The 144179-nt window shown below is 32.2% G+C and overlaps 2 protein-coding genes and 1 long non-coding RNA gene across 5 annotated transcripts; all 3 read right to left on the minus strand.

Moving 5' to 3' along the window:
* Window positions 1-21054: 21054 nt before the first annotated feature.
* On the minus strand, window positions 21055-67345 carry LOC127727025 (von Willebrand factor D and EGF domain-containing protein-like). Of its 3 annotated transcripts, none has more exons than XM_052234415.1 (17): window positions 67145-67345; window positions 61840-62001; window positions 57619-57684; window positions 50780-51060; window positions 50495-50581; window positions 46056-46439; window positions 45695-45844; window positions 43966-44178; window positions 42672-42883; window positions 41436-41826; window positions 38904-39053; window positions 37468-37654; window positions 35391-35575; window positions 34307-34558; window positions 33779-33818; window positions 24177-24285; window positions 21055-23755 (listed from the first exon to the last, which is right to left on the minus strand). In XM_052234415.1, exons 1-17 carry the CDS (start codon window positions 67206-67208, stop codon window positions 23557-23559), a joined length of 3132 nt encoding a protein of 1043 aa, XP_052090375.1. In that variant the 5' UTR covers window positions 67209-67345; the 3' UTR covers window positions 21055-23556. The 3 variants fall into 3 exon arrangements, with proteins under 3 accessions (XP_052090375.1, XP_052090374.1, XP_052090373.1); XM_052234414.1 differs by lacking the exon at window positions 24177-24285 and adding an exon at window positions 30232-30340; XM_052234413.1 differs by lacking the exons at window positions 21055-23755; window positions 24177-24285 and adding exons at window positions 27110-29810; window positions 30232-30340.
* A 642-nt stretch (window positions 67346-67987) lies between these two features.
* LOC127727031 (uncharacterized) lies at window positions 67988-74422 on the minus strand. Its single transcript, XR_007993743.1, has 3 exons — window positions 74217-74422; window positions 70782-70900; window positions 67988-68239 (listed from the first exon to the last, which is right to left on the minus strand). It is a non-coding gene; the product is annotated as an uncharacterized LOC127727031 (long non-coding RNA).
* A 32587-nt stretch (window positions 74423-107009) lies between these two features.
* LOC127727027 (von Willebrand factor D and EGF domain-containing protein-like) lies at window positions 107010-136819 on the minus strand. Its single transcript, XM_052234416.1, has 14 exons — window positions 136545-136819; window positions 136126-136212; window positions 135046-135424; window positions 134749-134898; window positions 132077-132289; window positions 130522-130733; window positions 123013-123403; window positions 122570-122719; window positions 121961-122147; window positions 119261-119445; window positions 110746-110997; window positions 109809-109848; window positions 108393-108501; window positions 107010-107516 (listed from the first exon to the last, which is right to left on the minus strand). Exons 3-14 carry the CDS (start codon window positions 135178-135180, stop codon window positions 107303-107305), a joined length of 2238 nt encoding a protein of 745 aa, XP_052090376.1. The 5' UTR covers window positions 135181-135424; window positions 136126-136212; window positions 136545-136819; the 3' UTR covers window positions 107010-107302.
* Window positions 136820-144179: the final 7360 nt, after the last annotated feature.

Raw genomic sequence — 144179 nt, forward strand, 5'->3', positions numbered from 1 at the left:
CACGCTTAAATTTCTTTCATGAGAGCGACATTGTTCATTTTCTAAAATAAAACAGGATATACTGTAGATATAAGACAAAATGTATACCGTACTGAACAATTCAAGCATTAGAAAATAAATCATGTAGACAAATGAAATATACTTGCAAATTATCGACATCTCACAGAATATGGCACTGTATTAGGCCTAAAGTAAATACTTATCAAAGGTACTAGGCTTATAATATTTTCTACGCCAGACGCGCGTTTCGTCTATACAAGACTCATCAGTTACGCTTGAATAAAGGATATATTCATTAGCATACCGGGCAAGTGCTAACTCTTCGTCTTTCGCAAAGGTTTAGGGTGATAAATGCACAATTGTACATTTAACTTAGGAAAATATCTCATGAATTAGTCAGAAATGTGATATGCTATGTGCTTTATGTGATAAATTAAATAATTTTGAACTTTGTGATTCAACCCCAAGCGGAGAGTGCATATATATATACCAAATAGTTAATAATCGAGTTGTTCAATGTATGTATATCTGAATACTACAACGCAAAAATAAGCATGCTATAGAGAGTGTCTTTCTATGGCATTATAGTAATTTAACTTCCTGGCATAGGAGATCGTAACTTATGGATTTTTTTTTAATTTGGAAAAACCAGAGACATATATACACATACACATGTATATATGTCTCTGGAAAGACGTACGCGTTATTCTACAATAAGCTATACCGCTGTTACAAAAAATAAAGGAACAATTTAAAGGAATGTTATGGCGTGTGTTTTTAGTACTTTTTTACGCCGGGTATGAGCACGGAAGCCTTGTCTGTCACAAGTTTACTTTTTACCTGCATGCAGTCTTGATATACAAATATTGTAGTTTCAGATATCAGCTGGGTATTGTACATTTTTCTGAAAAAAATGTGCTTCTTTTTCATTTTAATATCATGCATAGCCTGTCACGAGAGCACCCGAAAAAAAGTTTTACCCGGGTAAGTATGGCATCAAGTGTGGTCTGTTTTTCAGATACTATAAGAAATAACTATATTTGGTTTTTGGAATGATTGTAAGGTGCATATATATATCTGGCATGTTTCATCTGACCTTGACCATATTTTCATGTTTCATTGGTCAATATTGAATTTCTCTGATTTTTTTCTGTTTTTCAAATACTTTTCAAATAACTAACAACTCTTTAAAACTGCACTTTTTCATATTGAAAGACGTACGCGTTATTCTACAATAAGCTTTGCCGCTGTTACAAAAAATAAAGGAACAATTTAAAGGAATGTTATTGCGTGTGTTTTTAGTACTTTTTTACGCCGGGTATGAGCACGGAAGCCTCGTCTGTCACAAGTTAACTTTTTTACCTGCATGCAGTCTTGATACAAATGTTGTAGTTTCAGATATCAGCTGGGTATTGTACATTTTTCTGAAAAAAAATGTGCTTCTTTTTCATTTTAATATCATGCATAGCCTGTCACGAGAGCACCCGAAAAAAAGTTTTATCCGGGTAAGTATGGCATCAAGTGTGGTCTGTTTTTCAGATACTATAAGAAATAACTATATTTGGTTTTTGGAATGATTGTAAGGTGCATATATATATCTGGCATGTTTCATCTGACCTTGACCATATTTTCATATTTCATTGGTCAATGTTGAATTTCTCTGAATTTTTCTGTTTTTCAAATACTTTTCAAATAACTAACAACTCTTTTAAACTGCACTTTTTTCATATTGATGTAAAAATGTTTTGACGTTTTATACAGACAATTCAAACTTTATCTAATCAATTTCCCACCTACTGCACAATGAGTTTCGTGTCAAAAAAAAATTAAAGGAGTTATATTTGTCAGCATGTTATTCCTAAATTAACTTGATTGATTTGTGTATGATTAACCCGTTTTTAGAAAGAAGTAACATATTTCAAAACTGCGTCTTTTGTCTCTTTTACAAAAGTATCTTTGACAGCTACATGTATAGAATAAAGAATGGAAACGGGAAATGTGTCAAAGAGACAACAACCCAACCATAATATACAAGTCAACCCAAGGCCACCAATGTGTCTTCAACTCAGCGAGAAATCCCACACCTAGAGGCAGCCCCGAGCAGGCCCCGAAACACAATGTACATTAGATCAAGAAAATGGACGCCATTCTTTGCTCCGAAACATATAGATGAACCAAAATTAAAAAATATACAAGACCAACAAAGGCTAGAGGTTCCTGACTTAGGACAGACGCAAAAATGGGGCGGGGTTAAACAGGTTTTATGAGCGCTCAACCTTCCCCCTTCACCTCTAGCCAATGTAGACATATATAACTTTAACGTCCACAATTTTGAGTGTCACTGCCAAAGAATAAATTTTGGGGTCCCTAACAAATATTGCCTCTGCAGCTGCCCTAAAGAGCCCACTCTTAACGAAATCTGCAGTAGCGGTCTTTTACATATATGTACTATAGTTTAGTTGCTTTCTCCCTTTACGTTTAATATGACGGTGCTAGCTATGAAATTTAATAATAATTAAACTACAAGCCATCCGCTGTATTTCAAAAGGCTATCTGTTTCTTCAGAAAATAACCATACTTTGCGTAGTGATTATGTAAGCAATCCATTCATTTTTTTTTACACGAGACTCAGATGAAGTCCAAACAACAAAAAGAATCAACAATACTGTATACAATTCTATAAGCAATCATCATTCAAAAATGTTAAAGAGGTACACCAAAGATTTGAATAGTTTTCCCCATTTTCGCACAAATCTAATTTCGTAACTCGCAACTCGACTTTTGTAACTCGCAACTCGATGCTCGACAACAAGCACTACAAACCAGTAAAAGTCTGAAATGGCCTATATCTGTACTCGACTGTACTGATTTTTACTCGACCAGTCTGAATTGGTCTGAAATTTACTTGATATTACTCGACTGTAGTCTGAACCATACTAAACAGTCTAAACTTGTACTTGACCTTTACTCGACCAGTACTTAACCATTTTATACGAGTCTGAATCATACTCAACATAGTCTTAACCATTCTCGACCAAGTCTGAACCATGCTTGATCTAGTCTGAACCATACTCGATCAAGTCTTAACCAACCTAGACCTATTTTTTGTATCTATCTATTGTATTTCATCAATTTAGGAACTGTTATGTATATCACATTTAAAATTAAAATAAAACAAGGTAATCAAATTTCTGGTTGGATTAAAAAAATATCATGTAATAAATTAAGTTTTCGTTAAATTAATTTTTATATACATGATATCATGTTCAGATTGCTTTATGAACATTTAAAATACTAGAACTTTCAACCATTATTCAAATATCTTAAATGTTATTCAAATTTTTATTTATCAAAATATATATGAAATAGTAATAAATGTTAAAATTGACACCTTTGTTTTGTAAAACCAAGAAATTAATATAATAATAATAAAACTTTCATAGCAATCCTTGATAACCTTTTAAAAAAGGAAATGCATTCCAAAGTGGCAGTAGTAATTTATTTTAATTAAAGTTAAAAAGATTTTGTCAAAATTAAAGACATGGCATACAAGAAGCACTTTAATAAGGTTTAATTACCTTTAATTTAGTAGTAGTACAAGTGTGTTTTACAGGTAAAAAGAAAACCCTATTTTCCTTAAACTCGTGTATTACTTATCTAGTGAATTCAAAAGGCCTTGTTATTTAAGTTTTACAGGATGTTGTAATTTTCAATGGATGTTATTTAAAATTTATTATTCTCTGACCAGGTGTGATCTTTTTAATCAGTGTGCCCCAAGCAGGATGTATTACTTTATAGTTTACCCCTAATCATTTCTTTAATTTTTCATCCCTTTTTAAAATATATATATCCCAAATTATAAATAGGAATAGATATATTTCTGATATAAGGTTAAACAATGTCAGTGATTTTGTTGGCTGTTGTTACCTCATTATTGTATGTAAATATGAAATCTAAGTAGTTTTTATTTAGGAATTTAGGAAAATCAAGTTTTGTTTAAAAAAAAAAACAACACATGCCAAACAAAAAGAACCTTAATAAGGTTTTATTACCCTCAGTATAGGTGTGGTTTTCAGGTAAAAGAAAGTCTTTTTATTTAACAAGACAAGGACGTATAACTAACATCTAATATACGTCCTTGACAAGACTCAGACTTTAAAATTAGATAATTTAACTATCTCGATTTGATAAATCTGAGAGAATCATGTCAGGATGTAAAAATCTGTTTTCATATATATCTTTATTTTATTGTGGCTGTTGTCATGTCAGTTAAATAAGTTATTTTAACAATCAAAATTATAAAAAGTAGAGATTATTTGGTCAAGTATGGTTCAGACTGGTCGTATATTGTTCAGACCTTTGGTCGAGTACGGTTAAGACTGAAAAAATAGGTAGAGACCTGGTCAAGTATTGATCGAGTACAGGTCGAGAATGGGTTAAGACTGTTTCAGACTGGTCGAGTAATAGTTGAGACTATGTTCAATAGCAAAGATAAGGGTCAAGTACAAATCAGTACAGTCGAGTATGGTTAAGACTGGGTCGAGTAATATTAAGTAAAATTCAGACCAATTCAGACTGGTCGAGTAAAAATCAGTACAGTCGAGTACAGATATAGGCCATTTCAGACTTTTACTGGTTTGTAGTGAAGTGAATCTCAACGGGAATATGCAAAACGGCAACTTTGACATTTGTAAAATCTACTCACTTGTCAAAGTTTGAATAAAGATCGTTAAGGTTACCAGTAGGGTTTCATTTAAAGAAATATTCTTTTTTTCTTATTAATCATGGTTTGATGTCAATAAAAATACTATCCGTTCTTTTTCATTTAATATGCAATGTGAACAAATATATGGTTTAGCATCGAGTGTAAGTTAGTTACAAACTTCGGGATACGGCGTGTCTGGATAAGAAACCCCTCCGGCGGTCGGGATTTCTTATCCAGACACACATACCCCTCAGTGTATAACTTTTACAGGAAAGCCGAAAAACCTACGATAAAGGATCTCGGAAAGAAACTACAGATCCATTAGGGGAACAGCTAAAGAATGTAGGACAGAATGTCACAGGACAAAAAGTCACAGACGAAAAGTCACAGGACAAAAAGTCACAGACGAAAAGTCACAGGACAAAAAGTCACAGACGAAAAGTCACAATTCAGTTTTGAGATTATTTTTCTCTGAACAAGAAAAGACTAATTTTAAAAATAATTATTTGATTTTTTCTTGAACTATAATATATGAAGCAACTTTGTAATCAAAATTTATTCAATAAATATCAATGATGATCAAATAATTGTTATGATAACAAAATGTCAAAGTGGTTTGGCACTTAAATGGCTCCATGGTGCCAAGAAATATATCATTTGCATGATTAAAATTTATTAATTTTTCATTTATCAAGGCTTATGAACAATTTCCTAAACTTGAAAATGAATAAATGTAAAAAAGAAATTATTTGAAGATCTTTCTCTTATATATTCAAACAATTGTCAACAAATTATTTGTGACTTTTTGTCCTGTGACTTTTTGTCCTCTCCAATTTGTGACTTTATGTCCTGTGACTTTTTGTCCTGTGACTTTTTGTCCTGTGACTTTCTGTCCGTTTACCCAGCTAAAGCCCTCAGACATCAAATAGATTGGTCTAATAGTTTCCCACATGAAACTACTAATGGATCCCATCTGACCACATGTCTCAAACAAACCCGAAAATATCTGCTGAAACTTTCCTCAACAAAAAAAATATGGCAGTGGGCTATTTTGCCGGCTCCGTCAAAATAGCATCCTTGGCGCTATTTTGCCGGCTCCGACAAAATAGCGATTTATATAGAGTTTTGCTATTTTGCCGGTCTTATTTCAGATTTATTTTCAGACTATATAAAATAAAATGTTCATCGAAACTATTTATGCACAAATAATATATATAGCTAGATGTCAATAAACTTTTAGTTCTCGCTTTGCCTTTGTAAGCGTAAATTCATTCCACCATGTATTTATTCCGGGTTACTGTTTTTCACTAGAGAATATTGGATGTATACTTAAGCAAAAAGATGTGTAATTTCATGCATTACATGGCATTACTTTTTTCACATACTACATATCTACATCAAGATATTGTATAATTATGTCTGAAATATTTCACACATATATATTTGAAAAATAAAAATAAAGTGGCATAAATACTAGAATGACCAAATTACAATTCTAAATGAATAACACAGCAGTGTATATCAGATTGAGTTCCTTTTTTTTATTTCATTTTATTTCATACATTTTCCTGCATTAAAAGATTGATATTTGAAATGCATTACTGTAAAAGTGTTCCATTGTTGTCAAAAGATCAATGAATAACTTGTCATGATAAATTAACAGATAATTAAACATTGTCATAAAACACTAATTAGTTTGTTTTACAATTAATCTTTTCACTATTGTGACACGGTGTCATCCTGGTTTGCCCACTTTTAATTACATGCATATATAAACATAGGGGGAATTGTTGTTTTAACAATTAAAGTCTGTTTCTTAATTTAGGCATATTATTTACCTGAAATTTACCTGTAAAATCTTAAAAGAATACATATGTATTATTGAAAATTGATTCAATATTTAGATTTAAAAAGGAAAAATATTTTAACAAAACCTATAAATATACTTTTGTAATTAAGGTAGCACAATACAAAGATTTTATACCTCCTATTCCCCAGTTTTAAAATGCTGTAACTTTCTTTATAATGCTTGAAAATTTATAAAATTGGTATTTATGGATAGCTAACAGATTACTCTTCCAAATCAATGCAAAGTTAGTATTATAAAACAATTATGTAATTAATTATAATGTTAACTGTGTCTACAAAATTTTACAAGAAATTTCCACTTTCAATTGAAATTAGCTTCTTCATAGTTATCCCGAGAGGGTTGATTTCATTATATGTCGTTCCTAGAGCCATTATTTACAAAAGGGTGTCTCAGATTTTGGATAGACTGTATAGATCAAATTTTACACCTAATCAAATATTATCTACTTTTATGTGGTAAGGATGTTTACACTAATTAGAGATTTATGAGAGAATGGAATATGATAGCGATAATTTGAGACACCCTTTTGTAGCTCCTGCTGTGTTGATTAAGATTTCGTTTAAATTTCCTGTATAGTTATAGAGATGAAAGAGCTAAATTCATTCAAGTGAACTGACCAAGATTTTGCCATTAATTGCATAATAATTGATTACATAATGATTGCATAACAAAAATACTGCCTTCATTTAAAAGATTAATCTTTTATCTATATATATATATATACCTCTTTTATAAATTTATATGCAGTCTTAAGAAAGAAACAGCATTTTAAAGGTTGGAGATTGGAAGCAAAAAAATCTTTGTATTGTGCTACCTTAAAAAAGAGATAAATGTTATAAGAATATTAATATTGAGATTTAAAAAAGGACAAAATATTATAATAAAAACTATAAATATAATTGAAAAAGAGATAAATGTCATAAGCATTTTAAATGAGATTATAAAATAAAAAACATATTTATAAACTAATAAAAAAAATACTTGTAATCAGATTTCTATCTATTCATCATTATCTTGATTTATTATAACACATTTTTTATGTTATAGTTTTGCACTTAAATTTAAGACATTCTTGTACATGAACTTTGTAATTGTTTCCAATGTTATGTTTGCATATCATATTTGATGCTTTAAATGCATTATGAATGATAAATTTCAGTGCCAATGATATCTATGTAATCTTGACAATGTTAATTGTTTTAGTGCTATTAAAAATATATATCAAAAACAATTTATTATTTATTTTCGTTTTTCTGCTTCAAAGAATCAAATCATTGTTGTCAATATAATGGAATTTTATGTGACTGTCATACAAGTGAGAGGTTTATCTTATTCCAGCTATAAAACAAGGTTTAATCCACCATTTTTTACATAAGGAAATGCCTGTACCAAGTCAGGAATATGACAGTTGTTTTCCATTCATTTGATGTGTTTGAGCTTTTGGTTTTGCAATTTGATAAGGGACTTTTCGATTTTAGTTTTCCTTGGAGTTCGTTTTTTTTGTTATTTTATTTTTTTCAATGAAAATTTCACAATTTCCCAAATGTATGAAGAAAAAAATACGTTTTAATATGCATCAATTGCATACAAACTTATCCTATAGAATTTTTGCAGAGATATATATACATATAAAATAGCAACATATGTTAACTGGAAAAGACTATACCATTTTCCAATCAGTAAACCTTTTGTCTTTTTTGTTTATATAACCATTTCATAATTGCGGTAATCAAAAGTGGGCAAACCAGGATAACTTGGTCATAAATTAAGCTCTATGTTTATTTTATAATTAGGAAAGAAATTCTCAGTAAATATTTTGATTTAAATTAAAAAAACTAATGTATATTCATAAAAGTAAGTTAACATTAAGTTAAAATAAGTATTAAACTTCATCTCTGTAATTTCTTTTTAGAGAAAACACTTATAATGAATAAACTTTTTACATGTATACATTTTTGTACTTAAATTCAATACATGGAACAGTTACTGCATATGCTAGAATCTTTTGTGACTTTATGTTGTTTTTGAAAATGTTTGATTTTTCTTTTCACTTGATAATAAAATTTACAAATTTAATGCGTAATTCAATGCATTACTTTTCAAAAGTAATTGTAATTTAATGCATTACTTTGATAAATGCCTGTAATTGTAATTGTAATTTAATGCATGGTTTTGTCAAAGTAATTGTAATATAAGGCATTACATTGCAATGTAATTCGCCCCATGCCTGAGATTCTTGATATCGTTGTTTTGTTTATATTAGACCGGTTTACTGTTTACATAAGTTAATGGGTTAAAACTAGAATAATTTTCAAGGAACCAGTTTAATTAATCTGAATCAATCTAGCGTTTTATGATATCACCGTATAGAACGCCACATGCGGGGTGTCGGCTATGTTTGACACAGGGTGGCGGTTTTGAAGCGGAAAAAAAAGATCAAGGTAAGTTCAAGTATCAAAATGTCTTTTTTAAGAATCGTTAGAACCAAATAACGTATTGCACGGAAGGAACCAAACCATAATCTATTGCCAGCAAGTAGAAACAGACGTTCTCAGTGCTCTGTTTTCTCAAACACCTCTCCCTAGTTCTCCGTGTTGCAGTGTACAGAGCACTGAAAACGTCTGTTTCTGCTTGCTGGCAATAGATTATGGTTTGGTTCCTTCCGCGCAATACGTTATTTGGTTCTAACAATTCTTAAAAAAGAAATTTTGATACTTGAAATTACCTTGATCGTTTTTCTCCGCTTCAAAACTGCCACCCCGTGTCAAACATAGCCGACACCCCGCATGTGGCGTTCTACACGGTGGATATAGTATTCCTGGTTCAAAAACACTATAGTGTGAACATTCCTTGGAAGAAAAACACTAGTTTATTTCAATTTGTCCATGTTTTACATAAATCAACTATGCGAGTTTTGGTCAGTTTTAGTTAATTCAAATACCCCCCCAAAAAAAAAATGTCTGGAAAATTAAAAATCTTTTTGTTTGCTTTAACCCGAATAATCCAGTCGTTATATTCCGATCACTACGATCACTCCTCGAGAAACGGTAGTGGATAGAGGGCGCTGAATTATTCGAGTTATTAACAAACACATCGTGTTTCATTTGATACGGTCGGACCGTCCACTCAGTCACACAGTTTAAATCACATTGTTTGCAGATGTCTATTGTCCATCTATTGTCTATCTAAATCAATTGTACTCAATTCTACTCACAACAATTATTATATGAGGGGAGTTTCTCAAACCTCTTTTCCAACTTAGTTTATTTTGGCACCTTCTACAGGAATGAAAAACATGAAAAGCAAAATCAAGAAAAGTTTATAATTTTCTGAAACATAAAATGCATTTAAAATTTAATTATCTAGTTCCTGTCATGCCTTAAAAATTTTCCTGGTGCACAGGTTTGTCTGTACTCAGAGTACAATTTGTGGTGTAAATACGGCCAAATTAGCCAAAAGGTTATGATGAACCTTAAATGCATGTGCTAACAGTAGCTTTAACATAGGTCAATGTTGGCCGTATCGTGCAATCTTTAAAAAAAAACAACATCATGCTCCTTGTATGCAGTTGTCAATATCACGGGCAGTAACGTCGTCATATCGATGAGCGTTTCGTACAGTGATTTTGTCATAGTTTGGTTAAGTTGAACATGATTGTGTTAAGTGTTTCTCAATGACAAACAATGACACAACATAAACATTCGGATTTCTTGCTAACGGAACTTCGTTCTGAACATAAATCCAAGCTGGTAAAAAATTGAAAACAACACGTTTAATAATTTCATGCGTCCGAAGCGCTTTTCTGGATTTACCTTCATCAGGAACGCTCAAAGCCAAACATTTGAAATCCGAGGGATGTATAAGTACCGAAACAGTTGAAGATCTATATGACAAAAATACCTAAAACAAATAGCCAAATCCATCTAAGGTCAACTTTGTCTGAGGGAGTTGAAACCTTAGTTTCATTATAATTTCAAAATTTATAAACGGACAATTTTAGAAAAGTTTGTTATAAATCATGTCAGTACTGACTACTGAGCTGATTATACCCTCGGGGACTGATAGTCCACCAGCAGAGGTATCGACCCAGTGATGTAAAAAATTGAAAACAACACGTTTAATAATTTCATGCGTCCGAAGCGCTTTTGTATCTTTGTCTAAAGCTAATATGTTAGTCCATTAAAATTTGTATCATATAGTTGATAATTTGACACAGAAGTGATTTGTTTACTGCCTGTTACATCACATATTTCATTATTATATAAGGTTGCCGTCAATTATTCCGAAAAATAGCTATATTTGCACACAAATTAAGATTACTGAAAATATGGTGTCATGGTTTGGTTCAGTAGTGTCATGGTTTAGTTCATGTACGACATGGTTCAGTTATGTGATTCATATCGTGTATGATGGAAGAATAACGATCAAAATAAACAGAAATTATACAACTATTGTAATACTGTTTAAAAAAAACATTTTCGCCGAAACCTTTTTTTCTCTCGCGTTTAACCCATTCTATCCTATATCGAGGCAATATATTGTCGCCATTTTCTAATGGTGTTGTTTTGTTCCGGCATACGAGTAGATCTTCACATATATTACGTTAATCTTCTACTCGCGAAAATATATCGCTTTAGAAAATAAGTCACCTACAGTACATTTAAGATATTATCATTATAGAACACGCATGTAGGAAGAAATCACGAGGATAATATATTAATGCATTTCAATTGCAATTTTCTTTAAAAGTAGTTTTATTTGGAATACAAAAGGACCTAAGAAAGCACATACAGTAGTAATATACAGTCCGCCAAAAGTTAAGCACCACCTAAATATAACTGTCAATATTTTTTTAACTATTGCGAAAATAATATTTATGTTTGATGTTATGAATTGCCTACAGCATACACTAAGAAAATTCATTACGACCAAAAAAATTAAACTCCGATCTACCCGCCAAGCAACCTTTTATTAAAGGTCATCTGCACTTTTACAAATACACTGTTTCGATTCCTTTAAATCACCTTCCTACTGTCCCCCGTACAGTTGAAATTTGACCTTCACCTAGTCACTGTGAAATATGGCAAGCGGTAAGTTACCTGTGACTGAACGTTGACAAGCAATTGACATGTCAAATGCCGGTAGGAGCACTAGGAGCATTGGTAACCATTTCAATGTTAATCGCATCGTCATTGTCAGATTTTTATAACGTCATATTGACACAGGAACTGTAAATGATATACCAAGGTCCGGAAGACCCCGTTTAGCTACCTATCGTGATGACAGACTACTTATTGGTCGTGCTTAAGCCAACCCATTTACTCCTGCCCCATAACTTAGACATCACTGGCCTCCAGGTGGTCGTGTTAGTGTTCGAACATTGGTCCGTCGACCTCATAGAGGCTACCTAAGACCACTTCGTGTTGTCAAAAGACGTGCCCTATCAGCCAGGCACCGTGTAATCAGGTTTCAAAGGGCTAATAACCATCGACGATGGAACATGAGAACCTGGCAAAATATTCATTGGTCAGATGAGAGTTGGTTTCTGTTACGACCAATAGACGGCAGAATACGAGTTTGGTGGGGAAATAAACTGCCTATCACTAAAACAACAATTGCCCATCGACAGCAATCGTTGATGGTGATGTTACATTATGGGGTTTCTTCTCATACTGTTGGAAGCTGGGTATGCATATTTTGCAGGGTAACATGAAGAGACAGACATACAGGGATTTGGTGCTTAGAAACATTGTAGTCCCTCATTTTGAGAATCCCCAACTTGCGTCAAGACCCTCGTACATGGACGACAACGCTAGACCACACAGGGCAAGGATTGTAACCGATTACAAAGATCAAGAAGCCATTGACACTATCTTTTGGCCTTCCATGTCTCCAGACCTGAACCCTATCGAACATGTCTGGGATGCCATTGGCAGAAATCTCAATCGCAGAGATCCACCTTTGCAAAATCTTGGCGATTTTAGAGGGGCAATTGTTGATGAATGGAATAGATTTGCTCAACTAAAGTTCAGAAGGCTTGTACAGAGTATGAGACGCCGTGTTATGGAACTGTACCGGAAGAGAGCTTGTTACACATCCTATTGACTTAAATATTGACATTAAATTTGCCGAACATACCAAAGATTATTTGTAGAGACTTTTAATGATTTTGGGCGATTAATTGTTGTAAAAAAATAAAATCAAAGTAAAACTTAAATTCCGTTTTTGATTTGTGTAATTTTCACTATTTCTATGAACGCAAAATTCAAATGCATATAGAACCTGCATCAGTGACCAAACTTAAGTTTATGGTTTGTTTATGGCATATGTTAACAAAATTGCTACATGAATATTTTCTCTTTTTCGAGGATTAACTGTTTTTTTTAAATGAAAAAAATTTCGATGCAACAAAGATAGGTGGTGCTTAACTTTTGGCGGACTGTATATATAATAAGTAGATGCGGTTTGATTGCCAATGAGACAATTACCCATCCAAGACCAAATAACGAAGATGTTAGCAACTGTAGGTCGCCTTACGGCCTTCAACAATACACAAAACCCATACCTCTTCGAAAGCTATAATAGGCTCCGAGAAATTAAATGTAAAGCAATTCAAATGATAAAATCAACGCCTAATTCATGTTCAAAACAATAAGCGAAAAACAAATATAATATACAGTAACAAATAACAGCCACTGCATGACATACTCTGGACTTAGGACAGGTACATGCAGAATATTGCGGGGTTAAATATGTTTGCGTGCTCCCAACCATCTCCTTGCATTAACCTGGACAGTGGTGTAACAGCACAACAAAGATGAACAAACTTTAAAAATCAGTTGAAAAGGAATTGACTCATCAGATCGATACAAAGCAAAATAATCAAGTAACATAAACACCAAAGACACAAAGAACCGATCTGTGAGTACTCGCATTTTACTGGAAGTTAGTTCTAAGCCAATAACAACTAATAAAAAACTCATGAATCCAGGACAAAACCTTTTTTTCTTTTTTATTTCAGAATGGAATTCTGCTGCCAACATTCGTTTTTATCAATCTTATTCTCTGCTATTAAGAACGACGGTTTCTTGCCTTGTCGGGTCAAAAAAAAGGGTAGTACAGTTTAAATGTACGTGTACCAAACAAAATAACACGTGTATTTTGGAATTTTAATAATTTTTTTCAATCACATTTAATAATGTACAATTTCGCATACTAAATACTAGATCGACAGAGCTTTTTCTGATATTATCGAAACTTAATTGCATAAAAGAAGAAATCTTAAACGGGTTAAGTTATACTACACAATACATTTATACAATATGATAAAAACATAATCATATGTATTCATTCGTAATAATAATTGTTAACAATTGACATTATTTCGACCTAATTCTAATTCGAAATTGTGAGCTTTCATATATTTAAATTCGGAACTTTGTAAGGAGTTTTCATAGTAATTTCATTTATAGTTTATTAAAACAATAAGTTTTAACTGTTGTCCATGTTAACATTTTGTCCAGTGGAGGGTTGAAGACTGTGTGGTGCCCTCTCGATATCGTTTGGTTAGTTTTGTAGTTGGGTTACTGTATCATGGGCGTACAACACCCACATCTCCTTTTATTCATCATAGACATAATCTGGTTCAAAATAAAAACAACAGATGTATAGTTTGCTAGAAAAAAATATAAAACAAAAATTATTTTTTGACTAGCTGCTACGTTTTGCAAATTTAGGTAGACGTCTTTGACCATCTGACTAGTGTCGACGCTCAAGATATCCCCGGCAGAGTCCATCATGGACATGTGGAGAAAAGATTCTAGGTGAAACAGAAGCAATGCTTTCTGATTTTGTAATTCATTTGATCGAATGCCAGTTAAAAAGAGCAGTGGCTATATTAATTCTATCTTAGGAAACACACGAAAAGTAAAAATGTATAATGTACGGTTTGCCGATTACGCCCACTAAATTTTGTTAAAATGGCCTTGTTTTTCTTCTTAGTCAATTGGTAAATTGTGTAACTTCGTTTTTTCACAGGCGCCTTCAAACAAACTATCAATATTAAGGTGTAACAAATATGTATTAATTTGGATCTAAACCATGACCAATTTGATCAAAACCATGACGAATTTCTAGAAACTTAACTGAACCATGTCAATCGCTTAACCAAACCATGTCAATCGCTTAACCAAACCATATCAATTTCGATATTCTGGCTATCCTGCGTTAATTTCTTAAAAACTAAAATTTCAATGTATATATATCGTTTGACTAACAATATAGATTTAAACATCTTATTTGCTTTTTATTTGCTCATTTGAAAGAAAATGAGGCAATCGTTCTGCGATTCTAACTAAACCATGACCAACTTAACCAAACTATGACAAAATCACTGTACTAAACGCTCCTCGATATGACGACGTTACTACCCGTGAATATGGACGGGTAAGAGAAGGACGACATTTTGAGTCAGGCGTTGGATTTGACAGAAGAGACTGAAGATAACGCAATATTTATAACCCAAAGTACTAATGAAGGTAATCATAAATGTATTTTACATGTTTCATAAAAAAAGCCCCCCCCCCCCCCCCCCCCCTTTACCAACATTAAACAAACTTTCATATTCGAACATACTGAAAAATAGGTGTGTCTGGAGTAGAAACCCGACGGCCGGACAAGCTTGACATACGAAAATACAGATTACATATGTAGTAACGCCCCTTTTTGGGGCAGCTATTGGTTTTTTTTTTTATGGGAAACGCTTAACATAATGGACATTTTGTAGAAAATTCACAGCCGTTCCCGTTGTACTTTCATATTTGAAAAAATAATAGTAGTAAATCAAAAGATCTCCGTAATAAACATCAGTATTTTGCAGGATGACATTTATGTGAAGATTTGCGCTTAGAAGAATGTGCTACTAAAAGTATGTAACAGTAAATAGTGTGTTATGCCACAGCATGAATTCGACAGAACAATGAAAAGTTTCTTAAAAGCTAATGTTATGCACCTTTTATACAGGTATAATCCTTAAATGCATGAATTATAATTGATTTCAGGCAGACTTTTCAAAGAATCTTTAGTGAAAAAAAATGCATTTTCTATCGTCGATTTCTATATAGTAATGGTATCCATTTCTGTAAAAAAATAATTATATAGACGGTGAACAATAGAAATGCAGTGGTCACAAGTTTAAAATAAATCTACTAGTAGTAGACGGGCACAGGACGTTTGCGCTTTTTTACCTGCAACACGATAGGACATTTGCGCTCCAAACACTATGGACATTTGCGCTTTAAATTTTGATACACCTGTAGTAAATTGACCGGACATTTGCGCTTTTTACCTTTAGTCGTCTACCTGTAATTTTAATGAGTTACGTAAATAAATTCAACTTGTATTTGTCGTTAGCTAGTTCACATTGAACCTAGAGTATAAAGTTATAGAGACAAGTAAAGGAAAAAATTGTATATGTCATGATGGATTTTTATCATTGAACAACAGTCGGTTAATTACATTAAAATTCGTTATATTGATGAACAGGCATCTCAGTCAAGAATTGAGAAATAGAGACTAGAATATGTATTTGAAATGAGGGCGAAATACCAGTCAGGACAGATTACAAGAGCAAAATTGTTCATTCCTTGGGCTTCAGATATCTAGCTTAAACTGACCTGTGATGTCCTTGAGGTCTTTATAATGTTTACTTATAGGTATATATAACTATATCAATGTGCTATGAAATTACTTTTAAACACAAATGTTCTATGGAAGTACTATTTAACTTTTAACCATAAAGAAAATATTGTAAAAGCGCAAATGTCCTATACAAAAAGCGCAAATGTCCATATTTAAAATGCGCAAATGTCCATATTTAAAAAGCGCAAATGTCCATTAAAAAAGCGCAAATGTCTTATGAAAAAGCGCAAACGCCCCGCGCCGAGTCGTCTACCAGCAATTTCAATGAGTTGTAATCATAACGTAAATAAATTCAACTGTTATTTTTCGTAAGCTAGCTTACATGGACACGGTCTTAAACATAGAGTTTCAAGTTATAGACTAGTAAAAGAAAAAAATGTATTATGTCAAGATGGATTTTTATCATTGAACAACAGTCGGTAAATTATGTTAAAATTCTTTATATTGATGAAAAAGCACCTAAGTCAAGAATTGAGAAAGAGAAACAAGAATACTTATTTGAAATATGGGCGAAATACCTGTTAGGACATTACAAGAGCTAAATTTGTTCATTCCTTGGGCTTCAGATATCAAGAGAAAACTGACCAGTGATTACTATACGTGTTTCTTATGTCTTTAGAATGTTTACTTTTAGTTACATATAACTATATCAACGTGCTATGAAATGAATGTGATATGAAACGACTATTATACTTTTAACCATAGAGAAAATTATGACTTTAACTCTGCCAGGTCAAACCTGCCGGTCCTAAACCCGGATAAAAAAGGAGGAAAGTCATAAGTAGCAAATATTGTTAAAGCGCAAATGTCCTATAAATTGAAGCGCAAATGTCCATAAAAAAAGCGCAAATGTCCTATGAAAAAGCGCAAACGTCCAACGCCGTATTGCAAAAAAAAAAATGAAAATTGAAAAGGGGGGGGGGGGGGGGGGGGGTTACCACTTTAAAAAAATGTGAAAATTAGAGTGGGACTTTACCTTATATGACAAGCTCCATAAGGGACTGGCCCCTTGTCTCCACATAAATTAGCTTCTGCATTAAATTTAAATTTTACAAACATTACAAAGTACTAACATTGATAATTCACTTGGAGAACGAATTATCTATAAAAATTCAATGGCGGATTCAGGAGTTTGAAAGTTGGATGGGGCCCGAGGGGGGGATGGGGGGGCACTCAATAAAAAAGCCATCTTACATCCTGGAATAGATGAAACACATACATTTACAAACCTGAAATAATGAGGTTAAGAATAAAAAAAACGTGTTTTCCCTAAAACATACATAGTTCATGTGGTGAGCTCTCGATTTATTTTTGTGTATTGTATTTTGTGATTTGGTGATGTCTTCGTGCCATTGCCCCATATCCGTTCTTTTTCATATAGTGGGCTAAAACGTAAAAAAAAACTGTTCGCCTCGTTACACTTGTCTTGGATACGTGCCTAAAAATCAGATAAACTGCATTTTATTGAACAAAATAATTTTCCCAATTAACCTTGTTTTTCAGAAAAAGACGAGATGGATACCAGATTCAAGCCCGTACAGAAACAACCAACAGTAGCGGCCTTACTGTGGCGAAACAAGTCACCACCAGCAGCTGTCCAATCGTGTCCACACCAGCCACAACAATTACCGCAAACTCCGACTCGGTTCCATCGTTTGTCTTCAACAATTCAAACATTAATATTTATTTTAGCAAGTGATGATTAAGACTTAGTCCAAATGAATACTATATGTGTTTAAATGCATCATGCAAATACAAGTTCTTTACATGCATGTTCTTTGAGACATTGTCATATGGGATTAACATTTTAGCCTCAAGCAAAGCAGAATTTAAATGAATACTTTTTTTAATCAAAATTCATGCTAAATGTTTTTTTCACTATTGGAATTTCCTGAAATGTGTTTTTTTCATATGGCTTGAGACAATTTGTAGTGAATACTATTAGTAATCACTTCTCTTCATGCTATTGAAAAAAAAAACAATTTCTATTGTTATTCATAGAATAGAATATATAATATTTTATTTCCCAAATTACAGGGCCCATAAAGGGCATAAAATCAGATACAATTGATTTACATAATTGCTAACAACAACAATGATAGTTACTTGTAAAGATATATTTAGTATATTAGCATTGGTCAGAACCAGAGCCAAAAACCACATATATATTGTGAATACAAGAATAAAATTACATTATATGCATTCATTCTCAAATCATTTACTTGACTTAGTGTCAATATTCATACCTGATCTCCTTAATTCAAAACAGTCACAAATATAACAGCCCAGTTTTCCATAAGAGTTACATTTTCTTGGGTCAAGAGCCATAAAAATTTAGAAGATTTATTTAAATTTTTAAAATTATAACAATTGTTAGAAATGTATTGAAAAAAATCTTCCCTTTGAATATCATAAAGAGTCTATTCATAACAATAGACTGTGCTTTCGGGATGTAGAAGCAGGGGTTTCCAGAAACTCCACTCGTCACACCCTGTGGTCAAAATCCATTATTATTCGTAACAATAGATCTATTCAATTTACACTTGTTTAAGAATGTGAAACTATGAAGTATAACAATAGAACTGGGGTGTAACTATCAGGAATACAGCTGGGTATTTAGCGGTATCGGTTTGGAATCCAAGTATGTCCTTACCGGTTTCCCGTTCGTTGCCATGGCATTTTTGCGGCATCCGGGTGACCTTTTCTCTTATTTTGTATATATTTTGCACTTTTATTTTACGCTTTTTATATATTTTGATGATGAGTTGAATGGGTGTGTTCGTATGTTTTATTGCATTGTATTTATTCATGTTTTTGGGAAGGTTAACTTTGTGGAAGTAAGTCCCGTCACGGCCAATGTGGGGAACTGGGTAGGCAAATGCTCACATTAAATCTGTGCCGATACAGTGTGTTGAATGTCCTCCTTTACACCATAACTCATGGTGGTGCTCCTAATGAAAGGAGGCTTATACGTAGCATACATACACACAAGGAGTAGCTTTTCAAAAAGTTTGTATGAATTGATTAGTTGATTGATTGGTGTTTAACCAGCACTTTCAGCACTATTGTGCTATTTTGTGGCGGTCAGTTTTTATTGGTGGAGGAAGCCTGAGTGCTCGGAAAGAACCACCGACTTTCGGTAGGAAAAGTAACAATCGTAACAAATCAGCTGAAACAAAAACAGTTTTATGAATTTTATTTATCTAGGCCATGCTATGCCTTAAAATGTTTCCAGATGCATAGGTTTATCTGCACTCAGAGTAACTTTTGTGGTGTAAACGCAGGCGTTTTAGCCGAAGTGTCTACATGAACCAGGAATTGCTTTGGCTTTCCCAGAACAGTATCAATGGGATTTGTATCAGTGTGGAAGATAATCAGGCCTTTTGTTGTTGTTAAAAAAATGGATATTTTACAGGAAAAAACCCTCCCATCTGGTACGCGCATGACCAAAAGTTGGAAAGCAAAACAAAAAACAACCTCGTTTGAGAACATAAATGAAAAAGGGCCTAAACAGAATAGTCACAAAGCGTCTAAGGTCAACTTATTTTAATTTATGTCTTTAGGTTGTAAAGTTTGGTCTTTAGTTTCTTTTTAATTCGCGTTCCCAACTCAGTCAATTAAGGTGAAATAGACCTAGTAGAATAGTTCTACCCGCCATTATTTAGCACATTGGTCAACTTTCCTTTCGAGAGTTGCAATCTTAGTTTTTGTATAGTTACGTAATTTTATGAACTCGAAATTTACAAACAAAATTGCATTACTTAAATTATGTCAACAACAAAGCACCGATTACTGGGAGGACAGTTATCATGACAATATTGATCGCGTCACTCTATCCTACTGAAATCAGTGAAATAAAGGCATAGCTAGGTCTATTTCACCGTTAATTGACTGAGCTGGGAACGCGAATCAAAAGCGACTTAAGACCAAACTTTACAACCTTACGACATAAATTAAAATAATATCTCTTAGAAAGTTGAAAGACACAATGATGCCGTAGTTGACCATTGTGGAAAAGTAAGAACAGTAATACAAGCAATACGACAGCTATCACTAGGATCTGATGTGTCAAGTCCTTCCAACTAATTTTTACAGTTTGTTCTAATGTTGTGTTGTTACACCGATGCCCCTGGTTAGGGAAGGGTTTGGTGCCCCCAAAAGTGTTTAGCCCCGCAATATTCTGTATGTACTTGATCCAAGTAAGGAATTAAATTTTAGTGGTTGTAGTTGTTTTGCGGTCTTGTTATAGTTGTTTTTGTTTATTGTTTTAACACAAATTCGGGTGTCGGTTCTCATTTAATTGCTTTACTTTGTGTCATGTTTGTGCCTTTTATCGCTTACTATACGGTATAAGTTTTTGCTCATTGTTGAAGTCAGTATCAATTACGATGATATATAGTTGCTAAAGTTGACTCATTAGCCATTATACCCTATCGTCTTATTTTTATATATCCGATTTTTTGGAGGAAACAATATCTCACCAGGACTTTTCTGTAAGCTTGCTGGAAATATGCAGAACATTGTTGTTGGAAATCCGCAGCATATTTGGGCACATTTTGTCAGGAGGTTGTTTTTTTCTGTATAAGTCTGCGCCTGCGCAAGTCATTCACTTAATTGCACGAATTACACAATTGAAGCATTATTAATGAAGAGCATAATGATTGGTTTATGATGAAGGCATTTATTTCGATCATTACATATTGTCCTTTATGATATTCCGAATGCTATGATTATATTGTACAAATATAATCCATTCTTAGGTAAAAATGAATCACAGACATCGAGATAAAGATTATTGAATTTGATAAATGAAAAAATAAAAATATATAAGTGGTATAAAACAGATCAAAATGCAACAAATACGTCCTAAATGCTACAAATACAGTTTTCTGAATTATACAATGTCAATAAGTAAAATATCTAATACATTAAATTATGGACGGACACACAGAAAACAAGACAAAACACAGTAATAGTAAACACAGTATAAACAAATTCACATTCTTGAGAATGGATGATCAGGCTACTTTTTCGCCCCTTGAAATCGAAGACTAAGAAACTATTACAAATTTATCAAATAACATCCTTCATATGTTCATAAGACATTGGTTTGTAACATATCAAAATTTATATTCTTGAATTAAATCTTAAATTGGTTTTACACTTCTGGCATTTCAGACATAAAAACCTGAAAAAACTCCAAATAGAATAATTCGTAATATTTATGATATATATAATATAGATATGAGATTAACACAAACAGATATTTTACAACAAGATATCTGATTGATTATATGTGTAAAATTGACATGTTAGATCAAATATGCCAATTTCGACATGTGTATGCCATCAAATTGACATTTCATCACTATAATGTCCAGATCATATTATCCTAATCATTCGACCATCAAATTTACACAATTCTGAAAGGTTCAAACAATTTAACTATTTTTGCAATTTCGGGGGCAAAATAATGGCTCTTACCATATCTTCCGTTTTGGTTTATATGAACATTGTTATATGACCAGTTTTTGAAATATCTTTTACGGAAATAAAAGTTGTGAATATACTATATATCAAATTGTCTTTTTTTTAAATATGGACTATAAAAAAAAACAAGACTAGTAAAAATTTCGATAAACAACGAAGAATGTAGAATATATTTAAAACAAAACACTCACCACAACCAAACTAATCAATAATTACCTTAAAGGCATAAAATCATGGTAAATTTGGGGCAACACTAGTTTACCGATGTTCAAATTTCGTAAAACTCCGAGAAGAATGTTATCTTGTAGTGCATTTCTTTTAGACAATAGATGCAAATTAATTTTTTTTTTAAAATCACACCATTTCAAAATAATTTTACAGTATGATGTTCTTCTTTTTGGACAAATTATAACATAAAACGAAAACGTCATCAGCTCTAGCCCAACATATGATGAAATTTATATAAAGGGGGTCATGAATATAGTTAGACATCTTCAGACATTCTAATTTTTGACATTTTTCAACTGCAACATTCATGACCCAATTTTTGTTAAGAAGTGTAATTTTATCCTCCGTCTTGCTATTTGAGTCATATAACATGACGAAATAAATGGAAAAGGTTTATGAAAAAAATTTGCAAGTAATAAATTGTCTAGACTATGGACTATATTTGTCCAGGGCTAACTAATAAGATATAAACCAAGGTTAATGACTTAAAACTGCAGTTCCCCATTTATCATCTGGAAACCTGAAATTCAGAATTTTTCCAACAATCAAGTACCATTTATTTTGAACGGTAAACGTTAAAAAGAAGATAATCCAACCAAACCTGTCTTTAGTGTCCAAAATATTCTATTAAAATTTAATTCAAACAGCGGTTCTCTATGTATCAAATGGAAGCCAAAAGTGTGACGGGCGGACAGACGAATGGACTTACGGATTCCAAAATACCCCAACGCTGTCGAGCGGGTGTATAAAAACAAAAACCGAGAGAATCATATGAAAACCAACAGCAGTGAGACCAGGGTGCGTCGACATGCGAATACACGCTCTGTCAAAATTTAACAATTTAGAACTGGTCACAATTGGTATAAATTGACAGATCTGACGACTATTGTGGTATATAAATATCTAACACCGCGAAAAAAATGTCGCTATTGAGTTAGTACACAGAAACATCGTATTGGTCAATAAACTCGTGATTGTGCCCGTAAACCTAAGCTTATGTGGCGTCGATTTCAATCGTATTTCCTCAAAACTCGGTTGGAGCAAATTATGTGTCAGGAGCACACCCCTGTTCATGAAGTAAAATATGGAATTCAGTGAAGGATTTGTACAAAATGTATTTAGATTGCCGACAAAAGAGTCCTAACACTTTTAATTCAGTCTTGATTTTCTTAAAAAATACATATCCACATGATGTATACAAAATAGTAATAACAAAAAAAAAATAACAAAATATTTATATGTCCCCCTATTTGCCATAAAAGATTATGACTATACTGTGTTCTCAGAAAAAATAAATTGAACAATATTTTATTTATAAATAACTTAATGTTACATTTGAATTATTTCAGTCTGAAAACAGCGCATTATATTACATTTTAGTATAAGACACGTTTTGTTTGGCTTTAATCAAAGCCACCCTTTCTGTAATACTTACTTCATTATCAAATGCGTTTATTTTAATATATATAAAAAACTTAATAAATTGATTGCAGGTGATAAACTATTCTTCTCCAGCTTAAGCCTTCAATTACTGAGATAAATTTTCTTTCTTAACAGGCTCTATCTATAAGTTGTGGTTGTAGTGACTCCATGGCGGCAACTGTTTTTCAAACATCTCAAAAGGTGTGTTACCTCTACTGTCATCGATTTCAAGTTGCAGGCCGCTGATAGATTTATCTGTTGTCACCCAAATCTGGCTTCCGGTGCTCTGTTCAAGATAAAAGCTCGGCTTTCTTTCTTGTTGATCAGGAATGATTTTTGTTCTACAAAACAAAAACAATACTAATATACGTTTGTGCTTACGTTTGCATATTTAAGAATGTATCTTTAGCATGTCGTCCTCCATGTTTTCAAGCTATTTATATTTGAGATATTCAATATTTGCACCGAGGAAGGGCATCGTAAACTATAGATTCATTAATTTTCATGGGTTCCAATTTTAGGGGATACTTGATTTCATGGTTTTGCCAAAGTTTGCACACATGCCTATAGGAAATAAGTACTTCGTTGAACACATACATTCAAAGTATAATCTATCCCCGAGAAATGAACGAAAATTTATACCGCACAAATGATAATGAATCAACAAAATAGCAATTACCTTGGCTTTTACTATTTTTTTTATTAAAACTGAATTATACACAATCAAAATAGGTATTCAGTTTTATTTTTTAAGTTACTTACCTTGTATTGTTTGTTTTGACTTTGTAATATATAAATCCAATGACCACAATAATGACGAGAAACAACCCTCCTAAAGCAGCAGCTATCACCACAAATGATTTCTTGTCATCTGAAATACACCAGATAATAAAAACCAATGGTAAATTGTATGATCCGACATAAATTATATAAACTGGAAATGAACTGGTAATTTAAGTGAAAAAATACATTTTCTACGCTTAATGAGGTTTGCACATTGCTAAACAACTGTTACTTTAAAAGAGAGACGAAAGATACATAAGGTATATTCAAACTCATAAGACGAAGACAAACTGACAACGCCATGGTAATAAAAACGAAAATTACATTATATGCATTCATTCTCAAATCATTTACTTGACTTAGTGTCAATATTCATACCTGATCTCCTTAATTCAAAACAGTCACAAATATAACAGCCCAGTTTTCCATAAGAGTTACATTTTCTTGGGTCAAGAGCCATAAAAATTTAGAAGATTTATTTAAATTTTTAAAATTATAACAATTGTTAGAAATGTATTGAAAAAAATCTTCCCTTTGAATATCATAAAGAGTCTATTCATAACAATAGACTGTGCTTTCGGGATGTAGAAGCAGGGGTTTCCAGAAACTCCGCTCGTCACACCCTGTGGTCAAAATCCATTATTATTCGTAACAATAGATCTATTCAATTTACACTTGTTTAAGAATGTGAAACTATGAAGTATAACAATAGAACTGGGGTGTAACTATCAGGAATACAGCTGGGTATTTAGCGGTATCGGTTTGGAATCCAAGTATGTCCTTACCGGTTTCCCGTTCGTTGCCATGGCATTTTTGCGGCATCCGGGTGACCTTTTCTCTTATTTTGTATATATTTTGCACTTTTATTTTACGCTTTTTATATATTTTGATGATGAGTTGAATGGGTGTGTTCGTATGTTTTATTGCATTGTATTTATTCATGTTTTTGGGAAGGTTAACTTTGTGGAAGTAAGTCCCGTCACGGCCAATGTGGGGAACTGGGTAGGCAAATGCTCACATTAAATCTGTGCCGATACAGTGTGTTGAATGTCCTCCTTTACACCATAACTCATGGTGGTGCTCCTAATGAAAGGAGGCTTATACGTAGCATACATACACACAAGGAGTAGCTTTTCAAAAAGTTTGTATGAATTGATTAGTTGATTGATTGGTGTTTAACCAGCACTTTCAGCACTATTGTGCTATTTTGTGGCGGTCAGTTTTTATTGGTGGAGGAAGCCTGAGTGCTCGGAAAGAACCACCGACTTTCGGTAGGAAAAGTAACAATCGTAACAAATCAGCTGAAACAAAAACAGTTTTATGAATTTTATTTATCTAGGCCATGCTATGCCTTAAAATGTTTCCAGATGCATAGGTTTATCTGCACTCAGAGTAACTTTTGTGGTGTAAACGCAGGCGTTTTAGCCGAAGTGTCTACATGAACCAGGAATTGCTTTGGCTTTCCCAGAACAGTATCAATGGGATTTGTATCAGTGTGGAAGATAATCAGGCCTTTTGTTGTTGTTAAAAAAATGGATATTTTACAGGAAAAAACCCTCCCATCTGGTACGCGCATGACCAAAAGTTGGAAAGCAAAACAAAAAACAACCTCGTTTGAGAACATAAATGAAAAAGGGCCTAAACAGAATAGTCACAAAGCGTCTAAGGTCAACTTATTTTAATTTATGTCTTTAGGTTGTAAAGTTTGGTCTTTAGTTTCTTTTTAATTCGCGTTCCCAACTCAGTCAATTAAGGTGAAATAGACCTAGTAGAATAGTTCTACCCGCCATTATTTAGCACATTGGTCAACTTTCCTTTCGAGAGTTGCAATCTTAGTTTTTGTATAGTTACGTAATTTTATGAACTCGAAATTTACAAACAAAATTGCATTACTTAAATTATGTCAACAACAAAGCACCGATTACTGGGAGGACAGTTATCATGACAATATTGATCGCGTCACTCTATCCTACTGAAATCAGTGAAATAAAGGCATAGCTAGGTCTATTTCACCGTTAATTGACTGAGCTGGGAACGCGAATCAAAAGCGACTTAAGACCAAACTTTACAACCTTACGACATAAATTAAAATAATATCTCTTAGAAAGTTGAAAGACACAATGATGCCGTAGTTGACCATTGTGGAAAAGTAAGAACAGTAATACAAGCAATACGACAGCTATCACTAGGATCTGATGTGTCAAGTCCTTCCAACTAATTTTTACAGTTTGTTCTAATGTTGTGTTGTTACACCGATGCCCCTGGTTAGGGAAGGGTTTGGTGCCCCCAAAAGTGTTTAGCCCCGCAATATTCTGTATGTACTTGATCCAAGTAAGGAATTAAATTTTAGTGGTTGTAGTTGTTTTGCGGTCTTGTTATAGTTGTTTTTGTTTATTGTTTTAACACAAATTCGGGTGTCGGTTCTCATTTAATTGCTTTACTTTGTGTCATGTTTGTGCCTTTTATCGCTTACTATACGGTATAAGTTTTTGCTCATTGTTGAAGTCAGTATCAATTACGATGATATATAGTTGCTAAAGTTGACTCATTAGCCATTATACCCTATCGTCTTATTTTTATATATCCGATTTTTTGGAGGAAACAATATCTCACCAGGACTTTTCTGTAAGCTTGCTGGAAATATGCAGAACATTGTTGTTGGAAATCCGCAGCATATTTGGGCACATTTTGTCAGGAGGTTGTTTTTTTCTGTATAAGTCTGCGCCTGCGCAAGTCATTCACTTAATTGCACGAATTACACAATTGAAGCATTATTAATGAAGAGCATAATGATTGGTTTATGATGAAGGCATTTATTTCGATCATTACATATTGTCCTTTATGATATTCCGAATGCTATGATTATATTGTACAAATATAATCCATTCTTAGGTAAAAATGAATCACAGACATCGAGATAAAGATTATTGAATTTGATAAATGAAAAAATAAAAATATATAAGTGGTATAAAACAGATCAAAATGCAACAAATACGTCCTAAATGCTACAAATACAGTTTTCTGAATTATACAATGTCAATAAGTAAAATATCTAATACATTAAATTATGGACGGACACACAGAAAACAAGACAAAACACAGTAATAGTAAACACAGTATAAACAAATTCACATTCTTGAGAATGGATGATCAGGCTACTTTTTCGCCCCTTGAAATCGAAGACAAAGAAACTATTACAAATTTATCAAATAACATCCTTCATATGTTCATAAGACATTGGTTTGTAACATATCAAAATTTATATTCTTGAATTAAATCTTAAATTGGTTTTACACTTCTGGCATTTCAGACATAAAAACCTGAAAAAACTCCAAATAGAATAATTCGTAATATTTATGATATATATAATATAGATATGAGATTAACACAAACAGATATTTTACAACAAGATATCTGATTGATTATATGTGTAAAATTGACATGTTAGATCAAATATGCCAATTTCGACATGTGTATGCCATCAAATTGACATTTCATCACTATAATGTCCAGATCATATTATCCTAATCATTCGACCATCAAATTTACACAATTCTGAAAGGTTCAAACAATTTAACTATTTTTGCAATTTCGGGGGCAAAATAATGGCTCTTACCATATCTTCCGTTTTGGTTTATATGAACATTGTTATATGACCAGTTTTTGAAATATCTTTTACGGAAATAAAAGTTGTGAATATACTATATATCAAATTGTCTTTTTTTTAAATATGGACTATAAAAAAAAACAAGACTAGTAAAAATTTCGATAAACAACGAAGAATGTAGAATATATTTAAAACAAAACACTCACCACAACCAAACTAATCAATAATTACCTTAAAGGCATAAAATCATGGTAAATTTGGGGCAACACTAGTTTACCGATGTTCAAATTTCGTAAAACTCCGAGAAGAATGTTATCTTGTAGTGCATTTCTTTTAGACAATAGATGCAAATTAATTTTTTTTTTAAAATCACACCATTTCAAAATAATTTTACAGTATGATGTTCTTCTTTTTGGACAAATTATAACATAAAACGAAAACGTCATCAGCTCTAGCCCAACATATGATGAAATTTATATAAAGGGGGTCATGAATATAGTTAGACATCTTCAGACATTCTAATTTTTGACATTTTTCAACTGCAACATTCATGACCCAATTTTTGTTAAGAAGTGTAATTTTATCCTCCGTCTTGCTATTTGAGTCATATAACATGACGAAATAAATGGAAAAGGTTTATGAAAAAAATTTGCAAGTAATAAATTGTCTAGACTATGGACTATATTTGTCCAGGGCTAACTAATAAGATATAAACCAAGGTTAATGACTTAAAACTGCAGTTCCCCATTTATCATCTGGAAACCTGAAATTCAGAATTTTTCCAACAATCAAGTACCATTTATTTTGAACGGTAAACGTTAAAAAGAAGATAATCCAACCAAACCTGTCTTTAGTGTCCAAAATATTCTATTAAAATTTAATTCAAACAGCGGTTCTCTATGTATCAAATGGAAGCCAAAAGTGTGACGGGCGGACAGACGAATGGACTTACGGATTCCAAAATACCCCAACGCTGTCGAGCGGGTGTATAAAAACAAAAACCGAGAGAATCATATGAAAACCAACAGCAGTGAGACCAGGGTGCGTCGACATGCGAATACACGCTCTGTCAAAATTTAACAATTTAGAACTGGTCACAATTGGTATAAATTGACAGATCTGACGACTATTGTGGTATATAAATATCTAACACCGCGAAAAAAATGTCGCTATTGAGTTAGTACACAGAAACATCGTATTGGTCAATAAACTCGTGATTGTGCCCGTAAACCTAAGCTTATGTGGCGTCGATTTCAATCGTATTTCCTCAAAACTCGGTTGGAGCAAATTATGTGTCAGGAGCACACCCCTGTTCATGAAGTAAAATATGGAATTCAGTGAAGGATTTGTACAAAATGTATTTAGATTGCCGACAAAAGAGTCCTAACACTTTTAATTCAGTCTTGATTTTCTTAAAAAATACATATCCACATGATGTATACAAAATAGTAATAACAAAAAAAAAATAACAAAATATTTATATGTCCCCCTATTTGCCATAAAAGATTATGACTATACTGTGTTCTCAGAAAAAATAAATTGAACAATATTTTATTTATAAATAACTTAATGTTACATTTGAATTATTTCAGTCTGAAAACAGCGCATTATATTACATTTTAGTATAAGACACGTTTTGTTTGGCTTTAATCAAAGCCACCCTTTCTGTAATACTTACTTCATTATCAAATGCGTTTATTTTAATATATATAAAAAACTTAATAAATTGATTGCAGGTGATAAACTATTCTTCTCCAGCTTAAGCCTTCAATTACTGAGATAAATTTTCTTTCTTAACAGGCTCTATCTATAAGTTGTGGTTGTAGTGACTCCATGGCGGCAACTGTTTTTCAAACATCTCAAAAGGTGTGTTACCTCTACTGTCATCGATTTCAAGTTGCAGGCCGCTGATAGATTTATCTGTTGTCACCCAAATCTGGCTTCCGGTGCTCTGTTCAAGATAAAAGCTCGGCTTTCTTTCTTGTTGATCAGGAATGATTTTTGTTCTACAAAACAAAAACAATACTAATATACGTTTGTGCTTACGTTTGCATATTTAAGAATGTATCTTTAGCATGTCGTCCTCCATGTTTTCAAGCTATTTATATTTGAGATATTCAATATTTGCACCGAGGAAGGGCATCGTAAACTATAGATTCATTAATTTTCATGGGTTCCAATTTTAGGGGATACTTGATTTCATGGTTTTGCCAAAGTTTGCACACATGCCTATAGGAAATAAGTACTTCGTTGAACACATACATTCAAAGTATAATCTATCCCCGAGAAATGAACGAAAATTTATACCGCACAAATGATAATGAATCAACAAAATAGCAATTACCTTGGCTTTTACTATTTTTTTTATTAAAACTGAATTATACACAATCAAAATAGGTATTCAGTTTTATTTTTTAAGTTACTTACCTTGTATTGTTTGTTTTGACTTTGTAATATATAAATCCAATGACCACAATAATGACGAGAAACAACCCTCCTAAAGCAGCAGCTATCACCACAAATGATTTCTTGTCATCTGAAATACACCAGATAATAAAAACCAATGGTAAATTGTATGATCCGACATAAATTATATAAACTGGAAATGAACTGGTAATTTAAGTGAAAAAATACATTTTCTACGCTTAATGAGGTTTGCACATTGCTAAACAACTGTTACTTTAAAAGAGAGACGAAAGATACATAAGGTATATTCAAACTCATAAGACGAAGACAAACTGACAACGCCATGGTAATAAAAACGAAAAACGACCAAAATACAAACAACTGCTTACAAAACACAAAATAGCTATATAGAAAACAAAGACTGAGAAACATGAACACTACCGCTATGTCTTGATCTGTATGATAAAAAGAGCAGAGTAAGAAAATATCAGCATTATCGCCTTTACAGGCGAAAATACTACAGTATTTTTTCGACCAACTGAAATAATGAAATCTTTTCCATAGTTTTTTTTTATAAAAACAAGAACATTTGGTATGATTGCAAATGAAACAACTTTCCAGCAGAAATCAAAAGACGTAAAAGTCAACAAATATAGGTCACCGTACGACCGTCACCAACGAGAAGAACCCAATACGCATAACAAGCTATAACATGTCCCGACGTAACAATGCAAAACAATTCAAACGGCCTGATTTCTGAAAAAGCCGTGACATGAATTACAGGATTATGGCTCGCAACAGTCACAAACAGACAGAGGTGTAACAGCAAAACATCAGAACAAACTATAATAAACAGCTGCGCCATGAGCGCATGATACGCCCGTCGTCTTGTGTGTGAATTTTTATGCAATAAGCATAAATAGTTTCTGACATACGGCGTGACATGCGAAAACCCCCTTTTTTTTTACAAAAAACTCAATATCTCTAAAATAAAATTTTTAATCAAAACCAAAAAGTATACAGATCTTTGGATTAATATAACTAAGAAGTGTGTATAATTTTAAGCAATAATCATAAATCGTTTTTGATATACGGCGCGACATGTGAAAACCCCCCTTAAAAAAAAAAATCAATATCTCAAAAATAAAATTTTGAATCAAAACCATAAAGTATACAGATCTTAAGGTTAATATAACTAAGAAGTGTGTAAAGTTTTAAGCAATAATCATAAACTGTTTTTGAGATACGGCGAGACATATGAAAAACCCCTCCCCCTTTTTTAACAAAATACTCAATATCTCTAAAATAAAATTTTGAATCATCACCAAAAAGTTTACAGATCTTAAGATTAATATAACTAAGAAGTGTGTAAAGTTTTAAGCAATAATCATAAATTGTTTTTGAGATACGGCGCGACATGTGAAAAAAAAACACACACCTGTTTTAGTTACTAAGTCCCGTAACTCAAAAAGTTTTAATCTTATTTTCACCAAAAAGTATACAGATCGTTTGACCATCATAAGAAACAACTATGTAAAGTTTCATAAAATTTGGATAAGTCATTCTCAAGTTATAGTGCGACATGTTTACGCCGGACAGACAGACGGACAGACGCACAGACAGACGGACGGACGCCGGACATTTGTATACCATAATACGTCCCGTCAAAATTTTTGACGGGTGTATAAAAAAACAATTGAAAAAGGTTTGAATCATTAGATTGACACACATCACACACAAAAGACAACAACTAACAAAAAGACTTAAAGACACAAAATACAGATCTGAAGGTACTCGCAGTAATTGAAAGCTATTTCAATGCCATTCACAACTAATTAACAAAATCATGTATCACGGACTCAGATATCAATGAGTAAATATCCAATGGATTTAGTGTAAATACGTCATAAACAGTCAGAGAAAAACTTTATCGAGTGCAATGTCAAAATATAAGTATTGACAGAATCTAAATCCGTAAATGTTCATATCTGTATAGCAAGAATATTTAGTAGTGCTTTAATTTCATAAAGACAAAATCAGTGTTTGTAACGATAAAACAATATCCAAAGATCTTATAACAGTGTTAAATTGATAACCTTACAAAATAAGTTTGTTTTAAAGAATTGATAAGGTTACACGGAAAGAATCTAAATTTACAGACACTATAAACAAGATCAGCGTAAAATTTAGGATTTGCTATCCCATTTGTAATAATTTTGTACAGGTACAGCCAAACGTCTAAACCAATTTTTTGTATCAACGAAAGAATTCATTTAAGATTTTAAGCAATTTGTGTAACGAAATCCCTGTCATAGAAAAAGGAGAGTGAAAAAGATCTTCCGTTCGCTGATGACATAACAGGACTATTTGCTCACAATTTTATTGCCATTTTATTTATACTCTTTTTTTTTAATGTTTATTAGTTGGCATCTGTTTTTTCGTTGTCAGTAACTTTCTGATAACTCATTACAATTTGTTGTCAGAGCTAGGAGGTATTTATTTCAAAGAAACAAATTTGGCTTTAAAAAATCTTCTTTATGAGATGTTGGATTTTCATTTTCGATGTCAAAATATCTATTCGAAAAATTGATTTTACAAAATACAACTTTAACAAGTACCTTATTGTTAATCACACAAAATTTCACACAATGGAAACATTGTGTAGTGAACTGTTATAACTCATATCGAATATCTGAAAAAAAAACTTTTACCGCCAGAAAATATGTTGATTGGCAAGGTAAACAAAGCACCAGCGAGAATGTCGGAACATTGTCAATGAGAAGTAAACCTATTGACTTTGAGATGAAGAACAGCAATAAAATCGCTGTTCCTTTGCTTTGTGCGTGTTTTTTTTGTTGTAAATGTACTGATTTTGTGTTATGGATGGATACTCCATATCATTTGTTCTTCTATTAGAATTATCTATCCATTTGTCTTACTTTATAATTTTATTTTTCAACATAGGACATATCTTTTTGTACTATTTTGTTGACATGACACTATTTTCACATAGGATTCAAACCCCGATAAGTGTTTTGACCTCTAAATGTTTGAAATAGTTTTATTTGGCTTATTCTTATTTTCTAATATTTCCTTACAGCTGGCCTGATAATTGTGTATAGATACTACTTCGAGTTACAGTTAGACATACTATTTTATAGTATCAAAATGAAATACACAATGTAAAATTTATTTAACATTACACTAAATTGTTTTTAACGTAAATTTTCTGTTCTAATATCAATCGAACCACTAACGCTTTTTCTACGCAGGAATATATAGCCTCTTTGTTGAAGGCCTCACTGTCACTTTGAGATAAAGAGCAGTGTGGTTTTTTTTTTTGCTTTGTATGTACTGATTTTGTGTCATGGAATGATACCCCATATCCTTTGTTTTTCTATTAGCCAGATTTGGCAAAAACTGTTTGAACTTTGGCCTTTCCATTATTTTGATTCGAGCGCCACTAAATAAGATTTATGTAGACGAAACGCGCATCTGGCGCACTAAATTAAAGGCCTGTTATGTTTAATGAGTGTTATCAATAATAAATCTATAGTTTATGTCTTACCATTCTGGGTTGTAGGAGGAACAGTTGGATTGCAGAAATCCTGTAAGAGAAAAGTTAAATACCTGATTGAATTATTTAGAACTTATAACCATAGGATTTCTGAGAGAATGAGTGGGAAGATAATCGTTACAGAGTTAAACAAGTAATACAACTTAACGCATGTATATTCATACGGTTATGTTTATTGCACTGAACTTTGGCTATGACTCGAAAAAAAAAGATAATTACTTGTTCAGAAAATAATAATTTAATTAATAAGCTTAACACGTATAACATTAAGAATGTCGATAAAAGCAAGTTAAATATTGTGCAAGAAAACCGCTACTGTATGTTAATTTTTTAGTCATCCAGCTACAGATGTTGGAATCTATTTAAACTTATATGAATATATAGATTCCTCAAATTGGAAAAAAAAGGTTGAAAGTATGAAAGGCACAATGAACAATCGTAGAAACGGTCAGATATCTAAATCAAAAGATTACTAGCCCGAAGTTTCTCGATTAACTTCACATACAAATTTAAACATACCAGTTGAACACATTCGATAGATGTTGAATTACACGAATAGCAAGTTTCATCATATATGATTATTCTGGTAGATTCTCCAAAATTTGTGCCATCATATGAAAGACTGATTTCATATCCTTCTGCCATAAATGTTTCGGAGGTTGCTCTCTTTCTCCTGGAGGACTCCAAATCTACAGATACCATGAAAATATTTCTGAAATTTGCCTCGAAGACAGTGCCTTCTGATATATATTTAATGGAATCTGTGATAATCTGCAATAAGTTGAGAGTTTTAAAATGGAATGTATTATATACTGATAGAATATTTCAGAGTACAACAATAAAGATGCATACTAGTAACAGGAATTTTTGATATCAGTGTGTTACAAGGTTTGCATCAAGAAAGCACACGGATTCTGACTACTTTCATTCAAATTCAAACGAAAGCCAGCCAGCAGATAAATAAACACATAAAATGAAATGAAATATAAAACAAACAGTGTTTTTAAATGAGAATACACATAAAGCATGTATGTTTCAACTGTCGTTACCACAATCCCGTCCTCTTATCATAGAATGTGACATCGCCGAATTAAGACTTATTATAATTTTTCATTCATGAGCACAACGCCGGGTGCCACATAAGAAGCAGGATCTGCTTACACTTCCGAAGCACCTGGAATCACCCCAGTTTTTTTTAATAGGTTTGCGTTGCTCAGTCTCTAGTTTTCTATGTTGTGTTTTGTAGACTGTTGAATGCTTTTTTCTCTTCGTTTTTTGCTATGGCGTTGTCGGTTTATGTTCGACTTTTGAGTTTAGATATCAAATGTATATCTTCCGCCTCTCTTTACTGCATTTGGAGCTCTTTTCTGGGTCTAACCATTTCATTATAAGCAATCCAACAGTTATATTAACGCACAATGCATCACTATGTATCAAAACACAGTAGTCAGTGGTTTTTCTTTTTGACGCAAAATATCTGTGGGTGATTTACAGTCCAGTCTAAAACCCAATAATAGTAATGTCATGTTCCTATGTTTAAAACACCAAGGAAAATGTTTGCAGCAACAAATTCGCATTTTGATATACCAAAATTAAAATTTACCTGAAAATATTTCAGTTTGTACCAGACAATCCTGGAGAGAAAATTTCCGTACATATTTGTGCTCCTGCAGTCACGTGTTCCAAGTGTACAAAGCCCGTCAAAGGGAAGACTGGTATTTGATGGCGGGATTGAAATTGATTGAGAGCAGTCATCACCAATATATTTTCCGCTACACATACAAACACCTAAATATGAACAAATGATGCTAAAATAATTTTGTATTTCAAGGGATTCATTGTGGAAGATAAGTAGTATTCCACTTGCGGAGTTTTATAAAAAAAGTACAATAATTGTCCATCAAACCTTCCCTGTTGTGCCTCATAAACGTAATGTAATTATTGTGTAGTGTGAAATCATTGAGGTTTTTAACGTCTATTCGTTTATAAACAACTTAAACTCGACTTGAATGTTTAATTGAGTATCTGTTTATCTTTAAATTCAGTACACATATCAATATTCGGATTGCCCAAGATCTAGTCTTTTCGCGTAGCTGTATGAAAGCTAATCCAAATCACGACAGAGGTTATTCACAAGCGAGAAGGCGTGATTTCTGTTTCAACCGTTTAAGTACCTATGAGCAAAATGTAGCATTATTTGATACTGCGTTATAATTTTTGTTTGACTTTAACCTGTGTGTCTGTCGCATTTCATACGTTAATTGCCTTATCGAACTCTGATTTTCGTTTTTTACCCGTTAAAATTCATACAATTTTTCAAATCATTTGCAAACGTTGGAATTTGAGCCTTCCTGCTGAAGTTAAATCCAGAAAAGCTCTTAGAACGAACGAAATTTTTAAAGTGTTACTATCATATTCATTATCTGTAAGATTCACATGCTGACTGCGGGATACTTTTGAAGATGTTTTTTGTTTGATTTTTCTAAAAGGAGTGTGATGTTTTGTTAATATTTTAAGAGATATCAACGACTGGGCAGGATGATAAATATTGAAATAATGATAACCCATTCTCCGAGGGATAATTGTACATTTTTTAGAATCTTGCACTATAATCTAATACCAGAATTATGACGGGACGATTTTTCATGTAGCGATCCTTATTGATGATGTTACGTTACTTGTTTCTTATTGTATATAAATTTCTCAACTTGTTTGATACATGAGTAATTGTAGATTTCAATAAATGTAATAATTTATTACTCATATATATCATAAATGGGTTAAAGCTTTGCTTATTTTTATCATGACTAAATATGTTTATCATGAATCAAGAGAGCTTTTTATATTTGAATGAATTTCATAAAAAGCGATAATTCAAAACCAAGTTATGGTTATATCATTTATAAAGCAAACAATTATATACCTTTTCCTTTATTTCTTAGACTTGTTTTATGGTTTTATTGATAATGATAATAACGTATTTTGCTTCTTTTGTTTTCGAGATAAGTATCGATTCGCTTAATAACTGTTTAGAGCACAACTAAAATGATTTTTTTTTACTGTAATGGAATTCTATTCAACGTTTAAGTATGGAATTTACTAGAAAGTAAAGAAACCGAAACTTGAGTGTTGAACAACAAAATTTCTATTTGGGAAGTTAACTACTTTGAGCTTGCTTTCAGTAAACAACTCCGTTCTAATAATGAGCTTATTAAGCATTTGTTTCGTTTGAACCTTTGATTTGGTTAGCAATTATATCGATATAAAAGTGTTAAATTTTTCATATCAAACAAATTTTTCATTGATCGAGGTTTAGGAACTGATAAAACAATTTAAACACGTCACATTTATGTGTCTGTAAAATACAGTTTTATTTTAGTTTTTTTTAAGATAATAAAAATACCTCTCTATTGATGAAGAACGTATATGGATGGACCTTAATATGTTTTTGCTTGTTTTGATGGTTTGCTGTCATATTGAAATATCTCATATATCTGGTTCTTCATGTTGTATTATACCAAATTAAATATTTGATATAACACCACTTTTGTACGTGTAAAACTGCAATACTAATGAGAAAACGAACTACATGCACTGCCAAGTTTAGCTCCACCTTAGTTTGAGATCAAATGTTCTAAAAAGTATTTCATCAAAACAGCGAAAGGAAGAAATTGTTTTACCCAATGTGCAGTTTCCATTTCCACTACAGTTGTTAGGACACAGGAAGCTTGTGACATAATCCATTAAAGTCTGTGATCCGTCTGTTGTATTAAGTATGTACAACGATTCATTCCTCAGTACTTCTGTCATGATGTAGGTCAGCATAGTATCAATAGTATCAGGAAGGAAAGTTGTATCACCGACAAGCTTTTGAAAAATAATATTAAATTCTGGTTTCAACTTATCCATTAAAAATATCAAACTATAAAGTTGGTTGATCATATATTGTGCTTTATGAAATGCTATACAATTACATTAATCGAAGTTTCCATACCAGCAAAAAAAAAACAATAAAACTGCACTGTTTGTGTTTGATACAAGTCAAAGCTATCTAGTCTTCATATTGATTTTATCTGTTTTATAAAGGATATTAACTATTCTGCTAGTTGTGACTATGTCTTATTTTGCTGCGAATTATGGTTAGTGCTATTTTCAACCTTGGGAAATGAAAGTCATTTTTTTTTTAACTTAGTCAATCGGTTAAAAACTCAATCATGGTGGTTTCGTATCTTCTTTGAAATTGTGTTTATAAATTCCGAAAATGATATATTTAAAAAAAAAATTAAATGATTATGTGCCTTAGAAAACTACATTTAATAATTTTTAATGATATCAAACTCCCACACCGCCTGGAATAATAATATAGTGAGATTTGAATTAAAATATTGAATCTATGGAAATAAATCGCTATATCGACATTTTAAAATCAATTCTTCCATATGTAATGAATACTTTTAAAGCATCTATACACAATATAGTGATTGAATATCTGTATTTCGAATCCCCATTTGTACTGGCAAATATTTTTTTTACATAGACATTTCATACTGGACAAGAATAAAATGTCCTGTTTACCAAAACAATCCGAATTTTGATGTTAATAATGCCCCTAGCATTATATAAAAGTATTTAGACAATTTCGTTGCATTTTTCGGAGATGTTTATTTTAAGTCAAACTTGTAAATAGAAATTCAGCTATTTAATTGACGATAACTTGAAATCTCTTTCTTAAATTTTTTTTTATAATTTTTCGCGTCCAATTCTAGGTAAATTCGTGCTAGAAATTTTATCTTTGAATGATGGTTAGGATCATGCCATAGTTTAAAAAAAAACTTATAATTTTACTGTTCTTGAGTTAGTGATGTGCTCTCTGTTGTGAAGCAAAATTTCAAAACGAACGATATAATCAAAGATCGGCACAAACATACATTACAAACAAAGTAATTTTTATGCACACTTCCTTTACAGGATTATAACGTAAAAAGTTGTATATAAAGAAATTGGAAATAAAAGTTGAAATGTGTAGAAAACAAAAGTAAGAATATTTTTTATATGTCAGTATATTTTATGTCTTATATAAGCTATTTATAATTCCTTTTTGATGAATTATTATTACCTTTATATCCAATACACATGATTCAACATATTCCGTTACCGATACATCTACCAAATTGGTCAACTCTGATGGAAGAGCATTGTTTATTTTTTCCATGCACGTCTGCAATGCAGTTTCTTCCGTCCAACCATTTATAAATGTTTCCGGGCTCTGCAAATTAAATGACAAAGTTAGGTATTATGCCAGCAAATATTACTTTACTGAGGTTAAATACTTCTTACTTATATTTCGCACTGCTGTAATTAACATTTAGCAAACAATTAGGTGTTTAAAAGTCATAAGATAATAAAAAAGAAAAAAAAAAACATTATACATAGAAAGATCGTTTCATCAAAATACCAACAGCACCTGCATATTGATTGCATACCTCCCAGTTAATACGATATTCCAGAGCTAGCGCTTCCTATCATGATTTCCTTAATAAAGGGTTGCTGCTTATAAGGAAGCTATTGCACCAAGGGTTCCAAGTAGTGAAGTTGATGTCACCCATTGAAATTTTTTACCGACGTCATCACGAGTTGGTTAACCGTTATGGAATATCTGTGTCACAGATGATCACAGATATATTCAAACTGTCCTAACTACAACCCCATGCTCTTTTTATCGATTTTGACATCACCGAAAAAGATTAATCATCGGATTCGTACTTACATGAGCAAGACGACTGATGATACATGTGGAGCAGGAAATGCTTACCTTCCGGAGCACCCGAGTTCACCCCGGATTCTGGTGAGATTCGCGTTGTCGAATCTTTGGTTTTCTATGAAATTTTTTGTGAATTGGTACGTCTTTTAATGTTTTTCTTGTTTTGCCATGCCGTTATCGTTTGTCATCGAATTATGAGTTTTGAATGTCTCCCATGTGTCTTCCGTCTCTTTTTTCAAATCATGTTTTTTTTGTGATTCATTAAATATTACATTTAAATGAAACGCTTAGGGATGTATAGATACGTAGAAAAGTTAGGAGCTTTAAGGCCAAAAGTTTTATAAAAAGAATCCTTGTACTCAAATTCGTCGAAGGTAAACTTTGCCTGAGGAAATAGAACAGTTGTTTTTTTAGATACTTCTTATTTAATAACGATGAACTTTAGAAAATAATATGTCATGAGTAATATCAGTACCGATGTATTGACCACTGAGCAGACGATAAATCCCCGCGAACAAACAGTTAACCAGCAATTGTATCGATCCAGTGCTAGTAAATAAAAATAACACTTTGTAAATTTCGTACGTCCAATATATAAGATATATAGTTTTCAATATATAGTTTTACATATTGAATTATTAACATCAATTTTATCAGCAATCAAATCCGGGCTTCAAAGTTATTGTGAAACTACATATTCTAGAGATGGCGTGAATCTTTGAGAGTACATACAATCTAAGACTCTTTCATCTTGCAATAGTATTAAAACATTTGACTGTTGTACACATAAAAAAGAATGGCCAACGTAGATACAAGTATCTTGTTTCAGGGAGGGATAAATCCTACTTTGTAAAAATCATTCTGATTCAAACAAAAAATTCTCTGAAACTGACATTATCAAGATACTTGATTTCTTGATTGACATCATATTTGTTACGTTTGGAGGACCTGTTTTTCAACGAACAATGGGCATTCCCATGGAAACCAACTGTGCCCCTCTTCTTGCCGACTTGTTCCTTTATTCATATGAGGCTGACTTCATACCGGAACTTCTTAGGAAGAAAGAAAAGAAGTTAGCAGTATCCTTTTACTTTAAGTTCCGCTATATATAGATGATTTTCTCCCCCTTAATAATTCAAGATTTGGTGACTATGTTGAACGCATCTATCCCATCAAACTTGAGATAAAGGATACAACAGATACAGTTAAGTCTGCCTCATATCTTGACTTACATCTAGAAATTGACAATGAGGGTCGGTTGAAAACAAAACTTTACGACAAAAGAAATGATTTCAGCTTCTTAATTGCGAACTTTCCATTTCTATGTAGCAACATTCAAGCAGCGCCTGAATACGGAGTATACATCTGAAAGTTGATACGATATTCCAGGGTTTGTATTTCCTATCATGATTTCCTTGATTAAGTGTTGGTGCTCACAGGGAAGCTATTAAACCAAGAGTTCCAAGTGGTGAATGTGAAATCATCCCTTCGTAAATTTTACGGACGCCATCAAGAGTTGGTTGACCGTTATGGAATATCCGTTTTACAGATGATAGCGGATATGTTCAAAATGTCCTTTTCTCCGAATGTGACCTACCGAATGAGACTTATTACCGAGTTTGTACTAACATGAGCAACACTACGGGTAGCACATGTGTAGCAGGATCTGCTTCAACTTCGGAGCACCTGAGATCACCACCAGGTTTTGGTGGGGTTCGTGTTGCTCAGTCTTTAGTTTACTATGTTGTGCTTTGTGTACTATTGTTTGTCTGTTTGTCTTTTTCTTTTTTAACCAGGGCATTGTCAGTTTATTTTCGATTTATGAGTTTGAATGTCCCTTTGGTATCTTTCGCCTCTCTTTTACAGTGTCTTTTTAGATAAACGTACCGTTACTTCTGTATTGAATACACTCTTGTCGTATGTTAATGGTGGTAAATCAATCACATCATCATCACCACTGATGCTGCGGCGTACAATTTTGTACAACAAGTTCACAGATCGCTTTTTTCTTTTCGATATTGAACATGAAGTATAAAAAGAAGAAATAGTGTCTTCTTCAGTCTTGAAGGATTCTGAACAAAATTCTGTACTTTCGGTTAAATTGCATTGCACAGTATTAAAATCATCTAGTGTGTCTGTGCTGCTAGCTTGTCGCTCACAAGTACAGTAACGCGTGGAATTGTTCTCTGTAACACTGTTGCCATTCTCTTCAACTGAGTAGCTTAGAAAAACTGGTTCGTTGCTAAACAACTGTTCCTCAAGCATTGATGGAGATATTCTACAAGAAAAGAAAACATGAGTAATTTTACGAAATATACATTGAACTCTGAGTAAACAGACCTTTCACATGTAGAGAAGAAAATAAGACTCATTGGCGTATGTGCAAAATCAAATTGGTTAATAAATTGATAAATTAATATAAATTTGGTTGAATTATTTGGCAGTTGAATGAAACACCGCTTTATAAGTTCCTTTGAATATTTATTTTCAATATTTTTTGCTTACTTGCAAATTTGTCGAAACTATATCATTATTGACTTGATTCTAGGTATTAATATCTGGTGTATAATGATAAAGGAGAAGTAGGATGTAATTGAACAAATCAAAACCCTTGATTTTGTCTCTCTAAAATTTCAAATATACCACAAAAAAACCCTTTCTGTTACGACACAATTCTTATAGATTTTAGGTGAACATCTATATATTAGAAATAAGATAAGACATTACCATTGATTTTGGTTAATTTTACAGATTTGACCACCACCGTTTGTCATTAAAATTGGGTTGACACTAACCAATTTGATGCAAATCTTAAAAAAGGTTTTGATGACAATAATTTACAGGCGGATCAAGAAAGTGGGAAAGGGGGAGAGGCGGTCAATACAGAAAAAATTCGTAAATATAATATAACTTACTAAAGAAAAAACCCATATTTAAAAAAAATATTTCCTCTATTTTTGGAAAACATCCCACTCAAATCTCTCTGAATGTGGGCATCGAATAAAGTTCAATAATCAATTTATCTTAAAATATAGAAATATGTAGTGTGGAAAAAATCTTAGAAGTTACCATGGAGTGTATATTTGTTACTTTTATCTCTATGCATGCCTAGATGAACTATACCTCCAAGAATCTGCAAAATCCTGGTAATTGTCGACAGGTCCGTTTTGACGATGAGTAAAATCGTCCGACTGGTCCTTTGTTGTACTTGGAACACCACATAGACCTCTTGCTTCGTTTATATCAAATATAGATGGTTTTATTGCAATCATTGATATAAACTTTGACCATCTTGATATCGTAAATTTGATTTCTGTTCCGGTAGGCAAAGTTATCTACAACGTAGGAGTAAGCAAAGGAATATTTTTGTCTTACTGAAATAAAATTACAATCACATTCCTCAATGACCTTTCAATAACAGATTAACAATATTGTATAAAAATATTTTGAAGGTGTAGTTCCAATACTTGATATGTAATGTTATGCAATAGTATGCAAATATTTTTCGAGTTCTCAGCTTTTTAGTGACAACAATTTGTCTGATAATTCGTAGATTCGAAAAGTTCATCAATTTATTTGCGACAAATATGTATCTGACGTAGGTGTGTCAATTTTCAAAATAACTCAAGATTACTGCAGATTTTGGATTGTAAAAATAAATGCATCGTAGTTTTAATGTATGAACAATGAGTCTGATGGTAGCTTGCGACACTTTATTATCTACCTCGATTTTGGAAAGGATGTTATGAAAATCATTTACATTAAAAATTAAATAAAAGTAGCATAATGCCATCAAGATTCTTTGACATTTTTGTTGACTTCTGCTTAAATAAGATTGCAGATAAATACTAACAAATGAACCTATCATTCGATAAAAGTAAAAATTAAAAGTACCACAATGCCATCATGTTATAAAGTTTCTTTTGCAATATTGTTGCAATATAGACTAAGGTTTAAATAAGATAGCAAATAAATACTGACAAACAAACCGGTGCTTGTACAATCGGGCAAATGGACATACACACACGAACCGACGCAACAATCACATCACCGATAAGGTTTAAATAAGCTAGGTATGATAAAAGGGAGAAAGCTGCGTTAAAATTTAATTTCCATGCTACAATAATGTTATTCGTCACGAAAATTCGAATCGATAAAGGGTATAGGGTATTATTATGCTAACTTTTCCCTAGAATTTCAAATCACTCCTGGTTTGCGTTGTTTTAAGAGTTCAGCATTCAGTGTTATTTATACATAGGTCTTTTAGAAAATCTGTAGAACTGTGTGCCTTCAGGTGGTTTTTACAGTTTGTTATTGCCCTATTTATAGACATAGACGATAGGTTCTCCCTTAATTTTAACATTACTTATACACAGGCAGGTGAATTAAGATAAAAAAAATTCATGTATTAACAAACCTTGTAATGACTTGTATCATGTTCTATTACTAAATCCTTTTCATCACAGCTTATAAGCTTAGTAATAGGTTCTTGAAGTAAATGCTTCTCTGTTCTTGATATCGTCTGGCATGTCCGTAAAACAAACAATGAATTGCGACTTCTTACAGCTATACCACAATGACAAGATGACCCAACCCAACCAAATCCACAGTTTGTGAATAAAGCATGCACCTGGTAAATATAATGAAACATTATGAGTGTTACAACAAAAATAAATGTGGATAGTGTCCACATGTGGACACAGATGATGCCCCCGCTTGCATATCATAAAGTTATAAAGGGACATAACTGAAGAACGGTAAAAGTGACGCTACCCAAATTTGAACTTGATCTGAGTTTTGTGGTAATAAGCATTGTGTGTAAGTCTCATAACATTTGGTTGAGGCTAACTTAAGTAGAGAACAGCAACTAAAAATTCAGCAATTTTTCTATTTGTTAACACGCATAACTCTAGAACGGTTGTGTATAAGTTTTATAAAATTTGGTGGAGACAAACCAAAGTTAGGGAACGGAAACGAAAAATTCAGCAATTTTTATGTTTATAAAGGGACATAACTCAAGAATGGTAAAAGTGTCGCCACCGAATTTCGCACTTAATCTGTATTATGTAGTAATAAGCATTGTGTATAAGTTTCATAACGTTTGGTTGAGGCAAACTAAAGTTAGAAAACGGAAACAAAAAATTTGTACTTGATCTTAGTTTTGAGGTAATGAATATTGTGTATAGGTTTCATAATGTTTGGTTTGGGCAAACTTTAGTTACAGAATGGAAACTAGATATTTTGCAATCTTTCGATTTATAAAGGGGCATAACTCAATAATGGTTAAAGTGACACTACCCAAATTTAACTTGATCTGTGTTTTATCAGTGGAAGTCAAAATTAAACATTGCATTGTATAAAACATTGATTGTAGTTGATTCAACTATAATCATGGACAAAGGAAGATAACTCCAATTTTAAAAAAATTACTTGATATTTAGAAGAAAATAAAAATTTTGCAATTTTTCCATTTATAAAGGGCATAACTCTAGAACGGTTAAAGTGACACCAATTCAATCTTGATCTGTGTTTTGTGGCAATAAGCATTGTGTATAAGTTTCATAACATTTGGTTGAGACAAACTTAAGTTAGAGAATGAGAACTAAAAAAAAATTGCAATTTTTCCATTTATAAAGGGGGAATAACTCTAGAACGGTTAAAGTGACGCCACCAAAATTCAAACTTGATCTGTGTTTTGTGGTAATAAGCATTGTGTATAAGTTTCATAACATTTGGTTGAGGCAAACTCAAGTTAGAGAACCCGGAAACCAATATTGGAACGTACGTACGTACAGACGGACAAGGGTAAAACTTAATGCCCCCACCGCTACGGTGGGGGCATAAAAACAACCTTTTAAACTGAATGTGTCCGAATGTTTTTCAATACCAGTAGTATTTACATTAAACTTATATATTTTAAAAATCAATAGCAGTAACTATGGCATCATTTGCGATGAATAACCTTGAAACCTTCATTCTTCTACGGTTACGGCGTTTTGTTCCTCATTTAAGTATAACAGATATTGCCAATTTGTTTCATAAAATTGTAAACTGCGTAAGTGGGATCTGAAGAAATTTTCAATCAAACAAATAAAAACAAATATGAATGGCGGTTACCTAACCGTCTTATATGTTTTTAAACGTACCGAATATGGACCCTTGTCATTTTTGTACATCACAAATTCGCCAACATCCATATAATGATACAATCTCCCGTCAAAGGTGGTTATATGTGGGTCGTTGTAAGACCGACATTGCCTGTTAATAAGTATCGAATCCTTGTCTATAACTGTGACCTGAAAGAATATAGCATAATTTTAAGCAAGATGCATATAAAATAAATTAAATTGTCTTTTTGGAAATTCTTAATTTACTCTTTAATTTTAAATTTGATTTTGATAGTATATTGGTAGTAATAAATAAATTTGACTAACAACAGTTGTGCTAGTTTATCTGACAAAAAAGGAAACTAATTGAAATTATTTTTTTTTAATTTGCAGTATTAACCTTTATATCTGGAACTTGTATATCTTTCCACATATCATTTAAATCCGATACTGCTGATGTAGATATCTTTAGGACAGTTGATCTGTCTTGATAGTTATACATTGAGTCACTAAAACCATACACACGCAGTTTGTTTTCATTTTGCCAATGGAGACTTTTAATGCTGATACCACAGAATTGAGCTTTAAAAACTACATCTTTTTTAGCAATGTTGTTCCTGCATGATGCTGAAGTTTGATCATTCTTCGGTTGAAAAATGTATAAATTCTGTTCACAGTGTCTTCTGACGGCATCATGTGATGATATGCATCCGACGGGTACAGTCGAAGTAAAGGTTATGTCGATTGATTCACCTTCAATAACAGTATATTCATATTTTTCTGGCTGTAAAGGAAACACATATAGATATTGTTATAAAAAGTGCAGAAAAGCAGAAATGATTTAGTCTGATATTTTCACAGTTTCAAATAACAATAATGATCAAAATGATAATAATGATATTAATAACAACATCATATTATAATTAATAATATTATAATAAAGATAATCATAACATTAATATTAACAAAACAATTTTATCATTATTGTCATAATAAATATAATAATCAAAATTTTCGTTGAACCTTAATTTGAGTACGTACACTACGTGAAATCAAAGACAAAGCTCATATATCAATAAACTCATCATAGACACCAGGCTATAAATTTTTAACGCCAGACGCGTGTTTCGTCTACTAAAGGCTCATAGTGACGTTCGAATAAAAAAAGTTAAAAAGACCATATAAAGTACAAAGTTGACGAGCATTGAGAACGAAAAATTCTGTAAGGTTTTGCCAAATACAGCTAAGGTAATCATTAACTAAAGGTATAATTTAAGGCAAGAGTAGTCTGTCGATATTCTGATCTCATTAAGAAGACAAATCAAGGTAACTAATAATAACTGAGAGAATTGCAGGGTCAGCGTCTCCTGCCATTCATGCATTAGTTGCTATGCAAATATACACTCAGTTAAAATTAGAATAGCACACAATCGGTAAAATTATAGACGATTATTTTTAATATCTGAAGATCTAAGGCTGCGAAAACATGCCGCAAGTAAAAGAGAGGCCAGGAATACCAAAGGAACATATAAACTCATAAGTCGAAAATAGCTAAAAAAAGAAAAAGACAAACAGACAAACAACAGTACAAAAAAACACAACATAGAAAACCAAAGACTGAGTAACACGAACCCGATCAAACACTGGGGGTGATTTCAGGTACTCCTGAAGGGTAAGCAGATCCTGCTTCACATGTGGCACCCGTCGTGTAGCTTATGTTAGTACAAACCCGGTAATAGTCTATTTATATAAGTTGGTAGGAAATTGGGACGGGATTGTAGTTACGACAACATATCCGTTGTCATCTGTGAAACGCATATTCCATAACGGTCAACTCGTGATAGCGTTCGTAAATTTACGAAAGGACGATTTCAACTTCACCACTTGGAACTCTTGGTTTAATAGCTTCCTTTTCAGAAGAAACCCTCTATCAAGGAAATACAAGCCCTGGATTATCGTATCAACTGGGAAATATCTACTCCGTATGCAGGTGCTGTTGGAATGTTGCTACATAGAAATGGAAAGTTCACAATTGGGAAGCTGAAATCATGTCTTTTTTCGTACAGGTTTGTTTTCAACGGATCATCATTGTCAATTTCTAGATGTAAGTCAAGATATGAGGCAGACTTAACTGTATCAGTAACAGCAACAGTAAGTTGGTGCACAGACATATCGTATTGGTTAACCAATTTGTGATGGTGACCGTAAAACTTATGTAGGTTTAGTCGATATTCTTCATAAATCAAAGCAGTTTTTGTTTAAGGAGCCCATCCCTACTATTGAAGAACGCATTTCGTGAACATTCACGAGCGTAGCGTATCAATTGGAAAGTTGAAATCATGACGTTTGTCATAGTCGTCCATCTTTGTGAATATCAAGGAAAAATCAAGATATTGAGCAGACCTTCTAGTTTCGGTAGTATCCTTAATCTTCAAATCACTCGGATACACGATATGCAAGCAATGATTGAAATGTTCGTGAATGAGTGACGAGTGAATTATAATCAATATATCTGAAAGTGAAATTAAAGAACTTTGCATTATTTTGTCTTTAAGATTTTTTTTGCATGAATTCTGCTTCATATGAGTTCAAACAGCAAGTCGACAAAAAATGTTGCACAATTGGTACTAATTGGAATTCCGACTTTTTTTTTAAATATCTATCCACCAAACGCAACAAATATGCTGTCGATAAAAAGTGCCGCATTCCGTTGATATCATTTGATTTTTGAAATCAGTGTGGTTCTTTACAAAGTAAGATTTTCATGACCTATAATAAGTAATTTGTACCTGCGATTCACATTTTCACATTTAGACAAAGATCTGTTTAATGAGACGATGTATTCAATCTTTCAATCGACCATTCGGGAAAAGTAGTTCAAAGCGTTGAAAGTTTTACTGCAAAATTGTAATGATTTTAAAGAGATCTTTAACTTTTTTAGAATCCACATCTGATTGACACCGAGTAGTTGAATATATTTCATCACACTATTTTTTTATGACTATTTTTTATTGTAAACAGACTTGTGGTAAAAACTTTTTAATTAGTTCATCCGGTATTAAAGTCCTCAGCGTGTTTCTTTTTTAAACTTGATTGCCATTATTATTGAAAATATGATGAATTACCCGGATGCGGGAGTTTCTCGCTGCATTGAAGACCTATTGGTGGCCTTCAGCTGTTGTCTGCTCTATGGTCGGGTTGTTGTCTCTTTGACACATTCCCCATTTCCATTCTCAATTTTATGAATTATCCATGCTTGCCTTTTCAATGCATAATTATGGTAAAAACCAATAAACGCCATTTGTGTTAAAATGATATATATGTTAAGTTATACATTAAAATTGTCTTTATTTTTTAGAGAAAACAAACAAATCAATGCCTGAACTTTTTACTGCTTCAAAGAAGAGAAGACAATTACATGCCACCACGTTCTTAATCGCCATGGGAGCAAACATGTAAGATAACTAAATTTTTATTTTAATTTTTAAAATGTTTTCGGCACTTTATCCTATAAAATTGATGTTTCATACGGAAAAAACACAGACACAAGTAAAACAATACCAAATAATATGACATAAAAATGCTTAGATTTACCATCGTCAAACTCTAAGTATAGAATATGCTATACAGAAATAATGCCTTCTTACAGCTGTGATATGGGACGCTGTTTTTGTGAATATATTTCATTCAGCGACAGCTATAACAATTATTTTGCAATGTCAAAATCAAAACTGTGTACGCCGACTATACGGTATGTGTTTTTCGCATTGTTGAATGCCGTACGGTTGTCTTTAATTGCTTACATCCACTTTATTTGAACTTTGGTGGATGATTGTCTCATTGGCAATAATACCACATCTCCTTATTTTTATACAAAATGTTAATACATAAGAAAAAGAAACATTAAAATGAAAATAACAATTATTTTTTTGTATCAATTAGCTTCAACAGAAACGCTCAAATCCAATAATCCAAAAATGAGTGTATAAATACTTGATGAACTGACAAGCTGTATGACCAAAATACTATAACCAAATTCATGTAAGATCCATTTTGCCTAAGAGAATTGGAACCTTAGTGTCTGAATAAGTTCTTAATTCATCAATGAACAACTTAATAAAAGTATGTTGTAAATCGTGCCTGTAGCGAAGCACTGACTTATTTGCTGATGATTCCTTTGTGAACTAGCATGCATTCCAAAAATATTGATGATATACCATAGCGCTTTCTTCGATAACTAACATAATCAGAATACAAAGACATTTTGTGAATATTTTCTTAACGTGACATAGTGACATGATGTCATAATAAACTAGTAATTAAAATGCTTGAGAGCTTCTGCACAAACTCATCAAAAATATCAGGCTTATTATTTGGAACGCCAGACAGTCGTTTCGTCTAAGTTAGACTAATAAGTGGTGTTCGAATCAAAAAAGTTGGAGAGCATTGAAAACCTAAAATTCCAAAAGATTGTGCAAAATATGGCTAATATCCTCTATGGCTGAGGTTAAAAAACCTTCCTGCTTTGAAATAATAGAGTTTATTCGAAACTGAAAGACAGATTATAGGAATAAGTCCAATTTTTACATATAAATAAGAATGGTCGAAGTAGATACAAATATTTTTTTTGGGAAGGAATAAATCCTACTTTATAAAGAAAACTAACTATGATTTGAACAAAATAATCTCCAAAACTGATATCACCTTGATGCTTGATTTCTTTTATTGACAGCACATTTAGACGCCGTGTTATTTCAAATATTTAGTTCAGCTCAATTTATAAATGGTATTATTAGTATTTGTATATAGTTAAAATGTGAAAAAGTTGCTGTAACTTACATAAACTCCAGCTTGATAATGTTGACTGTAAAGATGCAATCCTGGTACTGAATCTGTTGAATATCTCATACGAATAGCACATTTCACCTGAATAAAAAGGATTGAACCTTGTAGTGAATCATTGCCGGATAGATCTATACAAACATTAGCATTATCGTGCAGATACAAAATAATTGCATGCAATGCTTTAAACGTTTGTGTAAAATATATTAATTCAAATTAAAAAAATAAAAGACATCTTTAAAAATATTTCCATTCATTTATTTACTATTTTTAAGCAATTACCTCCATGTTCATCTTAAATTTATTTATCCAATCTGTATCTCTCAGGACCGTAGAATTGATATTTTCAAACGGTAAATTCAAATGACTGATTACATGAACTCCATTAATGTACCAAAGAACGTCATAAACGTAGCTGACTTCTGAAACTTCAGTAAATTTACATCGGAATACTGGTAATAAGCTAGGATAGAACTGGTTACCATGTATTGGTATAGGATAGCTTTGTCCTTCTATTAGTTCAGCGTCAACATTTACTGGTACAATCTCTTTTGGAAAGTTTGCTATTGAAATATATAGTTTTTACTTCAAATTATAATGAAACATACACCAACTCTTTCATTTTGGAATGGCATTTTTTATCAAATTCATCAGGGATATCTAGAAAAAAGAATGAGGATAAAATTGAGATACAAACAATACAAAAATAACGCTTCATACATTCCTTGTGTCCGAAGCAAAAAACAAAACGATGTATTTGTAACGTTACTAATTCAAGGTTAAGTAAAGGTCCAAACTAAAAATGATTTTTTTGGGTCTTATTAAATCTAATTTAACATTTAAGATTGATATGATTTTTGGAAGAAAAAGCCCTCAGAAAAAAAGAGCATGGACGGAAACTAAACAAATCACGTGTCACATACACTGTGTAATTCTTATCTTGATAATGAGACAATCCAGGCTAGGTTTGGTTGATTTATATATAAATAGAAAGTATCAAAGGCGAAAAATGTTTTAATGAACTTTAGTTAAGTGTCTTTTCATTTAAAAACTTCCCCTTCTTAATATCAATCTAATCAATAAAACAGTTTTCCAAAACTATCATATATTTCAGGAACGATTTCAGTCATGATGGCTATTTCAAATCTATTTAATTTCTGAGATTTCCTAAATACGGACGACGAAAGAATATGCTCTAGAAAAAATGTGTGGGTGGAAAGTATCATGTATTGGTCTTATATTGTATTGGGTTATTAGATGTATCTGTATGTTGTACTCTTTTATGTGAAGTCATTAAACATATCTACCATGCTACATTGAGTTAAATGATATGGTGTCCGATGTCGGTCCACGAAAATCATGGAAATAGGACCAAGAAGAAGCCGAAAAACCTAGTCATTAATATAAACATTTAGATTTGTGTCAAATAAACTTATCGATGTGAAATGGCAGACGGTATAAACGGTAGAACACCCTGTATGAACTGGGACAGTGGGGATCTCCCAGGGACCTGGAAAGCATTTAAAACGCATTGCGAATTCATGTTCCAAGGGCCGTTGCAAAAGAAGCAGGGAGATGAAAAATGTGCATATATTATGATATGGGTAGGTGAGAAGGGCAGAATGTTTATAGTACATGGGATATGACCGCTGATGACCTGAAAGAACTGGAAAAATACTACGAAAACTTTGAGGCCTATGTAAAACCCAAATCCAACCAAGTTTTCTCAAGCTATAAATTCGAATGTAGACTACAAAAAACAACTGAAACTTGTGACGAATTTGTAACAGATCTAAAGTTCTGGTCAAAGATTACCAGTATGCAAACCCGGATAGAATGGTCAAAGACAGGATAGTATTTGAAACAAAATCATCAAAAGTTAGAGAAAAAATAATAAATGAAGGGTCTGAACTTACATTAGAAAAAGCCTTAGATATATCAAGAACTTATGAGTTGTCTCAAAGACAAATACAAACAATGAATATTGAGGAAGACCCAAATGTCAACAGTATAAACAGAAAGAAAATATACTCAAAACAAACTTCAAAAAACAGTTATCCACACAAATATGAACAAGGTGCTAGATCTAAATATAAACAGGACAAAGCAAAACTACATGTATGTCAGAGGTGTGGTTATGATCATAACGCAGGAAGTTATTGCCCAGCCAAAGGTAAACAATGTAAAAAGTGTGACAAAAAAAGATCATTTTGCTAAAATGTGCAAAACCAGAAAAGAAAAAAGTACATGAGATAGACAGAGAAGAATGTTCTAACTACTATGACTCAAGTGACTCCGACACTTTATTTGTTGGTGCACTGTTCAATGAAAAAAATGAAAGTGACACATGGTGTGAAGATATCACAGTAGGAGTAGCATTAACTTTCAACTTGACACTGGTGCATGGTGTAATGTTCTAAATCGTTCAGATTTTAGACGTATGAAGACAAATAGTTTATAAAGCAAACCAGATTCAAGACTGAAATCATTCTCTGGGCACAATATAGAATGTGATGGCGGAATAACTTTACCAGTTACACTTAAAAAACAGAATTTTGTGTTGCCAATACAAAATCGCAACCAGTATTAGGAGCTGCGACATGCTCAGAAGTAGGCTTAATCAAAAGAGTGTATACACTAGAAGCAAAATATTCAGATTTATTTACTGGACTTTGATGTTTACCTGGAATACATAAAACACATGTAGACGATAGAAGTACCCCTGTGGTACATCCACCAAGGAAGGTGCCAGTGTCACTAAAAAGTAGAATCAAAACTGAACTAGGCCGAATGCTGAAACTAGAAGTAATCGTCAGACAGAAAGAACCTACTGCATGGGTCAATAGTATGGTAACTGTAGTTAAGTCAAATGGAGATGTTAAAATATGTATGCATTGATCCGAAGCGATAAGTAGGGAAAGCTACCCTGTGAAGACTGTAGAAGAAGCAGTAGCGAATATCCCGAATGCTAAAGTATTTAGTAAAATTGATGCAACGTCAGGATTTTGGCATCTCAAACTAGATGAAGACAGCAGCAAACTGACATGTTTCAATACACCGTTTGGAATGTGTCGCTTCCTGAGAGCTCCGTTTGGAATAAAGTCCATTCCGGAAATATTTCAAAGAGTGATGACTGAAATCATGGAAAATATTGAAGGAGCAGAAGTAATCGTAGATGATATACTCATTTGGGGATCTACAATTCAAGAACATAATGAGAGACTGAAACAAGTTTTAGATCGAGCAAGACAATGCAATTTAAAACTTAGTAAATCAATGTAATGTCAATTCAGAAAAAAAGAAGTTGAATATGTTGGACACATTATTAGTAAAGATGGGTTGAAACCGGACCCGAAAAGGTGCGTGCAGTCCAGAAGATGAACAACCAGAAAACAAGAAAGAATTACAAACATTTCTTGGTTTTAAAACTTATCTTAGTAAATTTCTTTCTACTATGTCGGATGTCAGTGCTCCATTGAGAGTACTTTAAGAAGAAAAGAATGAGTGGTGTTGGGAAAAAGAACACGACACTAGTTTTAATAAACTCAAAGACATGGCCACAAATGCGCCTATTCTATCCTACTATGATCCAAAACAGCCACTAACATTGAATGTTGATGCAAGCTCAAAAGGCTTAGATGCCGTGTTACTCCAAAATGACAAGCCTATTGCCTATGCATCGAGAGCACTAACTCCAACTCAGCAAAGATATGCTCAAATTGAGAAAGAGACTTTGAATATTGTTTTTGGATGCCAAAAGTTCCTGCAATTATGTATACGGTAGACAAGTGGAGGTAGAAAGTGATCATAAGCCACTAAAAATATTTTCAGTAAACCACTAAATGAGGCACCGCCAAGAATACAAAGAAATATGACATTATTGTCAGATAAAAGCTAGGAAAATCTATGTATGTATCAGATACATTGTCAAGAATGTACTTACAAGAAACAGTAGAAAAACTGGTACCAGATATAGAAATTAATGAGATTCAGTTAAATGCTCATCTTCCAATATCACCTGAGAAATATGAACTGTTTAAAAAACAAACAAAAAGTGATGAAATTTTGCAACAAATGAAGAAAACAAATGAGGAAGGATGGCCACTGAAAAAAGAAGAACTACCAAAAAATCTAAAAATGTATTGGCAATTTCGAAATGAAATTACCTGCATCGATAACCTAATGTACAAAGGCTTAAAGCTTATAATACCAACAAGCTTACGTAAAGAAATGTTACAACTAATCCATGAAACACATATGGGAATCGTTAAATGCAAAACCAGAGCCAGAGAGTTCATGTATTGGCCTGGAATGATGTCCGATATACAAGACATTTTAGAAAAATGTGAAAGAGGAGCGAAAGATACCCGAGGGACAATCAAACTTATAGATCGAAAATAAACTGACAACGCCATGGCTAAAAAATAAAAAGACAAACAGACAAATAATAGTACACAAGACACAACATAGAAAACTAAAGACTAAGCGACACGAACCCCACCAAAAACTGGGTGTGATCTCAGGTGCTCCGGAAGGGTAAGCAGATCCTGCTCCACATGTGGCACCCGTCGTGTTGCTCATGTTGTGAAACATGCGCAATAAACAACAAGAAAACTAACAACAATGAACCTATGATAACTTCAAAGCTTCCAGATAGACCTACATCTAAACTAGCAGCTGACTAGTTTCAATTCAAAGGAGAACATTATTTGCTAACAGTTGATTATTATTCAAAATGGCCAGAAATCTATAAACTTGATGAATTAGGTTTATCAAATACAATTTGCTACTTAAAAAAGCAAATATCTAGATTTGGATACATTGATCAGTTGATCACAGGCAATGGTAAGCAATTCGCCTGCAGGGAATTTGCACAGTTTGCAAAAGAATATGATTTGTCCATACGACAACTAGTCCACATTATCCACAAGCAAATGGACAAGCAGAAAGATTTGTACAAACAGTGAAAAATCATATCAAGAAGAGCAAAGATCCATACAAAGCCATGTTGAAATACAGGAAAACACCGTTAGATGAAATCGAGCAATCACCAGCAGAATTACATATTAGACGACGTTTAAAATCGAGTCTTCCAACATCAGCGCCACTGTTGAAACCAACTTTTGTAAATGAACAGAAAGATAAAAAAAACTATATAACAAAAGACAACAAACTCAGGAATACTATTTCAACAAACACGGTGGAAAACCGTTGAGAAAACTAAAACACAACGAAACAGTTATGAATCAACGCAACAATCAGTTAACACCTGGAAAGGTTGTCCGAAAACATGAAACACCCAGATCCTATATAGTTGAAACTCTTGGAGGTAACCGCCCAAGAAGATACCGTAAACATCTTAAACAACAAAAGCAACATTTCAACCAGAAAGTGAAATTGAACAAAATTTGGATGTTAATTCACCTCAACAAGAAATCCGTAATGATCCTATCACTGAAAATTTCAAACAACCAACAGAAGTAAACAAACTTGTTCAAAATCAGGAATCTCAAATAGAAAGGAAATCCGTTGAACCAGCTTGCAGCACAAGATCAGGAAGATCCGTTAAAGTGCCGATCAAATATAATGATTTATGTATGTAATTCAATCAGGAAATTTATGTATAGAAAATAGCTTTGAAAATTATGTGTGAAATCTACGTGAAAGCAAAATAGCAAAACAAATATGTGTGAAATCTATGTGAAAGCAAAATAGGAAAAAATATGTGCATATAAAATATGATAAAATATATAGAGTGGGAAATATCAATCATGTTGTGAAGAAAGTGAGAATTTAAGATATCAAGTGAAAATCTAAGATATCAAGTTTAAAAAATCTAAGATATCAAGTGAAAATCTAAGATTTCAAAATGTCAAATTAGTGAAAGTTCTGAAATATTATTGTTGTCATATTATTTAGTATTTCTAGTCAGTAGATCTAGTCATTTTTTTTAGTTAAATACTCCGTAGAATAGTTGTTTTATCTTGAAAAATAGACATGGTTAAGAACAATAACAATAACAATAATAGTTAATTATAATGATTGATATCAGTATTAACATTGTTTTAAAGGAGACAATTTATGATAAAAAAACCCAAAGATTTAAGACATTGTAAGAAGTGACAATTTATACCATGAGTGAAATCCATTAGAACTTTATTACCAATGAATAAGATGTGACAACTTAAACTTTAACAGTAATATCCAGCAGAACTTTATCTATATTGCATACATTGAATCAGACTTTATTCTTAAAGAGAGAACTGTAGTTTAATTTAATTTAATTTGAGTTGAACAGCAAACTTACAAAGAACACTTTTCAAAAAAGGGGGGATGTCATGTATTGGTCTTATATTGTATTGGGTTATTAGATTATCTGTATGTTGTACTCTCTTATGTGAAGTATTAAACATATCTACCATGCTACACTGAGTTATATAATAGAAAGTATGCAAAAAATATTCTGGTGAAATACTGAAAAATGACAAATATATAGAACATAACATACATTAAATTCGTGCTGAATTTGAAAATACAGTAAAATGTCATCTTATATTCAAGAATTTGTTTTTTATTTAAAGCATCTAAGTGTTCTACAAATACAGTATACAAATTACTAAAAGTTTAATTACATAACGGATATTAGTGTTAAAAGTTGGGCAATTATTATACCAGGAATAATTTTGCGACACTTAATACACACGGTATTAAAATAAATTTAATATTGTAACTTATGATATCCGATATAGAAGAAAAACCCATAATGCAGTAATAATAAGGGTCGAGATTAAGCTAAATTACTTTATTTGATACAATGTATGTATTGTTAAAACCGTTCGTATTTTTTTTCAAGATTTGAATAAAAATAAGGTTCCAACTCTGTCTGTAAGATTTGACCTTAGATGAATTTGGATATTCCCTGTAGTTATCTTTACATGCTTTAGGTCATATAGTTCCTGGCGTTTTTATGTATTTATTATCCTTAGCTTTCAAATTTGTACATTTGGGCGTTACTAATGAACGTCAATCCAGAAAAGCGCTTCGGATGCATGAAAATATTAGTTATTATTTTCATTTATTCGCACTTGAAATCAGAAAAGAATAAGGTATAAAAAACTTACATGTGCATCCTGGATAATATCCAGTATCAGACGACATTCCATCTGGACAGAAAACTGGACCTTTACCTGATTTGTAGAATATTATAAAAGAAAGTGTAAGCTTAGCTTGAAAATAATTTAAAATTTACAAGTATTGAAAAATCTCATATTAGTTTTGTATAATTGATATATTTGAATATTGCCATTTTTTTTATGTTCAGGCGCAAATAGAAATATAGTTTTCGAAAACGATATGATAATTCAGATCTTGTGTTTCCTTGCAGAATTTCATTGATAAAGGTTTCATTCTTACAATTCAATAAAGGATTTTCTGAACTGAAGGTTGTTGAATTTACCTCCTCATAATCCCTTGCATTCCTTATACTATTGGCGAATGCGAGTTACCAATAAAGTTGCACTTGTCATGAGTCAAATGACATGAGTCATTAGTCAAACAAGAAATACTTGAGTCAAAGAATTTTGGTTGGGTTCCTTTGCTCAATCTTTAATTTCATGGTGTCTTATTGGTTGTTTTTTTTTTCTATTTTTTGCCATGGTGTTATTTGTTCTTCATTGACATATGTTTTAGGTTTCCATTTTGTATTTTCTTACTTGTTCCGGACCTGCATAGTAAGGAAAATTGAGAATGGAAACGGGGAATGTTTAAAAGAGACAACAACCCGACCAAAGAGCAGAAAACAGCCCAAGGCCACCAATCGGTCTTCAACACAGCGAGAAAATCCTCGGAGGTGGGCTTCAGCTGGTCCCTAAACAAAAATGTGTACTAGTTCAGCAAAAATAGACGTCACAAACTCCGAAACATATAAATGAATCAAAATTTAAAAAAATATACAAGACTAACAAAGGCCAGAGGATCCTGACTTGGGACAGGACGCAAACATGCGGCGGGGTTAAACATGTTTTGTGAGATCTCAACCCTCCCCCTATACCTCTAGCCAGTGTAGAATAAACAAACAGACAGCAATACGCATAGTAAAACTCAGTTTTAAAAAGTTCGAGTCCAATGTTAAAATAGGTAACAGAAGAAACTAAGCAAAATTACAATGATACATAAATTAACAAAGGACTACTAGCAGTTACTGGCATGCCAGCTCCAGACATCCATTAGACTGATTGACAGATTATGTCTGCACCACATGAAAATCAAGCACAATCCCTCCCGTTAGGGGTTTAATATCATACCATCATAAAACATACGAGAAGAACATAACCAGTATCTAATCATTAAAGTTTTTGTTGTGGGTGTTTGGAATAAACAGAGTTGTGGCGAAATGTTTGCGTGAAACCCCTGAGGGGTTCACGCTTATATATTGGTGAGTTTTGAAAGCTTCTATAGGCCATTCGATATCCTCGGAAACAAGATTCTCGGAGCGTCTCGAAAATTTTCGATCATTTATACAGGTAGTTATCTATATCTTTGATACGGCCCCTCTTATGATATGTTACCACGTGACATTGTATACATATTTCGACAACCAAATTAAAGTTATTTTGTAGATCGGAAAGTAAAAAAAATAAAGATTAGATTGCAGTAAGAAAAACATTTATATATTCCGACCTTTTTCTTTTGACAGAAACATATGCGTTTTTCTTTGAAAGTATTAAATATGAAGTATAATGATCTTACAATTATATAGTTTACGTTTTGAGACGGTCCCTTTACGCGTTGTTTGTGTAGAATTTGATAAAACGTGCTATTGTGCATTGTGACAATAACCATGGGAATAATATACTGACATTAAATTATGTTCCAGAATAAATTGATTGTTTCTGTACGTTTAACGTGTCATATTTGTAATTCCATCATAGCCTGAGCAAATGTCGGAAAGCAAGAAGAAAATGAACAAAACGATATTACATGTACTGTTAAAAATATTTATCTTAGGTCGCAAAACAGAAATATAATTAAACAAAACGATATTCTGTCTAAAATAGTTATTTTCATTAGTAGATACAAAGATTTAAATATACAATTCCTTAGTAGATACTAACAGAACAAAAAAAATATTCATTAAAATTATTAGAGTCTAAACTGAAACTAAATTATTAATAATAGAATATATATAATAATTAATTATTATAATGTTATATTATCTTTAATTTTGTACCGTTAACGTATGGTTTTATAAGTCTCTGCTTATATTTTGTATAGGAATAAAATAGAAAGTTAGACTTGGAGAAGAGATTGATTTATAAAAAGAAAAGCCATTAGTAAATACTTGACGTTTGTGTTTATTGACAGTATATTTGAAATTTCTGGAAAAGACTTATTAACAGCTAGGAATGTATGTTAATTAAATTTGAATTCTTTTTTTGTTTTTAATAGTTCAAACTTATAGCATCTTAATCTTTGCAATGATTGTGCGATTTTGAATTTTAAAATTGAATGCATTGTGTTGACCAGCTAGCCTACAAACGTCTTGTGGTTTATTTACATAATATTACTATTATTATTACATCCTGTTGACACGACACAACAAAACCGGATTTAAAAGAGAGGCGAAAGATACCAGCGGTACATTCAAACTCATAAGTCGAAAATAAATTGACAACGCCATGTTTAAAATCTGGTTTGACAACAATATCGGTTTGCGTTGACACAAATTTCGGAATTTAATAGGAATTCAACTAACATTAGATTTGAACCTAGAATCAATATACGTGATGACACAAATGCCTATTCTTTTTAAGAATATCAGTACGTGTGCATGCTATTTGCTATTTCTTGCACAAGATAACTACGTACATGCATAAACATTGATTTCACTCGTGGAAGGTGATTTGTTTTGCATTTCTTATCTAAATATAGGACACGGCAGTAAGAGCTTGACAGGTGATTGTGAAGCATGCCCATCATTGAGGTACTCCGACATCTAGATGGTTTTTTTTAAATCTTTTTCTTTCATTTTGAGTGGCTGCCCTATTATAAACTTGAAATTTTCGAAATACTAAGGATAACCCGAGGAATGGATTACCTTAGCTGTAATTGGCTAAACCTTTCCTGAATTTTGAGTCCTCAATACTCCTAAACTTTGTTCTATATTTGGCTCTTTTTTACTTTTTTGATTCAAGCGTCACTGATGAGTCTATTGTAGTCGAAACGCGCGTCTAGTGTACAAAACTTTAATCCTGACCATGTGTCCATGATGAGTTGGCTTTTACCAAATATGAACTTTTTGTATAAATTGGTTCTTTTGAGTGCATGTTCGGGTATTCACAAGACTTATGAAAACAAGATATTTTCAAAACTAAGTTTTCCTGTCGAATTTTTTAATTGATTTAAGTTACTTCAGGGAATTTTAAAAATTTGAAATGTTTTATCTGACCAAAATAATTGTCAGTATATAAGAGGTCCTAATGAAGCTGGTGTGTTACTCTCATGAACAAACTACGAAATCTTCTTATAATTTGTGTCACAGAGTTACACTTCAATTGGAAATTGGACTTTTAATCTCCTTTACCACATCTTTCATGAGTTCAAAAAGCTTCAATGAGTATAGGAATAATTTAAAGCATCCAGGAAACAAATTATGAAGATATTCCAGATTATAAAGTAAAGCTGAACTTAATATCTTAATTTGTCTGTGCAATTTGCTTTAGACATCCGGTTTGCAGAAATTGACAATTGCAATAGGATTAGATCTGTGTACATAAACAACGGAGAAAAAATGATGTACACTCCCAATTAATAAATAAAATAGTCAAGCCTTAAAAGGTAATCTCAAATGGTAGCTGTATACAATTTTCTTCTATTTACAACTTTAAAGTCTAACAGTGATTATAATTAACTTGTGCAAGAATCTACACACAATAACATATTTCCAATAAAGATGTTTTAATATCCATTACCTCATTCTATTAACAGTCAATTATTTCAAATCAAAAGCAAAAATAAATTCAGCAAAACATATTTGGTGACCAGTCAGCAGTCTCGGATTCACGTATTGTTTTTCTTTTTTTAAAGAAAGCAACTTGTTTCACAGCTATTCTTTGTGTATATATCTAATTTTCCTTCGTACTTTTTCAACAACAATATGATATGATATCGTTTGAATATTACATTTCAAATAAAAAAAAAATACCATGAAAAGAAATTCAATGCAGTAATACATTGAAAAGCTAATTGTTGTATAATGTATAAAAACAGAAACAATGCTACAAAAACTACTAGTGCTGATACTGACTCTTCTACTTATAATTATGACAACAACTTGTACATACCAAAACAATACGACGAGTTTTCCGTTGAACGTTGAAGGTAATAAATATAAAATCTACCACAATTTTTAATCTGTATATTAATCTTTTGTTCACATATGTCATTTTTTGTCTGAAGGCAAGCCTCTCTCGTCACATTACCATCCTCATAACTTGGCAGTTGTCCTAAAACGAATTAATCACGTAAAAAACTGAATCAATTTTACAAAACGAACTAGGAATAACATAAAAAAGACCCAAATAATGATTCGAAAATCACTGTTCTCATGGCCAAAACGTTTTACTTACAATAAAATGTCACTTTTGCAAAAAAAGATAGTTTGAATGTCTTTAATACATAATGTAAATTTTCACACCAATACAAAAAAAGCTGCAATTTTACCATTGAACATTTAACAGCCATATAATGGTTTACTTTTATAAATTGTGACTTGGATGGAGATTTGTCTCATTGGCACTCATACCACATTTTCTTATATCTATTAATCAATATATCAATCAATATAAAAGAAGTTTTTTCTAAAGATATGTAAGTCTCTGTCTATGATTCAAGGGTTTCTCTTAAATCTATTAACCATTTAGATCTGTAAATATTAAAACATCGTAATAAATGTTAATATTGTCTTAAATGTTTGTTTTTATTTAGAGCAATATTTGCCTTAATGGCATTTGTGATCTTTTTATTTCTCAAACTGTAGATTTAAGTTTTTCTACAACCTTGCTTCTATTTCGTTTGATGTTGTTAGGTGGCTTCCCGACTTCCGCAAATTCTCCTTTTTACAAAGTTTGTTTTTCAATGGTATTTGACAATAAACACATTTGTATTGATAAATAAATAATAGCATCCAAAATGTATTTATTTTGTTTCAGCTTAGCTAACTCCTTAAACGCATAAGCAGATCACATTTTGATGCGTTAAATAGTATAAATGTCAAGAAAACCCCTTTCATCTTTTGTCTTTGAGGGTGAATCTGTTATAGATAATGCATATTTTGAGGTTTTTCTCCGTCGTAAAATATGGGCACTCCTGGCATCCCGATGTGTGTTACACGACAAGAAAAACCTTTACAATATGAATTATCTGACTTATATACCGTCAAAAAATATTATTCCTGTAAATATTTACAGGATTCGCATCCTATTTTACCAACCAAATTAAAGTGTGATATTCTTTTCTGGTGCGTTCGGGTTTTATTAGAGCTTTCTTACATTTTGACGAACAGTACAAACGGACGTAAAGGGAGCATGTATTACATTTTCACAATTTCAATTAGGGTCTTTGTCTTATCAGGTAGAACAGTATTCTTTTCTGAATCAAACGTATCTTTAAAAATTTAAACATATCGCAAATAAAACACGCTTTGAATATCTGAAAATAAAGAAAAAAAAGTTTCAAATACGTTACTTATGTTAACCACGATTGTACACATTTGCGCGGGAATTGTTCAAGCATGCATTTTAACATTAACATTTTAATGAAATTATTGAAGTATTATACTCTAAATTTAACGACAATATTTACAATTATTTTTATTTTCTATGAGTATGCTATCATCAAATTGTCAACGTCGAGATTTGCAAAACAAGGATGCTTCAATGTTTTGAAAAAGTAAAGTGAAATAAATCTGGGGAAAAAGATTTGCAATAAATTTTTTTCTATCAATTTTAAGGTTAAATGTGATAAAAAAAAATAATGTGACTGTTGCGATCGCGGGAAACAAATGTGAAACGGAACAAATACTATGCCCCCCTGAAAGTTAAGGGTCGTTACCTTAGTATTCAACAGATGATTTTCATGGTCTGTTTTTTTTCAAATAGTAATATCGTCAGGTAATGCTACATACGCAACTGATTCGGTACGGACATGATCAATAACAAACCTTTCTAGAATAGTCCGTTTATAAATTTAGCCAACCAACAAATATATGATCATCAACATCAATGCAAATAAGTTTAATATGAACGCTACATAGTTCACACTGTATAACAAGCATTAAATGGTAAAAAAAAGAAGATAAACAAACAAGTTACACTCAAAGAAAAAACGGAAAACTTGGGTGTTGAGGAAAATTACATCGTCTCTGTCTCTGACTTAGATGTAAATAATAGACCAAGGTGAAGATTTAGGACAGGAGGCTAGGAATGAGTCTGCTGAGTAGAGGCCCTCCACGTGAGGCCCTCGGGTGCACCTCAACCATAAAATCCGCCCTTGAGCACTAATTAAAGATCAACTAATTATATATGATTATTGGTCGCTTAACGTCCAGTAGTAAATATTTCATGAATGTTCAGGACGAAAACGCAATTATACGCTGAAAGAACGGTTCCATATGTGACCCTAACTCGGGTATATGGACACATCACTGCAAGTTATTAAACGAGTCCTGGCATAATATGTTTTGCAGGTCATTTTTTCTTTCATTTTATTATTTTTGGGGTTGCAAATTTTTGAATTTAGGAAGTATTTGTTTTTTATTTTATCTTATTTTTTGTGTAAGGGGGAAGACAATGTATTTGCCTTCGTATTTTCTTCGGTTAAATAATGCAAAGTTGTTGTTTTTAGGGGGGGGCTGGGGGTTGAGCACAATCTTTTTTTTTTAAATGTTTGTTTTCTTCTGACGAGCCTATATTTAGGAAATTTTGAAGAATTATCTCCTTCCCCCTGGTGGTATTATATTTTCACCTTTCGAACGTCCCGCAATTCCTATATCTCACGAAAAATCAAGTTAAACACGGGTAATTGGATGCAGTGCAATGGTCCTTAAGGGCATACGATACAGTTACAGGGGAGGTAATGACGTTGCTAACGTAAATTGTTATTTTCGCGACGTCAAACGTTGACTTATCGGGAAAATATGCAGTTTTCGGCTGATTTTTATCATTCAAACTGATTTAACTTCAAAACGAGTTCATGGACCCATCTTTTTTAAAATGACATTTGGTTTGATTACGTAAGAAGATTATGTGTACCAATTTTCATGAAAACGTAAATAGTGCAATTTTTTAAAATTTGATTAATTTACAGCAAAAATTGACGGTTTTTTCTACATTCATGAACATTTGAGAAATTTGAGTTATTTGTAAAAATAAAATGTACAAATTTATACAATATTTATATAACACATTAATTACAAATTATTTAACCAAAAACAGCTCGTGTTTATCTTTTAAAACAAAAAAGTTATGTATTTCTATCGAAAGGAAAAATAAGTCCATAAATCCGTATTTTGAGAAAATATCTGAAATTTGAACCTCAATTTACTCAAAAAGTAGCACATGAAGGGATATTTTTTATTACATATTTGATTTAATCAGGTAAAAAATAGCCTACATGCAAATTTTTATCAAAATTTCAATATGGGATCAAAACTGTATCGTATGCCCTTAATAGGCAAACATTAAAGTGAAATGCCATCAAAATTCCATGACGCTTCGATTATGATTACATAAATATGTCAAAATAAAGGATCCCTCAAACGAGTCTTACGTATTATGGTTCGTCATGCGTACGCACCTTTCGTCAAATTGTAAGAAAGCTCTATTACGCCCTACGGTTCATGTATGATGTGAAATAAAACTCACTAATTAATCTAGATATAAACTTTAGAAATCATTATCCAGTTACAATAAAAACATTACTGTAACTGCATGAAGCAAGACACACATGAATTGTTACGGTGTATGAAAAATACAAGTCACTTTGTAAGTAATTTATTGTATCAACTTAGAGTGCATTTCTTTCTAACACAAACGATGCAAACTGCTAAGCGCGCACATGTTTTGATCATTTGTTTCTAACATACGTTTGCAAAGTTTACATAAACTTTGACAAACTATGCACTCGCTAAAAATGCGTCTACAGTTTGTCGTTCATCGTTTGTTAGTACAAACGCTACATTTGTTTCTAACTTCAACCTGATTAAACGATGTATTTGTTTCTACGTTTGCAAAAAGTCTGTTTACCAACAACATGTGCATGCATTATTGGAAGTTCAAACAGGGTCAGTAAACACTGATTTAACGATGTATTTGTTTCTACTTTTGTAGCGTTTAGAAAACAACAACAAACGCCACACAACGTTTACAAAATTTTGGTTAGAAAGAAATGCACTCTAAGTTTATGTAAGGGGGATGCTATGTTTTTTTCTTTTTTTTTCATGATATTTTGATCGCGGAAAAGCAGATTATTTTTTCAACAAGTTTTGAAACGAACTATGCAGAATAATTATTTTCTCTCTTTTGTCTGGCAATACAATTTAAAAAAAAATGAAAATCAGAATTAAATATTATACCCCACCACCCGATTATAAAGAACGTGGCTGTTATTCTATAGGAAATAAGACTATTTGGTCATTTGATCATTTGATAGAGTATAAGGAATATATATACGTCAAAAGTTAAGAACTGGCCTGAAGAGAGCACGAAATCGTGATACATGTGCATGTAACACGAATATCCATAGCTCATAGTATGATTTTCAATACAGTGTGAATCAATAAGATTGTCAAAATCCTACATTGTGTTAATAAATCTGGCTCGGTTTAAAAGTGTTATGAAAAATTTTGCATTATTAAATTCATCTCACATAATTATTGCAGCGATAAATTAACAAAATTTCATGTTATTTGTTTCGAAAGTTAAAATGTGCGTCAACGACGATTTTTGGTATTTCAGTTTAATAAACGGAAAATTGTTTCTGTCTAAAACCTATCAAACATGGAAAACTAAAAAGTTAAATTCCAAATTCCAATTGGCAACAACACACGGTAACAATCAAAACGAATTAAATGTTTAAGTAAATTATAGTTTGCATTTTAATCACGGAAAATAATGACCTTACATAGGTCATTATTTTATGCCTTGAAGCAAATTTCATTGAAAATTTACATCGTCCTGTTGATTCTTCAAAAGAAATACCTTTCGTTCTGAAAGAAAATAACTCCATACAGGTATATAATCAAAAAGAATATCTTGTTCTTAAAAGTTGTAACGTGAGTTAGCAGACTTTATGTTTTAAATGGTAGAATATGAGCTTACTCTGATGTTTAATTTTATTTCACGGTTTTTTTTCAGCTTATTGCAGCTCGTAGATTCTATAAGTAAGAATATAATTACGCTTTATCCGTTTTATAGTCAGAGGTTACCGTGTTGTACAGCTGATAAGTGATTGTGCTGACGAAAGCGTTTCGGTGTTGGCAGCTTATAACAGAAATATAGCTCATTCTTTTATCAGTATTATTTGGCTATGGGTGTGTATGTATGTTTTGATTTGTGTGTGACTGCTTAGAATATGAAATATTTTATTTACCATTCAGCCAGATTGGATAAATCGTTCCGCAATGCTTATATCCTGGAGCAGAAGTCGGCATCATGTCTCCGTTGTCACTTATAATTCGATACCAGTTCGTTTCTAAATCGTGATCACTTAACACAACGTCTTCGGAATAATCCAGAATATAATCAGACGACCTTTTATTTGCACTTCTAAGACTGTCGTAGAAACGGCATTCACCTTCAATGTTTCAAAAAAAAATCATAATACATTTTTACTAAATACATTTTATTCGTTGCATGAAAGCCATATAATCTAGCTGAATCACACCCTACGAAGATAACCGTGGTAAACATGTATGAACATGAATGAATATCTTATTTATGTGCATTTAAAATAATTTAATTAGAATATGACAATTATCTATCATTTTGTTCTATTTCTATATGTATATGGGTTGTTTTATATTTACTTAGCCAACAGGGCCAGTGTGAAGTTTCGTCATCACTAGTTGTGTGTTATTAGATTACCTTTTCAAAAATATCCGCAGGCCCATTGATACCAATCTTGGCCACATGTGTTTTAGTGAACTGTGCTGTTGCATATATTTAGAAAATGTAAGTCTAAACAAAATCTCCAAAAGTTCAAAGTGTGTGGTGAAGATTCCACAAGACAGCAACAGTTATGTTAAAAATAAATTTCGTTACCCTTGTGTATGGTTAAGCATTAATATTTTTTTTTCTTATTTGGTGTATAAATAAAAACGACTGTACAGGTTTATTCAGAAACAGTAGATGAACATGTTTTTTTTACCGACAAGAATTATTAACGCTTTGTAGGTAAAGATTAAATCAAAACAAAAGTCATACCTACCTTGAGGTTGGAATATCTTAACAGCCGTGACTGGATTGCTTGCATATAAGAGAACATCATATGTCGAGTTTGCCTTTTCAGTTTTACATATGCCTCTATACCAATCCGCGTAATAAATATGAGTACTACTGACATCAATACCAAATGCACAGTTTAAGCTTATATCAGTCTCCTGTAAATTTGATCCACCAAGAGAGGACGATCGTATAGGTTGATGAGAGTTAGTAAAAGTCCAATAAACCCTGTCTTCTTCAAAATCTGAAAAAAAAAGTCATTTTCTGCAATATTTTTTTTTTATTTAAAGACATACGCACTTCATGTGATTGTTATTAAACATAGTATGATATGATATCAGTGCACACAACACATGTTACTAAATACCAGATACGCTGGAGTGTGACAATTTAGACAGCAAAATATGTGAGTCAAAAATGTAAAACGTATTCACGAACCCAGTAGCCAGACGGTTCTGGCATGACAATACCGAAATTGTTTTATTGAAATTTGTTGTAATAAAATATTGAAATCATATATAATATGCGGAATATATATCCCATTTGTATAAATCTGATTCTTTTTCGGGTTTGGCTTTATTTTCGGTAAATGATTTTGTGTTAAAGAAACACAGCATATGAAAATGTGGTAAAATGATTTAATTCACATTCAACTTTAGGAATAATTTGTAAGGCTCCAACCTTCTCCGGCAAAGTTTATAAATATTTATACATTCTTGGTTTTCAAAAATGTTTTAGGTTTGAGCGTTGCGAATAAAGGCAAATCAAGAATAGCGCTTCGGACGTATGTCATTAATTGAGAGTTATTCTCTTCAAGCACTGTGTCGATACAACTGCTGGTGGACTGTTAGTACCCAAGGGTATTATCAGCTAAATAATCAGTGCTTCGGTACTGACATGATTTATAACATACTTTTCTAAAAATTCTTTTGATGAATTAAGAAATTATTAAGAAACTTAGGTCGAAACTCCCTCAGGTAAAATTGACCTTAGATCTTAATTTTTCTACAGATTTATACAGTCCTGGTTTTAAAATGATTAGGTATTGGCGTTTCTGATGAAGATGAAGGCAAATCCAGAAAAGAACTTCGGTCCTACGAATCTACTTAGTGTTATTTTCATTTGGATATAAATGGTACATTTTTTAGACAAAATACATAAGGGAGAACGCAAGGCATGTGCCATAATGATATTTTACAAAAATAAACTTCATTGTGAACTAGCAGCACTTAGCTTCCATTGTCTTAATCGACACATTTTGATTATCTCCCATTTGAAAAATATTTTAAACTAATTCTTTTCATATAGATTCTAATGTCAAAATGGATTTACTCCACTTTCAGAAACCTTGGCTATGTTGCGGGGGTCAATTTTTGATTGAGGAAGCCGGAGTACCCGGATAGAACCACTATCCTTGGTCGGGGAATATGGAAATCCTTTTCAATTAAGATCGGAGTAATAAACCCCCTGCCACAAACGGATTTCGAACTTACAACCTAAGAGTAGAGAGGCTATTGATCACTGTATACGAACTTATAAGACCACCCGGATTTTTAGCATTAAATGAGATTAGACATCACATTGGTAATCAACCAGCAGTCTCAGAACATGTTGCGGAAGTTAATTCGTTGCCACTGCAATGCTTTCTGGGTTTGTTAAAAAAAATTAATGAATTTACTATATCCTCATAATTTTCTCTTTTTCCCACAATGTGCACCAAACGATATGACAAGTCCAATGAACCCATACCATGTTTTCCAGTATGCCGAATCTTAACGTTCAAGCCATTTCATTTCGTTTAATTGAAAGTTCTCCTTCAGAATATTCTGAACACATGTACAAATAATCAACTGGATCTTCTTTCTCTCTCTAAATCAAAGTTCAGACGTCTAATAGGTTTCCAAGGACACATATAAAATTATATGCTTTATGTAATGCAAGATTGTACACACATAAACAAGAAATCAGATGCCGTTAAAAACTTCATACTAGTATATACAATCATTTTTTAAACAATTGACCCGTAATTTTTTTTTGTCCGATCTTGATGAAGATATATCGATAAAAACAGAAATGTCTTACCCTAATCATGGATATTTTTACGTTTACATGTACTTCAAAGACAATCATTGTTTAAACATATGGAAAATGGCTTTAAAAAGGGAAATCTACAGTGTTTGGCACGTTCTCTCCAAGGATTCTACTGTTGTAAGTTCTACTCGTCATTTGGTCTCTGGTGAATAGCTGTCTCATGGTCAATCATACTACATCTCCTTATTCTCATATTGACTATTGTGAAAGACACATTTTGCTAACTTGGTCTCTTTTAATAAAACGATTGATTTCTTTCCGCATATCAAAGTTAATAGTATTTAATTGCCTTCCCGATCCGATGTCAGATCACGCACGAGTCCAGCAAAATTTTACCAACGTTCGTTTGATTGATAACGTTTGATTTTGTCAGATTATATGGACTCCCCCCTATTTGAATTAACCTTGGAGTTTGGTACTTTTGTTATTGTTTAATTTACCGAGTGACTACTATCATACTGTATATAAAAAAAACTGATCAAAGGTACCAAGAATCGAATTAGTCTTTCTGCTCTCGGTCCCTAAATTTGTTACCGAAAATTAAAAAAAAAATCTACATATATGTTACAATATTGAGAATGAACTGTCTCTTTACAGTATGTTCTAGAAAGGAAGTATATCGAACTTGTTTCAAAATTCAAGGTATTGAATGAGTGTCCGTAAAGGAACACATATCTACTTTTTAATATTTTTACCTATAGCTATATTTTCTGCATTTAATGTTGCTTTAGTTATTTCACGGATAACACGACATCCACTTCCGTCCCACCGACACTGTAATATCTCTATGTAATTACTAAGGATGTATAACAGCCTAAAATTAAATAATTTCAAAATTATTGAAACTTATATACTAAATAAAATTAAGAATGAAAACGGGGAATGTGTCAAAGAGACAACAACCCGACCAAAGAGCAGAAAACAACCCAAGGCCATCAATGCATGGGTCTTCAACACAGCGAGAAAATCCCGCATCCGGAGGCGGGTTTCAGCTGGTCCCGAAACAAAAATGTGTACTAGTTCAGCAAAAATGGACGTCACACTAAACTCCGAAACATATAAATGAACCAAAATTTAAAAAAACATACAAGACTAACAAAGGCCAGAGGTTCCTGACTTGCGACAGGCGCAAAAATGCGGCGGTGTTAAGCATGTTTTGTGAGATTTTAGAATAGGTAACAGAAGAAACTAAATCCCTTGTCCAAAATTTTCATTCATAATGTCAAAATGGTTTTTATTAGTGTAAAAGCGATTTATTCTCATAAACAGTTAACTCTGTGTCTGACCTAGAATTTGGAAAATTCCTGACATTGTCTTCAATTGTAAATTGTTTGATAAATACATCGTCGGAACGCTCAAAGCTGTAACTGAAGAAACAAAAAAACGTGTAAGAATTATTGGCGCTTTATAACCAAACATTGCCGAAACAGAATAGTAAAATCCAATTTTAGGATTTTTTTAAATTGAGATTTATATTCATCACCTTGCAACCTGAAATAGTTTATAGCGGGTAAGTTTTAAAAAAGCGTTACAGGTAATGACCATTGCTGATATACTAGTTACTATTCATAACCAGTCATATTTGCCGGTAGATAAACGAAACAATTCTATAAAGATCCGAAACTTGCGAGTATTTAGACGATATAGCTATCTTTATTCAATTTTCATTCATATTTTACCATTACACATTGAACAAATAAGTAAAAGGAGTTTTTTATTTGCTTGACTTGATAAAGAGAAGCGGAATATACCAAATGGATACTAGTATTCAAAAGTATAAGTCAAAAACAAACTGACAATACCATGGCAAAACACGAAAAATGACGAAAAGACAAACAACAGTATACAAAACACAACAATGAAAACTAAAGACTGAGTAACACGAACCCCACCAAACACCGAGGATGATATTGGGTGCTCCGGAAGGGTAAACAGGTCCTGTTCCACATGGTGAACCTGTCGTGTTGCTCATGTAAGTACAAAGTTGAAATCCAGTGATATATCAAATTCCGTAGGTCACATTCGAGGAAAAGAGAACGGGATTGCGCTGCTGAAATCTTGCTACATAGAAATGGAAAGTTCACAATTAAAAAGCTGAAATCATCTGTTTTGTCGTAAAACGACCCTCATTGTCAATGTCTAGATGAAAATCGAGATATGAGCCAGACTTTGTACAGATCTGATTTTTATAGTTTGTTCTTATGTTGTGCTGTAACACCACTGTCCCAAGTTAGGGACAGGGTTTAGCGCTCACAAACATGTTTAAACCCGCCACATTCTGTTTGCGCCTGTCCCATGTCAGGAGCCTGTAGTTCAGTGGTTGTCGTTGGTTCATGTCTGTCATATTTGTTTTTCGTAAATTGTTTTGTTATAAGTTAGTCAGTTAGTTTTCCTCAATTGAATTGTTTCATATTTTTCATATTGGGGCCTTTTATAGCCGACTATACGGTATGGGTTTTTCTCATTGTTGAAGACCGTACGGTTGCTTATAATTGCTTACATCCACTTTATTTGATCCTTGGTGGATAGTTGTCTCATTGACAATCACACCACTTCTCCTTACTTTTAAATTAACTGTATCTGTTTTATCCTGGATTTCAAGTTCTTTTGGATAGATGTGTTCAACATAGAAATTTTGCGATTTTTTTAATTGGTTTTAAACTGGTAGGGCCAATTTTCCGACAAATCATTTCACAATCGGGTCAATTTTAAAAAAAGTCTTTTAATCTTTGCTTAAATTCAAAGTATCACAGATCCATATGTGAACTTTCAGGATAAAACGATATCATTGCTTATTTCTAAACAGATCACTAATATTCAAACTTCGAATTGTGGCAAAAACCCGCAATTTTGACAGACTTTGGATATTTAAAAAAAATCAATATTGTTTAAGATAAACATCCTTAACTAAAATCAACAGTACGTTGGGAGAAGTAATAGATGTCAGCAATGTTTGCTCCATTGAGCCCTTAGCTTCTCATCAGTCTAGTAAAATCGAGAATGGAAACGGGGAATGCGTCAAAGACACAACAACTCGACCAAAGAGCAGAATAGGTTTTTTTTCTTTCTTAAAACTTCAAGTTCAAGCCTATAAGATAATATCGACAGATTATTTGAAATTGGTGACTTTTTAATTATGAATACAAGTTTCATGCACATTCGGATGAAATTGGCCTAAACCATATGCATATCAGACAATTTCAATTGATTTTAATAGCTTATTCTTATGTTTTTCTGTTACACCACTGTCCCAGTTTAGGTTGAAAGTCCTGAACCCGCAAACATGTTTAACTCCGCCACATTATGTATTTGCCTGTCCCAAGTCAGGAGCCTGTAATTCAGTGGTTGTCGTTTGTTGCGGTATATCATATTTGTATTCGGTTTATCTTTTTGTACATAAATCAGGCCGTTAGTTTTCTTTTTTGCATTGTTACACAATTGTCATTTCGGAGCCTTTCATAGTTTGCTGTACCTGTACTGTTGTTTGTCTTTTTGTCTTTTTTCTTTTATTGCCATTGCGTTGTCAGTTTATTTTAAACTTATGAGTTTGAATGTCCCTTTGTATCGTTCGCCTTTCATTGCTGTGTGGTGTGGGGTATGCTCATAGTCGAAGGTTGTACGGTGACTAATAGTTGCTTTCTTCTACGTTTTTACTTTGCTGTCTTTCTTTTGCTTGGTCAAAATGGGGTTATACCCAAAAAGTTAATCTCAGACTTTCTTTGGCTGTTCTGTATAAGTTTTTATAGAAATGATTAGTGTCTCACTAACGTTTTATACTTCCCCACAGGAAGGTTTATCTGTCCATATATCAGATACAAAGAAATTTGTCATAGACATTTAAAAAATACCAAACAACCCTAATTTCTCATTAAGTGAGTACTATTCATTTTTACAAACGCAAATGTTGGCACAATTCAATCGTAGGGCATTATCCATTACGTTTACATGCGATTTTCGAAATTTCATTTTTTCTGTATCGGTTGTCTTAACTGTTCGCTTAGATTTCCGTATATTTTCAGTTTCATTTTACTGTACTAATATGCCTATATACCTATCCACCTTTATTCTGAACCACACTACCATTTCTTCGAAAATATGTTCAACATTAGTAATTGTAATCAATTATTTACCCGTTTGTCATATCTAATTCTAAATCTAGGGGTGCAGTAACGGATGTAATTACTGTTGTACTGGAACCATTGAGATGTGATCTGAGTATCCGATTGCTTTTCAGTTCTGACCAATATAAATGGTCATTTATCGTATCGACAGCAACACCTGTAGGGTCATTTGTATTTATTATGATTTCTGGTGCAGTTTTAACTTCTGCTGGATATTGTAACCTGTAGGAAAATAAGTTAGATAGGATTATGTTTAACCACTTATAAAATACATTTAGAATAATTTATTTCTTGTTTGTAAACTATAGCTACAACATTGGCTTTTCAATTTAAAAGTATAATGTAATTGACCTTCCGTTCGTCCGTGTTCAACCATTTGTGTTGCAAATTATCAATTATATCGTATGAAAAGCATGAAATACTAGTATTCGTTCTTATGATGTCGAGTACCGTTCCAACTTCTTTTGTAAAAAAAAAGCTCTAACGAGCCTGTGTCGCCCACCTTGGTCTATGTGCATATTCAACAAAGGACACTCTCCAACATTGTAGACGAGAATAGAATTCATGACAAAAATCTCTGTTTGGTTGATCTTGTATTGCTGATCATTTAGTCTGTTTAGATTCTCTCTATCTTCTGTAGTTTTTGCTCAAAACACAATAGAGGGTAAAAAGAATTATCATTTAAGGACAATCACTCCTATAAAGAGTGACAGTCTACTAACTATATTGGCAAAATTTGACTTGTTAGCAGATCTTGCCTTGTTGATCCTTTTGTGATTTAAAGTGTCTATTTATTATTTATTATAATTTTTATCATGGAAGGCAAAACGCAAAACAAATGGTAAAAATCGTCATTAAAGGGCAATAATCTCAATAAGGAGTCGACTGACGATTTCGACCATGAGACTTATTTGTACACCTTGTCCTGCTGATAATTTTTTGCAATTTAAAATTTCTCTCTATCTATTAAAGTTTTCAAGATAATAGGCAAAAATAAAAAATATGGTAAAATTTGCCATTTAAGGACAATAACTCCTATAAGAAGTCGTCTGACAGTTTTGACGTAAAAAAAAACAATTGGTAGAGCTCAACATTCTGAACATTTTTTGCTTCTGTCAGATTTTCTCTATTTATAACGGTTTTCAAAATAATAGACAAAGCTTGCATTTTACCCCCATGTTCAATTTTTAGCTATGTCGGCCATCTTGGTTGGCAGGCGGGGTCATCCGACACATTTTTTAAACAAGATACCCAAATGATAAGTGTGGCCAAGTTTGGTTAAATTTGGTCCAGCAGTTTCAGAGGAGAAGATTTTTGTAAAAGCTAACGACGTCAGACGACGGACGCCAAGTGATCAGAAAAGCTCACTTGGCACTTCGGGCCATGTGAGCTAAAAATTCGATTTTGCCATGGCGTTGTTAGTTTCTCTCGACTTATGAATTTTGATTGGTTCATTATGTTCAGTGATGTTTTGTGATGCACAATTTTACAAAATATAAAATTTACAACATTATATCATAACTTCGTCAACAGTAAAGCGCTATCATTTTTTATCTTGTGTGTTGTGTAAGTTTGTTTTTTATTTAGGATTTTGATATTCAAATTCCATTAGGATACTGAAATGTCCAGATAATTTTTGGCGATAACGTGCATCATTTTAATTCGGATGCTTTAAAATGTATTACAATTTTGTCTTCGTATGTGTATGACCTCGAATGGGTTAGTTTTTGGTTATTAAAAAACGCGTTGAAATAACAATCTTATGTTTGTTTTGCGTATAATCGGACCTCGTTAGTTACTTTCTATTCGTTCAACTAATAATAAATTCCTCATCAAACAAAGAATATTAAAATGTAGGAAGATGCATCCAATTATGTGTAATGCTTAGTCAACATGGATTGTTTGAGATTTAATATCTGATCATAAAAAAATAAATTTGAGATTTGAATTGAAAATTGTAGGTTCAAAACTAAATATCAAAGATAACAAAATCAGAAAACAGGTAAATGTTTATGAAACTATATCATCTTATAAAATACATTGTAACAATTAATCAATTCCCTAACCTTAAATATGTTTCTGTAACAAATTAAAGTTAGATTTACCCAGGTGTAATATTTATAATAATTTTTTCTCAGTGTTATTATTCTATGAACTACTATCCTCGGATAATCAGAACTAAGTTTGTCTGATATAATAGATATAAGAAGATGTGGCATGAGTGTAAATTTGTAAAAGTAAACCATTATAGGTCAAAATACGGCCTTCAACACGGAGCCTTGGCTCACACCGAACAGCAAGCTATAAAGGGCCCCAAAAATGACTAGTGTAAAACCATTAAAAAAGGAAAACCAACGGTCTTATCTATATAAAAAACGAGAAACGAGAAACACTTATGAACCACACCAACAAACGACAACCACTGAACATCAGGTTCCTGACTTAGGACAGGTGCAAACAAATGCAGCGGGTTTAAACGTTTTAATAGGCGCCAACGTTCACCCTACCTGAAACAATAGTGTAACATCACAACATAGAAAGACACACTATAAAATATCAATTTAAATGGCTTAACTCAATCAAAAGACATATTAACAAAAACAAGTGAACATACACTGAACGAATAAATTTGATCTATGACATAATGTAAATACAAAATTAATAAAAAAAAAAAAAGGAGGTTAGATGTTTAACAATATCAGAAAGACAACTATAACCTTGGACAAAATGCCGCCAAATAAAATAACGTACACAGGTAGATAAAAATAATTTTGTTGTAAGGTATACATGGAGTACGGAAATAATTTTTACAAAAATTTGATTTTTCAAATCATCTGAGAAAGGACTTCAAAATTTACAGTAGACTGGAAAATGACAGTTAACACCAAAAAGACAAAAGTTCTTGTATTTGACAAATCAGGACGGCATGATCATATTAAAATATCCTTAGGATATTAGACTGTAGAATATGTACAGAACAACACATGCTTAGGAATAATTTTTTCAGCATCTGAGAGCGTCCAAAAGGCAAAGAAAGAACGTTTTACTGAAGGAATGAAAGCCTATTTCAAATTAAGGAAGACCTTTCACTGGAAAGCCAAAAACCTAGTACTTTATTACATATTTATAACCATACAATCCTTTGAAATTTGGGGTTATATACCATATAAGAAACAAAGACATATGGATAAATTTATTTCAATAAAAACTGTGTATCTTGTACTTGAGAAAAATCCATAGTAAACTTTGTAAATTTTCACTTGGAGTTTACATAAAAAACATCAAATATGGCATGTAGAGGGGAATTAGGTTCACTCCCTACACTTTTTTTTTATGTAATTATAGATATGATAAACCATTTGATTCATCTTATGAAAGAAATTGAACCTTCAAATATTATCCTATGGGAGGCCATCAATCTATCCAAGTCTATGAACAAATCTAACCAGGAATCTTGGATAGGAAACATTAGACATATATTAAAATTCCGGATATTCCATAACGGTCAACCAACTCGTGATGGCGTCCGTTATTAATTCTGAATCTATAATTTGATTTTTAGGAAACTAGAGTGAACCTGCTGAAATTACATATTTTTACCTTGATATAGTTCCTCCCGAAAAATCTGACCAGAAGATGTATTGTTGAGTAAAATGGTAGTCAAGAAACAGAATGTAGCTGTATCCATTAGCCAGGATACTTAGATTTCCTGTTTTGGTATCAAATAAACGAACTGATGTACCGTCTGAAAACAGTAGCTGATGATTCATTTCTAAAAAAAGAACATATAATTCACAAAAAAAGAAATTGTTCGTTATCAAGAAATTACAAAAGAAAGAACATTTGAAATGACACAATGAAAATTGAATTAAAATAATCTTACATTTAAATTTCATACTGCCATTTGAAATTGATACACTCATTTAAAGCAAATACATTTAGTTAAATTTTCCAGTTTTCATAATCTTATCCTGCGATTGCATCTATTTGTTATCATGTTTGTAGGAAAACTTAAAAAAGTTATTATACTCAATTCAGTTATTATAACGTAAACGTCCTGTTCTCTGCACTCATTCCCGAAGGCTTATTATATACACGTGTTTGTAGAAATACTTTTATTATAAATACACAAATACGTAAATAAACACACAAGATATATTCACATTTACAGTGGGTGTAATTTGCATAACCCCTTGTTGTAAAATTATATTTTATATCTGCAGATTTTCGCTGGTACATGCTAACGTATCTATTAGAAAATTATCCCTAATGCTTTTTAGGCTATTATGTACGAAGTTCACAATAATTATATGGATCAAAATTAATTCAGGAAAGCCATGGTTGATTATGGTTCATATTCAGATATTTATAAAAAGATCTCCAAATTAGGATATTATGAGGTTATTTTTTTTTTTGCAGTTTTGCAATAAATGTAAGAGGTTTGAAGCCCTAATGAAAATAAATAAGACAAAATTCAAGTTTCTCTATTCGACCAATAGTATCCAAAAGATTTGACTTTTCTACCCTTTGCATAAGTACTCGTCATTCAAAACGTACAGAGAGATTGATAGAATAAGTCCAACTTTGTTTCATGAGAAAGAATGGAAAAAAACGGATAACATAATCTTGTTTTAGGAAGGAACAAATCATTCTTTGTGGACAAATACTTTGATTCACACAAAAAGTTCTCCGGAATTGACATCATCAAGATTTATATTTATTTAGTTACATAATATTTGTTACAATTTGAGAACGTGTTTTTCAAATGGCAATCGGTATTCCTATAGAAAAAGAATTTGTCCTTCTCCTTGCCGATTTGTTCTTTTATTCTTATGAGGCGGAAATGAGCTTCTACAGAAATGTTTTTAAAAATATGACATTAAACTCTAACTTCAGGTTTTTATATAGATTGTTTCATCACACTAAATAGCTCACATTTGGATGCTTATTTTGATTGCATTTACCTCAGTGATATTGGACCAAGAGATATCACTCACACGGTTAAGTCTGCCTGATTTGCATATAGAAATTGACAATGAAGGTCAATTCCTGTTTTTAATTGTAAACTGTCTATTTCTTTGTAGTGACATTCAAGCAGCTCCTGGATATTGAGTATATGTCTCCTTGTTTAAATTGTGTACCGGGGCTTGTATTTCCTATCCGGATTTTGTTGATAAAATGATCCTTCTTACTAGGAAACTATTGACCAAAGAGTTCCAATCGTAAACTTAAAAATGATCACTTCGAACGTTTTACGGACACCATCATGATTTGGTTGACCGTTTTGGATTACCTATGTCCAAGATGCGTACCAAATGAGCGACTTATCACCAATTGTTTACTCGCAAGAGTGACACGACGGATGTCATTAGTTGAGCAGGAATTTCCTATCATTCCGGAGCACCTGAGTATACACCCGGTTTTTGTCCGATTTATTTGTTCAATCATTAGGTTATTTTTTATACAAATCAGAAAACACAATTAGTAACTGAAAAAAGAAATGATGAATGAAAATTGAAAAACGTTGTTGCTTTTTCACGAACTAAATGAAATACCTTAAATCATTTGCAGTTTGTTGACTAAACCATATTTAGCCGACTTGTGACGTAGTCGAACTTTGCTATTTATAGGAAGTATGCCATCCGGGCGTCCACATTTCGGTTTTTAAAAGATATAGTTTTTAACAGAAACAAATGCTTTACATATTTTTATTTGATATTGGCTCGTGGAAATATTTTGAGGCTACTGGGTCACAATTTGATAAGCTAAAATTGTTTCAACTTTTTTGGGTAGGATGTCACTGTGTTATTACGCAGACGTGATATACACTGTTATTGGCACTTAATTCTTAGTCCATGTCGTCATAAGACGCCTGCTATGTTCATGCACCTTTGTGATAGTCTACATTTAAATTTACAAAAAAAAGTAAAATAACAAAAATATCGAACTCCGAGGAAAATTCTAAACAGAATTCCCTAAGGAAATTGCAAAATCAAAAGCTCAAATACATCAAAATACAGTATTTTGTTGATTATCATATAGGTTTTGAAGACGAAAAACACACATATTTTTCGAAATACGTATGATTTGCTACCTCAGGTATAGATTACTGTAGCTTAATTTTGCAAACTTTTCGGAATTTTTGGTCCTAAATGCTCATCAATTTTTGTAATCTATTTGGCTTTTTTTACTTTTTTCATTCGAGCGTCACTCATGAGTCTTTAGTCGACGAAACGCGCGTGTGCTGTACAAAACTTCAATCCTGGTATCTATGACGAGTTTATTTATCACATTAAAAGCCAAATACCTTTTGTTAAAATGTTTGGTATGTTATCTGTATAAAAATAAGATGTGGTATGATTGTCAATGAGAAAACTCTCCACAAGAGACTTAATGACTTAGATATAAGCAAATCGTGTATGTTATCTGTGGTTGATAGTCTTCAACTTCTGAAAAATTCGAGTCTGCCCTTCGATGAAATACTTGTATACAATTTGCTTAATGTTAGTTACGTAAGCGCGTCACTGTTTTTGATATCCTGTGGTGTTTTTCGTTGATGGAGAATATGTTCGTTGTTGTTCTGTGGTTTGTATGTTGTGGCGACTATTATTTTATTTGTTTGTGCGTTTCTCTGTAATGAATGTTCTTGCGTGTGTTTGTGCTGTATTTCTGTCACGTAGTGTTTTAGCGATATTTTTTAACATTGTCATGAAGCGAGAGGTTTGGCATGCCATGAAACCAGGTTCAACCCACCATTTTTTCTTAAAATGTCCTGTACCAAGTCAGGAATATGGCAGTTGTTATCAAATAGTTCGTTTCTATGTGTGCTGGCGTTTGTTTTTGTTGCACTTCGGTGTTCCTGTTGTTCATTTGTTTTCCTCTTATAGTTGATGTGTTTCCCTCGACTTTGGCTTGTAACCCGGATTTGTTTTCTCTAAATCGATTTATGACTTTTAAACACCGGTATACTACTGTTGCCTTTATTTAAGCAAACTTTCAACAATACCCCCTAACAACCAATCAGACAAAAATTGTTTGACGTATAAAGGCATAAAATTGTATTAAATTGTGATAATTAGTTATTTGTCTACCTAAAAATAATTTTCAGGTGTGGGTTGTGATGATGCAATGCGACTATAATCAAACTGTTATCAACAACAATCATGACAACGCACCCCCTTCAGAATATTTACCGTTTTTTGTTTGAAAAAATCAAAACGCATAAATGTGAGACAATTCTGCTGAAGTAGAAAACTGACTGATAAACGCATTAAAATTCAACGTTGTACCATCGTCACACGGGTGTCTAAGATACTCGAGTTTGCGGATGCTTTATCATCTCTTCTCGACAAATATGTTGTTGTTCCAGCAAACAAAGCCTCAAAACAATATTGTTTTATGTGCCAAAATCATTAGTTGAATTGGATAACAAAAACAAATTCGAATCCGAAGCTAACCCAAAGGGTACTTATTGTTACCAACCGATTTATTTGTGTACTCATATGAAGTAGAAATCATATAGAATATTCAAGAAAAAAAGTCTTGACAAAATCTCACTTTCTGATATATTGATTGATGTCCTGTCCCCCAATTACCCACATTTAGGTGTATTCTATATATCACAATATAAGTGACTTTGATATTGAAGTTACTACAGAAACTTAAGCTTCATATCTACTATATTTTCTAGATATTGACACCGATGGACGACATTAAACTAGTATGTGTGACTAACTTGACGATTTCAGCTTTCCAATTGTCAACTTCCGATTTCTCAGCATTCACAAACCAACTACCCATATCTCAATTGATACATTATACGAGTACATATTCACGGACTTCGCCTAATGGGTATGCTCCTGTCACAAAAAGATCTGCTCCAGCATGTTTATGAGAAGAACGACTGAAATCGACACTATATAATTTTTACGCATCCATGTCCAGTGCACAATGTTAAAACAATATTGTCGACATAGCGATATTTACAACGTTAACACGATATCGTGTCAACATCGTTTATATTGTATGAACTCTTATATATTGTTTACATCGTTGACATCGTTAACATCGCAATATATACAATGTTGTTAAAATATCGTGTTTACATCGTTTACATCGCGATATCAACAATGTTAACACTATATTGTGTCAACATCGTTTACATCGTAACATCTGTTTTATACTGTTTACATCGTTTACATCGTATACATCGCGATGTATACGATGTAGTAACGATGTAGTGTTTACATCGTTTACATTGCTATATTAACAATGTAAACAAGATATATTGTCAACATCGTTTACATTGTAACAACTCTTATATACTGTTTACATCGTTGACATCGTTCGTTAACATCGCGATGTATACAATGTATTATCAATATCGTGTTTACATCGTTTGCACGATATGGTGTCAACATTATTTATAATGTTTGAAATGTAATAAAATGTTTACATCGTTTACATCGATATATTACAATTTATTAACGATATATTATGGATTACAAATGTGTCAATTTTTGTAATTGGATAACAACACGGAGATGTCAGTATATATTCAGGAAACTGCCGGGGTATATACTACATTTTTTATCGCAATTGGAACATCAACAACGTCATCATAGCAGAACACTTAAATAATGTAAGAGGCCCTCAGAGGGAAAATAATGACGTATATCCGTCAATAATATGTTTCTAATTTAAAACCATGCTATTTACACATTCAATACTTAAGTAATGTCTTAGAGTGCTATTACAAATTACTCATATATGATAGAATTATTTTCACAGCAAATTATAAAATCCTTCACATATGCGGAAAATATCAAGTTGGTTTTTTTCAGTATTTGCTGTTGTTAAAAACAATACATAAAAAGTCAAACGGTATACATGAAATCTAAAAACTTTATTGAAAAATATTAATGAAGAAAAAAGAAGAGAAGATGGAAAAATTGTATTTTAAAAGAATTACCCAAAATATTAAGAAATAATAAACATGTACTGAATATATATACTGCGTGGTGAATGTTTAACAAATACCTGGTATTGGTAAAAAAATATAGGCAGGGATAATCAGTAATATATGTGTAATTCGGGTTTCAGACAGGATATATAATGTGACATTCCCGGCTTAGGGTTTATACGTTGTGAACGATGTAAACAGAAAGGTAAAGACTTTATATACAACATAAACACGATGTTGACACGATATTGTCAATATCACGATGTATACGATGTGAACGATGTAAACACAAATGTAAATACTTTGTATACAATATAAACACGATATTGACACGATACTGTTAACATTGCGATGTATACGATGTAAACGATGTAAACACAAATGTATAGTCTCTATATACAACATAAACACGATGTTGACACGATATTGTTATCATAACAATGTAAACGATGTAAACACAAAGGTGTAGACTTGTTACACAACATTAATACGATGTTAACGATGTAAACGATGTAAACACGATATTGTCAACATCACGATGTATACGATGTGAACGATGTAAACAGAAAGGTATAGACTCTATATACAACATAAACACGATGTTGACACGATATTGTCAACATCACTATGTATACGATGTGAACGATGTAAACACAAAAGTATAGACTTGGTACACACCATTAATACGATGTTGACGATGTGAACGATCTAAACACGATATTGTCAACATCACGATGTATACGATGAGAACGATGTAAACACAAAGGTATAGACTCGATATACAATATAAACACGATATTGACACTATATTGTTAACATTGCGATGTATACGGTGTGAACGATGTAAACAGAAAGGTATAGACTCTATATATACAACATAAACACGATGTTGACACGATATTGTTAACATTGCGATGTATACGATGTGAACGATGTAAACACAAAGGTACAGAACATATATATAGATAGGATACAATGTAAGCACAATAATGACACGATAAAGTAGACATTGCTAAAAGTCGTGTGTCCTATTGCTTATTGTGACATTTGTCTAAGCGTGGACTCACATGACGATTGATGAATTACAACTTTCCCTGTCAATGCGACAGATCAAATTCCGTTTTGGATTAATGCGATTCCCTGAGGTTTTTTTATCACAACTTATCAATTTGAAATAATTTTACGATATTTGATCAAACTGCAGTTACCTTAAATTCAGCATATGATAACCTATGACAGTCAACATTGACGAGAACATAACTTCGTCAGACTTAGCTGCTCTTAAGATAAAAAGTAAAATCACAAAAATACTGAACTCCGAGGAAAATTCAAAAAGGAAAGTCCCTAACCAAATGGCAAAATCAAAAGCTCAAACACATCAAACGAATGGATAACAACTGCCATATTCCTGACTTGGTACAGGCATTTTCTTATGTAGAAAATGGTAGATTCAACCTGGTTTTATAGCTAGCTAAACCTCTCACTTGATATGACAACTAAACACTACAAATTTACAAAGGCTATTATTGCTTTGACATTATAACTGGTAAATAGTTGAAAACCGAGAAATTGGTTGGAGTAATTATGCATTTTGAATTTGAAAATTTCCAAATGTTCAAAAACACGATACGAGTGATAAAATCAATGTAGCCCTTTAAAATCAATACGTTGATGGGAATACAATATATAATAGCCATCTTGTAATGTTACAAATTTTACGATAATTTTGGGGTAAAATAGTTTATATTTTACTGAAGTATTTACATAATTGATTTAATATTTTGATAAGTATTTTTGACAGACTATTAGTAGACGATTTTTTTTTTAAATTTGGATATAACCCTTTTTTGATATATCGGTAATACTTATGATTTAGCATAGTTAACAGAAGTGCACATTAAGTTTGATGTGTATCCAGAGCATTATGATACGACACCATATTTAAATCAAATAGGTATGAATATAATAGGCATATTAAAATGGGTGTCTGCAATCCAAGCATACAATTACAATGCCGATTTATATTAAATTGCATGATGATACTTCATGAGACATTGTAGGACTGTTGTTTTTGATTTTTTAGTTTTCCTGAGAGAGCAACAGATGTAGCTACCTTAGCTAGGTTCCTGAAGTTTCCAAATTATGTAATTTTTATATTTCCTTTTTTGAGTTAGTAGTCTTCCTGTTGCTCACTTAGCTGTATTTGGCAAAACCTTCCGGAATTTTTGGTTCTTAATGCTCTTCAACCTCGTGCTTGACCCTTTAAATTTATTTTTTCGAGCGTCACTGATGAGTCTTTTGTAGACGAAACGCGCTTCTGGCATACAAAGTTATCAGCCTGGTATCTTTGATTAGTTATTTTTATATAATAATTTCAAAATATTGAAGATATATTAATGAACAATATGAAAATTTAAATTAGAGTTTTAAAGAGCCTGTGTCGCTCATCTAAGTCTATGTGCATATTCAACAAAGGACACTCTCCAACATTGTAGACAAGAATAGAATTCATGAAAAGAATCTCTTTTTTGTTGACTTTATTGCTAATCTTTTAGTCCGTTTAGTTTCTCTGTATCTTCTTTATTTTTTGCTCAAAACACAAAAAAGGGTACAAATCCTCATTAAAGGGCAATCACTACTATAAAGAGATACAGTCTACTAACTATATCAGTAAAATTTGACTTGTAAGTAGATCTTGACCTGCTGATAATTTTTGTTATTTAAATTTCTATTTATCTATAATAAGTTTTATCATATAAGACAAAACGCAAAATAATTGGCAAAAATCGTCATTAAAGGGCAATAATTCCAATAAGGAGTCGTTGGACGATTTCCGCTATATATTGTCTTAATTGAAGATCTTGTCTTGCTGATCATTTTTGCTTATTTAAATTTCTATCTATCTATTATGATTTTTAAGAAATAAGGCAAAAACGCAAAAGATGGTAAAAATCGTCATCAAAGGGCAATAACTAATTATTAGTCGACTGACGATTTTGAAAGTCAGGCTTATTTGTAAATCTTGTCTTGTTGATCATTTTTGCATTTTAAAGTTTCTCTGTATCTATTATAATTTTCAAGATAATACGCAAAAATGTAAAAAAAAGGTAAAATTTGTCATTTAAGGGCAATAACTCCTATAAGAAGTCCCCTTACAGTTTTGACATAATGGACAATTGGTAGAGCTCAACATTCTAAACATTTCAGCCCTTGTCAGATTTTATCTATTTATAACGGTTTTCAAAATAATAGACAACACTTGCATTTTACCCCTTATGTTCTATGTTTAGCCATGCATCAACTTCACAAATAATACAAGATAGTCTTGAAGTACTGACATTGTTATAGTGGTCCTTACATTTGTCTTTGTATATTTTTAACCTTTACTGTTTAGTCCATTTTTAGTAATATCCTGGCGTGGCTCGGTATTTATACATCCCGCCATTGTGTTAATGTGCTATGGTCATTTTTTGTATTCTTGTGTTTCATTTTTGCTTATGTGCTTTGTCTATAGAGTGTTTATATGCCATTTCGTTTTTCTTTGTTAACATAGTTGTTTGTTTTAATACTGATTAAGATTATAACACAATGTTGACTGCTGTACCCCAATATTTGACATTTTAACCTATTATGTCTGTTTGTTTTGCTCACACATTGTTGTCAATATTATGGAATTCTATGCGACTCTCATGCAAGTGAGAGGTTTAGCTATCTTTGAAACCAGGTTTAATCCACCATTTTCTACATAAGGAAATAGCTGTACCAAGTCAGGAATATGGCAGTTGTTTTCCATTCGTTTGATGTGTATGAGCTTTTGATTTTGGCCACTTGATAAGGGACTTTCTTAATTTTTGGAAGAAGTTTTGAATTTTCAAATATTATTTCCTCGGGCATAACTGAATAGAGATAATAATTGTCGAAATGCGCATCTGGTACATTAAAATTGGTATTGTTAATGTTATCATGGAAGATCTGTTTCGCCAATGAACCTGGATATGTTATACTTGTCGTAACCACTATCCCGTCTTCTTTTCCTGGATTGTGACCTTATCGAATGCGACTTATCAACGGAGTCTGACTCTCATGAGCAACACGACTGGATTTGCTAACCCTTCCGCAACCGCTGATTTTCCTCTTTAGATCTTCGTTCTTTTTCTTTTAACAGAACTATTACTCCTACCTCATTTAAACCTTCAACACATATTAGTTGATTTATTTTTCAAAAGTATGTACTTTTTGAAATAGCCTTTTTTGGGGGTTTTGTAAAGGAAAGATATTTTTTAATAAAATTTCAAATTGTATTCCAGTCCCAGAGTCGTCGTTCATTACAAAATACCGGGTGTTTATTATGTATTAAGTTAATATGATCTTATCTGTTTACTGAATGTTTAAATGATAAAAAATTCATTTTTTTCGAAATATCATGGTCATGTTATACACATTGATTTCTGAAAAACAATTCCCCGATTTTATTAGAACGATCTTATTTTTGCTTCTTATCAAAAAACCACCTGAAAAATTTGATTGTTTATATAGATATAAGAAGATATGGTATGAGTGCTATGTCTACTAGTAAAAACCTAGTACTGCAAGATATTACTTGCAATTATAATATAACAATTAAAAATATTAACGCTTTCTTGTCATTAAACGACTTTCTGAATGCAATGATAATCGAAAAACAAGAGAAAGCTATTCAGTTTAAAGCTTCGATACATTCAGTCTTTGACATTTAGTAATTAAATAATTAATCAAATAAATTAAAATGTGAGAAGAAAGAATGCAAGTTTTGATAAAATGTTATATAAAGGAAATCAATAGAAATATTTTTTTTATCTTGATATCACTCAAAGTCTCTAATCTTGTTCACGACAAAAAAGAAATTAAGAAATGCGCGGCATACACTTTGTTTCAACCGTCCATTTGTTTTCTTCTAGGGTTTTATATTATATCCGTGACAATGATAACATTTAACAGTCCTTACCTTCGCCAGATATATCTGCTGTTAAGATCACAGTGAAAGCTAATAACTGCAATTTTATAGAGGCCATTTTTTCTTATTGGTAATTGCAGAAAGACCAGGAAGTTGGGTGTTTATTTATTATTACTTGACGTTATTTTTAATTTTGAATTTGAAAATTTTCAATCTTTTGGAATCATGACACAAATGATAAAAATCAATGTAGACATTTAAATCCAATGTTGTGAATACCATACAATATGTTTATGTTTATATTAGTACATAAAGTTATAATATCAGGAGGTTAGGTTACAAACCCCGTTACACGACAGTGTTTAAAACTACTTTTTACTGAAGTGTTCGCATTTTTTAAATATTTTGTGTGATTAAAAATATATCTGAGTGTGCTTACAAAATGTGTTTAACGGCCGAATATTAGATATTACAGTTGTTGCTAGATATAGGTGCTCTGTTATTCTGTGGCCTTTTATAAGTTTGCTATACAATTTGAATTTTGTTCAATGTTGAAGGCTGTATGGTGACCTGTAGATGTTCCTCCTTATCCGTTAGTGATATCCTCATTGACAATCATACCATATCTTCTTATTTTTATATTTGAATAGTAATTTACAACTCTGATATGATGTGCTGCTTTCGCTTGTTAAACAACAGCATGATAAAATTATCGATATATCTATATTTAACGCAGACACACATATGTAAATATTAATGGCTGTTACAGTTTACCCCCACGTAAACCCACGTGTATGAAACATATGTACAAACACAATGTCAATTTCGCAGTATGAAAATTTAAATTTTGAAGAAAAAAAAAATCAGAAACAGAACAGATGTTAGAAATGATTTTCCTTTTCTAATATATAACAAAACAATAATGCTTTAGAGCTTGGAAAAATGAATGAAATATAAAAACAAATCCGCGAAATTTCATGAATGATCTTAGCACATTAACGTCATCTCAAAAATGACATCGTACGAATGAAAACCTCAATGTGAAGGTGGTTCCGTTACTTGTACGCTTCATATTCAGATTCTATCTCAGTAAAATGGAGTTTTGAGGTAGTTGTTCTTTCATTATCGATTCTATTGCATTAATCGCACATTTATGGATTTCAGCAAGTTACTTCTTAGTTACAGGATGTTAACTATGGATTTGACGGTGAATAGTGAGTTTCCAATGAATCAAAATGTAAATTAAAAACTTTTTATGTTTGATTTGAGAATTATAAGAAATGAACTCATTTTTCGTGATGTTGTTTATTATAAGAAATAGTTCATGCAAACCATATATTTGGTCGATTTGTTTAGCTTTATCATATAGGGGTAAAATAGAACAGTCACACACACGACAAACTTCATTTCAGTTCATTTTTAACCGCATTTGTCCTATTAGAATCGAAATAATTCATGAAAGCTATAGATTGCTTGTCATTTTTACATGGCTTTGGCCGTTTCGTTCTTAATTTTACTCCTCGCTAATGTTCGAGATAAAATTCAAATAAAACGGCCAAGGCTATGCGAAAATTTCTAACAAATCTATAGCTTGCATGCATTTGTTTTAAATTGAATTTAAGTAATATTGATTTTGCCCATTTAAAGCATGTATCCAAAATCTCATGTTATTAATGCGTTATATATTGATAAAAAGAGGTATAAAAAAGCACAGCATTATGATGGTTATATATGTAACAGTAATTCATGTTACATTTTTGTACACGGATTATTTTCGAACCCGGCACATCTCAATGGTGTACCTTTGGTATTTTTACTGCTTATTCACCGGTATCCGTTATTTTTATCGGTAATCTCCACTAAATTTATTCACTGGTAATTTGTGTTTGTTAACCGAAATTTTGTTTTCTCGGTTAAATGATACATATGTTTTTTGTCGCTTATTCGATGATATCGTCGACTCATCTTTTATTTCTGTGTCTTATGCAAGAAGATTTACTGATTAATTACTCCGTAGTACAGTGTATTTCATAAAACATATGTAAGATATATCACTTTGAGGTATCAAAGAATTCTAAATTCTAAGATCTCTACTATTGTGATGATTTATAAATAAATTTCAATATGATGGCCAGCTACTGCAATCCAAAGTCCCAAAATAGAAATCTTTCGCTTCGTAATTCTTCGCAATACACACACAAGTCTTTGTTCTGTTAAAATGATATATTGCCAAAACAAATTAAGGAGTTTTAGTTGGAAGATGTACATAACTAAAATGTACAAATCCCGGACTATGAAATAAGAGAATTCAACAAGTGCAATGCAAAAATCAAGAACTGGCAGAGTTGGCTTTGATAAAAGAATATTGACTCTCATGTTTATAGAGTAGGACCAAAACACTTTTAGATATTTAGAGTTACCTGATTTACTGCATGAAGCTTACTTCTGTACGTTTTTTTTTAATTAGGTTCTTATTTATCAATCTGGAACTTTTAACCCTTCACAGATAGTTACATGCAACTGTATGTGTTATTTTCATGGTGGTGTCATACAAAACAGGAAAATGGGGAACTTTCACGGGATATTTGTTTTTTTTGTTAAATTTGCTATTAAATGTAGAATAACTTTTAATTAAAAATAGCAAAAATATTCACTGTTTTGAAATCTTGTGGCATAAAAGCAAATGTACATTACCATAATGAATCAAGTAAGAATATATAAGCAGCCTTTAGATTATGGGAGGATTATAGTTAATACTAAATTAACTAGAGGCTCTCAAGAGCCTGTGTCGCTCACCTGTATCTACTGTGGTTTTGGAAATCATGTTAAATAAGGTTAAAATCATAATAAATAGTATTAAATACCCTAGTAATGATTGAGGCTAAGTTTGGTTTAATTTGGCCCAGTAGTTAAATTAAAAGTAGGTCATCCTATTTTAGTCTTACAATAGTTACTGAAGACCCTTTATCATTATTTAAATTAGTTTTCAAGTTGTGACCATTTGAAATTGTTTTATTTACAATTTTCCTTTAGACTTCTATAGTAAACCCCTATGTTCTATTTTTAGCCAAAGCGGCCATGTTGGTTGGATGACAGGGTCATCGGATACATTTTGCAATTAAGATACCCTATTGAAAATTGTGGCTAAGTATAATTCTATTTGGCCCAATAGATTAAGTGGAGAAGGTTTTTGTAAAAGATTGCAAAAATTTACGAAAAATTTACTATAAAGGGCAATAACTCCTTAAGGGGTCAATTGACAATTTTGGTCATATTGAATTATTTGTAGATCGTACTTTGCTGAACATTATTGCTGTTTATAGTTTATCTCTATCTATAATAATATTTAAGATAATAACCAAAAACTGCAAAATTTCCTTAAAATTACCAGTTCAGGGGCAGCAACCAAACAACGGGTTGTCTGATTCGTCTGAAAATTTCAGGGCAGATAGATCTAAACCTGATGAACATTTTTACCCAGTCAAATTTGCTCTTAGCTTTAGTTTCAGAGGTATACGCCAAAAACTGTATTTTACCCCTATGTTCTATTTTTAGCCATGTCGGCCATGTTAGTTGGCAGGCGGGGTTATCGGACACATTTTTTAACAAGATACCCTAATGATGATTGTAGCCAAGTTTGGTTAAATTTGGCCCTTTAGTTTCAGAGAAGAAGATTTTTGTAAAAGTTAACGGACGAAGACGGACGACGGACGACGGACGCCAAGTGATAAGAAAAGCTCACTTGGCCATTGGTTCAGAGGAGCTAAAAAGGGGAACACTTGCACGCATGCTTATTTCTAAGTATACAGCAAGTGCATTTTTTAACTCCTTTCTCGCTTTGATTTTCTGTTGAGGCTTGATTAAACCTGCAAACCCATGACTAATATCATCACGGATTGCTGATACAGAACGATTGCCATTGGTTGTATGACAAATACATTGTACTTGTATGCATTACTAAGTATATAACAAAATCTATCTCTACGGTCCGGGTACACAGTTATCGTCCTCTGAATTTCGTTATAAATAGTCCCTAATGTGGACAGTTTGTAACTTGCAAATTGTTTTCATACACTTTCCAAATTTATTTCTTTATATTTTATGCATGAAATATTAAGTAGGGTAATGAAATTGCATGTTACAAAAATATGAGTGATGAATTTTTATGCTAAGAAGTGATTTGGTCAAGTTAAAAAAGGTCAAAAATTAGTATGTCCGAAGCTGTCAAACTGAATTATAAACCCATTAACATAGAATTATCAATATTTTGAGTTAGAGCTTGTAGATTTTTAAAATATTTTGATATTTGTCCCAAAAGTAATACACTGTTTTGTTCACACATTGTTGTCAATATAATGAAATTTTATTCGACTGTCATACAAGTGAGAGGTTTAGCTAGCTATAAAACCAGGTTTCATCCAATATTTTCTACATAAGAAATTGACTGTACCAAGTCAGGAATATGACAATTGTTTTCCATTCGTTTGATGTGTTTGAGTTTTTGATCTTGCCGTTTGATTAGGGACTTTCCGTTTTGAATTTTCCTTGGAGTTTGGTATTTTTGTAGTTTCACTTTCTACACTGTCAAAATCTTTTTGAGAAAGATCAGGTGCAATTTTTAAATTTGAATTTATTGTTTAAAAGAAATGCACATCGAAATAACTGTTCTCGGGCCTTATGAACAGAGAGCTTAACTAAACAAGTAACCCAGTGTAAAAATCATTTTTTTTTCATCGCACAAAAGATTTAAATATTGATATTTTAGTAGTTTTTTGTCACCATTTCATTACTATCAATTTCCCAAGGCTTCAAGTCATAAAAGAAAAAATTCATATGTAACAGAAAATCACAAGGAACTGAGTTTTAGGATAAAGTGGCTGCTACTGAAGGAAGTGCAGCTGGCTTATTTCAATTACTTTAGGAATCTGATTGATATAAATGGAAGTTACCATAGACTAAAAAGCTAATGTACGATGGCATGTAAACGTCAACCAAAAATTTACTAAACCTCCGTACTCTGAGATAGGAGTCTGAATTATTAAAGCTATATAAAGTTCTTTATCAAAAAGTATAGCAAAGACCAATATTTCTATAACTGAGGTTTTCAATATCTTAAGGAGTATCTTCACCAAGTACGCCCAAAACTATGACAAAAAATCAAGAGCTGGCAAGTGAGAATTAAAGACTAATTGGTTAAGAAACTTATGATGTTTGTGGGTTTTCCATGTGTTGTTTAGTTGCCCTCCAATTGAAAAGTACCACATATCTCATTTACGTCATCTTCAGACTCACTGTTTTTTTTTTCAAACTCTTTGAAAAATCACTATGCAATTAAAAAGAATCAATATTTGTTCACCTGTTTCCGATATCCAAAGTTATCCCTCTTATTTCTTGGATACTGTTGTCTTGTAGAATAACATTTTGATTTAATCCACAAAGGTCAGCTCTTGTTATAGAATCAGCAAAATCATCAGCCCAATATATATAGTTATAAATAGAATCAACTGCAATATCAATTGATCTATGGTTTTCTCTATGGAATTATTATTACAGAGGTACCCGGGTTACCATTTGACCAATATCTTATCCTGAAATTTAGTATTTTCGTCATAATATAGTTATGATGTCATTGAAATATCGTAGTAATGGCGATTTACCTAACTTTAACACAAAATAAGCTTATTTCCTGAATATTTAGTCTTAATGAGTTGGTTCGATATGGCCCCAATATGACCCCTATTTAAAAAAAAGGATAGATCAGTCATTATCAAAATGAACAAATGACATGATAGGAAATATGTCATTTTGTTGAAAATTTCCATGTAAGCATTCTCTTCATGACGTCATATTAGCACAAAACTTGATTATCCACGAAATCAATTTGCATTGGATTTAAAACTGATAATATAAAGCGCATGTGTCGACAAAAAATATCTTTTAACAGCATGTATGTTACAACAAATAGACAAGTTTGTCAACTTTCACGAAAATCTCTATTTTTGGCATATTTTTGGTGAATATAAGAAAAGCTCGACAAAAACAGTTCTATTTCACTTTTTACACGTCTTTATATCAACTTGAAACACTTTTCATCGTAAAACTGTAACGGGATTGCTTTCCTCAGTACATGTAGTAGATACTTAGCAAGCCCTAAGCGGTTGAGCTAGGGAAGTACTTCTTGAGTGCGGTCGGTTAAAACATTGCCTTGTAACACAGAGGTCCCGGTTCAAGTCCCGGAGGAGATTTTCTTATAAGAATCATGCTCACCGGTTACATTTGGGGCCCAAATAAAATACACACCATGGTTAGAGAGGATTTCTATTCAGGGTATGTGTTTTGAGAGTGATGCTCTCCGGTTAAAAATACAATGGACTTAATATACGGGGCCAAGAAGGGCCCTATCGAACTTAGTATAAACCGATATTTTTCAGCATAAGACATAATCAGTAGATACACATTAAATCCACTTTCTGTGTAAATATCTTTTCGGACGACGACATGCTCTACATTATGTCTTAGCATCTGGGACTGTAACAATTTTTTGTACAAATTCGACATTTTCCCGAATTTACTGTCTTTCCATGGTTGTATTACCTATGACTGGCAATTTCTGAAAACTTAAACCCCTTTGTTTTATAAAAGTATATCGATTCAGCACTTCATTTTGAAAAGAGATAATTTTAGAAAGATTGATTTCAACTTCGTGCTTTATTTTGCCGTTTGGTTGTTTTTATTCGAACGCCCCTTATGGGTCTATTCGTAAAAAGACAGCGTCTGGCGGAAAAATTATCGTCCAGGTATTTTTGATGATATTTTTGGCTTGTTACTCCGGTTGATAGTTTTTGGATTAGTCGTATCAGGTGTTCACATGCTTCATACTAAAACGAATTCGTGAATGTCTCATCTGGTAGTACGTTATAATGTCACTCAATTCATGAACCAATAATACATGGAAATTATTTCACTCTAACACTTGACCAAAATTTGAAAGTATGAAATTTATCCCAAGACTGTTACAGTTAGAGACAACAATGACGTTAACAAAAATAGTACACAATACAACACTAAAAACTATAGCAGACATATCAAAGAAGTACGAGCTCATTTAAAGCAAAGCAAAGCAGAAAAAAAGTTGATATAATATGCTCCGGAAGGGTATGTTTTCAATACTTCATTGGTGAGACTTTTCGTCTTGCTTCGTTAGTGTCATCAACGGGAAAATATAACGGAAATGTGGCCACAACGGGGATATATCCGCAGTATCCAGATTACCAACACAGATATTCGTATTCTATTGCAGTTCAACATTTCATAATGTTAAGGTATATATATATATATTTATAAGTACGTCTGAACAAGTGACGACTCTACAACAGATTTTATCCATCGGATTACCAGCAGTGATGGTGATACAAGGCTGAAAATACATTCTGTATATATAATTCGTCTAAACAACAGCCCAACAATGTTAGATCTGTAACTTTGCGGAAGCAAATTTTTTGTTCTTCCCTGGCCGGGAAGAGTTCGAATCCCGGCCAGGGAAGAACAAAAAATTTGCTATATTTAGACCCCTCTACTTAGAAATTTGTTTTGCATGCACACGTAAAACAATTGCAATTTTTATCCAACGCATTCATAGGTTTGAACGTTGTTTTCAATTTAGACTTGTTTATATTTTTTCGTTTGGGCTTGTATTATATTTGCCTTCGGGTTTATATGATCCGTTCATCCTATTTCGACTCTTTCAAAATTCAAGAGTCTATCCTAAATTGAGGTAAATTATATGGCCTTCCAAATACCGTTTCGATTCCTAACATCACTGAAGAGACATTAATTGTCGAAATCCGGGATATGGTGTACAAAATTTTGCACCTCATGTTTGCGGTATACCATCTTTTCCGCAGGTTTATTGTTTTCTGTTTGGTAATAAATTAATTATAAGATCTATTTTCTTACATCTTGTGATCCGTTTATTTGGCAATCGCCAATGGCAGTCAGCAGGGTTTAAGAACATCAGTTGTTCGACCTGCTAGTCAAATGCGTTTTCTAAAAAATATACTTTTTCACTTTTTGGTCTTTTAGAAAATGTTGTTTGTGCTGTATTTAGACCCCTCTACTAAGAAATTTGTTTTGCATGCACACGTATAAAAATTGCAGTTTTTATCCAACGTAATCATAGGTTTGAACGTTGTTTTCAATTTAGACTTGTTTATATTTTTTCGTTTGGGCTTGTATTATATTTGCCTTCGGGTTTATATGATCGTTTATCCTATTTCGACTCTTTCAAAATGCAAGAGTCTATCCTAAATTGAGGTAAATTATATGGCCTTCCAAATACCGTTTCGATTCCTAACATCACTGAAGAGACATTAATTGTCGAAATCCGGGATATGGTGTACAAAATTTTGCACCTCATGTTTGCGGTATACCATCTTTTCCGCAAGTCTATTGTTTTCTGTTTGGTAATAAATTAATAATAAGATCCATTTTCTTACATCTGGTGATCCATTTATTTGGAAATCGCCTATGGCAGTCAACAGGGTTTAAGAACATCAGTTGTTCGACCTGCTAGTCAAATGCGTTTTGTTAAAATATACTTTTTCACTTTTTTGATCTTTTGGAAAACGTTGTTTGTGCTGTATTTAGACCCCTCTACCAAGAAATTTGTTTTGCATGCACACGTATAAAAAATGCGGTTTTTATCCAACGCAATCATAGGTTTGAATGTGTTTTCAATTTAGACTTGTTTATAATTTTTCGTTTGGGCTTGTATTATATTTGCCTTCGGGTTTATATGATCCGTTCATCCTATTTTGACTACTCAAAATTCAAGAGTCTATCCTAAATTGAGGTAAATTGTATGGCTTTCCAAATACCGTTTCGATTCCTAGCATCACTGAAGAGACATTAATTGTCGAAATCCGGATATGGTGTACAAAAACCTTTGCTCCTTTTGTTTGCGGTATACAATCTTTTCCGCAAGTTTGTTGTTTTCTGTTTAGTATGAAATTTATAATTAAGATCCATTTATTACATCGGTGATCCGTTAATTTGGCAATCGCCAATGGCAGTCAGCAGGGTTTAAGAACTTTTGTTGTTCGACCTGTTAGTCAAATGCGTTTTGTTAAAATATACTTTTTCACTTTTTTGGTCTTTTGGAAAATGTTGTTTGTGCTGTATTTAGACCCTTCTACCAAGAACTTTGTTTTGCATGCACACGTATAAATATTGCGGTTTTTATCCAACGCAATCATAGGTTTGAACGTTGTTTTCAATTTAGACTTGCTTATATATATATATGGTGTACAAAAACGTTTGCACCTTTTGTTTGCGGTATACCATCTTTTCCGCAAGTTTATTGTTTTCTGTTTGGTATTCAATTTATAATTGAGATCCATTTATTACATCGATGATCCGTTTATTTGGCAATCGCCAGTGGCAGTCAGCAGGGTTTAAGAACATCAGTTGTTCGACCTGCTAGTCAAATGCGTTTTGTAAAAAATATACTTTTTCACTCATTTGGTCTTTTGAAAAATGTTGTTTGTGCTGTATTTAGACCCCTCTACCAAGAAATTTGTTTTGCAAGCACACGTATAAAAATTGCGGTTTTTATCCAACGCAATCATAGGATAGAACGTTGTTTTCAATTTAGACTTGTTTATATTTTTTCGTTTGGGCTTGTATTATATTTGCCTTCGGGTTTGTATGATCCGTTCATCCTGTTTTAACTCTTTCAAAATTCAAGAGTCTATCCTAAATTCAGGTAAATTATATGGCCTTCCAAATACCGTTTCGATTCCTAACATCACTGAAGAGACATTAATTGTCGAAATCCGGATATGGTGTACAAAAACCTTTGCACCTTTTGTTTGCGGTATACCATCTTTTCCGCAAGTTTATTGTTTTCTGTTTGGTATTCAATTTATAATTGAGATCCATTTATTACATCGGTGATCCGTTTATTTGGCAATCGCCAATGGCAGTCAGCAGGGTTTAAGAACATCAGTTGTTCGACCTGCTGGTTAAATGCGTTTTGTTAAAATATACTTTTTCACTCATTTGGTCTTTTGGAAAATGTTGTTTGTGCTGTATTTAGACCCCTCTACCAAGAAATTTGTTTTGCATGCACACGTATAAAAATTGCGGTTTTTATCCAACGCAATCATAGGATAGAACGTTGTTTTCAATTTAGACTTGTTTATATATATATATATATATATATATATACACGTAAGAGCAATTTTAACCCTTCAAACTATGTGTTTGTACTTAATTCAAGATATCTACATAATGTATTTTCTTCCCAAAAGTATAATGTAAATCAAGTTGATTATCGGTTTTTGGATACGTTTTCGAATTAGACATAGGTACATGCCATATTATAAGGATGTTATATTCTATTAATAATAGTCGTATGTTTTTCTCCTCGAAATGTTTAAATGTCGATAAAAAGATCTCTGTTGGACCAAAAATATAAAAACAAAACTGTAATTTGAAAGGTCTATTGAATTATTGTTTAATCTGTGAATGACAATCGTAATCTACAAACCTTGATATAGTCCCTGCAGTTCTATCTGTATAATATAATAGACCTTGTTTGGAATGATAATCTATTGCAGGATTATAAACACCCGTGATAATAGATTCAATATTCCCATTGTTTAAATCCAGTAATATTATTCCACCGTTGTGTTCTAAAGCAAGAAATACAACTGGATGACCTGAATAAAAAAGCGATTTTCTTTGTTTTCTTTATCGAATTTACACCTGTGAAAGAATGCGGGAATACGTACTACACGTCCAGTTAAATAATTTTAAATCATATAAGTTTCACTATTGGTATATTCCTTTCAATAAAAGTTATTGTATATTTATTGTGTCGATAACGTGAGGTTGTTCATTGTTGTTTGTTTTGTTTGTACCTCTAATTATGAAGAATCAGGTGTTTGTATCTGATAGCCAAAAACAGTCATGTTATCTAGAGAATCAAAATGGCGTCGGTTAGGTTATCACCAATGACGTGATTTTGATAGGCTAGCTAAACATATTGTTCCTCATAAATATATATCGAGGACATAGCGGCTATACTAGCTACTATGATATTGAATACAACTCTGTTGTACTATGGAATATTTTAAGGTTGATTTTATCAACTTTTTATGTGTGATTAAAAAAGGATTACTTCGTCATTTTCAATATTTCACTTTATCATTGTTAGGAATTGTTATTTAACGCAAATTATTATTTAACATACCTAAGTCGATCTCGTTTCATAAAAGATCTATTTTGTTTACTTTTTATAACCCTAACTTATTAACCTGAAGTAGGTCTTTTAGTGGAGGCTTTATTTACTCCAGGTTTTTTTACACACCCTTTCAGAATCAAGGTATCCATATCAGAATGGTGAAGAAACGACAGACATAATAATTGTTTTAATTATATAACATGTAAGAACTCAAGTGCATTTTGTTAATCATTTGTAACACAACAGTCTTCGGTTAAAAATCAGTAAAAATAAGTAAAGGTGTAATGTTATAAAGTCTAAAGAACTCTTAAGACTTAGTGAATATAACAGAATAATCAAAACTTAGAAAGTCATGTTTAATATAGCTATAAATTCATAAAAGAAAAAGTCTATTCTCTCGTCTTAAACACTCTTAACTTTGGACTTGTTCTTCGGTAATTGTAAATTTTGTTAATCATTTGTAACACAACAGTCTTCGGTTAAAAATCAGTAAAAATAAGTAAAGGTGTAATGTTATAAAATCTAAAGAACTCTTAAGACTTAGTGAATATAACAGAATAATCAAACCTTAGAAAGTTATGTTTAATATAGCTATAAATTCATAATTGAAAAAGTCTATTCTCTCGTCTTAAACACTCTCAACTTTGGACTTGTTCTTCGGTAATTGCCGCTACCAAGTTTGGAATATAACAGTTGTTTCCCATTCGTTCTGTTGTTTGATATAGTCTAATGTTTGATTTTGTCAGGTGTTATGGACTTTTTCCCACTTTTGAAACTTATATTGGAATTCGGTATTTTTGTTTACACTTTTACTTTATTTTGAGGTTACCTCAACCTATTTATCTTTGTATTATTACATTTAGTCTGTATTTTTCTGTTTACAACTGTTACCATAAAGGAGAATGAAATTAAACAATGCACATGCATATAAAGTAATACATGTAATGTCCTGGGTGATACCATTTTCTTCATATTGTAATCTATCTTAACATGAAAAAATGGAATTGTCAACTTTTCATCTATGAATAAGATGAATAAGAAATTTTATTCTAGCATAGTTGGTAACTTAAAAAAACTTTCACTTACCTTCAACAAAAACAGTATGCATAGATAAAATACTGATAAAAATCAAGATCGTCATTGTACTTGATAAAATACCATAAAGTAAATTTGTATTTACGTGGGTTTTTAGCAAAATTTCACAGTTTGCATAAAATATTTAGAAATAATTTTATTTTAAAATGAAAGCATTGAACTGATAAACACTGTTCCAATTTATTTACTTTATTATTCTATGATTATTAAATTTCAGTCTTTTGTTTTATATAAGCGGATCAAGTAAGTTATTGATATTTTACGCGTATAAATCGTTTTATAATCGATATTAATTTGATTGCAAGTTCTTTATAAGTACACGTATTGGACTAGTAGACGCAAAATTCTATTATAGACAATGGGCTTTCCAAAAGCATGAACAAAATGTACAATGTGATAGGAAATTGTTTGGATTATTCAATGGTAAATTGCAATGATTTCTTAAGTATATTTACACTCCACAATAAACCACTACAATGTAGGAAAGAATTCAAAAGTTGACGGTTGATGACACGTCGTTAAGGTGTGAATATGAAAGAGTCTGAATAATAGACTTAATTGAGTTTCCATCAATTTATCTGTGTATATCGATAAAGTTAACCAAAATTATAATATTTTATCTGAATTACAATACACAGCTTTATTACTGCTAGAATCAGGCGTCATTAAGAATATTATAATATTATTAATAACACAGTTTGCTAGTGACCTAAAGTACGAATGGAAATTATGGTGAGATTTGTACTGTTTATACTTTTTTACTTTCCATTTTTTTTCTCAATTAAATCACATGTACCGAACAAAGTATCAATTTAGGCCGCCCTTTCAAAAATTATTTCATAGTAGATTACCCAATTACTCAATTTCTCACAGGACCTCAACTTCAAAGTTTAGAAAAATAAAGTAAGTATTTGAGAAGGTTGCTTTAAATTAACAATAACGTTATGGCTGTTCACGTGTTTTGGACGCATGAAATTTTTAAAGTGTTATTTACATTTTATATAGCGCTGGGTCGATACTGCTGCTGGTGGAATATTAGTCCCTGGTGATATCATCAGCTCAGTAGTCAGTGCTTCGGTAGTGGCATGATTTATAACATACCTTTTTAAAACCCTCTCAGGAAAAGTCGACCTTGGATTGATTAGGCTATTGTTTAAGGAATCTTTTGGTCGAAAGTTTTATTTTCATTTTAGGTATTAAATAAAAGTCAAGGTAACAAACAAAGACTGAAGGAATCACATTCACAATCATTGGCAATCATTACACATCTCCGTATTTTTATATTGGGATGTATTTTTTTTTTTAACTTAGACCGTTTTGTACCTTCGCCAGCACATTTCAGTAATTAAAAATATGGAATGAGCATGGTTAGCCGCTTACTGGGATCCCTTAATTGTGTGATACTATGCATGTCGACGGACAAAGTTGACCTCAGATGAATTTCGCTATTTGTATTAAATAAGAAGATGTGGTATGATTTAACTACCCACCAGAGATCAAATGACATAAATGTTAGCAACTATAGTCATATGGCCTTCAAATTGAGCATACCCCCATACCGCGTATCAAGCTATAAAAAGCCTCGACATAACAAAATGTTAAACAATTCAAACGAAAAAACCAACGGCTTGATTTATGTTCATAACAACAAACGAAAAACAAATATGATATTTAGTACAAACGACAACCACCGAATTACAAGCTCCTTACTCTGGACAAGTACATACAAAATGTGGCGGGGTTAAACATGTTTGGTGGCGCCAAATACTCCCCTAACCTGAGATAGTGGTGAAACTGCATGTACAACACAAGAACAAACTGTACAAAACAACAAACGAAAACAATATATTATTATGATAACAGTAACAAATGATAATCTCTGAATTACAGGCTTCTGACTTGGGAAATGCAGGTCCCTATTGGTTATATTGCTTCCAACATTTGTACATATTTATACATCCCTGGTTTTGAAATGTTCAGACTTGAACGAATCCGGAAACGCGCATCGGACGCATGAAATGTATAGTGTTATTTCATAGACTCAGTCTGGGTTATGTTGTAAGATATTTTGGGACGCGTATGATTAGTTGCTAATGGTATTTCAATGTGAAGGATAAGATTTATAGTCTTATAAGTAATTCAGACTAACTGTTTGTTTTAAAACTAAAGCGCTAAGGAAATACTTTTTTTTAAAGAACACACTAATCTATAAGCTTGAAAACCTAGAACATATACCAGTCCACACAAGAAAAGATAAACGACTTCAGAAGTCAATATTATTTTCAACATTACTAATAAATCACCATTGAACACAAACTATAGCAAACACGATCTCCAACAATATGGCAAACACAATAACATGTGTAAAATCGGAAAATGTACAACAACTGAACGGATGAAATTTCAAATACGCGCAATGTCATTTTGCGGGACCTAGCTAATATCAGGTATGACCTGCTGTTGACACATCTTTCGTTTCATATCTTTATTTAGTCTATTGATTATGTGGGGTATGTTGTGACACTCCTTCACTGATTTGCAGCTGTTCAAGTGTTTCTGGTTTTCTGGTGCTATCCGGCAATTGTGGTCACGTATTCATGTCTACCTACCACAAATACTCGGCAGTTGATAAATCTGGTGAACGTGCTGGCCATGGTAGAACACGAATGAGGTGATGATTGAAAAAGTCAATGCATATGTGGCACTTAGGGTTGTCTTGCTGCAAGAACGTCTACTTTGGAAGCCAACTTTACGTTAACGGTTTGGACAGCAGTTGTTGGTTTGGTCAAGTGTCGCGCAGAATGTACTTTCCGCTGATATAAGACCAGTATGCGGATATCGGCATTTCTCCTTGTCTTAAACGACTCATTATTCTATATATCGTCACATTGCATTTAACTGCTGCACAGCGTCTTCATGCGCATATCAGACTGCGCTATACATACAAAACCTTCGCTACCTCTGTCATGTGATGGTGAAATCGTATTTCAGGTAACATCAAAGGTTTCAAGATAGGAAAATGTTTCTTAAAGGAGCATTAGCGACGATTTAGACAAACAAATAAAATATGATTTTTTTGTTTGAAATATTTATAAACGCGGAATATACAAATAATATTATAACTATTGTTTACATTGATAATTATTTAATGTATTGTTGCATGTCTTTAAATTTAAAGATTATAACTTATTAAATTTAGAAGAGGACTATCTAAGTTGTGATAAGTTATGTCAGTGCCTTTTTGTTCTTTGTAATAGTAAGTTAAATGTTTTTAAAAATATAAAATATTTCGTAATAAGAAATCATATTGTTTCAATTTCGTCAAAATAGGCTAACAAAATGTCGTTGGTGTATAATTGGCTTGCAAGTCAATAATTCACACTCATTTGAATCCGTATTTATGAATGACCGTCGGCAGTCTTTGGATGGTCATATCGATTGATAATTAGATGACGTCTAGTCTTAAATACGCACAAAATGCTGATACATGATAACGAGTCATATAATGCATTGTTTATTGTTTCATTTGGACATTTTGTAATTTGAATATACGTTTTAGTATGTCATAAATCAAACATGACAATCTGGGTCAAATCGGTGAAATTGGATTTGACACTCATCTCATGCCCCTTTGATAGACGACTTTCGAATTCGTGCACTTTCCCGTCAATTTCCTATGTCACAATGCTTATGTTATTATGTCACAGTAAGAACCGATTGTTCAATGACGTTGTTTACGCCGATTGATCCCGGGTCAACCGGTATAAATCATTTATAAAAAAACTACTCGATATTAGTTTATGGGAATACCACAAATAATCATCTCAAGTGATTTAAAAACCTCTTTGCTTAAGGGTATATTCAATACTCCAGTGTTATTGACAATTCCTTTTCAAGGACATTTTTTTTTCTTTAAAAGTCTGCAACAAAAAGAATGCTGTCAATTTTTTGTAATTTCTTTAATGCGTATTTAATAATTAAATAATACCACAAGAACAGATATAAGCTAGACTTCTGATCAGATTTGAAGACTAGAGTTTTAAAAAATGTGTTTTTGTTTGATATAACACACAAGCAATCAAATATATTTCAAAAATTACACTTGCATTATTGAAGCAAAGTTACCTTACGAAGATCATAAATGATCCAGAAGAAAGCCATATTTTTCGATCACTACATATTTTTCTCTGAGATTGTATTTTAAAAAGAACATTCTACCATGAAATAAGTCTGACCTCGAAATCAAAATAATATAATGTGGTAAGTGAGTAATTAAAATACACGAGACATATAAAACAGATGCATCAAATAAGGCCTTCTTAAATATGTAATATCAATGAGTGAAATATCTATCAATGACACATTTTTTTTCATTATGGACGGACATACAGAAATCAAAATTAATCAGCCGTTTTAAAATAAATTAAGTATAAAAAACACATACTAAAACTATATGAAAATTAAAAAAAACAAATTGAAAAACATGATTCACAGTATCACTTCAATTCAAAGCAGGAAGTATGTTTAGTTTGAACTTTTCTAGGAATGATATTTCATAGACAACTAATATCTCAAATTCATGGCCATACACAACAAACACTCTTTTGTAAATGCCTAAAAAATTGTTATTATATGAAATGTGTTATAGAGCCATTACAAAGAAAAGAGGGACGAAAGATACCAGAGGGACAGTCAAACTCATAGATCGAAAACAAACTGACAACGCCATGGCCAAAAATAAAAAGACAAACAGACAAATAATAGTACAGATGACACAACATAGAAAACTAAAGACTAAGCAACACGAACCCCACCAAAAACTTGGGGTGATCTCAGGTGCTCCGGAAGGGTAAGCAGATCATGCTCCACATGTGGCACCCGTCGTGTTGCTTATGTTATTACAAATCCGGTAAATAGTCTAATTCGGTAAGTCACATTCGTGAAAAGGGAAAGGTATTGTAGTTACGACATAAGGAACATATCCGATATCATCTGTGAAACGCTTATTCCATAACGGTCAACCAACTCGTGATGGCGTCCGTAAAATTTACGAAGGGATGATTTCAACTTCACCATTTGGAACTCTTGGTTTAATAGCTTCCTTGTGAGCAGCAATCCTCTATCAAGGAAATCATGATAGGAAACACAAGCCCGGGAATATCGTGTCAATTGGGAGATATATACTCCGTATGCAGGCGCTGCTGGAACGTTGCTACATAGAAATGGAAAGTTCACAATTGGGAAGCTGAAATCATCTCTTTTGTCGTAAAATTTTGTTTTCAACCGACCCTCATTGTCAATTTCTAGATGTAGGTCAAGATATGAAACAGACTTAACTGTATCTGTAGTATCCTTTATCTCTAGTTCGACGGGATAGATTCGTTCAACATAGTCACCAAATTTTGTATTATTTAGTGAGAGAACATCATCTATATAGCGGAACGTAGAGTTAAAGGATATTGCTAACTTCTTATCTTTCTTCATAAGAAGTTCCTGTATGAAGTCAGCCTCGTAATAATAAAGAAACAAGTCGGCAAGAAGAGAGGCACAATTGGTTCTCATTGGAATTCCGACAGTCTGTTGAAAAACACGTCCTCCAAACGTTACAAATATGTTGTCAATCAAGAAATCAATCATCTTGATAATGTCAGTTTTAGAGAATTTTTTGTTTGAATCAGAGTGATTCTTTAGATTTTTTATATCTTTTTCGAAAAATAGAATTTCAAACATACTTCATCAATAAGAAAAAAATCAAGTACTGGTAGATTAAAAAGAAATATGTACGGATACACACAAAAAAAAAAAACGAAGCCAATATAGTTTAACAGTAAACAATATTGAGTATATTCCAAAATTCACATCAAAACAGTGATACAAATAAACAACATGGTCAACTAAGATTAGACACCTTAAGTCTAGGCGAATCCTTAATAATACAAAAATAATAAAAAAAACACTTTTAAATCTTTCATCTTGAAATACAATTCTAATATATAACAGATACCGAATATAACATTTGACACATGTCAGTCTTAATCAAGTATAGAACATTCTAGTAAAATTATGAGCCTTTTTTTCTTACTGACTTTTCTTTTGATCTGGATAAAAATGATTGGTTTCAGTACAACCACGAGTGTTTATTGTTTTAAGAACAAAATACTAGAAATCTTATATCGTAGAACACATTGCCAAATCGTAAATGGTAATGTTTGTTAAAATGAGATTTTTCTTTTCTTTTATTTGTACTATAGAAAACTAAATCGACATAACGAAATGAAAGCACTTCAAAATGAAAAATAAAGCAACAGTAGTATAACGCTGTTCAATAGCCATAAATCGATTGAGCGAAAACAAATCCGGGTCACAAACCAAACCGATGGAAACACATCAACTATAAGAGGAAAACAACGGAACAACAGAAACACTGAACTGCTACAAAAACATATATACATAGAAACGGGCTTTTTGATAACAACTGCCAGAAAAGTAAGATTTGAAAAAATTAAGATTCATCCCTTCCCTATGAACATAAAGTAAAATATATTCACAGCAATTTTGAATGATTTGTATTATTATTGTTATTATTATTATTATCATAAACGGATTTTCATTTGGGTTCAATTGATGAGTATCCATTTCGTTATTCGTATTAGTATACTATTCAAACATATTATATATTATATGTATTATATGAAAATAATACTTTATAAATTGTAACATTTTGCCAACTTTTGACACTAAACCCTTGATAAACTGAAAACAGGTGATGAACTTCCCTTCTGCAGTTTTCTTTTAAATTGCTTTCTTTAATTTGTATCTTAAACTCTGCAATTTAACTTTTCATCCAAACAGGTTCGGTTTCATAGAATACGTTTGTAATGACTCGGTGGAGGTACAAAATGTAACTGATTTTCGAACATCTCAAAAGGTGATTCACCTCTACTGTCATCGATTTCAAGTTGCAGGTCACTGATAGTTTTATCTCTTGTCATCAAAATCTGGCTTCCGTTGCTCTGATCAAGATATAAATTCGGCCTTTTTTCCAGTTTATCAGAAGTCGCATTAATTTTTGTTCTATAAGTAAAAACCATACTGAAATATGCTGATGACTATATCTATGTATGTTAAAATATGGTTTTTTTTTAAATTATATATATGCTAGTCATCAAAAGACACAATATAATACAAGACGATGCAACGTATATTTATAATGAAATTGAATATTCTGTATATTTCAAGAAAGAGGAAATGTTAGAAAAACACAAATCCTTCCTTCTATTCTTTGGTATAAGCATTTACAATTACAAAGAAAATCTCCCGACTTTATTCTTAATAAATAAACTTTAAAAAATCCCTCTAAAATACGATATCTAGCCGGGTCGTCAAGATGTTCAACTAAACATATTTGTTATGTTCGCACCACCTATCTGTCTACAGTAGACGGTGGACTTTAGACATATTGTGATGAGATATATTATACCATTGGGGTCAATCAGATGTAGAAAAAATTAAAGATCTTCTCCAAAAAATTTTCATCACACTCTTTAAATTTTGTAGTAATATCAAAACATTTGATCTATGACATCCGTGATGATTTCTACTTTTCAATTGCCAACTTCAAATTTCTCAGTAGTAAGAATACAACACTCCATCGTATAATGTTTGGAATTGGGTGTCATATTTTGAAATAATTCCCGCAAAACAAATTTGACCCCATTGTTCAACAATACGATATTTCTCACTTTCCGACTTTTTTTCCGTGTCGATTGCACTTGTTATGCAAATGCATATTTTTCATTTGATGCCATTAGTTTCCCAACTTGTGTATCGGTACTTTTGCTGACAAGTATACATAGGTTTATAATGGACAAGTGTCCTTCATTTGTTCACTTTACAGACTCAATTATACACATTCAACATATGTGTAGATTGTATTCTAAGATAACTAACCTTGTGCTGTTCGATTTGACTTTGTAATATATACATCCAATGACCACAATAATGATAAGAAGCAAGCCTCCTAAAGCTGCAGCTATCGCCACAAATGATGTCTTGTTGTCTGAAAAAACCCTTGATAATAAATAGCAATTCATATTTGACATCACAATAATTTGATATAATTAAAACGCAAATGTTCATAGGTTTATCATACTATTTTTTTAATATGTTCAATGAACTTGCTTTTGAGAAATGACAATTTTAAGTAAAAAAGCAAGGACCTTTTTGTATCTCCAGAAGTTCATATGTTACACCCGCACACATAACACATAACACATATTCATATACAGTTGAACGAGTTCTATATGCATTCAAATTTCACTAAAAATCTTAAATACCACCTAATTCGTGTAACTTACCTTAATGGAAATTTTTGCTGAAAATATCAAATTCGATATTTCCATCGGACTCTCAAGATCTGCCGTATTGATAATTGGCCGTTTCGGACTTCACTTGAACGGTTTTAAGTTTGAAATTTAGAATATGTAAGTTACAATGAAAATAGTAACATTTCATTCAAAGACACCTGCCAATAAGCTTCTGTATCTACTGAAGTGGAGAAAGTTAACTTTTGAGCACTGTAATTGAATGTAAGAATATGATTTTTATTTATTTATTTCAACACATACAGTATGTTTATTTTCAATAGTGATGAAACACATGTTTTGATAGTTGTTTTTTAAAAATTTGCTTGTTTAAAAATTTGATGTAAACTGACGGTTTTCTGTTTTTAAACTTTATCAGTTGGTAAAGGTTTTTTGTTACTATAAGAAATTTTCGTCTTTAAATTTGCAATGTTTCCAATTCAACGGTACAAAGTATATTAATTCGAAAAATCCTTGAATTAGAAAAAAAAACTGTTGCAACAAAAGATGTAATCATGAATTGCACATGTCTTGACGGTCATTAACTTCTCACATTGTTAACATTTTTTATCTCGTATTTTAAATAAAGATCACCCCGGTTTTGAGTGGGGTTCGTCCTACTCTGTCGTTGGTTTTCTATGTTGTTGGTTGTGTACTGTTGCTTGTCTCTGCGTCGTTTTTCGTTGTTTGCGATGGCGTTGACTTTTTTTATTCGATTTATGAGATTGAATATTCCTTTGGTATTTCCCCCCTCTTATTTGTTCCCCCCCCCCCCCCCCCCAATACATAGTTGGGCTTAACCGGATTTGGCACAACGTTTTGACACTGTATGTTCACAATGCTATTCAAGTTCGAAATTGATTAGGCAATCCTCCAATTGTTTCAATTCGAGTGCCATCAATGAGTCATATGTAGATGAAACAATTGTCTGGCATACTATATAAAACTTTTGTTGTTTCTGATGAGTTTTTATAAATGTTCTGTCTTTAAGCATATGTCTTACCATTCTTAGCCGTAGGAATAACAGTTGGATTGCAAAGATTCTGTTAGATAAAAAAAAAAACTTTAACCATTTTCTTGAATTTTGTTGAAGTTATCAATCCGAGGATTCATGTGAAGAGTGGTGTTATGAAATCTTGACCATAAATCATTTTAACTGATATACATTTATGTGCAACAAGACGAATATAATGGCATGTGGTACATAATATGTCTCTTTAAGACCACTCCAAATTGATTCAACGTTTTTCATATTCGCTTGCTGAAAAATTTTGGAAAACTAAAATGAATCTTTACTGCCATTCCCTGAAGACTTTCAGCATTATCGATCAATTGAAATGAAATCAACAATTTTCATTTTTTAAAAGTCATCGCTCGTCCCTTAATTCACAATAATTTTGGTGTTTAAAAGGTAGTTCTCGCTCCTGAAAAGAGAAGTTTATAGATTACAATTTAAGATAAAACTTCCTCTTACCACATGTTAGGTATCGCTTGATCAAATATCCATTTAAAAAAAAATAAAATTGAATACAAATCTTGTACATAAAAATTCGAAGAACAAGTATTTAATGCGGAGTGACCTAAGCTTTTTTTGCAATATATATATATATATTATTTCGATCAACTTTGATTATGACAGAAGAACAAAAATTGATACAATGCCTTGGTCAGAAATATTCAAGATAGAATAAAATCATCTTATAACATAACCTGCATGATATCAAGAATGCCGTTAATATCTAGTTCGAGTCATTGATTAAGGAACTAAGGTTCAGAATCCCTTAGACAAAATTTTCCATAGATAGATTTGACTGTTATTTTAGGTCTGTTCTGGTCATATAGCACTTCACGTGTTTCGGCACTTATACAGCATTGGCTATTAAAAATTTGGTTATGTTATTTTCATTTCCACAGTAGCAACAAATTCAAATTTAACATACCTGTTCAAAGCACGCAATAGATGTTGAGTTACATGAATAACAATTTTCATCATATATGATAATGCTGACAGATTCTCCAAAATTTGTGCCATCATATGAAAGACTGATTTCAAATCCTTCGGCCACAATTGTTTCTGGTGTTGATCTATTTTTCCCTGAGGACATTAAATCTAAAGATACAGTGAACATATTCCTGAAATTTGCCTGCAAGACATCGTCTCCAGGTATATATTTAATGGAGTCCGTTACTTTCTGCAATAGATAAAAGGTTTTGCAGTGTATGATATACCAAATAAAATTTCAGAATGAGCACGTGGAAAGTTTCCACTTATTCATTAATGATCTCAGTGAGTTCAAAGTATTGTTTTTCGAAGACACTTTCATACTGTCTACTGGTATTCTATGAGTATAAGTCGATGATACATATTCATGATGCATTTGACCTGTTCCTCGGCAACTATACATAACATGGTCTAGAACATTTGGTATGTGGATGCTGTATGTTTCAACGTATTATCCTTCAAATACAGTTTTTTTTTCGGGTAAGCTATTGAACACCTTGCAATGTAAATTGGGACACGAAAATGAATACAGTATTGAAAAATCATAAAATCATAAAAAATACAGGACAGTCTAGAACATTAAAGAAGATGCTGTAAACCAACTAATTTTCGCGACTTTCGCGAGTAGAAAGATAACGCAAAGATAAATATGTCAAACTTGGATTCTTGCTTATTAAACTGCATTAAGTATATTTGAAAATCGCCAATTAAATCGCCACGGAAGAGTAAGCAGATCCTGCTCCACATGTTGAACCCGTCGTCTTGTTTATGTAGGTACTAACCCGGTGATAAGTCTAAGTCACATTCGGGGAAAAGGGACGGGATTGTAGGTATCACAATAAGAAAATATCCGTCGTCATCTGTGAAACAGATATTCTATAACGGTCAACCTACTCATGATGGCGTATATAAAATTCACGAAGGGATGATTAAAACTTCACCACTTGGAACTCTTGGTTTACTAGCTTCTTTGTGAGCATTTACCCTCTCTCAGGGAAATCTTAATAGGAAATATAAGCCCTGGAATATCGTACCAACTGGGAGATATATACTCCGTATGCAGGTGCTGCTGGAATGTTTTTACATAGAAGAGGAAAGTTCACAATTTAGAAGCTAAAATTATTTCTTTTGTCGTATACTTTTGTTTTCAACCGATCCTCATTGTCAATTTCTATATGTAAGTCAACATATGAGGCAGACTTAATTGTATCTATCTCGTGTTCGATGGGATAGATGCGTTCAACAAAGTCACAAAATTTTATATTATTTAGTGAGATAACTTCATCTTTATAGCAGAAAGAGAAGTTAAAGGATACTGCTAACTTCTTTTCTTTCTTCTTAAGAACATATGAATAAAGGAACAAGTAGGAAAGAAGGGAAGAACAGTTGGTTTCCATGGGACTGACAATTGTTTGTTGAATAACACGTCCTCCAAAAGTAACAAATATGCTGTCAATCAAGAAATCAAGCATCTTGATAATGTCAATTTCGATGTCATAGATTTTAACGAACGCAATCAATGCATCACTGGTAAAATATTAAGTCAGGGATTTCGCTACCATAAATTGCTTAAAACTTTTACTAAATTCTTTCATAGATACAAAGATTTGATTAGCAAATTTGGCTGTACCTGTAGAAAACTTATTAAAAACGGTATTTCACATTCTAAATTTTACGGTAAAATTGTACTAAAACCGGGAAATCACTATGTAATCCGTGTAAACTCATCGAACCTTTAAACAAACTTATAAGTACAATTATTATTCTTACCAATGTTGTAATTAGATCTTTGAATTTAGTTTACAATGGCAGAAATATCGATTTTGTCATCAGCAAATTAAAACATAACTAAATTTGTATTCTTTTCAAACGTTTTTTTTGGATGTACAAATACACATCCACGTTCATTTTCTATATAGAGAATACTCTATCTATATATTACATTATACATTATTTATTAACAGGTTAACTCCTAACTATCCTACTGCCTGTCGATACTTTTATTTTGTCATTGCACAAGTCATGTTTTCTTTGACTGTCAATGACGTTAAACCACTAAATCCCTGGGATGTGTTTTAGTTGATTTTAGTCTCTGGTGCATGATTTTTAATTATTAATTGCTTTTGGCTTTTAACTAGCTTTCAGTAACTGCGAGTACTCTCAAATCTAACTTTCGTATTAATTTGACCTGTTAATACAATTTGTAATGTATTTTTGTTATCTAATGTTTACTTATTCAGTGTTATATCTACTCTCACTATTTTTAAAATATACCACCTTTGATAAGTGTTTAGTATGACGATAAATTTTCACTTTTGTTCTCGTACTTGGAACAACAAAATTATTTATTTGGTAATTGTTTATTTTCGTACTCCATGTATACCTTACTACAAAACTATTTTTATTTATCTGTGCACATTATTTTATTTGGCGGCATTTTGTCCAAGGTTATGGTTGTCTTTCTGATATTGTTTTATATCTAACCCCCTTGTTTTACTAATTTTGTATTTGCATCAGAGATCAAATTCATTCGTGCAGTGTAAGTTCACTTGTTTTTGTTAATATGTCTTTTGATTGAGTTAAGCCATTTCAATTGATATTTTATAGTGTGTCTTTCTATGTTGTGATGTTACACAATTGTTTCAGGTTGGGTGAATGTCGGCGCCTATTAAAACGTTAAAACCCGCTGCATTTGTTTGCACCTGTTCTAAGTCAGGAACATGATGTTCAGTGGTTGTCGTTTGTTGGTGTGGTTCATAACTGTTTCTCGGTTTTTATATACATTAGACCGTTGGTTTTCCTGTTTGAATGGTTTTATACTAGTCATTTTTGGAACCCTTTATAGCTTGCTGTTCGGTGTGAGCCAAGGCTCCGTGTTGAAGGCCGTACTTTGACCTATAATGGTTTACTTTTACAAATTGTGACTTGGATAGAGAGTTGTCTCATTGGCACTCATACCACATCTTCTTATATCTATTCAGAGAATTTTTTGTTTGAATTAGAGTGATTATTTTACAAAGTACGAATAATCCCTCCCTAAGACAAGATATTTGTATCTATGTTGTCCATTCTTTTTAATGAAACAAAAAAGGACCAACTCTTTATATTTGTCTTTTAGTTTGGAATGAGGAATAGTAGTGTAAAGTGTAGAAAGTCAAATGTTTTTATACTATTGCAAGATGAAAGAGTCTTAGAAACGACTGAACAACGCAAACAGAAAACAGATTCGAGATCCATTGATCAGAAACATTCTATGACATCAACTCATCGAATGATGTACTTAAATTCAATCACCAAATTAAATCTTATTCTCACTTTAGAAGTTCATTGATGGTACAAATTAATCAAAGAAACAATATACTATACGGTATGGATTTAACTCATTGTTAAAGGGTGGATGGTTATCTTTAATAGTTTGCATCTTTGTCGTTCGGCAACTGATAGTTTACTTTTGTTCTATAGGCTTATCCTGTGTACGCCTGAATCCTGAATATGTAACAAAATAAAAGTGCAAAAATGGGTCTAAACAACAGACTTAATTCAAAATTTATAAAAAAGCATTTTCCTTCGGCTCATCAAAGGAGAACATATAACTTAAAAATGTTGCAAGTTAATCGGTGCGTAATAATTTGAAATATATTGAAGAAAGATTTTAAACAAGACCAATGAACCAAGGGGACATTCATTACGCATATGTCTAAGAGAAACTTACAACGAAATGGCAAAAATACGAAAAACGACGAAAATACAAACAAGTTCACAAAACACACATAGAAGACTAAATACTGGGCAACTGATAAACAATTTTTGACGACGGGAGACGAAGGAAGTATTTTTTTTTAGTTGTTTTTCTTTATGAATCCATTTCAAACATAAAAGACCTAATGTTTTAGAAGTGTTCTTCTTCTGGTTCTCATACAACCTTATCCGGGTCAAAATGTTTGATCTTTTAACAATAACGTATGTTATTTGACATGCAAATAAATTTAAATAGTTTGACGCGTCTCATCATGCGACCTTGATTTTTTACCTCATGATCAACATAGTTGATCTTTTGAGATATGTTCGTGTCCGGAGCTTTGAAAGGGCGCTTGATATTTTGTGCACTCAATCAAGAAGATGCGTTCCGTAAGAAGGAGGATAACATCGACCTATTAACTCAATGTCAAATAATAAATAAAAAGAACATGGATGCTGCATACTTTTTTCACTTATTTGTATAACTTTAATACAAACTTAGATAGTCTGATTATTGAGTATTCCATTATAAAGCAAGAGACTCTCAAGAGCCTGAATCGCTCACCTGTAATTGTTTGCTTAAATCTTACATCAATGATTATTTTTGATTTTCAATATATATCAATGAGTGGCTTAAAAATGCCATTTAAATGTTCTTTATATCTGTCATATTTTCTTCAAAAGCAAAAACATTCATGTTACTCCTATGTTCCATTTTAGCCATAGTGGCCATGTTTCTTGACGTACAAGGAAATAAAATACAAAATTTATACTAGATACTCTGAAACTCATTCAGCCCAAATTTGGCTGAAATTGATTCAGCAGTTTCAAAGGAGAAGATTTTTTAAAGTAAGCAAACTAAATGAACAAATTGTGAAAATTGTCTCTAAAGGGCAATAATTCCTTAAAGGGTCAATTGACAATTTTGGTCATAAAACTTATTTGTAGATCTTACTTTGCTGAACATTTTTGCTCTGTACAGTTTATCTTTATCTATAATAATATTCAAGATAATAACCAAAATCTGCAAACTTTCCTTAAAATCATCAATTCAGGGGCAATAACCTCAAAATCAGATACCCGATTTGACTGATAATTTCAGGGAAGGTAGACTTTGACCTAATGAATTCTAAAACTTCCTGTCCGATTTGCTCTAAATGCTTTAGTTTTGAGATATAAGTAAAAAACTGCATTTTATCCTATGTTCTATTTTCAGCCATGGCGGCCATGCTTTCTGAGGAAACAGAAAAAAAAACACAATCTTTATTTTAGATAACCTTAGAATCATTCAGCTTAAACTTGGTTTAATTTGGTTCAGTAGTTTCAGAGGAGAAGTTTTTTTTAAAGTTTTAAAACATGATAAACAAATTGTGTAAAATTCTCCTAAAAGGGCAATAACACTTTAAGGGGTCAATTGATAATTTTGGTCATATAAACTTATTTGTAGATCTTACTTTGCAGAACATTTTTGCTGTTTACAGTTTATCTTTATCTATAATAATATTCAAGATAATAACCAAAAACTGCAAAATTTCCTTAAAATTACCAATTTAGTGGCAGCAACCCAATAATGGGTTGTTAGGTTCATCTGAATATTTCAGGGCTGATAGAACTTGACCTAATGAAAATTTTTACACAGTATCAGATTTGCTCTAAATGCTTTAGTTTTTGAGATATAAGCCAAAAACTGCATTTTACCCCTATGTTCTATTTTTAGCCATGGCGGCCATGTTTTTTGACGAAACAGAAACTAAAACAACAAACTTTATTCTAAATACCCTAAGGATCATTCAGCTTAATTGGTTGGAATTGGTTTAGTAGTTTCAGAGGAGAATCTGTTTGAAATAGTTTACACCTGTCGGACGACGACGACGGACGCCAATAGATGGCAAAAGCTCACATTTCCTTTGGAAAGGTGAGCTAAAAAACTAAATCGAATGCGATATTTTCTTTATAACAACTAACATGGAATTAAGGTGACACATTTACATCAGGAAAGATAACTAAAGGAAAATTTACATTTTGTGTTATCAAATATAAATGTATTATATCATCGTGCTATGTGTAGGCATTAAACACTCTTTTTTTTTGACCAATCATCGTATAAAATATATCAAGACACAACTTAGTTGCTTATGGACATCTTCAAGCATGAAGTCAAACGCATATTGTCCCTAGTATGTACTGCTTAACTTAATTACAAAAACACCTACAAATCCCGCTTAATATATTCCTTGATATTTACAGAGATGAACGACTTTAAACTAGAATCTATGACAAACGTGAAGATTTCAACCTTACAATTATCAACTATCCATTACTCAGCAGTAGCATACAATCTGCCTCTATCGTATGTCGTTTACATTTCTTAATTAATACGCTACGCTTGTGCATTTTTACACTATATGGATTTCTTTAGCATCGGTTAGCTTCTTACACAAAAACTGATCGAACAGACTTATGAGGAAGAAGGACTGAAATCGATACTACAGAAGACTAACGATCACCATGTTTTCGCTGTCTTAGATCTTTAGTTGTGCCACATGTGGAGCAGGATCTGCTTACCCTTCCGCAGCACACGAGATCACCCCTGGTTTTTGATGGGTTTCGTTTTACTCAGTCTTTAGTTTTCAATGTTCTGTTTTGTATGCTGATGTCTGTAACTCTTTTTTTTTCTGCGTTGTTAGTTTATTTTTGACTTGTGAGTTTGGATGTCCATTTGGTATCTTTCGCTCTTCTCCTTTAGTCACCATAATAGTCGTGTGAACTGTATTTTACTAATTGTGTCCTATTCTCGATTTTGACATTTTGACTGAGAGTGTATTCTCATATATAATGATACATGCATAGCAGGAGACGGCATACGATACAGTTTCGATCCCATAATGATTATTTTTTACGAAAATTTGCATACAAGCTATTTTTCACCTAAGTAATTCAAATATATAATAAAAAATATACCTTCATGTTTTACTTTAAGAGATAAAAGGGGTAGAAATTTTAGACATTTACTTTTAATTTCGTTTTTATGGACATTTCTATCCTTTGGATAGACACACCTAACTTTTTTATTTCAACAGATAAACACAAGCGTATTTTTGTAAAAACATTATGAAAATCTTCTTTACTTAAATATGTTCTTAAAATGTACAACAATTCTTTGGAAATAATTAATTTTTAACAAAATTTCAAGATTTTAGGAAAAAAATGGCATTTTTTGTGGTATATTTTTCAAATTTCAAAAAAAAATTCAATGTTGAATTTTTCATTAAAATTGGTACACATAATTTTCATACGTAATCAAACCTAGTGCCTTTTTAATTGCTTTCTTTACAATCGAGTTTACTACCTTAAAAATCTTACGTCTATCACAAAACAGCCATCCATTATGTTTGTATCGTAAAATTTCAAGTGAAGTCTCAGAAAAACTAAACTACTGACCACGAAGTTAACTCTGGACAAATATGATAAACTACTTTTTTACATAATGCTCAAAAGATAATCTTAGTGAAAGAAATGAATGGTTTTTCATAAGTCGAGTCTTGAATTCATGTATTATTTTAACAAAAATATTTCTTTAGATATGAAAGATGTTAAAATAATTTTTTATGCACATGCATTGACATGATTGAGACTTTGATTTGTTGCTTAAAATATTTGTGTTCGTTATGACAAGATTTGATATCGTCCAATTATCGAAATTCCTATATTACTCTAATTGTAGATCATTATTATTACTATATGTTACTCTATGAATCGTCATCTATGGAAACACACCAGAAAGAAAACATTTATCTACTGACAAATCAATAGACATTTCATGCAATTAAACAAATCAAAGCAGATAACTTGAAAATGTACTTACTGCTGATAATTCTTAGTCTATGAGATAAGCGTAAAGAATTTATCCAAAATAACTTAATAAAAAGAAAACATGAATATTGTCCATTTTTCGACATAAATGTAGTGGTATAAAGAGGCAAAATCGAAACTAAAATATACGATAAAGAATCGATTTGAACTTCCATCACACACTTTCCATTTTCCGCTTACTATATCGATCCATCCGGTCTCGCTCCTTTTGGAATTCACGCAATTCCTTCGGTTTTTGTTTACACCTTGATTTGTCTTCTTAACCGAATAAAAAGTTTGCACATCGGTTACTTTACCTGTTTACTTTACTGTTTATTCCATTTTTAGTAATATTCGTTTGGCGTGGCTCGGTACTTATGCATCCCGCCAATTTGTCGTTGTGCTTTGGTCATTTTTTGTATTTGTTATTTTACCTTTTGACTACTGTTGCATTAATTAATTAATTTTTCGACTGTTCAAAATCGTGTTACCCAACTTTGTATTATTCTTTGCTATATATCTTTCTTTTGTATGTCTTAGTTTTTCGATAAGTCGGGTATTGGTGGTTGATAGGGTCAGTTATACTGTGCGGTATAATTTTTTGTTATGCATAATATATTAAAATCTTTCATTGCGTTCGAATGTTTTTGTTCTCTGACTTGTATTAAATAATTAAAATCGCAACATATGTTAACTTATGAATGATGATAGTAAACATACCACATAGGGGATTGACAGTCCATTGTCACAATCCATAGATAGTTATGAAGATTACAAATACAGAAATGAAAAGCTCAAAGCTTGGAAAACGGTATAAGGTGCAACACACTCGATTTTCTATAATTCCAAAACTAAAACGTTACCTGAAAATACTTTATGTTGTACCAAACCGTCCTTGAAAGGAAATTGCCGAATATTTTTGGGTTCCTGCATTCACCTGTTCCAAGAATACAAAGCCCATACGATGGAAGACTGATATTTGATGGCGGGATTGTATTTGATTGAGAGCAGTCGTCCCCAATATATTTGCCATTACACTGACAAACGCCTAAATAAATAAAGTTTTGTTATATACTCATTTCGCCTTGAAGGGTGTTTGCTACTCTGTTCAAATTAACAAGGATTTTATTGATTGACCGAATAATTGGTGTTTAACACAACTTTCAGCACTATATGCTATTTTGTGGCGGTCAGTTTTTATTGGCGGAGGGAGCCGGAGTGCCCGAAGAGAACCACCGACCTTTGGTAGGAAAAACTATCAATCCTAGTCAATTAAGATTGGAGTTGAGTGGACCTGCAACGTGCGGGATTCGAACTCACAACCTCAGTGTTAACAGGCTAGTGATACAGTAGTTCGACTACTAAGACCTCTCGTCCATAGAGGCCCCTACAAGGATTTAAAAATAAATGTTATAAATTTATAGTATATAATTAAAGAAACTAAGGTTTCAACTACCTCAGACAAAGTTGGCCTTAGAAGGATTTGGCTATTACTTTAGGTCATTTTTGATTATATAGCTCTTCAACTGTTTCGGTTTTATACATCCTTGGCTTTCAAATATTCGGCTTTGAGCGTTCCTGACGAAGGTAAATCCCGAAAAGTGCTTCGGACGCATTAAATATATAACGTGTCGTTTTCATTTTTCAACAGAACTGAAAAAGCAGAAAAAGAAAAGTAGGGGTTAGCGAGCAAAAGTTTTAATGGCATTACGTGGATAAAACCAGAGAATTCCAAATATCTGACAAAAAGTCAATGATAAGAGCAGCGAACATCCTCAATACCAATCTGTTATTTTACAGCTTGAAGACGACTTGAAATGTACAAATATTAACGTTAGAATCGCGATTTCGCGTTTTGTTGTAATACTGCAGAAATTTTCTAAAAGGAATGCATCTCGGACTTCTCTTAAACTGAGTTTTACTGTGCGAACTGTTGTACGTTTGTTTTTTCTACATTGGCTAGAGGTATAGGGGGAGGGTTGAGATCTCAAAAAACATGTTTAACCCCGCCGCATTTTTGTGCCTGTCCCAAGTCAGGAGCCTCTGGCCTTTGTTAGTCTTGTATCATTTTTAATTTTAGTTTCTTGTGTATAATTTGGAGTTTAGTATGACGTCCATTATCACTGAACTAGTATACATATTTGTTTAGGGGCCAGCTGAAGGACGCCTCCGGGTGCGGGAGTTTCTCGCTGCATTGAAGACCCATTAGTGGCCTTCGGCTGTTGTCTGCTCTATGGTCGGGTTGTTGTCTCTTTGACACATTCCCAATTTCCATTCTCAATTTTATCTATCATAAATTGGTTATAACCTTTACTAAGTTCAATCATGACTATACAAATGTTGTTGGAAGTTTTATTCAAACCGAAAAAAGTTATAATAAGCTAAGTTTAACACGCATCTGTTTTGATAGGATTATTCATGAATCAAACAAAAATATAACTTTTATTGTCCGCAATTTTTTTACCTTTTGGATTGAAAGTTTTCTTGATAATGAATAGTACTACATGTATACGCCTCTATTATCTACTGTTTAAATCACAACGTCAATGTTTTTTGACACGTGTATTAGAATTATGCATAATTCGATTCTTGCTGTACTGTTCCCCCTTTGCTGTATGATATATACTCGGAAGCCCAGGGTTACTTGAATGATAGAGTGCTTGATTTCTAAATTGGCAGATTAAATACTTTGAGATTGCTTTTAGTAAATATGAACATTTTCTGTACGGTATTAATTTGATCCCAATTATTGTCACGAATGCAAGAATCTGACAGTTGTTTTCTGTTCATTCCGTTGGTGGATATAGTCTAACATTTGATTGTTTCAGGTTTTATAGACTTCCCCCCTTTTTGAATTTACCTTGGAGTTCGGTATTTTTTTATTTTGTATTGTTTTGCTTGTATAAGCTAGAAATATTTCCGCTTTAAGAGCGATAACCTCTAATTTTGGACTGATTTAATAACACGTTAATCCTATAGGCTTTTGAATTTCACCAGATTGGGATTGGGAAAAGGAAAAAAATTATGAACAAAGAAAGAACAGTTTACCTTGCAACATTAATTGTCTTTATAAAGACAGCACCGCATCCAGTGGTCTTTAGTTAACGTTTATTGTTTTACTCATAAAGAAATACGAAAAAAATAATGGATGATATTTAGAACTCTCTTTTAGATTTCAGTTTATCTTAATTAGATTTGTATATTATATTGTATATTCAAATGAATTAAACAATATTTAAAATGCATTTCAAGGAAATAATAATTATTTCCTTTTTTAAACATAGGTTGCAGAAAAGTATGAACAAAATGATTTTAGAGACACTTTCGTATATCTATAACACATTATCACCAAATTTAAAGTTGTCATATGTGAAATTTGCTTTTTTTGTAGGAATAGCTTGTACCTTAGTGACGTAAGGGCAAATTTAAGATCATGTATTGGAACTCTAAATATTTACAACAAATTGTGGGACTAACTGTTCTTATTCCTTTAGCTTCACGGACATTTGTCTCAAACGCATTTTTGTTTTATTAAAACAGGTAGAAGAATAACAAAATTTCACCCATTGTACAGTTTCCATTTTCACTGCAGTTGTTAGGGCACAAGAAGCTTGTGACATATCCTACTAAAGTCTGTGATCCGTCTGTTGTATTGAGAAGGTACAATGACTCATTCCTCCTTATTTCTGTCATAATAAAAGTCAGCATAGTACCAATAGTGTCAGGAAGGAAAGTTGTATCCCCGACAAGCTTTTGAAAAAATAAAATTTGATATAAAATCTCAACTTATACATTAGAAATATGAATATCTAAAGTTTATCATATAATCTGCTTTATGAAAAGCATAATATATTTGCTAGAGTGGAATTCATTGGTTTGAATACAAGACAAAAACAGGTAAAACCATTATTTTTTCGTGTCTGATTATGACCTTTTATCATCCTGGTAAAATTCATATCTATTTTCTTACAGTATTATCATTTAGGTTTGATTAAATATTTGTTCGAATTCCTTCTCATTTTGTATAAAATTGAAGAACTTTACAATAAACGTCTGCTGTGTAGTGTTTATAGATGTCTTCATTATATGATTAATGAAAATCCAAAAAGTTTCATTGGTTTTATGACTAATGTTTATATTGTTAGTTAATCTTTTTCATTGATTATGGTAACCTTAATATCCAATACGCATGATTCAACAAATTCGGCTACAGATACATCTACCAAATTGGCCACCCCTGGTGGAAGCGCATTCTGTATTTCGTCCATGCAGGTCTGCCATGCAGTGTTTTCCGTCCAGCCATTTCTAAATGTCCCAGGGATCTGCGAATTAGATGAAGAGGCTAAGAATTTGATCAGCACAAATCCTTTTATTGCTTTTAGATACTAAATTTTTATTTCTCACTGTTGTAATAAGCATTCAACAAACATAAGATTATTTTAATAATAATATAATAAAAATTCGACACTATATTGAAAGGTTATTTATTGACAAATTATTTAACTTGTTTTAAGCTATCTGTAGTAAGTCGTCATGCCTAATCAACATTTCTCATGTAATAAGTATTTTTCTATCTATAATCTAATAGCTTCGTGTTAGACAAATGATAACATACCGTCACCTCTGTATTAAAAACACTCTCGTCGTATGTGAAACACGGAACATCAATTACGTCATCATCACCACCGAAGGTGCGTCGTACAATTTTGTCGACTGAGTTAACAGAACGCTTTTTTCTTTGAGATATTGAACATGAAGTAGAAAATGAAGTCATCGTCTCTTCCTCAGTCCGGAGGGCTTCTGAAAAAAATTCTGTAATTTCAGTTAAATTACACTGTACAGTATCGAAATCATCTAGTGTAACAGTGCTGCTAGCTTGTCTTTCACATGTACAGTAACGCGTGTTATTGTTTCCTGTAATACTATTGCCGATTCCATCATCTAAGTTACTAAAAAAATCTGGTTCGACGCAAAACAATTGTTCAGAAATCATTGTCGGAGTTATTCTGCAAGAAAAGGTGAAAATGAGTTAGTATGGAAATGATGCATTTGAATTATGAGGAAAGATAATGCCCTTTGAATATAAAAACAAAAAGAATGGTATGATTGCCAATGAGATAACTCTCCACCAAAAACCAAATGAGTCAGAAGCAAGCAACTATAGGTCACCGTATGGCCTTCAACAATGAACGAACCTATGCCTCACAGTAAGCTATAAAAGTCTACGAAATGACAAATGTAAAACAATTCAAACAAGAAAATTAATCGCCTGATTTATGTACAAAACAATAAACGAAAAGCAAATATGATTTACAGCAACAAAATGAATTACAGGCTATTGACTATGGACAGGCACATACAGAATGTGGCGGGATTGAAATGTTTGCGGGCGCCCAACCCTCCCTTAACATGGGACAGTGGTGTAACAGTATAAGATAAGTACAAACTATTAAAATTGGTTCAAAAGGGCTTAACTCATCAGACCTATAAAAAGCTCAAAACAACCAACAAAAACAGACACAAAGTTCGATCTGACAGTACTCGCCGTTTCTGAAAGCTATTCAAAGTCAATAACAACTAATAAAAAGACTAAAGTATCAACAAGTACACATCCAACATCAAAATGATTTAGTGTAAAGACGTCATTGAGAATCAGATAAAAACATGATCTTGTGTAATGCCAAAATAAAGGTCTCGACATAATTTAACATCATGAATGTGCATAATTGATATAGCTATAATATTAAGTTGAGTTTTAATGTATTGATAACAAAATCAATATTTTAACCGATAAAAATACTCAATGATCTAATTACAGTGTAAAGTGCTATCCCGTTTGTAATAAATTTTCTACATTTAATTGCATATAGAATAATTTATAAATTCATTCTTTAGAATTTCAGTGTAGTATTTACGTCATACCACCACCACATTATTAGCTGCATTGTCAACCGTAACAAACACAAACCCCTTTGCGAGTACTTATTCTAGTTATCAATATGACGTATCAATGATTCTAATTAATAATTTACAACAACATGTTTGGGATTCAGGGTGCTAGGATGGTTGATATGGAAACCAACATCTGTCATTTTGGTTTTTTTTCTTAAAAATTTTATCAACAGTTATATACATCGAAAAAATATTTAGTGAAAACTAATGAACATTTAATGACCGTAAATTTTACCCTTTTTCAAAGGCCATTGATGACCTTGACCTTTGACCTTGAGTATGTAAATTGGATTTTGAAAGAAAATGAAAAGAAGCATATAATACAAGGGGAAAATTATCAGGACGATTAAAGCCACTTTTTTGTTTAAATGTCAACAGTAAAAAGTCAAAGTCAAAGTCATGTCAAAAGTGCTAAGCAACAACCCTTATTTGATACAAATGTATCTAGCAATCATATATATCTTAGTTCAGAACTATATAGACTATTACATAGCCATTAAATGTCAGAGATGAAAAAAATCCTAAGCAACCATTAATTTATAGTAGAAACGTGCATAGCAACCATTCATTTGATTTGGAAAAGCGCATACCAACCATACAATTTTATTAGAAAAATGCCTAGCAACTATTATATATTTTCGGGTTAATTTGGACAAAAGTACCACATAATTGATATCAAACATGCATCTTTTCTTTAGATTAGGATTTCCTTTTTTTTATGTATATTTCATCTTGGTGTGCATATTTCCCCCTATCTATTAAAGTTTTAAAGATAATCATAAAATCCGAAAATTTAGTAAAATATGTCTTTTAGGGCAATAACTGCCAAAGAGCTATAGGTTCTCATTTAAGCTGTTCACTGCTTCTTTTTAGCAATTATATTTCTCAAGGATGGCGAAAAATCGATGTTGTACAAGACAGGCAAAAGATACAAAAGGGACATTATAACTCATAAGTTGAAAATAAACCGAAAACGCCATGGCTTAAAAAGAAAAACAATAGAAAAACAACGGTACACAAAACACAACATAAAAAGCTAAATACTGAGCAACACGAACCCCATCGAAATCTAATGTGATCTCAGATGCTCCGGAAGGGTAAGCAGATCCTGCTCCACATGTGGAACCCGTGGTGTTGCTCGTGTAAGTTTAAACCTGGTGATAAGTCTGATTCGGTAGATCACATTCGGGAGAAAGGGGACGGGATTAAAGTTACGACAATTGGAACAGACACGTTGTCATCTGTGAAACATATATTTTATTATTTAGTTTCCAATTTCTCTTTTACTTTAACAGCTTTTAAACAAACAAAAAATGGTTGAAAATTGTCACTGAATGGAAACTACTTGTTTATTAAATTATTTATGTTGATCTTGTTTAGCTGATTGACTTTGGTGTGTAAAGTTTCTCTGTGTCATTTATAGTTTTGGAACATCTTTTTTGTTGATTGCTTTAGCGCTGTGTATCAGCCATAAGTTTAACCAAAACACAATGAACATAATCATCATTATACTAAGTTTACTGACGATTCAAGTCAAATTTGACCTTCTTGTAGATCTGGTCTGGCAAATTATATGTGTTGTATACATTTGAAATTGATTAATTGTAGTTTCTTGAAATTAGATTTGAAAATGGGTTATAGTCGCCATATAAGAACAATAGCGTCTGTACAGAGTCAATGAACAATTTCGGCCATGTTGATTAATTTGTCTTATTTGTAATTTTTACTATTAAATTATCCATCTATCTATAATGATTTTCACTACGAATAACTTGGATTTGCTAAATAGCTTTTTATCAATTTATTGAAGTTTCAAGATTAAGACCACACAAAAAGCAAAACTAGATGCTCAGCTGGTATTTTTGCATAAAATCGATACACTAAAATAAGAATGTCATATCAAGAAAAAACGCAAAATCAAACTTTTATTCACATTTGATCCTAACAAATGCTAAAGATGTGTTTTTCTAATTAGTCAGAAATGTGTTACAAAAAATAATAATTATACACTGTATTACATGTACTTATCTTGTATACAACCTATTGATTTTAAAGTTGTGAATCATATATTATGTATTTTAATGCATATGAAATCTGTATTTAGCCTTTAACTATAAGGAGTCAACTGATGATTTCAGCCATGATCTTGTCATGCTCTATCTATTATACAGATTCCACAAAACCACAAAATTGACAAAAATAGCAAATGCAAAGGCAATACTTCCTATCGAACCAATTTTTTTAAATAGATATACCCTTAGAACGATGAGTTTTGGTTCAAATTGGCCCAGTCAGAGAACAAGACTTTTGATTACAACGGACGAAAATGGATGAGAAAAGCACACTTTGCATTGTGGGCCAAGTGAGCTCAAAATTTGAATAAAATTGTCAGATATGGGCAATAAAGCGTTAAGACAATTTCTGCCGTGTTTACTACTTTGTGTTTGATTATTTCAACTATGTATCACTACTTTAATGAATGTCTATCTAAAATAGTTCCCAAGACAAATAACAGCGAAATTTGCTTAAATCAAACGATTAATGAAGTCCAATTATTCCAAAAAATATTTGGATAGATCAACACGTACTGACCATAATGACTGTTTTGCTCTTACTGCTTAATTACTTAGTATTTTTTTTAATTTCAGTGTTCTATTTGTATCTGTACCAGTCATAATTTTCATTAGGTAGTAACAATAAGGGCCGTTTGCACAAGACATGCGTTGCATTTGAATCATTTGATAATGCAATTTTCACGGTATTAGAATGCTACTAAAGCTTAAGTGACGAAATTGATCCATTATCCCCTTGTTATCAACCTTTTTATATATGCCTGGGAAAACCGTATTAGTATTCAAATCATTTTAAAGTTATGAACACTAAATACATGATCAAAAAGAAAATTCTACGATGTTTTAAGTAAGAATAAAAGGCAACTGGGGTGGAAATTAACTGAATTACACATTAGAAAAATCATGTCAGTAAATTACTTCCGTCAGGAAATACAATTTCTATTCTAAAATAATTGGAAATTCTAATTGGCCTTGGTGACGATACTGACCTAATACCCTTCCATAAGGATCTATATAATAATTCATATAGTTCTGAACCAAAATATGTATGGTTGCTAGGTACTTTTATATCAATAAAGGGTCGTTGCTTAGAACTTTTAAAATGACCTTGACCTCTCAAATTTAGCCTTGTTACCAAATAAAAGCAATAATTGTTCTAAACATTCATTTTTTCTATTTAATGTTTGCGTCCGATTGTTACTATTTTTGACAAAATCTTAAAAAAGACTATAGAAAAAATATCAAGGTCAATGTCATCAATAATCTTTGACCTTTGGGTCAAACTAAAGGACATTTTCATCTTATATGCATCTTCTATCTGTAACGGTTTGTGAGATATTGTGATCAAAATTCATTAAAAAATTACAAGAATTACTCTTTGAGGTTCCCATGACCCCCCCCCCCCCCCCCCTCTCCCCCAAGTAACCTGAATCCAAAACCTTTTGTCATTAATTGTTACTAGGCAATAGTGATAGTTTTCAATAATAACCTCATTATATGGGTGCGGATGCAAAAATATGTAATAAGTTCATTCAAAATTACTATAGTTTGCCTTCTTGAATGTGATGAAAACTCCCGTATGTCAATCAATGCTGCCACCTTCAACCCTTTTTGTTAGAACTAATATTTATCTTTTGTCTTACTAATTTAATGTTTTATTTTAATGAACAAATGAGTGCATGATAACTGCTTGAAGTTGGTCATTTTTCTAGGTCAAAATATGCAATTTTGAGCAAAATTCCAAGGGAACCCGTTACCATGGCAACGGGGACATAAACTTTTTTTTTTGGTAATTATATTTCTGATAAGTTTATCAATAGCTATCAACAAACAAAGTTTCAAGAAAATCGGAGACTAAGCAGGCCGCAACTTGGTTGGTGATTACAGAGAATTCCTAATAAAAATTAAACTTCTACCGGGTTTTTTTTGTATGAAAACGAGATAAAGATAGTTCAATGTTCATTCAAAATCGGGAGGTAACAGTTTTGAATTGTAGAGTCATTAAATATACTAGATACGTTGATAAAAACAATACCTCTGTTCATATATTGAATTTTCAAAAAATGCCGTTTATGATCTTCAGGATTATTGATACACGGGAACAGCCTATGTTGACAAAAATCTGTAATTATAGTTCTACGCGTACATTCAAGAAGTGGTCTGAAAAACGAGATTCTGTCACACTCTTTCAAAATATCATGTAATTTACTAACTGATATTTGACCAAGTTTGCATAATAATTGATGCCTACCTATTTTTTTTAATAAGAGATCGTCAGGTATATAATTTTTACGATGTTCAAAATCAATGATTTCGATTGATACCTTTACCATGTGATCTATTTTTTGTTGTCTTTTATCACTTATATTCATGATAACAATATAGGAAGTTTTAGATCTTTTTCCTTGTCCCATTATATTGTCATTTAGATCGAGAGGATATGCCTTCTGCAGTCGTTTAAATTCAAAACAGTTCTCAAATGTTACGGGAATCTTCAAATTGTTTATGTTATTGTCCTTGTTTTTTCTGGATCGATTCCAAAGGTTGGAATTTTATAAATTTATATATTGTGATTGTGTTTTGCTAAATGTTGGTAAATCATACTTTTTAATTTCTTAGGTTTTCGGAAGCAGTATAGCATGTGTTCTGAAAAAAATCTGTCCTAAATACTGTATATTTTACTTTGGCTTGGTTCAAGTAACCAGATAAATGAGGCTTTGAGTTTTTCAATTAATGTCACAGGAAAGGGAGAGCAAAAAAACTCTCCCGTTCACTGTTGACCTATCAGTATTATTAAAAGATAATATACAGGAGGTTGATCCTTTTCTGGCATTTTACAGGAATATTTATGACTATGCATGCTTTACCAACCATACAATCCTTACAGTCAAATTATGGAATAAGACACAATCGCTAAATGTATAGATCGGACGACTTTTCTTGTTCATCTAAAAAATGTAAAACCGAGGAAAAATGTCGCTTGTGAATCATCATATCGGTCAACCAATTTATGACGGTGATCATAAAATAGATGTAGTGTCGATTTCAGTAGTCCTTTTCGTACTCAGTTTGTGTCAGGATCAAACCCCTGCTAATAAAGTCCGTATAATGTGAACATGCACATGCGTTATGTACCAATTGAGAAATGTAATACACATTAAGATTTGACAGAATTGGAAAGCTAAAATCCTCACGATTATTTTGGATCCAGGTTTGAAGTTGTCTACCTGAAATTTTATATAAAAGTCGTGCATAAACACACGTTATTGACTTCGTTGGCAGAGGTGCACTCCTTGCACAAAAACTGGCATCAAAAAGTATATAAAAAATAACGAACGCCAAGGCAAATTCAAAAAAGGGGACGTCTTTATATATAAATAAAGGTTTTTGAGGGACTGGAGATCGTCAATTTATCTAATATGATATACTTTTTTTTTTCCTTAACTACTTATCAACAATCCCAATTTACGCGGTGGACTATAGAGTTTTGGATAGTAGATATACCTATTGTGAACAATTTATTACTTTTTTCTATTATTAAAAATGTTTCACTTAACGTGTCTGTTCAATGTTATTATATTTATTGTACAGTAAATGCCTTTGTAAAACTGATTACGTGTATTAACATCTGCTGTAAAATGTTAACTGGGAAGTATAATAAAGGCCAAATTATATAAATTAAAACACTTGATTTTTTATTCTCCCTAAAGGACCTGTAATTGAAAATTATATTTTTCAAGCTAAACAATGTGATGCGAATGTAAACAAAACGACAACAATAAGGCAGGTTCAGAAAGTGGTTAATGGGGAAGGGCAATAAATACTAAAACATTCGATGATATAATATTATTGACTAAAGTAAATCCTATATTTTAACAACATTTCCTCTATTTAATAGGACACCCCGTTCCTCCCCTCTAACTTCGGATACGAATAAATAAAAAGAAACAAATATAACAAAATCGTAGGTTCCTTGATCAAATACTCTAAAAATAAACCTATGAGTGGAAAACAAATCACAAAAGATAGGGGGAAAAGGGGGGGGGGGGGGTTTAAATGGTAACCCTTTTTATCTCTGTGCATGCAAAACCAAATAATACCTCCAGGAATCTGCAAATGACTGTTCGTTGTTGATCGGTCCGTTCTGACGATGAGTAAAATCTTCCGACTTGTCTTTTGTCGTACTTGGAACACCACATAAACCTCTTGCTTCATTGATATCAAAAATAGATGGCTTTATTGCAATCATTGATATAAATTTTGACCATCTTGATATCGTAAATTTGATTTCTGTTCCGGTAGGCAATGTTATCTACAAAGTAGGAATAACCACATATATTTACACAAGTCTGTAATACATAAAACAGAATAAATTAACCTAAGATTTTAATTAAAAAAACAGTAAAAAGTTTTAAAAAAAACACATTGCTGTTTAAATTTTTGAACAATAAATCTGACAAAAGAATGAGAACAATCATGCTTAACCTGGTTTTCTACTTTGGTAAAATGCTAACTCATTCGAAGGACTGTGTATCGAATTCTTCTTCTATGTACGAATACTGTCTTTATTCCGCCCTTTCACATTTAAGCTTAAACGTATTCTTATTTACTTCACAACCATGGAATTTGTTATGAATATAATCGACATGGTGTCGTAAACAGCAGTTTGAATGTTACAGTTTGCTTGCAAAAAAGCTATTTACCAGAAAAAAAACTCCAAGGTGAATTAAAATAGCGGAAGTCCATAAAACCTGAACGGAACGAGTGAACATTCCTGACTAAGTACAGGCGTTTTCCGAAGAAAACAGTGGGTTAAACCTGAATTTATAGCTATCTAAACCTCCAACTTGTATGACAGTTGATTATGGTTCCATTATATTGACAAAAATTGGGTGACCAACAAACATAATAGGTAAATGTGACAACAATTAGGACCCAACAGCCAAGATTGTGTAACCATACTTCACAACTGACTAAAAAATCCAAACAAACATACAACCAAATCCAACAAAGACGCCAGGAAAACAAATGTTGCAGTCCATTACAAATTTGACACAGACGACAACAAAAACGTTTATGTAGTTGATAGTATATTGGCAAAGACGCCGATAAAAAAGTTTTTGTGGTTGATAGTACACATCGTATATAGCTCACACCTTCTCGATAAAGTACAAATTAAATAAAGTATAACTACAAGGGTAAACACAATGGAAACAAAACTGTGAAAATAACCTCTGGCGTCCGAATCGCTCCTCAGCACCCACCTGCACCAAGAATGCCCAAAGTCGAAAACCAGATAGCGGGATGCATAAATACCGAGTCACGTCTAAAAAAAATCAAACCAAACGAAACACAATAGCACGAAGACAAACAAAGGGAAATATGTAAAGCACATAAAATGACACACAACTTCAGCACCCATAATCTATCAATCAAGACCATAGGAGACTATAAACATGTACGTATAAAATACGTTTATTGCGCCATGTTGTCTGTACACCTGTATTTGTATAGTAATTGCCCTTGGGATTGCCCTTTCTATTTATATATTTCTGACATTTTGGCACATACAATACGGTACTTCACAAGTCGTACACTAGTCATACACAGAGACATTTGAGATAATACATTTCCTTTTTGTACTTTTGAACAAACCTTGTAATTATTTCTATTATGTTCTATCATTAAATCCTGTGCATCACAACTTATAAGCTTAGTAATAGGTTCTTGTAGTAAATGCTTCTGTGTTCTTGATATCGTCTGGCATGTCCGTAAGACAAACAAAGAATTGCAACTTCTTACAGCTATACCACAATGACACGATGATCCTGTCCAGCCAAACCCACAGTTTGTAAATAAAGCGTGCACCTGGTGCATAGCAGAAAACATTATTAGTTTAAACGGAAACAACAAATTTTCGTATTACTTGTGTCAGAAACATTGTCGAGTCATTACATCGTACTTCTATATTTTTATATTTTTGTTTTCGCTAACCATTAACTGATACCCGTTGAACAATCATGAAACTTTTAAGTCTCATTGTTCTTTGACTGAGGAATGTGGCCGCTGCTTTAAGAATAAAAATGATTGTCAATGATTTTTTCTTGACTTCAACGTAAACAAAATCTTATCTAGTTATATATAGGTTGTAATTCTGTAAATGTAGACAATGCAATTTCCCATAGGAACTCCCTTTGCGGCTAAAAGTGTGCCACTTTTACTATGAAGTTTCGTGAAAAATTATATCCCAGAACGGAAAGTTGATATGCACTACTATTTTATTCAAAGGTCAAAATATAGGGCTGTGCGGTATATTTTCAACATTTATATGCCCTGAACTTCTAAGAGTTTTAAACTTCTACTAAAATTCTATACTACCCCTACCTCCACTTTTGGACCTCCTAAGAATTAAATTTTAGGCGCTACCATGTTTTTCTATACTGGTAACATTCCCAAGTTATGTCTCTATGAGATGAAACACAGAGATCATATCTGGGAACCAGTACGTTAACAACTTAACATATCTATGAATATAAAGCTTGTGAAACAGCTGTATTTACAAAGTGCAAACTATACAAACATTTATTTTTCAAATAGAAAACTCTTGAAAAACACATTTTCTCACAACAATACTTATTTATCAGAATTATAGCCTTAAAGAAATCACTGCATATACTCTAAAAAATTTTAAAAGGACATTTTATACCCCCACCCCTGTTTCAATTTTTTTAAAGAATTTGAAAACAAGACTTTAATTATTGTCAGCTTACCCTATGTGCATGTTTTTTGACATGAAATGTCTAGAACATGTTTGAAACTATTCTTATAACAAATTAAAAGCATTTCAGAATACTATAAATGTAAAGTTTAGTAGTTAATCATTCCAATATTCAAGGATATATGAAGTATCCAATCCTGCCTTTGTCCACATCTAACTGTATGCATATTTGTCGATCAAAATTAACAATTTTTACCTCAAATGGTCAGTGTAGGAATGTTGTCACAACAATATCATCTCTAGCCATATATCTAACATAATTTAGCTAATATATGAAATAGAAGTGTTTAAACAAAGCCATATTTTCAAAAGTTGTATGTATGAAGTTACCAGTCTAATGTATGACTTCACTAAATGTTTTATAGAACTGACTGCTAACATCTGTTTTTTGCATAATTTTAAAGCATAGTTATTGTTTTCTATACAAAAGACCTTTAAAATAATAAAATCATAGCATTTACAGGTTAAATTATCTGTTTTGTGACCCAGAGATTAGGCATTTTTCTGGGGTTTTTTTTGGCACTGGGGCCTCACATTTGCTAAATTATTTTGCTTTTTCTGTGAATATGGAATATTCAGTACATATTTAGGATAGAACACACTATTGTTAGTTTTATTGAGGTATTTTTGTATTTCTAGCTTGTATTTTTTTATGCCACCGTCACAAAAAAGCTCATTCAGGTGTAACAGCTTAATTTTGGGTTATCGACAGAACAAAAACACCCAAAAAAACAATATTCAGGAAGGATCTATGAGTTTCAATGACTGCGAAGAGTAAGTATAAACACTTCTAAACAATTCAAATAACAAATATGCATACATTTAGAATTTATTTTGAATCCAGGCCTTTAAGTAAACTATGCATAGTGTAAACTGTGAATTTATGCTAAGTCATCATAGTTAAGGCCCAGGATTTTCTCAATCTTCATGAAATATTCATAAAACTTTGTATTTGAGTTCATTTCATTTAAATCTCTGAGATAAACCAGATTTGGTAAAATTTTACATGTTCTTTTTTTTCATCCTATATAGGTTGCAATTCTGTAAATATAGACAATGCAATTTCTCATAGGAACTCCCTTTGCGGCTAAAAGTGTGCCACTTTTACTATGAAGTTTCGTGAAAAATTATATCCCAGAACGGAAAGTTGATATGCACTACTATTTTATTCAAAGGTCAAAATTAAGGGCTGTGCGGCATATTTTCAACATTTATATGCCCTGAACTTCTATGAGTTTAAACTTATACTAAAATTCTATACTACCCTACCTTCACTTTTGGACCTCCTAAGAATTAAAATTAGGCGCTACCATGTTTTTCTATACTGGTAACATTCCCAAGTTATGTCTCTATGAGATGAAACACAGAGATCATATCTGGGAACCAGTACGTTAACAAATTAACATATCTATGAATATTATATATATCTCCCCAAAAGAGGCGTGGCTTGTGAAACATCTGTATTTACAAAGTGCAACCTATAGGTAAATTATAGTTATAATTATAGTCATAATAAATTAATTCACTCGTTTGTAATATCAGTACATACCGAATAAGGACCTATGTCATTCTGGTACATAATAAATTCCCCAACGTTCATATAATGATACAATCTCCCATCGAAAGTAGTAATATGGGGGTCGTTGTGAGACATACATTGTCTGTCAATAAGTACAGAATCCCTGTCTATAACTGTGATCTGAAAGAACAGACTTTTCAATGAACACACATATTTTTAATTTGATCGTGATAATTTGTTGAAAATAATAAGGAAATACTTGAAATAACTGCGCTAATTTATATGGCAAAAATGGAAAATCATCATAAAAAGCTTAGCCTATATTACCTTTATATCTGGAACTTGTACATCTCTCCAAATTTCATTTAAATCCGACACTGCTGATGTAGATATCTTGAGAATTGTCGATCTGTCTTGAAAGTTATACAGTGAGTCACTAAAACCATACACTCGCAGTCTCATTTTTCCAATGGAGACTGTTCATACTTATACCACAAAATTGAGCTTCAAAAACTATATCTCTGTTTGCAATGTTGTTCCTGCATGATACTGAAGTTTGATCATCCATCGGTTGGAAAATGTAGAAATCCTGTTCACAATGTGTTCTTATGGCGTCATGCGATGATATACACCCAACTGGTACACTTGAAGTAAAGGTTATGTCGATTGAGTCTCCCTCATTCACAGTATATTCATATTTTGCTGGCTGTAAAGGAAACACACAAAGAAGAGGTTGTCGTGGAATAATATGCGCAAATGATTATTCTTTTTTTTTTTGCATAATCGAAATGATAATAAGAATAACTTTCATTAAAAATAAACTCGAGTTTATAACTTGATTATGTATACTTCTAGTAAAATATAATATAATGCTATGTTTATTTCAATCAAGATTTATACATTATAGGTTAGTTTATTCGGTAGTAACAGACTCTTTTCAATAAAATGGAGTGACAACAAATTCTACAAATGAACACTTTTTCTAAAATAGGTTTTGTAGATAGTCTTTGTGGTATTTGGCAGAACTTTTCGTCTTTCTTTTTTTTTAATGTTCTTCAACCTTGTGTTTGATTTGGCGTATCAACTGTTTTGAATCGGTGAAACTAATATTTTGTGTGCGAAACGTACAATGTACTAAATTATCTTGATTATAAGCATGGTATCTTCAATGAGTTTTTACAATTGGTGATAATAACTGTCAGTGAGACAATATTCATCATCATTATCGTGATTGAGACAGCAGGTTGTCCAGATTTTATTTACTGGTCCGTAAGTTTCATCGATAATTTAACTATCTCGATTAGATAAATCCGATAATTCACTTGTACCAATGTAAGAATCTATATGAAAATTGTATAAAAGTTTTAAAAGGTTTAAATGCAAACGAAGAAAAAAAACGTGACTTACAAAAATCCCAGCTTGATATAGTTGACTATAGAGAAGCAATCCAGGTGCTGAATCTGTTGAATATCTCATACGAATAGCACATTTCACCTGTATAAAACAAGAAGTCAGTACTGAGTCATTGTTTAATAGCCTCTTGGCGATTTGCAGCTTGACGTATTGTATGGACAACTATCTGTTGCTGAAGACTGTATGTTGCCATCTAGATGTTTTTAGGTTATTTGTGTAGTTTTGTTGTTGTCTTATTGACTTATAACCCGTCTCACCCCTTCATTAATTCCTATAGCATTTTCTAACAGATACACATACAACATCATAACATTTAGTACTTTGAACAATTTTAGAATTTTATTCTGATATTCATAAATTCAATGTTTGTTTGAAATTATACACAAGAATACTTATCGTATTTAGGCAAGTACCTCCATGTTCATCTTAAATTGGCTGATCCAGTCTGTATCCCTAAGAACCGTAGAAATTATATTTGAAAATTGTACATTCGAATGGCTTTTTACATTAACTCCATTTATGTACCCGTGAACGTCATAAACGTAGCTGCCTTCCGAAACATCAGCAAATGTACATCGAAATACTGGTAATAAGCTAGAATAGGATTGGTTACCATGTATTGGTATTTGAAAGCTTTGTCCTTCTATCAGCTCAGCGTCAACATTTACTTGTACAATTTCTGTTGGAAAGTTAGCTATTGAAGTAGATAGTTAATGCTTCAAGTTAAAATGAAACATACAACATTTCTTTCACTTGAAATTGTATTTAGATTACATTTACCAGGTATATGCAAAAACGAACAAAAAGATAACAAGGAAATTAAAATCATAAAAAAATATGAATATTCGGGGAAGTTATTTCCTTGTTGAATCCTAGCATTCCCTCTTTTAAGAAATGGTCATTCATAATTTTAAAATATAAAAACACCACAGAAGTTCCAAGGAGTGTATATCAATCACATGTCAAACACATTGTGTAATTTTTGCCTTGATAAAGGGTTCGTTCAGGCGACGTCACCTTGTTTTATACTGAGGAAAACATACATGTATCGAGGAAAGATAAAATACATATCTAGAAAAAAAAACAGTAAAGTAACCCATATGATAGCAACGTCACGAATAGTGAATAGTGTGAAAAAAGCTGTGGACATCGTTGTATAGTGCTGAAAAAGGATAATACCAAAAACAATAAAAAATCAATTTATCTTTGATCCTCAATATTCTTCAACTTTCTACTTTATTTGACCTTTTTAAGTTTTTTTATTCGAGCGTCACTGATGAATCTTTTGTAGACGAAATGCACCTGGTATCAGTGATGAGTTAAAAACAGAATTAGTATATGTCGTCAAAGCATTCAAGAGTCCTAGCACAATAGCAAACAACATAACTAAACTGATGTTCTTTATCATAGATATTACTGGTTAAAATTAGACAATTTAAGTACTAAGAACAATTTTTGAAATTAAATACATATGGAAGTCTCTAAATATATAACAATATGCAGTAAAAGTTGTAACTAACACATGATAAAGGAAACAAAACTGAATCCAGTTGTCGTTCGGGTGGACATTCAGCAAAATTACTAAATTACTAAATATAAAAATAAGAAGATGTGGTATGATTGCCAATGAGACAACTCCCCACAAGAGACCAAATGACACAGAAATTAACAACTATAGGTCACCGTACGGCCTTCAACAATTAGTAAAACCCATACTTTTAATAAAATCGTTCTTATTTAGTTGAAGGTATCCTTCGCCTCTCTTTTTATGCTCTATTGAAATTAGAAAAAATAAGGTTTAAAAACTTACACTTGCACCCTGGATAATATCCAGTATCAGAGGACATTTCCTCAGGACAGACAACTGGGCCATTTCCTAGATATGTAGAATACAAGTATACATTTTCTTATAATAACATGTGTAAACGGATTACTTTCTGTAAACATCTTTTAATTACAGACATTCATTATTGATTATTTTTTCCTTTCTATGCATGTGTCAAATAATCAAAGTACTGAAGTACTGAACATCGGATGATCGCAAATTCTTGTGGATGGTCAAAAGCACTTGTCACAGAAAAAAATCACACCTCTATACCTGAAACTGAGGTTAATGTACAGGGATATATTTTTTTCTGAGACAAGTTCGTGCGTGGATAATGAATAAATGACAGGAAATTCAACCTCACCGTAATAACTATTATATTGTAGTGATACAAATCAGTATTAAAATATACCAGTTACATATATATATAATTTTCATCCATTTGTATTTCATTCTATTATACTATTCTAATAATAGTGCAGTGCAAGTGCATGGTGGACACTCTTCTGTAAAAGATTGGATATGAGTAGGCATTCATATTTTCCCGCAAAAACAATTACAGAGTTACCGGTCCTTGCGGGATTGTCGCAAAACGTTCTTGAGATATTCTTCCGCATGCTTTAACACAATTTTTCGGTACGTGTGCATAGATATTATCAATGATTTTTTACTTATATATATATATATATCTAACGACAAAACATTTTCATATTATTAATTTATGTTCTAAACAAAAATATTTTTATAAGTATTCATTGAAGAGATGTATTTATAACAAACGATAAGGAATGTTAGTTTGCACTCGTTAATATCCGCGTATTTATCATGTTTATAGATCGGTTACAAACCCAAAACGAAAGTTACGTAATGGAAATCTAGGCGATAGCAATACATCGGAATGCCCTCACGGTCATCGCGATGTAAAAAGAAATAGATTGTTATAAAAAAACGGAACGATAATTCAGAGCTATCATTACCAAATAAATTTCTTCGATACAGGTTTACTTCTAACAATTAATAAGTTTCTGAACTGAACCAAGGATTCTTAATGGCAAAGTTGATGTTTTCTCTTCGCAATGTCTTGCTCTCGGATGACTATTTCCGCATACTGTATAATGATACAATTTTTTTTCGTGAGCCATATGATCTGTGCCACCTGTGTAACGGAAACTGCTTGCACGTCCGGACTTCATTTGATCTGAATGTATTAGTGTTGATTTTGTGATAGTGAAGTCTTTTTAAAGAGTTTTTTTTCTATCGGTCAGTATCTTCTTGAACAAATCTTCGTATTTCAATTGCAAACTCTCACATTAGATTTTATGTTAGGGTTAGAGAATTTGTACATATTTGTTTATGATTTTTGTAGTATTTAAGGGTAAAAATAAACATCTAGCATTCATGGTATGAAACTTATTATAGAAGATAATAATGTAACGGGTGTCACTATTTTAGCAGGTAACGCTTTTCCTTCGAGCGCATGAGAGTTCATCCATAGTCAGGACCTGCTATCATTAGTGTAACTTAATTATTTCCCTGTTCACCTACACCATACCCGTTTTTTTACTAACATGACATAAACTGATATTTTTTCTCAATATCACATTTTGAACAAACAAAAAGACATACCATGAAAACAAAAACAACATGAAAAGCTTAACAATGTATAATATAAATAAAAGAAAATAAATAAATAAATGAATTGATAAATTAATCCTGCAACAACAAAAACGACAAAAGTCAGTAATAGAGATTTACGGAAAGTCTCCGTTCCGACTGTTGACCCCGACTCTGACAGCAAAAATTACAGGGGTCGTCACAAAAGTTAATTTAGCGGCGTACTTGATTCATTAGGAGTCCATAAACGGAGCTTACTATCGCTCCACCGACAATAAGAATCAAAAATTGAATCCAGAGTTTTCGTAACAGCACATTTCAATCGGATATGTCGTCAAGCTCATACCCATGTATATAAAGCCAGATACGTTATTTTGAATGATTTTTTTCCTGCATCTATAATGCCATAGTTATATATAAATGTATATATACATATGTTCGTGCTGTATTTAGACCCCTCTACCAAGAAATTTGTTTTGCATGCACACGTATAAAAATTGCGGTTTTTATCCAACGCAATCATAGGTTTGAACGTTGTTCTCAATTTAGACTTGTACATATGTACATAAATATATCCCGTTTTCTGATATAAACATTTTCCTGTTTTACAGATACGAAAATAAAAGGAAAATCAAGGTTAGGGAGTAATCTTTAGATAAAGGTGTGCGCGTATTTATCATGTTTATAGATCGGTTACAAACCCAAAACGAAAGTTACGTAATGGAAAAAATGATGTTAATAATTTGGAAGGAGGGTTCGTTGCGTACTTGTTAGAACCAGGATCTCAATACAGTGAAGGACGGTCCAGTTTTCCATATGTGGTTGAAATATTATAGGAAAATAGACCAGAACTATGATTGTTCAGGATTTCCTCTTTTGTACGTGTCGTGTATGTATATATTGAGCTTCCAAGTGAATTGTCAATACCTAATTTTGTTATCACGCAGTTTAGGCAATGTGATTTACACACATAAACGAAGTTGTTCTGGGCTTATTGTTATGGCATATAGATAAATTGTTCGAAAAGCAGAAATTGGTTCATAATCAAAATTAATTCCACAAAAACAAACGGAAAAAAAAACTTTTGAATGATTTTTGCAGTCATAACAATCAAATTAGAGATTATACAAACAAATAATCGTTGATATTTATACATGTTGTGACAGATATGATCAAGGTTGATGTAGGACGGCAATATATTAAAAAAAACAACGATGAACTGATTTTAAATAAATAGCATGCAGTATTTTTTTTTAAATTCCATTCTGTTTTGTGAAATCATTTTTTTTTACGTTTGAACATTTTTGAATCATTGAAATCATTGAGGTCAAATATTTTCAGAACATATTCTTAAGAGTTTCTCAGATTAATGACAGAAAATTGGGGAATTTATGAATTATAATAAAATATGCTACTGAATATTTGAAAGCCAAGAACTGGCTATGAGAACATGTATAAGAACTAAGTCAGTTAAAGAGCTATATGACCAAAAGGGACCTATAAAATAATAGCCAAATCCATCTAAGGTCAACATTTCCTGAGGGAATTCTTTGTGACTATATCTAGCGTTATCTAATGACGGTGTTTTGCCTTTTTCGCTTGTTAATTTGTTCTTCTTTTCAAATTTTCCACTTGTCTCATTTCAACATCATTAAACGAGATTTTCTGGAAATGCACGATCGATAATGTAGAAGCTTCCAAAGTCCAATGAAACTCATGCTCTAATTTGTTTAATAGCTTGCTAATTTGCATAAAATGGCTGACACTATACTGCTCAATTGTGTATTGTAACCCGAATTGATTCATGGAAGTAGCTCGTTATATATAATCATACAGCAATTACGTGGCGATTCATGTAATTAAATTTTGACAAAAAACGATAAGTAATCAATCATACTTTGTCATATATCTTCGCCACCAGCTGTGTTGAACTACACACATTAAATATTCAAGTTTTACGATATTTTTTGTATGAGATAATAAAGCAGTGTCGTAAGAAGTATTGAAGTAATTGTCTGTATCAGAGAGATCGGTAGCTAGTCTTACTCTTTATAAAAATAAGGAGATGAGGTGTGATTGCCAATTAAACAACTATCACCAAGGTTCAAATAAAGTGGATGTAAGCAATTATAGGCAACCGTACGGCCTTCAACAATGAGAAAAACCCATACCGTATAGTCGGCTATAAAGGCCCCGACGTGAAAAATATGAAACAATTCAGTTGAGAAATCTAACGGCCTAATTTGACCATCTCTTATTTAAAAGTCATACTGTTTTACTTATTTAGTCAACCATTACATGTTATTTATATACAAATAAAAGGGTATAAAATATCTTCGATAATTGTACGTTGCCACTGTTCACATATGAATTTTTATGACATTAAATTAGAGGGTTTTCATTTTTTTTCTTTTCTTTCTTTTTTTCTTTCTCTTTTTTTTTGTCTTTTTTTGTTTCTTGGTTAACATTAAATAACAGGGTTGTAAGTCAGGTTTGCTTTATTGAGAAGATACAAAAAGAGGAGAAACTGTTAACCGAAAACAGCATGTTTCAAAACAAATAACAAACATTATAAAAACCCTAGTAGTATTTCTCATGACATACAGTTAGATTGCTGTCTTATTAACGTATTTCCAACATAACTTATGTGCCATTCAACCCTAGATCAAATCCACGCTAACCAAAACAACGTCATTTGTTTTTATAGTCTTTTCTATCTAAATCTACCACATCATTTCAAATTTAAAGTTAGCAAAATGTTTACCAATATTGTCAACACCTTGACACCTTGAAGAATTGAGTGTCACTCAGAATAATGTAAAAAATAATTGTGTTCTTCCGTAAGAATGATTTTACATCTTAAATTCAAATTAAAAAGGTGCTTCAGTTTATCTCTTCGGTACGACATGATTCATAACAAACCTTTCTAAAATAGTCCTTTTACAACCTTTAGTCCTTTTACAACCTTTAAATTATAAAGAAACTAAGGTTTCAACTTCCTCAGGCAAAGTTGACCTTACATGGATTTGGTTTTTTAGGTCCTTTTTGGTTATATAGATCTTCAACTGTTTCGGTTCTTATACATTCTTTGCTTTCAAATATTCGGCTGTGAGCGTTCCTAATGAAGGTAAACCCAGAAAAGCGCTTCGGACGCATGAAATTAATAACGTGTTGTTTTAATATTTTAAGACTATCTACAACAGCTGGGAAGCTGGATGCCATTTAAACTGGTTCTGTTGATTCAATTGTCCAGTCAGAGGAGTTACTGTATATTATCTATATTTGTTCACACAATAAAATATCATTTAAAATTTAAAAATTAAGGTTGCCTAAAAAATCCCCAATATATTTAAAAAATACTGATTTGATATTAAGCAGCAATATAGATTGTTATATAATAGAATGAAATATAGAAATGTAAATGTGACTGATAAACATGATAGAGGTTACTCTTCTGAATAAAAAAAAAAACATTTATATATGCAAAGGGAATTAACTGCTATTGTTCTAAAAGGGCTTCTTTTGTGTGTGCTCATTTAATTGTCCCCATAACAAACCTTCATATTTGAGTTAGCTGATGTTTAACAATGCATTTTTTTGATATTTTTCTTCCTCTTAAATGCTATATATTCATCTTATATTCTAGTTTGGATTGTGACTTAAATTGCTCAAATTGAACAAGATCTATACTGATTTTCTTAAACTTTTTGCACATAAAATAGACTATAATATAATACATTGAATGTTTAATAGTATAGTTTATTGAATGGTTATGTGGTCCCCTTGCACATAGTGCCTTTATAAACGGTGCTTCTTCAATAACCTGGTACGCGACTTAACACAAATCAAATTAAGGTCAAGAATATGACGTTTATTATCTCCCGTTATTTTCCCCTAGCGGTAGGTGAAGACTTTTATTGATTGCAGTGTAGATCAACGAAACATATCATATTGTTATCACTATAGTATGACTTTATGCATGAACAGCCAGTTTAGGGAAACAACTTCTGCGTATTCGTTTATTATCGTTGGTATCAATTTTTGTTGTTGAGGAAAATTTATTTTCTTGGATACTTGATCTGTTGTCAAATTTGGCATACACGCCTCAGGAAACTTGCTTTTTGTTGAATACTTAAAATGATTTTTCACCAATACCCACAACATCCATAGAAATTAGCACCCGACGAATAATATAAAATGTACAGTAATATCCACGAGTCCAAACCTTCTGAAATGTTGATGCAGGGTACATTCCGTTGAAACGTAACTAGATCTTAGAAATATGAGATTAACCATGAAAAAACATTGAGTAAAAATGTGTTTTAACGCCTGGTTAGCTAACCGAGATATATATTTTTAATTACTATATATATATATAAATATTAATTTTCGCGAACCATTTAGGTCACGGAAATTCCATTTTTTGCCATCAGTAAGGAGATTTGTACAAATAATGTGAATACACAGAACCCCGATCCAATTTATCTTTTGCTAAAAATATTTATCATTTTCTGTTTTATATCTCCTAACATCATTCCATTTTTCTCTAATTTCGATTAAAATATGCCAAAACCTGCAGTAAAAATAGATGTATGCCCCAAATAAACAT

This window comes from Mytilus californianus, unplaced genomic scaffold (assembly GCF_021869535.1).
Source record: "Mytilus californianus isolate M0D057914Y unplaced genomic scaffold, xbMytCali1.0.p SCAF_19, whole genome shotgun sequence".
NCBI lineage: Eukaryota > Metazoa > Mollusca > Bivalvia > Mytilida > Mytilidae > Mytilus > Mytilus californianus.

Excerpts from the sequence above, each read along its gene's own strand:
- LOC127727025 (XM_052234415.1), bottom strand. The coding sequence starts at position 67,208 with ATGATGCCGACTTCTGCTCCAGGATATAAGCATTGCGGAACGATTTAT. Across the intron at positions 50,582-50,779 it reads AATTTAAGATGAACATGGAG|GTGAAATGTGCTATTCGTAT; the intron begins GTAATTGCTTAA and ends CTTTTTATTCAG. Across the intron at positions 37,655-38,903 it reads CATGTGTATTGGATATAAAG|CTTGTCGGTGATACAACTTT; the intron begins GTAATAATAATT and ends ATTTTTCAAAAG.
- LOC127727027 (XM_052234416.1), bottom strand. The coding sequence starts at position 135,180 with ATGAGACTGCGAGTGTATGGTTTTAGTGACTCACTGTATAACTTTCAA. Across the intron at positions 122,720-123,012 it reads TTTTTAATACAGAGGTGACG|ATCCCTGGGACATTTAGAAA; the intron begins GTATGTTATCAT and ends TCTAATTCGCAG. Across the intron at positions 109,849-110,745 it reads CTATTGCGTGCTTTGAACAG|AATCTTTGCAATCCAACTGT; the intron begins GTATGTTAAATT and ends TTTATCTAACAG.